At 31.9% G+C, this 121896-nt stretch overlaps 3 protein-coding genes across 18 annotated transcripts; 1 reads left to right on the top strand and 2 right to left on the bottom strand.

Moving 5' to 3' along the window:
- Positions 1 to 1272: 1272 nt before the first annotated feature.
- LOC127727156 (probable ATP-dependent RNA helicase DDX53) lies at positions 1273 to 69956 on the bottom strand. Of its 3 annotated transcripts, XM_052234603.1 has the most exons (23): positions 69704 to 69956; positions 64922 to 65336; positions 64674 to 64729; positions 49303 to 49564; positions 49061 to 49116; positions 47844 to 47994; positions 46698 to 46817; positions 45663 to 45744; positions 44576 to 44676; positions 32190 to 32245; positions 28899 to 28952; positions 23556 to 23620; positions 19204 to 19314; positions 13388 to 13529; positions 10965 to 11065; positions 10521 to 10608; positions 9793 to 9852; positions 9288 to 9358; positions 8556 to 8621; positions 6823 to 6930; positions 6359 to 6433; positions 5194 to 5281; positions 1273 to 2980 (listed from the first exon to the last, which is right to left on the bottom strand). In XM_052234603.1, the coding sequence occupies exons 1-23, from the start codon at positions 69833 to 69835 to the stop codon at positions 2792 to 2794; spliced, it is 2649 nt and encodes an 882-aa protein (XP_052090563.1). In that variant the 5' UTR covers positions 69836 to 69956; the 3' UTR covers positions 1273 to 2791. The 3 variants fall into 3 exon arrangements, with proteins under 3 accessions (XP_052090563.1, XP_052090565.1, XP_052090564.1); XM_052234605.1 differs by lacking the exons at positions 49061 to 49116; positions 49303 to 49564; XM_052234604.1 differs by lacking the exons at positions 49303 to 49564; positions 64674 to 64729.
- Positions 69957 to 70137: 181 nt separating this feature from the next.
- Positions 70138 to 79288, top strand: LOC127727155 (MRG/MORF4L-binding protein-like). The gene is made up of 4 exons (XM_052234602.1): positions 70138 to 70263; positions 73835 to 73956; positions 75271 to 75433; positions 78849 to 79288. The coding sequence occupies exons 1-4, from the start codon at positions 70182 to 70184 to the stop codon at positions 79031 to 79033; spliced, it is 552 nt and encodes a 183-aa protein (XP_052090562.1). The 5' UTR covers positions 70138 to 70181; the 3' UTR covers positions 79034 to 79288.
- A 3528-nt stretch (positions 79289 to 82816) lies between these two features.
- Positions 82817 to 106864, bottom strand: LOC127727153 (stromal membrane-associated protein 1-like). 14 transcript variants are annotated; one of them, XR_007993805.1, is made up of 15 exons: positions 106684 to 106864; positions 102961 to 103094; positions 102166 to 102251; positions 100930 to 101020; positions 100360 to 100374; positions 98873 to 98938; positions 98119 to 98236; positions 96583 to 96719; positions 95868 to 96006; positions 94086 to 94148; positions 88777 to 88985; positions 86315 to 86422; positions 84170 to 85696; positions 84077 to 84138; positions 82817 to 84014 (listed from the first exon to the last, which is right to left on the bottom strand). XR_007993805.1 is itself a non-coding variant. In XM_052234598.1 (13 exons), exons 1-13 carry the CDS (start codon positions 106799 to 106801, stop codon positions 85553 to 85555), a joined length of 1428 nt encoding a protein of 475 aa, XP_052090558.1. In that variant the 5' UTR covers positions 106802 to 106864; the 3' UTR covers positions 82817 to 85552. The 14 variants fall into 14 exon arrangements, 4 of the variants coding, with proteins under 4 accessions (XP_052090558.1, XP_052090559.1, XP_052090561.1 ...); XR_007993799.1 differs by having other exon boundaries at positions 84077 to 85696; XR_007993798.1 differs by having other exon boundaries at positions 82817 to 84051; positions 84083 to 85696.
- Positions 106865 to 121896: the final 15032 nt, after the last annotated feature.

Raw genomic sequence — 121896 nt, 5'->3', positions numbered from 1 at the left:
GATACTTTGTACAATAACTGTATGTTCAGTGGGTATAGTAATGTTTGATACTTTGTACAATAACTGTATGTTCAGTGGGTATAGTCATGTTTCGTGGATTCATTTATTTGTCATGGTTGTGACAATTTCTTCAAATAAGCCGAAAGGAATTTTGTCTAAAATCCTTGGTTCACTTTTAATCACAAGATCCAGATAAATAGTAACCCACAAATAATAATAGTGCACCTGGAAAAGAAGTGGTAGCATGAGATTTCTAAAATTTCCTTATATACAACTAAAATTAATATGCTTTAAAAAAAAGTAAAATAACAAAAGTACCGAACTCTGAGGAAAATTCAAAATGGAAAGTCTCTAATCAAATGGCAAAATCAAAAGCTCAAACATATCAAATGAATGGATAACAACTGTCATATTCCTGACTTGGTACAGGCATTTTCTTAAAGGGGCATTAGCTACGAGATATAAAAAAAATTAAAATAATTTTTTTTGTTCAATCATTAATGAAAGTGAAATAGTGAAGTAATAATTCGCTTTTAGCAGCCAGTTTGGTTCAATTTTGTCAAAATAAGAAACATCGCTGATGAATTATTCACTTGCAAGTGAATAATTCGACCTCATTGAGTCCATATTCATGTAACCTTCAATTGAACCCATTAGCTAGAGATGGGTTACACATAAACAAGGCATGTTCAGATATTAAAGGGAAAATAATGTTAACATTAAAAGTGAAACAAGGGTAAACCATTTGGTTGACCGATTTGATCCACAAAAACTCATTCTTATACAGGTAACAATGATGATTAACATATTTTTCTAACCTATAATATAAAATCATACAGACCTAGAACAATCCAATTGCATGTGTTCTCAATCTATTTATAACTATATTTATGATTATATCGGGTTATATGACTGTCAGCAGTCTTCGTAGGTCACCTTGATGGTTAATTAGATGGCGTCTAGACTAAAAAACACACGAAATGCTGATACATATTTATAATATCAAGTTCATGCATACTTTATTGTTAATTTTAGACTTTTTATAATTTGAATATACGTTTTAGTATGTTATAAATCAAATATGAGAATTTGAGTCAAATCGTTGAACATGAATTTGACAGCTAATGCCCATTTAAGCCAAACCATAGAACCATTCCTTTTTACAGAAACAAAGTCATTTAAAACAAGCATTCTGAGAGTATTGCATGGCAATACGTACAGAGTCCACTACCGGTTAACAATTAATTGTATGGGAACAAAATGCTAACTTGATCTTTATGTGATACATTTTATTCTTTACTTAAGATTTTTCAAATAAATACAATATCACATTTTGGTAAATAAAATTACAATGTTAGACTATAACAATACAAATCTTATGGGCATTTTTCAAGCTTGAGATTCTAGAATAACAACAAAGTGGTACCTGATATGTTTCTTCAATATAACAACTACGGCGGGGCATAAAAAGTTGGAGTTCATGTTGATGGTTCCTCTAATCTGTTTTAATTCCGAGTGCATACAAGGATTTTCATTGAGAATTAAACACAAAAATGTCATAATTTAAGGAGTTAGTCCTTTAGAGAACAATAATCATATAAACTTCATCAAATCTGATGGAACAAATGAAGGCAGTTATTTCTACTTGGATTCAAAAGAAAAATAACTCATCAAAACCTGACTTAAAATATAAAGATTTTAAACTTAAAATAAAGATTTTCAGCCATCCAGAAAACATAAAACCTACATCAAATCATAATGAAATTTTCACAACAATTGTTTTTAAAAACTGCATCAAAAATTAAAAAGACTTTATATAAGTGAAAATTTAAGATGTTTATCTCTTTGGCCAATTTTTTCAAAAACAATGAGAGTTATGTAAATTCTGATAGCATCTTCAGGTCAATTGCTGAAACAAACCTTAAGTAAAAAAAAATATCTTCTCTTTTCAGAGATTATTTTTAAAAATTGGGCGCACCTTAAACAAATACCAGACTTTTTTAATGGCAAGCAATAAGGTCAGTTAGTTATATAATTCACAAAATAACAAATATCAAACTACTATTACATGAACATGATAACTTAAGCTTGTCTAAAAAATACACTTTTCAGAAATACACTTAAGGATGAAAATAAAGTTCTTTTCCTGCAGGTATATTGCTAGAAATAATAGTTGTTTTGTTTTGTGAAGAATAAATTATCAATGAAAAGCAGCGTTTGTAGAATGAGATGTATTGAAAGTTTCTTTTGAAAACACCTAATGGATGATTATCAATGATTTAATCTATGTAATAGGATAACATGATTGCTGTACATAAAAAAAACTATAAATATCATGTTAACTGATTTATAACAAACTATGAAAGTATTATTCTCAAAACTGAGTAAAAGCATATTCCTTTTACACAATATCAACCTTCATAAAAGCTACTAAATTCACAGTAACATTTTTGGATTACATTTGTTTCTTTCTTGCTTCAAAATTAAAATTTTTTATAATCCATGTGTATTTTTATAGCTATTCACTGTCAGACACAATACAGTTTATGTAATACTGTTTATCAATCACATGTTCAATGAAAATTGCACTTTAATTGTTCATAATTTTCATTTTCAATATATCAACAGATGTACACAAAAATATCAAACGTTTCTACAATGTCTGTCTCTCCGCCAACAGTCACATACAACCATCCACTCAACTTGATTATGAAGTACATTTCCTACTGACACAATCACAACAAAACATCATTGACTAGAACATTTTGCCTTATATCTATTCTTTCCAACATCAAGCTATTCCATACGTCGGTGTGTAAACACCAAAGTCTTCTCTTCTTCTTCCCCTGCCCCCTCTTCCTCCTCTTCCTCCCCCACCCCTACCACCTCCCATCCCTCTTAGACTTTCCCTCTCCTCTGCTCTTTTCCTCTGGTTAGCCTCCCAACGTTGTGCCATATCTTCTAAGAACTCAGGCACTTCCTGTAAATAAACACCAAGTATGTACACATGGATTCAGTTCATATGTAATAATAATAGCAAAACATAAGTCTTAAAACATCATTATATATTTAACAAGAATGTGTCCATAGTACACGGATGCCCCACTCGCACTTAATCATTTTCTATGTTCAGTGAACTGTGAAATTGGGGTCAAAACTTTAATTTGGAATTAAAATTAGAAAGATCATATCAAAGGGAACATGTGTACCGGTACTAAGTTTCAAGTTGATTGGACTTCAACTTCATCAAAAACTACCTTGACCAAAAACTTTAACCTGAAGCGGGACAGACGGACGGACGAACAGACGCACAGACTGAAAAACATAATGCCCCTAGGTGGAGCATAAAAATCGAATATTCATATGAATGACAGGAGATGTGGGGAATAAATCAATAAGACAGAAAACCAACAACAACAAAATTTAATACACATGTACCTGTGATAAGTGTTCTCTTTGTCTATAAACAACATCCATGCTTATATCATCTACATTTGGTTTCAGTTGTCTCATTGGCAACCATACCACATCTCCTGATTTTTATATACATATATAGTTATCTTGTTTAATGTAATGTTGTTCATATTTCTATTAGTTAATATTTTTTGCCAAATTGGTAAGGGTAAATTTCTATAAATAAAGGACATTCTATTTACCAAAAGGTAAGCAGGGATTGAAAAAACTGACCTTGATGACAAAATAAAATGAACCAAAAGTGATACTTAAATACAGAATATATTTTGTTAATGTATAAAGATGTTACATAACTTAAAATATCTTTGATCAAGAGTGTAACACAAAAGTAAGGAATATTTGATAATTTTGAAACTATTAAAATGGGATGCTTCAATCCATGATTTTTTAAGTCGTATCACAAAAATATGTTACGTAACTTGAGTAATTAACTACAGAAAGATGTTATCTGAATGCAACAGGGTTTCACCAGCTCTTTATGAGGCAGTAAAAAAGTAACAAGAGTGCACACGCTGAAATGTCTCGCCTTCTTTACTAATCATTGATATTATGTTGATACATGTAGTCCTAAATATAAAGCTTTATTACAACTGTCACATAAACTTAACATTAACCAAGTAAACTAAACATTGACCAATGAACCATGAAAATGAGGTCAAGGTCAGATGAACCATGCTATGCAGGCATGTACAGCTAACAATTCTTCCATACAACAAATATAGTTGCCCTATTGCTTATAGTTTAAGAAAAACAGACCAAAACACAAAAACTTAACACTGAGCAATGAACCTTGAAAATGAGGTCAAGGTCAAATAAAACCTGCGTGACTGACATATAGATCATAAAATATTTCCATACACCAAATATAGTTGAACTATTGCATATAGTATTAGAAAAAAAGACCAAAACTCAAAAACTTAACTTTGACCACTGAACCATGAAAATGAGGTCAAGGTGAGATGACACCTGCCAGCTAGACATTTAAACCTTACAATCATTCCATACACCAAATATAGTAGACCTATTGCATACAGTATAAGAAAAACAGACCAAAACACAAAAACTTAACTATAACCACTGAACCATGAAAATGAGGTCAAGGTCAGATGACACCTGCCAGTTGGACATGTACACCTTACAGTCCTTCCATACACCGAATATACTAGACCTATTGCTTATAGTATCTGAGATATGGACTTGACCACCAAAACTTAACCTTGTTCACTGATCCATGAAATGAGGTCGAGGTCAAGTGAAAACTGTCTGACGGGCATGAGGACCTTGCAAGATACGCACATACCAAATATAGTTATCCTATTACTTATAATAAGAGAGAATTTAACATTACAAAAAATCTTAACTTTTTTTTCAAGTAGTCACTGAACCATGAAAATGAGGTCAAGGACATTGGACATGTGACTGACGGAAACTTTGTAACATGAGGCATCCATATACAAAGTATGAAGCATCCAGGACTTCCACCTTCTAAAATATAAAGCTTTTAAGAAGTTTGCTAACGCCGCCGCTGCCGTCGCCACCGGATCACTATCCCTATGTCGAGCTTTCTGCGACAAAAGTCGCAGGCTCGACAAAAATGAGAATGTGATTTTAATCAGACACCTTGATAATTATTGCTCTGACCTTAATCTTACGTCATTGTGATAAATATACGGAAAAAATTGTAGAAAACCAAAGAAATAGTTTGATATGCTAGCTAACCTGCATAGCCTCTACTAAGATTTCTATCAAATGTGCTGCATTTCTCCAATCATTCCTTGTCATAAGTGTTAAGGAAGTACCTGTTCTCCTAAAAAGAGAAATAAAGTATTTAAGACAATTAAAATAAAAGAAGAATGTGTCTGAGGACACAAATGCCCCCACCCAAGGTTTCTTATAATACATGAAAATACTTTTTGAGAGCATTTGATGTCACTGCTAGTTATTTATAGAGTTCTATTGTTCTTGTCTTGGGTATTTTTGTGCTGTGTGTTATTTTCATATTTTCACTGTTTTGTTTTTATTTCTTATGTAATAAGTTTTCTGATATTGCATAACTCTAGAACAGTAAGTGACACAGTGCCCAAATTGGAACTCTGTTTGAATGTTTAGGTTCTTACCATTGTGTACGTGTTTCTTAAAAATTTGCATGGGCCAAACTTAAGTAGAGTGCGGAAACTAAAAATAAATTGCAATTTTCCAAGTTATAAAGGGGCTTATTTAGAACAGTAAGTGAATCACTGCCCAAGTTCAAACTGCAAGTTTTTGGGTCTTAGCATTGTGTACGAATTTTATAAAATTTGCATGAGGTAAACTTAAGTGCGGAAACGACAATGGGACAAACAGAAGGACAGACGGACGGAAAAACGGACAGAAGGACAGTCGAACAAGGGTAACACATAATGCCCCCTTTGCCTAGCAGCGAGGGCATAAAAATTCAAAAACTATACCATGATATTTGAGGACTTTATAAACCATCAGTTTGGTTTGTGTCTTGCCTTTTGTTTCTTTTAAACTGGTGACTTTCCAAGTTTTTAACTCAGCGTTATCAATGTCACAGTCTGATGTTAATTAGTGCATGATTTCTATCAAAAGGTCAACTGGAACAAAAGAGGGCACACACTGAAATATATTGACTGTTTATGACTGAACTTTATGTAAAAAGTCTTAGATCAAGTTCATACTACAGGAATTAGAAAAACTGCATTATCAATAATCCATGAAAATGAGGTCAATTATTATCACGATAATTCCTGCCAGACAGACATATTAACCTTACAATGCTTCTATACAACTAAAATGGACAGACAAATGGATAATTTTATTGCAGTATACCATCCACTCCTTGAGTTGGGGTATCATACTCTTGTTTAATAAAGTTCCTTACCCCGCTCTTCCTGTTCTGCCAACTCTGTGGACATATTCCTCCATATGTCTCGGGAAGTCAAAATTGAACACATATCTGAAAAAAATATATACAATGTATGTTATATGGATCATTTGTGGTTTAGTCTAGGTTTGGTCTTAAGTGAGATACTTCTCATACGATATACAAGTAAACTTATTTTAACAGTAGTTTGTCTACATGATCTGCCTCTGGATAATGTGTTGTCCATATCTCACTAATAATGCCTGGAGAAAAAATAAACTTGAAAATGATTTCTTATGACACATTCCTACTTTTCCTTTTAATTAAGGATCAATATAGATGTAAAATAATTGAACAAATTATCAAAATCATTATCTATTTTTGCTACCTGTAGATTCAATAAATTGAGCTGGAACATGTAAAGATATTGTGTCTATATTTTTCTAAGGAAGTCCTCATAAAATGGTCTTATAATTACTCACGTTATATCTTTAACATCTAAACCACGAGAAGCTACATCAGTGGCGATTAATATTCTAGTAGCTCCTGTTTTAAAGTCTTCTAATGCAGCCTCTCTATCACATTGTTCCCTGAAACATTCATTGATAAGATCTTATTAAGAACTGTATTTTGATTATATATATGTAGGACTCAAATCTATGGTGGGTTCCAGATCTATGGCAGATTCCTAATCTATGGTAAATATGACGTCATGCCATTCCCAATCTATGGCTGATTTTTTAGAACCCTAATCTATGGCAGTGTTTTATTATTTTCCTAACCTAAGGCAACTTTTTTTCAGTATCCTAATCTATTGCGGATTTCTAGATTTCAAATCAATGACAGATTTTCTGCAAAGGTCGGACCAGTCAGTATATATCTGACCAATGATCAATGATTTCGAGGTCGAAATGTCCAAAGGTAGCGAAAGAGCTGCTTTTAAGTAAAAACCAGTACATTGTAAAAGAAAAACAAAATATGACTATTACTAGGAAGCATATCCATAACCGTTTGTAAAATGAACACAGACTTTAGGGTTGAAATCATGTGCCCCGGAAGGATAAGTATTTTCTACTCTGTGCATGGTACCTGCATGCTTGACCCATTATTTAACCAACACAAAATGTAGTTTGAATTTTTAACAAATATCTATTTGACTTTGAGCGTTAGATAATTTAAATTTTGTTTGACTGATGACGATGTAAGTCCTGTCATGAACATTGACTCGCCTCCAACCCCTGACATTATAAAATAAAATCCTTATTTCTCCAACAGTACAGTTATTCGCATATTTATAGCGGGGAAAACATTAATATTATTAATATCTATAAGAAATCTATGACATATTTTTTTCTCTCCACTGAATCTCAAGAAAGATTATTTGCTACAACAGTCCAGGTAGTCACTGTTATATATACATATTTACATATAATCTATGGTATTGTAAATTCAGAAATTATTGTGAGGTTTTTATTTATACCAATAATGCACCTGGGTGAGTATTGCAATAATAAGAACTCACAATTTGATATCTGATACATATATCTGTATGCAGCTTTTCCCAAAATCGCAATAATTAACCTCGCATTTTTGTCCATTATTTAAAAATCGCCATAATAAATGTTCATAACAATTATTTCTGAATTTACAGTACTGAATACAGGACTGGGTTTCTCAGGTTTTGAGATGGGATGTAGCTGAGAAACTTCTTTGAGATGTAAGACCATAGATAATCTATCTATCACTATTTGCGTAGGCAATGCCAGTGATGTCGGGTTATGACGTCATCATGTTCTCACTCTAATCAACTAAAACCATTCTCAGTATCTAGAGATGGAAAATTATCACATCCAAAGATCAAAGCATAATTAAAGAAAGTAGCCATAATGCCTAAACAAATAAAAAATTAACAGACGTAGGTCTAAAACAACAATTACTTTACACTTTATCGATATTACTGGCCATCACAGAAATTTACCCCTAAAATGTTGATGTCATAAGAGAAAAAGTCTGACATCAATGCAAAAATGATAGTTGTATGACTTCAATAGTTTATGTGTCACATAGTCTCTTGTCATTTGTTACAGCTTCCCAAATTAGCGACAATGTCTATTAATATATCAAGCAAGTTTTTATAAACTATCCTCTTAACAATTTTTATTGATTTTACTTTATTCATGTTAATGAGTTTAATCCACATATTTTTTCCTCTTACCTGTCACCATGGATACATTGACAGTCTACTCCTAACAGACTAAGATCACTGGATAAATGATCACACCTAAAATATAAATATAATAAAGTAATTCAGGTGTTATTTCATAAAAACAATTACCCCCACATTAACTTCACTGAAGGAGTGAGCATATGGTTAAAAACTTACAAAAGAATTTTCCTTGTTAAAACCTTTATTTTTTGTTGGTGGTTTACTGATTTTTTTTACGGACAATAAAAAAAAGTGAAAACAGGACATCTTTTAAAATAAGCAATAAATTCCATTATAGATATCAAAATTTGCCAGTTCATTGTATGAACAAAAGGTATAAAGACAGACATTTGCAATGACATAAACTGCAAATACATCCATGCAGTTTACCATTATAATTTGCTAGATGATGCTTCTTTTGAAATGAAAAAATGTGATGGCTACCTCAGAAAATGCTAGCAAGGCATTTGTGAACTTATCAAGATCATAGAGCATTAAAGATAAGGAAAAGGTTGATGGAAACTTAATATATTGTTCTTTTAAAAAATTCATATTCTTACAGGTGTTGGCATTGTATTTCCCATATACACATGTAATTGAAGTTTCTGGGCACTAATCTAATTTATTTTATTGGGGGTTTCTATCAGATGATTGCTATCTTGGCACCATGAGCAATGTTCTATGGAAATGCACATAATGATTACTTAAAACGTTTTCCTAAAACTTGTAGTTATTACTTACATCAATTTCTTACCAACAAACACTATAACTTTATCTTCAGGAAGGAATTCCTCTTCAATGAACTGTAACAACTAAAATCAAATGAGTGGAAAGTTTGAAAATAATCTTTTCAAAAAATAAATAGCTTAATTACATTTATTTCTAAGTACTGTAAATTCAGAAATACTGGTGACAAAGTTGAGGTCACTTTTGTCGTTTCAGAGCTATAGCCCTTCATTGCTTTAACAATGACTCTTATTAATGTAATCGAAACCCGGTCCACAGTCATTTTGAAAGCCACTTGTTTCATCTATTTCCAAAAATAAAATAACTCTAAATTGAAACAGTATATGGGAAAAAACACACAGTTTCTGATCAAATACTATATTCAGAAATTACTACTTGCATTTATTATTAAGATTTTTGAAGAAAGGGCAAAAATGTGAGTTCTTATTATTGAGATTCTCACCTAGTCGTATTATTCACATACAATGGTAATAAGAGAATGTATGGTATTTATACATACCCTATCTTTCTTATCATCATCATCAACCAATTCAACTCTCTGATGTACAGAATGAACAGCCTATAAAAACAAATCACCTTTTAAACAAGAAATTTACAAAATATACATCAGTACAGTGTAAAAAATTAAAACTTAACCAAGCGAATGACAAACTAATGCTAAATCAGAAATTAATGCAATGTTGTTTTTTTATTGCAAAATACAACAGGAAAAACTTATGCTTTAATTCTTGCTAATAAAATTCTACTATAACTTGTACAGAAATTGCATTATTGTCATTTGCTGAAATTAGAATTTACAGTGTATAAATTTTGCTCGATTTGTTTGAATAAAGGATTTGATTAATTTCCTTCTTTGCTTCCATTCCATGTTGTTTTTTTAATAGATTTAAAGTTTGTTTGACTAATAAATAACATTTTCTTAAAAGTAGTATCATAGATAGACTTGACGGTACTCCTGTATTCAATTATTTATTGGTAACTGTGTTTGGACAATAAATACAAGCAATTCTAAGTTGCCACGTATTTACTCTAAATAACAATAAAAGATGACAAATCTTCCTGGAGTAAGTCTGTTTAATTTAAAATTCCATGTCAAACCAGGCTGTGTCGAAAAATACCTGAAGTACTAACATTGAACTATGGTAACGACGATTAAATGTATTTTGCAATCATAACGTATTTATTGAGATTCCACAACAGGCTGTTCATTTGTATTAAAATACTTACTGCTAAATCTAGACTTCCTACAAATACTTGTATAGGATCCTTTAGATAGCTTCCACCTAGACGTCGTACACCTTCTGGCCATGTAGCACTGAAAAGTATTTACTTTTTATCAATGTTCATATGTATACTCAATTGCATATGAAGATGTCAAATATAAATTTTTTTTTTACATAAGGTCCAGAATATATCTCTACTGGCTATTTAAGTTTTCAACCCTAATAGTTCACAAGTTTGCAGTGACATACAACAGAGTTAATCTATATCAGCCAAAATCATTATAAAAATAAGGATATGAGGTATGATTGCCAATGAGACAACTATTCACCAAAGTTCTAATAAAGTGGATGTAAGCAATTATAGGCAACCGTAGGAGTATAAAATAGGACTTTACTAGTTAATGTCAATTTCAAATTGAGAATAATTTTAGCAAAGATGTTTTCTTACCTGGTCATGACAGTCTGTCTATCTGGACGGATATCTAACAATATTTTCTTTATCTCTGGTTCAAAGCCCATGTCTAACATTCTATCTGCTTCATCTAATATCTATAAATTGATTGATTGAGGATTGTTGAATGTTCAGTGGCAAGAAATTCATAAATATTCAGAACATTAACATTAATATTAAAGACATTATACTACAGTATACACCAACAAGCAGAGGATCACAATTCTGACAACACAAAAACCTGTCACCCTCTTCTGACACATTCTTCTTACTCAAAGTTGATCAATGCTTGCTCTTAATCTTGAATGCTTTTAAAGTCTTGCTTTGACTTGGCTATGAATTGAACCCATGACCGTCTGCTCCAAGGGTTCCGGAAACAGTCATATTTGCCAGTCATGTCCTAAGATGAAAGCTATATGTCCTAAACGAGTAATTGGGATTTAGGACAAATTTTATTTTTTAAAAGAAATAATTTCGGTCATTTCATTGACCTAATGTTTGAAATCGGGTTACTTAATCGCCATTTTCCACTTGTGATCACTTGTTTTTGTTTATAATCAATTTCCTGTAATAAAACTGTCACTCCAGTAGTTTGATAATCCTGAGGGCCCTTCTTATATCTATATCAATGCCTCTGGGAAACATTGGCTAATGATCGCTAATCACTTTTTACCTGTGGTTTTAATTCACACCTGACAATTGGTCACAATGATCACAAGCTCAGAATAATATCTTTAAGAAATTAAAATTCCCTGACAAGTGTATTCATTATTTAATTACTTTCAGCAAAGACAATCATTAATTCTGATTTAAAAATAAACCTTACTTTAATTGACGTAGAAAAAAGTATTTTTTCATGAGTAACACATGTGCTTTATTTACTATGTAATACGCATGCGTGAAATTGTCTTCAGCAAATTAAATATTTAATCGTAAAATGCAAATTGATTTCATGTTAAAATAAACGAGTGCAACTATAATCTGTTATATTCAAACACTTTTAAAGGTAATAAAATAAAAAGAAACCGGTGATTTCCTGTCAATTTGATAAACAAAAGGAATCCCGGAAATGAATCCGGAATAATTCGTACTTTAATGTTATCGCAAAACTTCCGGTTTTAATTTTGTCAAATCGAAAGAAATGTAAGCAATGTCTGAGAAATTAATCATTTTGAGTCATTAAAATCATTTCAATTTTAAACTGTTGCCTTCCCTAAACTGTTCTTGAAGGTTTTTAGAAAAATGGTAAGAAATTTACTTAGTAAATGCGATGAAACATCAATACAAGTTCGTTGATGCTATGAATCTAGTTTGACATCAACAATTTGAAAGGGGCACCAACTTTTCAATCATCTCAAAACGACCGAAATTGTGTGAAAAAATTTCCGGATCCTTGGTCTGCTCCCAAGAGGAACACACTACATGTATCACAAAATCATCAAGGCAGTCAGTACTTAAAGGTTATAATATTACAGTACAAATTTGGATAGCTCCATTTAAACATTTATCTTATATTGATCACTTTAATAAATGTGTCAATCAAAACTGTTTATAACACCTTCAGGCTTCTTCATTTTTTCAATGTTTATACAAAACACTTTTGCAAAATCTATTTTTAAAAATAAAAAAAGCTCCACCTGAAGCAGGATAATTAATGATATAAAAGATGCAAGTAAAACAAGAAATTACTAGTTTAAAAGGTTAAAACCTTTATCTCCTTGGAAAATGTTTGACCTGGAATTATTATTCTTCATATTTTATAAGGTACACTTAATCATAGGTCAATAAATAGGCTACTTTTATGAAGTTTGGTTTCAACTAACCCAAATAATTCAGTCGTAACATTCTGCTGATCTACGATTATTCCATTAACGCCTGAATGCATTCACAATGAAAAATCTTCAATCAATCATTTGGAATTAGCTCGGGATTTACCTATCTCGATAAAATTGAGCTGATTGCTGATTGGTCACCTCTTCTACAGGGCACACATCAAAATCCAGGATTCGTGAAGAGTTTTTATTGTGTAAGGAGTTCAGGCCCTCGCAAGTAGGAGAGATCGATTACGGGGAGGGACTGAATTATTCAGGTTAGGTTTCAACTGGTTCACCTTTCTTTTTGAAGATATCTGAAATCTAGTTCAATCTGACTACTTAGGACTTCCATTTAGTCCCTTGGAGCCATATCTGACTTTACATGAGGACCAAAGTAACAACAGTATAAAACAAAATACCTTCTAAAACACATTTCTACATGGTTTGATTTGATTTCACTTCTTTTTAGACCACATTCAGCGTGACTGGCATCTTATCTTTTCTGTTATAACAGCTTTAAAACCCATGGCCTTCTACCATGTGATTTAAAATTGTACAATGCAAAATAAAACACATCACAATGTTTAACATATGATTTAAACTTACCAAATATGTGACAGATTTGACATTGACTATCTTGTTCATGACTAAATCATTCAATCTACCAGGTGTGGCTACAATAATCTCTACGCCCTTCGTGACAACATTGATCTGTTCTCGTCTATTTCCACCACCATATACACAAACACTGAAACAAAGTTTTTTAAAAGACAATATTCAATGTAGGGTAAGTCAATACTCCTTTATAGTTACAGGTTATCCTTTCTTACAAGGAATGTGTAATAAAAGCTTAACAATCTCCATAGAAAAAATATATTTTCATGATGATGATGGACTTCATTTTCATTTCCAGCACATTACAAAAAAATAAATGTGGATAGTGTCCACATGTGGACAAAGATGATGCCCCCCCTTGTATAGCATATAGTTATAAAGGGACATAACTGAAGAACGGTAAAAGTGACGCTACCCAAATTTGAACTTGATCTGAGTTTTGTGGTAATAAGCATTGTGTGTAAGTCTCATAACATTTGGTTGAGGCTAACTTAAGTAGAGAACAGAAACTAAAAATTCAGCAATTTTTCTATTTGTAAACACGCATAACTCTAGAACGGTTGTGTATAAGTTTTATAACATTTGGTTGAGACAAACTAAAGTAAGAGAACGGAAACGAAAAATTTGTACTTGATCTTAGTTTTGTGGTAATGAATATTGTGTATAGGTTTCATAATGTTTGGTTGGGGCAAACTTAAGTTACAGAATGGAAACTAAAAATTTTGCAATCTTTCGATTTATAAAGGGGCATAACTCAATAATGGTTAAAGTGACACTACCCAAATTCAACTTGATCTGCGTTTTATCAGTGGAAGTCAAAATTAAACATTGCATTGTATAAAGCATTGATTGTAGTTGATTCAACTATAATCATGGACAAAGGATGATAACTCCAATTTTAAAAATAACTTGATATTTAGAAGAAAATAAAAATTTTGCAATTTTTTCATTTATAAAGGGGCATAACTCTAGAACAGTAAAAGTGAAACCACCAAAATTCAAACTTGATCTGTGTTTTGTGGTAATAAGCATTGTGTATAAGTTTCATAGCATTTGGTTGAGGCAAACTTAAGTTAGAGAATGGAAACTAAAAATTTTGCAATTTTTCCATTTATAAAGGGGCATAACTCTAGAACGGTTGAAGTGATGCCACCAAAATTCAAACTTGATCTGTGTATTGTAGTAATAAGCATTGTGTATAAGTTTCATAACATTTGGTTGAGGCAAACTCAAGTTAGAGAACGGAAACGAAAAATTCAGCAATTTTTCCATTTATAATGGGGCATAACTCTAGAACGGTTACAGTGACGCCACTAAATTCAAACTTGATCTGTGTTTTGTGGTAATAAGCATTGTGACTTAGTTTCATAACATTTGGTTGAGGCAAACTCAAGTCAGAGAACGGAAACCAATTTTAGGATGTACGTACATGAACGTACGTACAGACGGACAAGGGTAAAACTTAATGCCCCCACCGCTACGGCGGGGGCATAAAAATATTTTAAACACAGTTTTGATATAATCAAAAATATTTAATTAGTAAATTTATGAAAACTTCAGAATAGTTATGGGTTTTTCCTATGTTAGATTACCCTTTTTGGTATCTTAAACTAGATGTGTCAGTATGACACGAACCATTGCCTGCAGCTTAATTGTTAAAATGTACGTTTATAGGAATTCAAGTAAAGTTGAGGTATCAGGGATGTTAAATGGCAACACCATGCTCATGGGTTTATAGTGTGGCAACTATAGCAAAACTCAGAATGTTAAATGGCAACACCATGCTCATGGGTTTATAGTGTGGCAACTATAGCAAAACTGAGAAATTCATTATGCATTTGTTGAATGGGAAAGTCACTCAACCTGAAAGGACAAATGATGAACACCAGAAATAATATTAAAACTTAAATTTCATGAGAAGTCGAACACAAACATGATCTAAACAGTATAAAGAAGTGTTACAAAAATCAGCTGAAGTACTGCAGGCATAGTTAAAAATAGTCAGGACCAGTTCTATTTTATGAAATTTTCCAACTCTGTAATTTCGTCAAAAGTCAATCAACTAGAACACATGCAACTTAACCTGTAAATCATCATTATACACTAATGTACCAAAAATCAGCTCCAAATCTGCAGGCATAACAAAAGCATCCTGTCAAGTACTATTTATCAACAAATTTTTTTTGTAATAAATCATGTCACTGACTACTGGGCTGATGATACCCTCAGATAACAGTCAGCCAGCATCATTAATATAAATTCATATTCTATTTTCTTAAATAATCTTTCAATAAAATGCTCCGCAGGGCGCAGCTTGATACGACCGCAGAGGTCGAACCCTGAACAGTTGGGGCAAGTATGGACACAACATTCAAGCTTGATACAGCTCTGAATTTGGATTGTGATTAAATATTTGACACAGCATAGGTTTCTGACACAGAATGAATGTGGTCTAAGAACTTAAAAATTTTAAATTGGACATTCACCTATTATGGTCCAATATCCAAAATCTAAATACATGGTTAGATTCAGCATATCAAAGAACCCCAAGAATTCAATTTTTGATGAAATCAAACAAAGTTTAATTTTGGACCCTTTTGATCTCAATGTGGACAAAGTTGATAACGGGGCCCAAAAATCAAAAATCTAAATACATGGTTAGATTCAGCATATCAAAGAACCCCATATATTCAATTTTTGTTGAAATCAAATAAAGTTTAATTTTGGACCCCGATTTGGACCAACTTGAAAACTGGGCCCATAATCAAAAATCTAAACACATGTTTAGATTCAGCATATCAAAGAACCCTAAAAATTCAATTTTTGTTAAAATCAAACTAAGTTTAATTTTGGACCCTTTGGACCTTTATGTAGACCAATTTGAAAATGGAACCAAAAATTAAGAATCTAAATACACGGTTAGTTTCGGCATATCAAAGAACCCTAAAAATTCAATTTTTGTTAAAATCAAACTAAGTTTAATTTTGGACCCTTTGGACCTCAATGTGGACCAATTTAAAAACGGGGCCCAAAATCCAAAAACTTAATACACGGTTATATTCAGCATATGAAAGAACCCCATATATTCAATTTTTGTTGAAATCAAACAAAGTTAAATTTTGGACCCCGATTTGGACCAACTTGAAAACTGGGCCCATAATCAAAAATCTAAATACATGGTTAGATTCAGCATATCAAAGAACCCCATATATTCAATTTTTGTTGAAATCAAATAAAGTTTAATTTTGGACCCCGATTTGGACCAACTTGAAAACTGGGCCCATAATCAAAAATCTAAATACATGGTTAGATTCAGAATATCAAAGAACCCCATATATTCAATTTTTGTTGAAATCAAACTAAGTTTAATTTTGGACCCTTTGGACCTTTATGTAGACCAATTTGAAAACGGAACCAAAAATTAAGAATCTAAATACACGGTTAGATTCGGCATATCACAGAACCCCAATAATTCAATTTTTGATGAAATCAAACAAAGTTAAATTTTGGACCCTTTGGACCTCAATGTGGACCAATTTAAAAACAGGGCCCAAAATCCAAAAACTTAATACATGGTTAGATTCAGCATATTAAAGAACCCCAAGAATTCAAGAATAAAACCCCATTGAAATTGATCAAGAAATAAGCAATTTATACAAAGTATATTCTTTTGCACAATACTGTGCAATTGATTATTTCTTGCTATTGCGCAATACTGTACAATTGACAATTTCTTGCTATTGCCCAATATTGTGCTATTGGATATTTCTTGCTATTGCGCAATACTGTGCAATTGAAGATTTCTTGCTATTGCGCAATACTGTGCAATTGAAGATTTCTTGCTATTGTGCAATACTGTGCAATTGAAAATTTCTTGCTATTGCACAATACTTATTGTATAATAATTTACACATCCTGTTTGGTGTGTATTTCCTACCATATCATTATTATTTGCTTTTAAATATAAATCAGAAATAACCAACTTAAAATGGAAAATTTTAAAAGAAAAAAAAAAGGAAAAAAAGAAAAAAAAAAGAAACCCCCCCCCCAAATTTTTTGAACCCCCTTATGATTCATCACCCCCAAACTCAATCCCAGCCTTCCCTTTGTGGTATGGTATCTTGCAGTACAATTTCAGAGAGATCCATACAATTGAACACAAGTTATTGTCTGGAAACTAGAAAAATGCTTATTTTTGGCCCCTTTTTGGCCCCCAATTCCTAAACGTTTCGGGCAATTACCCCCAAACTCAATTCCAGCTTTCCCTTTGTGATATGGAACCTTGTAGAACAATTTAAGAAATATCCAAACACTTACACACAAGTTATTGTCATGAAACTAGAAAAATGCTTGTTTTTTGCCCCTTTTTTGGCCCCTTATCTTAAAATTTTGAGGCAATTACCCCCAAAATCAATTACAGCCTTCCCTATGTGATATGGAACCTTGTGGTACAATGTCAGAGATCCATACACTTACACACAAGTTATTGTCTGGAAGTTACAAAAATGCTTATTTTTGGCCCCTTTTTGGCCCCTAATTCCTTAACTGTTGGTACCATAACCCCCAAAATCAATCCCAACCTTCCTTTCATGGTATTGAACCTTATGGTAAAATTTCATGGAGATCCATTAACTTAAACTAAAGTTAGAGTGCGAAAACTAATGTGTCTTCGGACGACGCCGGACGACGACGACGACGACGACGCCAACGTCAACGTCATACCAATATACGACCAAAAAATTTTCAATTTTTGCGGTCGTATAAAAACTGCAAAAATTTTACAACTTGCCATTATATGTGGGGAAAGAAGAAAAGTAAAACTTATCTTAATAAAAAATGAATGGGGGATGTGTCCATCGGATACAGATGATGCCCCCATTTGCATAAAACGTTATAAAGGGACATAATAATTTTCATTTACCTGTGTTTAAAGTAATTGCAAATGGCTGATATTTTTGTTCAAGCATATTGTTTTTCTTAAATTGTTTAACATTTCACAGCGGTATAACATGTTATTTTAATTATTCTTCCCTTAGTTTATTTATTTTGTATTTACATTGTATCATACATCAAATTTATTTGTTCAGTATACATGTATGTTCACTGGTGTTAATATGTCTTTTGATTGAGTTAAGCCATTTCAATTGATATTTTATAGTGTGTCTTTCTATGATGTGATGTTACACTATTGTTTCAGAAAAAGGGTGAAGATTTGGTACCATTAAAACGTTTAAACCCGCTGCAATTGTTTGCACCTGTCCTAAGTCAGGAATCTGATGTTCAGTAGTTGTCATTTGTTGATGTGGTTCATAAGTGTTTCTCGTTTCTCGTTTTTTATATAGATTAGACCGTTGGTTTTCCTGTTTGGTTTTACACTAGTAATTTTTGGGGCCCTTTATAGCTTGCTGTTCGGTGTGAGCCAAGGCTCCGTGTTGAAGACCGTACTTTGACCTATAATGGTTTACTTTTATAAATTTTGACTTGGATGGAGAGTTGTCTCATTGGCACTCATACCACATCTTCTTATATCTAATTACTCATGAATGGTAAAAGTGACGCTACATAAATTCTTACTTGATCTGAGTTTTGTGGTAATAAGCATTGTGTATATGTTTCATAACATTTGGTTTAGGCAAACTAAAGTTAGAGAACGGAAACCAATTTCGGGACGTACAGACGGACAAGGGTAAAACTTAATGCCCCTCCACCATGGCATAAAAATTAGCTCAATCTTTCCAACCCTTTATAGTGTTACTGTTCAATCAATTATTCAACAGAAGTTAAATCAATGATTTGGATAATCTCACCTTTTAATACCTTTGTAGTCAAACTTTTTAACTTCTGTTTCAATCTGAAGAGCTAATTCTCTGGTGGGAGACAGAACTAAAACATTTGGCCCTCCTCTTTCTTCCCTAGGTCTGAAATAAATCAATGAAAAGGACATTTATTTTATAAATAGTTAAACAAAGGGTTTATTACTCAAACTGATCTATCTATTTCATTCTCCTTCACATTTGGAGAGACCCTATTTATCAAAAATAACAAAAAAGAAAATAGTAGGGTGCCCAATGTCCAAAAAGTCCTCTAATTAACGAGTTCAAGTTAACGGATAACACACGGCTATTTTTTTTTGCAAATTATAGGAAAATCATTATATTTTACAATCATGATTGTCGTCGTAAGTTCCCATGGTCACGATTTTCTAAATTTTGTGTTTTTACAGGGTACCGCCAGATACCGTATTGTACATGGAATCTTTAACACGAAAAATATAATTATTACGCTCTTTGTTCGTGGTTAAAATAGTACTTATAATACAGTTTATACATTAAATTTATCATATAACAAAAGCCGAAAGTATTTAAGTGATTTAAGTATAATTATTTCAGCATTTTATTAAGACTAAAATTTTACCTGAAATTTACCGCATTTTCATCGAAAGCAAAATTATTACGTGTATCATCACGATATTTTTTACCTTTATTAAAGCAATAAGGCACGGTGCATGTGTGTGCCAAATTTCATGTGTGAAATAAAAGTAGTTTTGAAGAAATTAGCAATTAAAAATACAAATTAAGTCAACATTTTGGCATTGATTAAACACGGATTAGCCCGTGACATCAATCATTTTGTTGCTTACACTATTAGGTCATTAAGAAGGACAGTGGTCACTCAATACATTTCTCATTTTTGCTTGTTGTGTGGTTTATTTATTTGTTTTGACTAGCCAGCTAACTTTGTAAATTGTTATTATCTTCGAAGGAATATGTTTTGTGTCTGTTTTTTGAAAACTTTTTATTGAATAGATATTTTTGTTATAATTGTAGTATAAGAATCAAATCGGTCAGTTTCGTTTCACACCCGGAATATGGCACATCAAGTCTATGTTATGGTCTTGCATGATGTTTTCGACCTAAATTCCCCTCGGTGTGAACGACAACAAAAATGTATCACCGTTCGTGCTATAAATTATACACCAACAGACAGAACTGCAATAATTTCACAGCTGAATTGGCAATAGGTTTGTCCCAGCAAACCACTAAAACCTATATGTGCCAAGCTGGCAGCAGGATAAAAATTTCTGGATTGACCATTATTTTTCATCGCTTGCTACGCATGCTTATTTTATTTTCTCTTTTGTACACATTTATATCCTCAAATATCCTGCATTTCATGTTGCGGAGTATTAATTTTCATCCGGTCTTGTGCAAATTCATTTATTTTCAGTTCATACCAGGCCAAGTTATTGATTTTCAAAATCCTCCTCCCCTCCCTCCTTTCGATATCAAATGGTCGTCCCCTTTCTGAAAGCTGATGAAAGGACATCATCAATTTATAGTCTAAGAAAAGTATGATCATAAACATCATTACTGTAAAAACTAGGATTCTACTGGTACAGCATGTTTTACTAACTGACTGAATTATGTCAATTATACATTATTTATATGCCTGTCCCAATTCAGGATCGAGTCGGTATTTGAGTGGTTGTTGTTGGTTCATGTCTGTCAATTTTTTTTGTTATAAATTAGGCCGTTAGTTTTCTCAAATGAATTGTTTCAATTTTTTTTATATCTAGGCCTTTTATTGCCGACCATACAGTATGGTTTTTCTCAATGTTGAAGGCCGTACGGTTGCCTATAACTGCTTACTTCCACATCTCCTTAGTTTATATTATACAACTACATTTTGTATTACATAAAATTAACATTATCAATGTTCCATGTAAATGAGGTAAAGTCAGATGAACTCTGCTACAAAGACTTGTACACTTTGCTACCATTCCATACACCAAATATATTTGACCGACTACTAATAGTATCTGAGATAAATTTGAGGTCGAGGTCACGTGAACCATGTATGACCGACATGTAGACCTAGCAAGGATACCACATATTAGTAACCAACTAGAGTTATCCTAGAACTCATGATAAAAGAGATGCGAAGGATACCAAAGGGACATTCTAACTCCAAAGTGAGACATTCACATGACGAAAAAAAGCTATACAGTTTTTTAGCAGTCAATAAAACAAGGAAAATGAGGTCAAGGACAATGATTATATGACAGACGGGAACTTCGTAACACAATGGATCTATAAACAAAGTGTGAATCATCCAATTCCTCTACCTTCTGAAATATAAAGATATACAAATAGTTTACGGTGTTGCCGCCGCCACCATCAGATTGTATTCTGTATGCCTCGCATTCTGCGACTTGCTTCGAATGCGATTTAAAAAAGAACAACTGAAATTAGCTCTCTAACCTAAACCTGGTCGCTGGGCTTTCAACTTACCAGTAGACAATGAAACGTAATAGCTACTGCTAGCTTCGGCAATTTTTCACTGTTTAATTCAATCTGATTAAAATTCTGATCTATATTAACTCGCGTGCTCGTATATATAAGCTCATATGGGGATAACGAAATCAGAGATCTATACTTTAATTAGATTGATGTTGTTTACAACTCTCTTTTTGCAGATAATCTGTAACTTCATGTCAATTGTAGGCCAATTTATGCTCAATAAGGCATATAATTGTGTAAGATGGAGTGATTAACCTGTTTCTAGGTGTCATTTTGTTTTCATATATACTTTAACAGAAACCCTCCCCCTTTTTCACCGTTTGCAGTCTTTCTTATTTCTATACAGGAAAGATATACTCAGACCTGCGTTAATATTACACCAGTTTTGGAACTAAGTACAATTGTATGTGCTCCACACTCACCAAAAGAAAATTGGATATTTCCCGAGAAAATCATAACGAACACCTTCTATCAAACGACGGAAACAACATTTTTGGAGGGCAACTTATAAATGTTAATATCTAAAAAAAACATCTCCAGAGATCGCTTGTATCGAATCTTATGTAAAAATTTCGATTTTGGAAATTTTAATAGGTCAAGGTCAGTTATTTAACAGCTGAATGAAAATTGTAAATGTGCACCTTATAAGTACAAATGTAAATCTCGAACCATATTTGGCAACATAAATATTTAATTAGTCCTAAATATAGAAACTACAGTTATAATCCTTTGAATTATTCGAATTTATTCTGCTGTAAACGCATTTATGTAGGGCGACCAGCTATCTAAACATGACTCTCATTTTCCTTGAAATTTTAGCTTTGACCTTTGTCCTAATTTTAAGAAAATCGTGACCACTGTAGACAACGACGACATCAATATTTGGATGAGGCTTGTTCTCCTCTTTCCAATGATATCAAATACAGCCGTGTGTTATTCCGTTAACCCAAATCGATCAAATTCATTGACTGGACACCCTACTAAAATGGGTGCATAGGACACCATGCCCCATTCCATGCTGAGAGACCATAAAAACCATTCAAAATTAAAGTTCTAATGTAATGTTCTTAAGTGTTAAACTATAAATGGAAATAGGTGTCTGACAAATCTACACTCACAAGTTACAACTCATCAATGTCAAGCTGCTGTCTCACGATCAATTCATTCTGTAAAGTAGTACTGGAACAATGTGTGAAGAAAATTTTATATTCATTAACATATTGAAAATTTTAAAAAATCAACAAACAGGAAGTACCAGTAGGTGTCAGAAAGGGGGTAAAAAAAATGTTCCTATTCATCCTTACTAAATAAAAGAAGAATGTGTCTGAGGACACGAATTCCCAAGCTCAAGCTTTGCAATTTTCCAAGTTAAAAAGGGGCATAACTCTAAAACAGTAAATGACATACAACCCAAATTTAAACTGTGTCTGAGTGTTGTGGTTCTTAGCATTGTGTATGAATTTCATAAAATTTGGATGAGACAAACTTGTTAGAGTATGGAAACGATAAAATTTGCAAATTTCCAAGTTATACAGGGGCATAACTCTAGAACGGTAAGTGACTGACTGCCCAAATTCAAACTCTGTCTGCTAGATTTTGTTTTTAGCATTGTGTATATTAAGTTTCATAACATTTGGATGTGGAAAACTTAAGCTAGAGTGCAGAAAGGAAAATTGATACGGAGGGACAAGGGTAATACTTAATGCCCCCGCCTATGGTGGAGGCATAAAAACTAAAACGCCTGTCTGCCCTTATTGTTTCAATAAAAAATGTTGTGAATATGTTAATCGTTTTGTGTGTTCCGGGATGATTGTAATAATTATTAAATATTCTTGACATTGTCTGTATGTTATACTTACATAGGTTGGTTATCTATATGTATAAAAGCTGGTAGAAGAAAAGCTAATGTCTTCCCTGTTCCTGTCTGCAGAAAAGAAGATCAAATTTAGATACACGGGTAGATATTACATCATGATCAGCTATTATATCTGTTGAAATGTTTTACTTGAATCATAAGAATGATGAAATGCTCCGCAGGGCGCAGCTTGATACGACCGCAGAGGTCGAACCCTGAACAGTTGGGGCAAGTGTGGACACAACATTCAAGCTTGATACAGCTCTGAATTTGGATTGTGATTAAATATTTGACACAGCATAGGTTTCTGACACAGAATGAATGTGGTCTAAGAACTTAAAAATTTTAAATTGGACATTCACCTATTATGGTCCAATATCCAAAATCTAAATACATGGTTAGATTCAGCATATCAAAGAACCCCAAGAATTCAATTTTTGATGAAATCAAACAAAGTTTAATTTTGGACCCTTTTGATCTCAATGTGGACAAAAATGATAACAGGGCCCAAAAATCAAAAATCTAAATACATGGTTAGATTCAGCATATCAAAGAACCCCATATATTCAATTTTTGTTGAAATCAAACAAAGTTTAATTTTGGACCCCGATTTGGACCAACTTGAAAACTGGGCCCATAATCAAAAATCTAAATACATGTTTAGATTCAGCATATCAAAGAACCCTAAAAATTCAATTTTTGTTAAAATCAAACTAAGTTTAATTTTGGACCCTTTGGACCTTTATGTAGACCAATTTGAAAACGGAACCAAAAATTAAGAATCTAAATACACGGTTAGATTCGGCATATCAAAGAACCCCAATAATTCAATTTTTGATGAAATCAAACAAAGTTAAATTTTGGACCCTTTGGACTTCAATGTGGACCAATTTAAAAACGGGGCCCAAAATCCAAAAACTTAATACACGGTTAGATTCAGCATATTACAGAACCCCATATATTCAATTTTTGTTGAAATCAAACAAAGTTTAATTTTGGACCCCGATTTGGACCAACTTGAAAACTGGGCCCATAATCAAAAATCTAAATACATGGTTAGATTCAGCATATCAAAGAACCCCAATAATTCAATTTTTGATGAAATCAAACAAAGTTTAATTTTGGACCCTTTTGATCTCAATGTGAACAAAAATGATAACAGGGCCCAAAAATCAAAAATCTAAATACATGGTTAGATTCAGCATATCAAAGAACCCCATATATTCAATTTTTGTTGAAATCAAACAAAGTTTAATTTTGGACCCCGATTTGGACCAACTTGAAAACTGGGCCCATAATCAAAAATCTAAATACATGTTTAGATTCAGCATATCAAAGAACCCTAAAAATTCAATTTTTGTTAAAATCAAACTAAGTTTAATTTTGGACCCTTTGGACCTTTATGTAGACCAATTTGAAAACGGAACCAAAAATTAAGAATCTAAATACAAGGTTAGATTCGGCATATCAAAGAACCCCAATAATTCAATTTTTGATGAAATCAAACAAAGTTAAATTTTGGACCCTTTGGACTTCAATGTGGACCAATTTAAAAACGGGGCCCAAAATCCAAAAACTTAATACACGGTTAGATTCAGCATATTACAGAACCCCATATATTCAATTTTTGTTGAAATCAAACAAAGTTTAATTTTGGACCCCGATTTGGACCAACTTGAAAACTGGGCCCATAATCAAAAATCTAAATACATGGTTAGATTCAGCATATCAAAGAACCCCATATATTCAATTTTTGTTGAAATCAAACAAAGTTTAATTTTGGACCCCGATTTGGACCAACTTGAAAACTGGGCCCATAATCAAAAATCTAAATACATGGTAAGTTTCAGCATATCAAAGAACCCCATATATTCAATTTTTGATGAAATCAAACAAACTTTAATTTTGGACCCTTTTGATCTCAATGTGGACAAAGTTGATAACGGGGCCCAACAATCAAAAATCTAAATACATGGTTAGATTCAGCATATCAAAGAACCTCATATATTCAATTTTTGTTGAAATCAAACAAAGTTTAATTTTGGACCCCGATTTGGACCAACTTGAAAACTGGGCCCATAATCAAAAATCTAAATACATGGTTAGATTCAGCATATCAAAGAACCCCATATATTCAATTTTTGTTGAAATCAAACAAAGTTTAATTTTGGACCCCCATTTGGACCAACTTGAAAACTGGGCCCATAATCAAAAATCTATATACATGGTTAGATTCAGCATATCAAAGAACCCCATATATTCAATTTTTGTTGAAATCAAACTAAGTTTAATTTTGGACCCTTTGGACCTTTATGTAGACCAATTTGAAAACAGAACCAAAAATTAAGAATCTAAATACACGGTTAGATTCGGCATATCAAAGAACCCCAATAATTCAATTTTTGATGAAATCAAACAAAGTTAAATTTTGGACCCTTTGGACCTCAATGTGGACCAATTTAAAAACGGGGCCCAAAATCAAAAAACTTAATACACGGTTAGATTCAGCATATTAAAGAACCCCAAGAATTCAAGAATAAAACCCCATTGAAATTGATCAAGAAATAAGCAATTTATACGAAGTATCTTCTTTTGCACAATACTGTGCAATTGATTATTTCTTGCTATTGCGCAATACTGTACAATTGACAATTTCTTGCTATTGCGCAATATTGTGCTATTGGATATTTCTTGCTATTGCGCAATACTGTGCAATTGAAGATTTCTTGCTATTGCGCAATACTGTGCAATTGAAGATTTCTTGCTATTGTGCAATACTGTGCAATTGAAAATTTCTTGCTATTGCACAATACTTATTATATAATAATTTACACATCCTGTTTGGTGTGTATCTCCTACCATATCATTATTATTTGATTTTAAATATAAATCAGAAATAACCAACTTAAAATGGAAAATTTTAAAAGAAACAAAAAAGGAAAAAAAGAAAAAAAAGGAAAAAAAAATAAATCCCCCCCCAAAATTTTTTGAACCCCCATTATGATTCATCACCCCCAAACTCAATCCCAGCCTTCCCTTTGTGGTATGGTACCTTGCAGTACAATTTCAGAGAGATCCATACACTTGAACACAAGTTATTGTCTGGAAACTAGAAAAAAATGTGTTTTTTGGCCCCTTTTTGGCCCCAAATTCCTAAACGTTTAGGGCAATTACCCCCAAACTCAAACCCAGCTTTCCCTTTGTGATATGGAACCTTGTAGTACAATTTCAGAAAGATCCATACACTTACACACAAGTTATTGTCATGAAACTAGAAAAATGCTTGTTTTTTGCCCCTTTTTTGGCCCCTAATTCCTAAAATTTGGAGGCAATTACCCCCAAAATCAATCCCAGCATTCCTTTAGTGATATGGAACCTTGTGGTACAATGTCAGAGAGATCCATACACTAACACACAAGTTATGTCTGGAAGTTACAAAAATGCTTATTTTTGGCCCCTTTTTGGCCCCTAATTCCTTTACTGTTATTACCATAACCCCCAAAATCAATCCCAACCTTCCTTTTGTGGTATTGAACCTTGTGGTAAAATTTCATAAAGATCCATTCACTTAAACTAAAGTTAGAGTGCGAAAACCAATGTGTCTTCGGACGACGCCGGACGACGACGACGCCGGACGACGACGACGACGACGACGCCAACGTCATACCAATATACGACCACAAAAATGTTTTTGCGGTCGTATAAAAATGACTCAACTGCAGGGAAACAAAATTTTTTGTGCTGAATTTTATTCAGTGACTTCCACAAACTTAAGATACTAATACATTTTCAGGGCTCACACTACTTCAGAATCATAGGGAGAAGTGACTTCTCTTTTTGAAACTGAGAGGGAGAAGTGGTGAGATTTGAGAGAGAAGTGCTCGTTCACTCGCGGCGCTACAATGTTTGGTTTTACTATAATACAAAGGGCCATATGTATCTTATTTTTTTATATTGCTCAATTTGTACCTGGGAGTACAATAAAAGTAACAGTTCAAATTCAAAGTTGTTTAATTTTATCATATCTAGTTGCACAATCATATTAGTCCTCTTGTCAGAAAAAAAAAAACAGTTTAATATCTAGCAATAATAAAAAAGATTTTTTTTATATCAAAAAGGAAAAGAAAGTTGTTATTTCAATTTAAAATATACTCTGTTATGTTTGTGAAATTCAGTGGTTAAAAGTCTCATTTAAAAGATATATAAATTTAACACAGTTAAGCTTGGACATAGTATAGTAGTCCCAGAGTTGAGCAATTTTAATTAATAAATTGAAACAATTCATATACATGGAAATATATACATTAATCAAGTAGATCTAACCAAAAGTATGTTAATAATGCGCGTGGAATGCGTAATTTTTTCCTTTTGGGATCAATATTCCTCTGTCAGCTGTGCCATTCATTCTTCAGCAGTCATTATAGTAAGAATCCAGATTTCAGTCATAGCTGGTCCGGTTCCGATCAGTAGTTTAGTGCAAATATTTCAATGGCAGACGAAGAAGAAAAATTTACAAAAATAAACGATGTTTGACACGCTATTTGGAAAGGAATATGACCTTTTTAATGCAATACATGGATAACAAATTTACTTCAGGCAAATTTCATCAGGTTGTAATGAAGTAACGAACTTATTTTGCCAAAATTAGAATGATTTGATGTACGCTCTCTAACAACTGAACAAGTACCGGAAGTGATAAAAAATAGTTTTTATGAAATAACATGCAACCAACTTTAAAATCAATGCTTTAACCTCTTTTCTGAAGAAAATAAATCGTTTATGTCTTTGAATTTCTTTACTTTTTACTGAAAAATTGCTGTTTCATTGACTTGGTAAAAATTGAATATTGCCGATGACGAAAGCGACTGAAAGTGAGTATCGTTAACCACAGGGCGACAAGTTTTTGCTTTTGAGGGTCGGGCAAAGCGAAGTGACGGACGGGAAAGCGACATCTTCGCCCTAGTTGCCTGGTAGCGTGAGCCCTGCATTTTATGATTGATATAAGAACTATACACAATTGTAATTACTATTGGTTTCATTGAAAACTACTTAATTTTTGCATTTGTCGATTTACATGTGAAAAGTTGGTGGTAGATGAGTCACATGTTTTTTTAATACTTTCTGCAAGTCATTTACACATATCAAATGTTTATTTAGGCTATTAATGCAGAATTCTGTCCCATCTGGTTGACATACAGCCTGCCATCTGATAAATATTAAATGATCTTTTATACTGTAATGTAGTGTCGTCATGATTCAGCTATAGGAGTTACTCATTTTGTCTAAGTTCTAGTATTTTGTCTTATGCTGTTATGCAGAGCCCTTAATATTAATTCATAGTACATACCTGTGCTATACCTATAAGATCTAAACCTTGTAACAATACTGGCCATGCTTGTGCCTAAAATATATAAATCAACTCACATTTATTGTTGAGAATTGAAATTTAAGAAATTCTAGAAAAAAAACATAAGCAACGTGTCTTAATTTTGCTACATGTAGTTGCAGTTTTTTTTTTTTTTTTGTTCTTTACAAGTCATTGATACAAATTTGTGCCTTTTTTATATAAAACCATATAAATTATAGAGAAAATGACATGAAAAACCTACAATTTTTTTAAACACATATTTCCAACCCAAAAAATCACATTCACATAATTGCCTTCTTTATAACACTTGAAAATAGGAATAATAAACTGTTGACACAGAGATATGTCTCACCTTTATATAATTTTGATAGTATAATGCAATAGTAAAATAACAATATTTCAAAATGTAAACTATCCAAAACATGCAAAGTAAATGAGCCATGACTGAAGGTGCAAGGCCAATTGAACACAAGAAAATGTGAAAAGCCAATGCTTAATACAAGTGCATACCAAATACCATTGATTTATCATAAGTGGTCCGAGGACACAGTTATCGTCCTTAGATTTTCGTTGTCTACAAATATAGTCCTAGTGTGGACAGTGTATAAATTGCAAATTTTTTTTCATACACTTTACAAATTTATTTCTTTATATTTTATGCATGAAATATTAAGTAAAGGGATGAAATTACATGTTAAAAAAATTTGGGTGCTGAATCTTTAGGTTAAGTAGTGATTTGGTCCAGTTCAAAAAGTTCAAACACTAGTATGTCTGAAGCTGTCAAGCTGAATTTTGACCCCCTTAACATAGAATTGTCAATATTTTGAGTTAGAGCTGGTAGACATTTCTATAATTTTGATATTATTTGTCCCAATAGTAGTATACTACACTGTAAAAATCTTTTTGAGATAGAGCATGTGCGATTTTTTTAATTTGAATTTATTGTCTAAAACAAATGCACTACGAAATAACTGTGTTCTCAGGCCTAAGAGATGAATTCAAGAAATGTAGATTCTGTACTTTGGCAACTTCCCTGAATGGTTTGCTGGTTTCAATTTGTCATACTCAATAAAAGTAAAGGATTTAAATCTTATTTGAAAGAAATTCGGTTAAAATGTCCCATTTTGGCATTATATGGGTAAAATAAGCATTTTATAGCAGTTTCCATTTATATGCCCAAGAGGCATGCTGACTTTCTATCTGACAGCTTTTTATTCTTTGATATTTGTGTTTCTATGATTAATTCAAATTCTATTAACCATTTGTGAACTCTGAATGTAGAGAAAAGTAGATTATCACAGAAAAAAATGTGCAAAATGTGTTGTAATTAGGAACTGGTCGAACGGCTTTTATGATGTATGTGAAATGTGAAGAGCTTTGTACATAAAATTTGTAGTCCTTCATGTATATTTCACTAAATCTGTAAAAAAGGGCTCTTGACAATGAATGATCTGTGCACCTTATGCATTTCATATACTACCTTTATTTTCTTCTGTAGGATAGCATGTGGTTCAAATATATGCCAGTTAAGACTAAAACTACATGCAAGTTTTCCATTGAAAAGTGAAAAAACTGTGCATCAGACCATACTGTCTGCAAAAAAAGTTGAATGCAAGAGTTCTTTTGCAATTAGACTTCTTGTATCATGACATCTTAACATAGAAATGAGTAAAAAGTAACAAATTTCCATTTCTTATAGCTTCTGTATGCATTTTTATATGTAAATATGTGCTACGGCCTAAATTGACTCTAAATAATGTTCAGTCTTGCATGACCTAAGACCATTTTATACTCATGTGGTATGCTTTTTGTAACTTTTCTTTCAATTTAAAGTACATTTAATATATATGGAAGAATAATTTATGGTAAAAAAACTTCAAAATCTTCAAATTGGTTGGAAAAAATGCATGTTTATGTAAGGCTCCCCTTAATTCGAAAATCTCAATTTTCAGGCACAGGCTCATATAAATTTGACTTTTAAATAATTGTAATAAATCTGATAAATCAAATGAGTGTTCAGTTGCTTTTAATACCTAATATATTTTATCTAAGAGCATTTAAAAAGCAAATTTTTGCAATAATTAAATTTTTAAAGCCCAAATCTTGATAGTTGAAATTATTTGATTTAAACGTCAAAATTAAACATCCAAATTTCAATATTAAAAAACAATAGTTTCTATGATATATATTCTATGGCAATGAAACTTGGCCAACTATCTTATAATTCTCTAAGCTTAGGTCATGCAAAGTTTTATTAGAATCGGTCAAGTCTTTCTATACAATTAGGTCCGAGGACACAGTTATCGTCCTTAGATTTTCGTTGTCTACAAATATAGTCCCTAGTGTGGACAGTGTATAACTTGCAAATTTTTTTTCATACACTTTACAAATTTATTTCTTTATATTTTATGCATGAAATATTAAGTAAAGGGATGAAATTACATGTTAAAAAAATTTGGGTGCTGAATCTTTAGGTTAAGTAGTGATTTGGTCCAGTTCAAAAAGTTCAAACACTAGTATGTCTGAAGCTGTCAAGCTGAATTTTGACCCCCTTAACATAGAATTGTCAATATTTTGAGTTAGAGCTTGTAGACTTTTCTATAATTTTGATATTATTTGTCCCAATAGTAGTACACTACACTGTAAAAATCTTTTTGAGATAGAGCAGGTGCGATTTTTTTAATTTGAATTTATTGTCTAAAAGAAATGCACTACGAAATAACTGTGTTCTCGGGCCAAGTGGTGTATTTAAACTAACCTACACAAAAACTTCAACATGTCACAATGCAAAAGTTTCAAAGTCAACAAACCATGACTGAGATGGTGGTGACAAATATCTCTATGGAAATGAGATGTGCCAATGCTAATACCACTGCATACCAAATATCCTTGACCTTCCATTAGTAGTTCCCTTTAAACAGACCTAATCAGAAACTAGTCTCGCTTTTGGATTTTGTTGAGGAAGACAAAAAATAGAAACTATTTTACAACAGACTTAAAATAAACAGTTAACAGATAATATGAAACTTTTATACATTTTACCATTTTATGCAATATAAAGATATCATTTTGTTTTCAAAGAACAAATATTTTATCAGTTACATTCTTGACTTAAAGCTGGAGAGACAAACATCAATCCCAAAAGGACCTAAACAGAACAATAAATCATTTAAGCATATGTATATATTTAACATGTTTATAAGAAATACTGTGACTATTATAAGGATCTCTGTCAACAGTAACTATTTCTCTCATTACAGACTAACTCACCTGAATTGGTGAAGGTTTTGTAAACTTCTGGTTATATATGGTGTCCAGGATGGCAGCTGCAAAAAAATGGAAATCATTACAAGTTTACATAAAATAAATCTCTTTAAAATCATATCAAAGTAATTCAATGCCATCTAGAAATCATTCATATCTTTCTGTAGTTTCTTTTTACATAGTTTAGAATTGTCACCATAATGTAACACAATGCGGGTTAGAACATTATTTAAGGTAGATTCATGGTATACCGCCATCTTGGATTGTACAATCTCAGTACACAAATGGTCTAGTTATTTGCCAAATCTGCAAATTTGGAGACAGATTTGCAATTTAATGGTTAGATTGTTATTTATATGAAGAAAACTTGGTGATTTATTGTATTATTCAAAATATTTAAACAAATATCAAATTTTGTGTTTTTTTAGAATCATTTCTTTCAAATAAGCCATTTAAGGGGAGATAACTCTTTAAGTAAAAAATATATACTGGACTGATAGGGAAATTTTTTATTTTTACATGTGGCAAGAAAACAAGTTCGGTGACACCATTTTTTCTTTTTATTTTCTTAAAACATATTATAAAACCTATCTTCTTACAATTTATTTCAAAATTCTATCTCATAGAATTTTGTTTATGCACACAAATGTGTTTTTTCATGAACAATCTAACCAAATTTAGGCAATTTTCAACGACTCATAGCTTGGAAAATAGCACGGTGACCCATACTTTTTATTATATTTTTGAAAAAAGCATAGTAAAATCTTCCTTTTGGCAAAGTATAAGAAAATTCTATTTCAAAAAGTATATACTTATGATCTACCTTAATTACATAACGACAAATGTGTAATGCATTAGCAGACTATACAGGTGGTGTTACAATTTGTTTGACAATAGTAATAAAAACCTTTGGACAATTCATCTCGTAAAGTGTATAATACAATTACAGAAGTGACCATTGACAAACTTAAGTGTATATTACTCCAGTGTAACTAATACATGTATCCTTCAGGCAAATAATAACCTTATACAAAACATGGAATCTAAAATATAACCTAATACATGTATCTGTGGACGTTTAATAACCCTGTACAATACCAGGAACACAGATATACACTATAAATACTAAGAAAGAGAGAGACAGAGAAGATTCAATCAGGTCTCCCCCCTCGTGGGTAGGCAGGAGTTCCTTTACCATCAGAATTCATAAAGTCAGGACCAAAAATATCACAAAACATGTTTAACCCCGCCACATTTTGCGCCTGTCCCAAGTCAGGAGCCTCTGGCCTCTGTTAGTCTTGTATGTTTTTAATATTAGTTCATTTATATGTTTTTGAGTTTAGTGTGACGTCCATTTTCACTGAACTAGTACACACTTTTATTTAGGGGCCAGCTGAGGACCACCTCCGGGTGCGGGATTTTCTCACTGTGTTGAAGACCCATTGGTGGCCTTCGGCTGTTGTCTGCTCTTTGGTCGGGTTGTTGTCTCTTTGACATATTCCCCATTTCCATTCTCAATTTCACTATACGATTTACGTGTCCGTGTGATGATTTGTGAACTTTCAAACATTTGAACCTTAGAAACAATCTTAAAATTGTATTTACATAATTTAATTTTGGATATAACACGTCTTCTGATTGGCTGAAATATTTTTGTCTATCAGCTCATAGACATAATTTTGTCATGTGACCGTGATGTCATCAACGTTTTTTTCATGATTTACTCTTAAAAAACGGAATTTAGAATTAAATTATAAGGAACGACTGTAATATTTTAAGAAATAACATCAAAAATGTGGTGCACACTGAATAACCTGTGTAGCGGGTTATTTATTTGTTAGTGTCAACCACATTTTTTGTTATTTCGAATAGACAGAAAAAATATTACAGTCATTCCTTAAAAAATGAATTATTTTCTTATTCTAAAAACGACTTTGTTATACATATTACAAACTTTTTTGCTGTTCACATAGCTGTTATGCCTGAAAAGCTGTATAGAAAGACAATGTCATATGGATTACACAATAGGAAATAAGAATCCCACTTAAAAAGAAACTTTATATAATCACTTTTTCAAATGTTCATAGTGATTTAGAATTTTTTACCTATCAAATCTGAATAAATAAAATCAAATTGTGCCAAGATCACAAGAAATGTTAAGTGATACCAGTACAGAGAAACTAAAACACAAGTAGCATTAAGTCACTACTTTCAAAGGAAAGATTTAAATTTCCCTCAGACCTGTCATCTATATGTGTGTTAAGCCTGGACAAGACAGATTATAACAGGTCATCTATATGTGGCATCAAAAATTAATTATCTGTCAATAGGGAGGTTGTATTCTGTAAAGTGTGTGAGTACAAAAAAGAAGATTAAACTGAGTAATCCAAAGGCTTTTTATAAAAATATTATGATAAAAGTCAGTAATCCTTGATAAATTTCACAATAACTTTTGGTAATTGTCTTTTAGACCCCTCCTTAAATCTCCTTAATCTTATTAATCAGGATAAAAATAAGATTTCAATATCACACAGATTTAGCTAGCTAGTTTTTCACAAACTACAAAATCAATGTCAGAGTACCAAACTAGCACATTTAAAATTTGAGTTGTTATTTTTCTTTTAATAAAGGCCATATTATCAACTGTCATGTCAAATTACAATAATCTTTTAGGTATTTTTTTAAAGGAACATAATTGTCAAGAAAAAATTCTGGATAAAGATGGATAGTCCGAAAGCTTTTTATAAAAATATTATGCTAAATAGTCAATAATCCTTGATAAATTTAATAATAATTTTGGGTAATTTTCATTTTTAAACCCCTTATAAACTCTTCTTAATCATATTAATAAGGATAACATTAAGATTTCAGTATCACACAGATTTAAGCTTGCTGCTTTTTCATAAATAATCTAATCAAAGTCAGATGGCCAAACTAGCACAAAAATCATTTACTTTTAAGGGACATAATTATCAAGTTTTAGTTGTTTTTTTTAATTTTTATTTTATTTTGTTATATAAAGAAACATGATTATCACATTTTAGATTTGTTTTGTTTTTTATATAAAGGGACACAATTATCACGTTTGAGTTTGTATTTTTTTATATAAAGGGACATAATTATCACATTTCAGTTTGTATTTTTACTACAGGGACATAATTACTGTAAATTCAGAAATTATTGCGTGCATTTATTATTGCGATTTTGTCATTTTAGACTAAAATGCGATTTTAATTTTAGCGATATTGAGAAAATTCTGTTTAATTCATATAAAAAATTTCAAAATGCGAGTTTAAATTATTGGGATTATAACCCATTCGCATTTTTCGCAATAATAAAAACATCGCAATAATTTCTGAATTTACAGTATCAAGTGTCACATAACAAATAACTCTTTATCATTTTAATTACTTTTTGTTAAATAAAGGTAAATCATTAAGTTTCTTTTTTCAAATAAAGGGAGATAACTAGAAAACTAACATGTCACCATGGGCCCAGTTTGCACATTTTTCTGTGAGGCACAGAAACTGTTGCATACAAAGCAATTCCTTTTTATCTATTGTCATTTTTCGTAAATTTTGACACCAGCAATACATTCAGGATCTGGAAGTGTTCTCCATAAATAAAGTTTTGTTGTTATCCAAGCACTAAGCATTTTGGCTTGCTTTTCGTAAATCATGGGCAACTAATAATTTTTGACAGAGAAACATATTAAATTTACCTTCATAGAAATCATATCAAGATGTTTCTCAAAATTTGTGATTTTTCTTCTGATAAAAACTAACTTTTTACCCCATCAATGACATTGAGAAAAAAAAATTGAAAAGCATATTATACATATATATCTTTTTTTTTAAAAAATCCTACCATCAAAAAATGTTTATTGAAATTAGTGATTTTTAATAAAATAAGATTACACCATTTCTTTGTTTTTATTTGCACCTTCAATCACCTTGAAATAACTTATTAAACCTATATATTAATTTTGTTGAAATCCTTCCCTTTTCACGAATGTGACCTACCGTATTAGACTATTTACCGGTTTTGTAATAACATAAGCAACACGACGGGTGCCACATGTGGAGCAAGATCTGCTTACCCTACCGGAGCACCTGAGATCATCCCTAGTTTTTGGTGGGGTTCGTGTTGCTTAGTCTTTAGTTTTCTATGTTGTGTCATCTGTACTATTATTTGTCTGATTGTCTTTTTATTTTTGGCCATGGCGTTGTCAGTTTGTTTTCGATCTATGAGTTTGACTGTCCCTCTGGTATCTTTCGTCCCTCTTTGAGAAGACATTTCTCCAAAAAAGTAGGGCAATAAAGCCCTTATTTAGCCCCGATATTAGTGCAAATTTTAAAGTTATCATACATTTTCCTAAATTTGACCCAACTACACTAAGATACAAGTAAAACTGAGAATGGAAATGGGGAATGTGTTAAAGAGATGACAAGCTGACCAAAGAGCAGAAAACTTCCACCAATGGGTCTTCAACACAGGGAGAAAATCCCACACCCAGAGGCGGCCTCATCTGGCCCCTAAACAAAATGTGTACTAGTTCAATGAAAATGGATGTCACACCAAACTCCAAAACATACTTATGAACTAAAATTAAAAAACATACAAGACTAACAAAGGCCAGAGGCTCTTGACTTGGGACAGGTGCAAAAAATTTTGGTATTAAGCTTCCTGTTAAAGATATAGATATCAAGATACAGTAAAGTGCAGTGTTCATTGTTAGTATTAGCTTTATTTAAAGTCAGTATTCAACTAATAAAAACAAATTTCACATATAGCGAGTTACCTTGGCAACAAACCATTTCAAAATTTGTAAATTATGTAAAATTTCTTGATTTCCTTGTTTTAGATCAGCTTTTAACATGTTTAAGTATTTTTTGAATGGAAAAGTATATGTGTACCCTAGAAACAACTTTATATTTGGAGAGATTATGTCAAAAGTTACAATAAAGCTTCTCTTTAATTATTTTGTTGTTTCTTGGCTGCGCACAATGTTTTCACAATGGAAATAATGATGGAAAATTATATTCATTCTGCAGTTGTCTTCCTTTTCAAGAAAACAGTGCATATTATGAATTTTGGAATGTCATCAAATCATTTATAATTCTTGATTTTATGCATTTCCAAACATTATGTGCAAATTTGAAATAGTTCTCAAAAACTTTATTTATTAAAACCCTGATTTTTAACACACACTATGTTTACACTATATCTATCCCCCAATTCTAACTATTCAAATTTTTGACAGTGAGTTTTTACTTTATTTTACAAAAAAAAAATTGACACCTTGAATTAATTGTAATAGCCTATAACATTTAAAATATCAAATGTCATTGAAATCCAAGGACAAAAGTATGTTTCATAAAATTACTGATTTAGTGAAAAGTTTATACCATTATTTTTTTTTTTGGCACCTTCAGATAACTTTTTTTTTTTACAAAAACTAAGTTTTTTACCACAATTATAATTCTTTATAATCCTTTTATAGGTAGTAACACTAAATAAAAATTTCAAAATCAGTAGTGTCAATCTTGATTTGTGGTACCACATAAAAGCACTGAAAGATGGATAGACAGTCTGACAAACAGAATTACTAACCAAACAGACAGACTAAGTTATTATTCAAGGCCATGCTGATTAGTCTGCTGACACACAATTATTAAATAACATATGAAAAAATGTTGTTAAGTTGTCTTTTTTAGTGTGTTCTACCTTTCATTTCACTTATTTATAAAGTGACATAATTATCAAGGGTCACATTAATAAAGTTTTTAAATTCAGTTCCACCTGCTGTTATTTTTCAAAGGAGTAGGTCCGGTAAGGGCAGATTTTGGCCTCAAAATTCAGGTTCATCTGATGAAAGATTTTGGACACTTTTTAAACACTTAAGTGTCTACTTCAGTCGATTCAATTAGTTTATGTGAAAGATTTGAACTGATTTAGTCATTAAAGACGCTCAAATTCAAGCTTAATTATGAAAAATCTATCAAATATGCCATAATATGTCACTTTTCAGGTGTTTTTGTCAAAAATGAAAGTGGCCGCATCAGTGTTCATTCTCAACCTTTATATATGATTTGTATTATCATCAAATACAACTTACATTTAAATATTAAGACTGAGCACAAATGCGACCACTTCCATTTCAGATGGAAACCGTCTAAAAATTAACCAAAATGCTCAAATTTCCAAGATTTCAGTAATTTAGCATGACTTAATGATGCTAGTACCCGAAACATGTGCATTGTATTGTCAAAAACAGCCCATATCTATGTAACAGAAGTATTCTTCTATCCAATAAATAGCTAAAAATTTATATTTTAACAATTTTGTAAAACTGCTATATTTTGGGACCAAAAAGAGGTCCTACTGGACCTACTCCTTTCCCATTAATTTTTACTTTTGACATGGAAATAGTTTGAAGGCTGCATCACTACATTGCCATAATAAATATCTATATCTGACAGCAGAAAGCTCACATTTGGTCAAGTCATTATTTCTTGAACATAAATTTAGATACTAACCTATCTTGTTGAAATTTGTCAAAAAAAAAAAAAAAAAAAAAAGCTAAATACTGATAGTTTAACAGATTTTGAACATTTTTCTAGATTAAAAGTTAATGACCATTTTTTATTTAGATGGTTACTGGTATTGAGCATGTTTAATTGTATCATTTGATTAATTTCTTCTTCCACAAAAAAATTGTTTCTTTATTTTGATTCTTTTTGACATTGTATATTAGATTCCTGTGTCATTTTGGTACTCTTGACAGATATGAGAATTTAAATGTCAGAAATAAATGTGATATAGGTTAGTGCTGTTTAACCTGGAGTAATAAACCACATCCCTTTAAAGGTGTCTTTGACATGTCAGGAATGTGAGAAATTTCTCCATTTGTGTAGTTCTCTGATATATAACTTCTGGGTATACCTCTAGGTTTTTACCCTTTAATACTCATTAATTTCTTTAATTATAATCCATATACTGTTTGTATATGACTGGTGACAGTCAAAATAATAATGTTTGTCTGAGGGAAAACAGTCCATTTGTGTGTACTTAGCATCAGACACCATTATGGAGTAAGTCAGTTAATTGTTCTGTTGTTAAGATTGCATAAAAATTACCTATACATACAATAAATAAACAAACTTCCACCCAACAATAGAAAGGATGTGAAGTTAATAGATGATTATGTTACTTTTGTCCATTTCTAATCCTTTGTATTATGAAAATAAATACTAAAATGACATGACTCCATTCCATAGACATCTTTTGCATATGCAGTTATGTAAACTCAGCCTAGATAACCTAGATAACCTATGTTTCTATGTTACAAACTGAAAATCAAAACTTGAGTCTATTTAATCTTTTATTGGAATTTTCACCAGGAAAATTACAGGTTGGACACTTCAACCTCAGCAACCATTGGTCAAACTTTTCAGTATGGCAGAAAACAAAATGAAGTGTATTGTATCAGACTACTGTTTTCAAATAAGAACATTTAAATCTGACCAAGTATTTGAATCGCAATATGTGATTCCAAACTTTTACGAGTATGTCAGTTGACTTTAATTTTTCATAATTTAAATGAATTATAAATTGTTTGAATAGGATGTATTGTAGATAATATTTTAGGAATAGGAAAAGACAGGATGTATAGTTTTATATTAATTGTGTTGTATGATGTAACACTGTAACTCACTGTGTAAACACTCACAAAACTTCAAAGGAACATAAATGATCTATTTTATTTTTCCTTAGGGCATGTAGGGTTTCCTTCTTTATTTGTAATCATTTTATAAATGATTTTTATTATGCGATAAATAATATCATATAATTGTAGTATCAGTTGCAAGAAAGATTTTGTAGTTTTTGAACAAAAGATATGCTTGAAGTCAAAGAACAGACTCATAAAAAAAATCAAACTGAAAAATGGGTAGTTTCTGTAGTCTTTTTAAAACGATAATCTGAATTTAGAATTGAGCATTTATGAAATTAAAACTTCATATATTAAATCAGAAACATGCTTTGCCTTTTGACAACTTACACATACCCTCATAATAACTAGAATAAAGTTCTTGCAACTGTCAAAGTAAAATACATTTGTACTTTCAAAATCTAATATGAAGTAAATAAGAAATAAATATTTGCATTCATATTTAATAAATACATCAATGATCACATGAAGACAACATCTATATATACAATACATATAAACTTTAAGCACTAAGGTTAATACAGCACTGAAATGATATCCATGAATCTGAATGGATTCCAATAAAGCAAATAATGTCATTATATATTTACAGCTTATAAATTTCACATCTTCTTTAAATTAATTCACAGTTGATTTTTACAATAAAATGTATTTCATTCTGTCCCACTGAATTTTTTACATTGGAAGAAACCATCCACACATGAAAAAATCCTGAGAACAAATTTTACACACGACGTAAATAACAGTTCTGTAGAAAACACAAATTTAGAATTCTCCATTACACAAATTATACAACCGCAACGTTGTCTTGAACGTTTAGATCTCTTTGATGGCTTTTTAGACTTTTTCTGCATATATTCCAGTGTAACAATGTTAGAATTGCATTCACAGTTTTTTGGAATAGTCACACAATCAACTACAAGATGTTTGGTAGAGTCTTTGCTGTGTACAAATGATGTGTCTTTAGGAACAGCTTTCTCCTGGCTTGTATTGACTGGTGATGAATCTACTTGAAGATGATGAGTGGCTGATCCTTCTGGAATATTAACTTGATGGTTAGGAATGTCTGTCAGTACTGAAGTGGTAGTCTTTGACTTGTATGAAGAAGTCTTTTGATTACCAAACAATCTTCGTTTTGTAAGATTTTGCTGAACTGAGCTCTTGTCAAGGAGAGATTTTTGCTTCTTAGTCTTTAAAAAGTTCACTGTAGACATAACTGGAACTTTGCTGGTAATCTTTTGCTGTACTTCTTGAATGGCTTTCACTGTGGAATAGGTAAGAGATCTTTGAACTTTTGATGTTGATTTTACAGAATGATATCTAGGAGTCAGAGCTACAGATGTAGAAAAAAGTCCTGTTCTGGTCATCTGAGGTGTTGACATATACACTGGTGTTCTAGACCTCACAGATTTATTTGTTGACAATTCAATAGTGACCTTTTTCTTCAAAGAACGTTTGGCTGTTACAACAGTCATAGTTGATGTGTTTCTCTCAACTTCCCTAAGTGTTAATATTTCTAATGACATGAAAACTCATATTTATGTGTATATCCTGTTTTAAATTTCTCAAACTGCCAAATCCCCTATGGATTAATCCTGTAACCAATAATCTGTCTCCCTTTTCCAAACATATAATGACACTGTCAAGTCCTTTCAATCTGATTGACCAATGACCTTTTGAATCTAGTCCAGGTAACACCCCCACTCAATACAATTATCTATAGACAGTGCTTGATAAGTTTAATAAAGAAATTAGTCCAATGTAGAAGACTTGGCTTGGGCCATGTGTCAATTAATGATCACCTGTTGATTTTATTACCTTTAAAATGATTGCATAACACACACCCCAGGCTTACAAAATGAGGAAATAGGATGTTTCAGAAGTCTTTTCATCTTTACACATGTTATTACAATGTGTAACTTGAGAAAAAAAGGACAATTGGGAAAAACCATTACAGGGAGAATAAAATATTTCTGTTTTTCTAAGCATAAAAAAAACCTAATTAATAATTAATTTTTTTTTTTTTTATCTTTTGTACTTATTTAATGAATAGAATTTGTTGTAAACACACAGTAATTGCAACAAAATGAAATACAAATAGAACTTCAATAACTTTTTGAGTTTACCAAGTTATCTTTTTTACTTCATATTTATTTGTTTTATTTCATGATTGGCTTAACAATCAGATGTTTTATTAAACTCAAGCCTAAATTTGAAAATTGAGAATTAATCATATTTATTTATGAAATCCAGATTTTGGCATTTTTTCCCTGGTACAAACTATGTGAATTAGTTATCCTTGTTCAATGCTTTAGCAAAGTTATATTTTTACTTGTACATAGTTTTAGAAGTCTACAGGCTCTTTAATTTGTATACAATTGGGAGTTAGTTATCTTTCAAAATTTAATTTTTAAGAAGTAAATATAAATGTACTCATTTAGTGTATATAATCTATATAAACTTCCCAGTATAGAAATCTAGATTCCATTTCATCACTTTGAATAAAAGAACATGAAACACTTTGATGTTTAACTCATATTTGATATATTATTAGATATTATTTGAAGTTCATGTAAATATAACTACATTTTGTGTAACATAGTGAGAAATACCCCTTGCTTAATGTTAAGGGAAAATAATCCACATTCAATAAACAATATATGCAGCAGTGTCAAACTTATTGAGACATAAGAATTAAAGAGTATTCAATTCATCAAATCCAGTTTTCTTTGTAAAATTAGAAAACTTGTCCTGTCATATATCTGACACTTCTCATTCACTTTGATCAGTTTATAACAGTGAGGGAAAGGTTCATTCAACTTTGCCTGGATTAACAAACTTGGGTATAAAAGAAGGAAAAAAAATTGGCTTGCATGCACAAGACAGATGTAAAAAGTGTTGTAAAACAACATTCAATGACCAGTTCATCAATTTGCAACCAATTTATACTTGATACCAATAATGTTCTATGAAATATACTTTCTTTCTCTCCTTTTTCTAAGACATGTATTTCTGATATTTTAAAAATTGTAAATGGTTCCTAGGAAACATGTATCATGCCTGCAATTGCTGCTGTCATTGTAAATTAGAAAAGTTGATGGCCAAAAATTTAGTCCATTTATCAGGAATACACAGAAAATCTATTTTGTTAACTATTTGAAGTCTTTTTATCAGTAAAACAGGGGGGGGGGGGGGGGGGAATATTTTCATAATTTTGATTCCGACATTATCTCTTCATCATAAAAAGCTTACATCAAAGTTTAAATATTTTTTTAAAGTATGACAAAGTTTAAAAGGTCATAAAAACTTCAACCCCAGATTTAACCTTCTTGAAAATTCAAGTGATGTCATGAGATATTAAAATTTTTAGACATTTGTTATTCAGGAATTAACTTAACACATATATCTAAATATGTAACATTTGAGTTGTATCTCGTTTCATCAAAAACACTAAAATTCATTTCATTTCAATATGAGATCCAAATTTTGCTTCACCATTCAGTTCTATATCCAATTAATGTCTTTAAAATGAAATAAATATTTTCACATACCAAATTTATTTTGAAATCTGCAAAAAATCTCCAAATTACTGATTGTTTTATTAATTTTAACAAGACATTTTATTTTAAATATTAAAATTTGTTGAATATAATTATATATATAAGTTTGCCAAAAATGTAAGCATATCTTGAAGAGACTGAGGGAAAGATGTCACTCAATATTTTGATACATAATCAACATTTGTATTTTTGATTTTAACTAACAATGTTTACATAACTTTTTAACAAGATACAACTCAAACTGTCATTGAAACAAGAAGACAAAGAAATAGCAATCAGTACAAATTTAAATTGACAGACAGTTGTAACAATAGTAAGAAATTTACTGGAGCCATGAAAAACAATTAAACTGTAAGAGAACTACCCAAGGTGTTTATTTATCACACACTGATGACATGTTTTTGTGTTGTAAATACAGAAAACACCTGTTGAAATTTACACCTTTCATATCTATTTCACTTTGATCTAATTGCAATCACCAAGATCCAAAGATGACTATGAAGATATAATTGTGAATTATTCTGAATACTATTTGTTAAGATAATTTTCATTTCACTGATAAAATCTTCTTATTTTCTAAAAAAATATTTCCTTTGGGAAATGCAGAATAACTAAGGCTTTTTTTAATAAAATTTTACTATTTTCCATTTCAAATATCTACATACATATATGTATAGTTTCTATGTTTATTAAGGAACTAATATCATGTGCAGATGGTAATATATAATTAATTAATGACTAATTTCTAATCACTAAAACAATATTCTATGTAAAAATATGAAGATGTATGAGACAACTATTCACAAGAGAGTAAATCATATACATGTTAGTTCAAATGGGTCATCAAACAGCCTTCAATATTGAGCAAAACCCATACAGCTTAGTACGCTATAAAAGGCCAGGACTTGACAAAATATAAAACAATTCTATTTATTTGTTAATTTCTATTCAATGCAATGTATGCCAAAAGTAACTGATGTTAAATAGTTTCTATTACAATATTGGTTAAAAACTGTAAATGTATGAATGAAATAAGGAGAAAATAATGTATGAATGAAATAAGGTGAAAATAATACTTTATAATTTCCATGTGAACTTACGATAATGCTCAAAAGCTTCTTCAAATGTTCTGCAAGGATTAGGTATATTTCGATTTCCTTCACTGCTCAAGTCAGTAACTGTTATGTTGTTATTTGTTTTTCTGCAATAAAGTTTATTTCATTAAAAACAAGAATCTATGAAGAAATCCTTGAAACTTTTATCAATTAGGATCTGATTTTTTGTTAACAATTCACAAATCATTTTTGTTTTATCTACATTTTGTTCAAACTCATATAGTATAACTATGAATCATTATAAACATTTTTATCGATGTGTTTTCAAGCTAGCCTTGTCAAAGGAACTGTATATAAAGTTAGATCAAAAACTAGGTGTTGGTTAGATTTTTCTAGGAAACTTCACTGTCTATTTATAAAGAGCTATTCCTTTTCCAAATTATTTCAAAGTCATGCTAAATTCCCAAAATTATCAACTTACCAACTCAACTTATTGTAATTAGACCCAAGTATTAAAAACTCCCAAGAGCTTGCTTAAGGGAGATTTTTTGTTTTCTTGTAAAATCTATCATGCTTCTTGCTGATAAATGAAAATTTCAAGAACTTTGCTGATAAATAAAAAATTCCAAGAACTGACTGAGGTGAGATTAGAAAACCACTTTTTTCTTTGTCTTTTGATACAATGTATATTAATGAATGATCAGTTTTTAAACTCTATGGAATAAAAGTTTACATGAAAGACAGCCTAGCACTTTGTGTAATCAAACACTTTCTTGACAATATTTTGTTAGCTTTTACACAATAAAATTGTCATTATGGCAAAAAGTATAATTGAGATTTATGGAACATTTTTTTGACAGATAATGAATAGATAAGAATTTCCATGCATTTTTCCTAAAACCTGCAAATCTGTCTATGCTCCCTCGATACACAATGAGGAAAATAAGTTGTCCCAATGCCTGTCAAACTGGCACATACAAGGAATTCTGCACCCTTGTTTCCAAAAAGCCTTCAAACCCAGATTAGACATATTTAAACAATCTATTAGATATTTGAAAGTTAAATCTTATTTAACGAGCTGTATGTCTTTATAATTGTAATAACCTTATTATATGAATGAGAATATATTTACCTAAACTCACTAACTTCATCAGGATACATATTTTTTACTGACGGACTTTCTATGTAAAAGTTTTTCTCAATAGGGGGTAAACCTGAAAATGTATAAGAAATAATTCATCTGGCCTAATTATAGTAAACCTTGGATGTGAAGTGGCATTGGCTAATGTTAAGTTTTAACTTATAGCTTAACTTAAAGTCACTAATAATTCAAAACATGATTTCATGCAAGATAGACTTTTTTTAAATGAAATATTTTATGCCAGAGGATATGCATTTTCAAAAAATATTTGTGAAAATAGGGAGGGGGGGATTACAAGGCAAATTAATTGATATTTAAGGGTTGATATATGATTTTGAAAATCTACCTTAAGAGTTATAGTACACAATTAGAAATGAAACAAGAGGCTATCAAAATGAAAGCAAACCAGATTTTTAGTACATTTTTTAGTGGCAACTAACATAACTCCTGAAGGGTCAAAGTGAATTTTGCCAATATCAAATTAAACATATATTTATCATCAGTAACAAAATATTAATTTGTGTAAAGCGCTGGTTGAACGGTTCTCAAGCTATTGCATGGAAACCGTTTAATTAAATTAGAAGCTTGCACTTTATGTCGAATGAAACGACATAAAAAAGTGCTGTCTTCTAATTGATCAATGATTACAACTCATTAACAGCAAAAGTAAAAAAATTGCAAAAGTGAAATTGATCTTGTCATTAGTAACAACATAAATCAAATTTGAAAGAATTGAGCAAATGGCTCATAAGTTATTGAAAAGAAACAGCTAGAGCAGCCCATCTGACCACACTCTATACTACCCCAAATCAATAACAGGGTTTCCATCATCATGTGTTTATAGCAGGGTTTTAAAGGTTTACAATACGCAAATAAATATACCTGCATAAATGACCTTTTACCAGATTAATTAAAATTCAAACTTCTTTCTCAAACCTAAGACTTCACTTTGATCTACCAGCAATCATTTTAAACACTTGTGAATGAATTCAATTCCAGTCAACATAAGTTGAGTGTAAAAATTACCTTCCCATTTTTTCTTTTCGTTGATTTCTTTATTGGCCCTGATCATTCCCCAGTTGATCACAGGTGCTGCCTCTGTGTTAGACGTTGATGAGTTGCTACCAAATCCACCTCTTCCAAATCCTAAAACAAAAATATTATTTTTATATCAAATATTAACAACCTGAATCTTATAACAGTATTACTGAACTATCTAAATTGATATGAGGGGGGTCTCGGTGGCAGAGTCAAAAACACAAAAACTTAACTTTAACCACTGAACCATGAAAATGAGGTCACGGTCAGATAACACCTGCCAGTTGGACATGTACACCTTACAATCATTCCATACACCAAATATAGTAGACCTATTGCTTATAGTATCTGATATATGGACTTGACCACGAAAACTTAACCTTGTTCACTGATCCATGAAATGAGGTTGAGGTCAGATGAAAACTGTCTGACAGGCATGAGGACCTTGCAAGGTATGCACTTACTAAAAATATTTATCCTATTACTTATAATAAGAGAGAAATTAACATTACAAAAAATCCACTTTTTTTTCAAGTAGTCACTGAACCATGAAAATGAGGTCAGGGACAATGGACATATAACAGGCGGAAACTACATAACATAAGGCATCTGTATACAAAGTATGAAGCATCCAGGTCTTCCACCTTCTAAAATATAAAGCTTTTAAGTAGTTAGTTAACGGCACCGCCACAGCCGCCAGATCATTATCCATATGTCGAGCGTTCTGCAACAGAAGTCGCAGGCTCAACAAAAAACTAAAAAAAAATTTCAAGCAGTCACTGAACCATGAAACTAAGGTCAAGGACAATGGACATATGACAGACAACTTCATAACATAAGGTATCTGCGCACAAAGTATGAAACATCCAGGTCTTCTACCTTCTGAAATATAAAGCTTTAAACAAATAGTTTGCACCGTAGACGGATTGTAATACTTATGTCTTGCATAATGCCACTTTCATTGTAGGTGAGACAATAAAACTTTTACTTTCATATCATAAAAAAAATTGTATTAAGTATCCAAAACTCTTCCAAAACCATCTTGTCATAAAAACGCTAGAAATATTTGCCACTGGACATTTGGCAAACAACAATTAATCAATCCAAAACATCTGGCCTTTATAAAACACTTACCACCCCCACCTCCTCCTCCACCAAATGACCTTGGTGGACCTCTGTCATCTTGTGTCAGCTCATTTATCAATTCTTTGGCCTTTGCTATAGCATCAGGTGGACCCTGTAACTGTATTTCCTTTTCACCACTACCATCATCATCTTTACTTATCTATAAAGAATGACCACAGATAAAAAATGTTTTGCTTTTCTCTCTTGATACATAAAAACTGCAATTTTTTTTTATTTGAATAAAAAGAATTTTTAAAGTTATAGCACTATAGCCAGATAACTTATTACAGCAAGATTTGTACATGTGTAAGGTTTACCTCTTTTTGTTCTCAACAAATAATAGGGATGGAAGAAAACTGTTTGTTACAGATGTTTCAAACTAGGTACCCTCTAACACATTCAATGACAAAAACTTACACACTTGGGGAAACCTGAGAAAAAATTAATCAAACTGACCTTACTAAACAGTGCACATCTTCAATCTGTGTTCAATCACTGTGCAAAGTTTCAAAATGTTGAAAGGAAACTGTTGAGTGTTGAAGATGAAACAAACCAGACACTCTCTTCAGCAGTTAATGACAAAAAAGACCTGTAAGTTCTACACATAGAAAACCAGAGAACAAATATCAAATCTGTCCAAAATAGGAGGTGCATATCTTCTACATTTGTTAATCAAAATCAGCTATTAATAGCTTGAACAATTTCACATTTTGTCAATTTTATTCCAATCTTCTATTTATCAATGTTAATAACAAAGGCTGCCATGTTGGTTTGTTGTCAACTTTTAAGTAAATGATTTAGGTTAGGTTTATCATTCTGGCCAAGCTGTTTCACAGTCCAAAGTTTTCTAAAATGTTTAAAGGCTCATTATTTTCTGCTAACTTTCAACATGCTAAAAATAAACATGTAAAGTTAAGTCACAGATACATGATTTTTTATTAGTTGTTATTGGCTTTGAACTAGCTGACAGTAACTGCGAGTACTCTCAGATCTGTTCAGGGCCTTTTATAGCCGATTATACGGTATGGTTTTTTTTCTCATTGTTGAACGCCGTATGGTTGCCTATAATTGCTTACATCCACTTCATTTGAACTTTGGTTGATAGTTGTCTCATTGGCAATCATACCTCATCTTCTTATTTTCAAATAAAATACCTTCAGTGGGTCAGTGTTTGAAGTGTAATCTCAGCTCGCCATTGATGATTTCAGTATTATATGTAAACTTACATTGATTTTAGCCCCAGTTTCATCCTGTAATTCCCTGATCTTTGATCCACCTTTTCCTGAATAAGAAAAAAAAAGTACTTCAAGAGAATTAAGTTTATTTAAGACTACCAAAGAATTTTACATTCCAAAACGAAGTAATATTAATATATCAATGAGTATTTATCTACTTTTAAAGAAAAACAAATATCTAGTTACAAATAAAACCATTAGAATAAAGTGCATTCATTTTCAATTCTATTTACCAATAACTCTTCCAACCATAGATGAATCTACACGTATAGTGGAAGAATCACTTTGTCTATTTTGATCTTCATTTCTGCCAAATGACCTCTGTCCACTATCATTACTTCTACCAAAACCTCTGTTTGAATCTTCTCCTCGTCCAAAACTATCACTGTCATCATGTGTCAGCTCATTTATCATTTCTTTGGCCTTTGCTATAGCATCAGGTGGACCCTGTAACTGTATTTCCTTTTCACCACTACCATCATCATCTTTACTTATCTATAAAGAATGACCACAGATAAAAAATGTTTTGCTTTTCTCTCTTGATACATAAAAACTGCAATTTTTTTTATTTGAATAAAAAAGAACTCTTAAAGTTATAGCCAGATAACTCATTACAGCAAGATTTGTACATGTGTAAGCTAACCTCTTTTTGTTCTCAACAAACGTTACAAAGTAATAAAAGGGATGGAAGAAAACTGTTAGTTACAGATGTTTCAAACTAGGTATCCTCTTACACATTCAATGACAAATACTTCCACACTTGGGGAAACCTGAGAAAAAATTAATCAAACTGACCTTACTAAATAGTTTAATTGAGGTCTGGAGCCGACATGTCAGTAACTGCTAGTAGTCCTTTGTTCATTTATGTATCATTGTCATTTTGCTTAGTTTCTTTTGTTACCTATTCTGACATCGGACTCGGACTTCTTTTGAACTGAGTTTTACTGTGCGTATTGCTATGTGTTTCTTAATTCTCATTGGCTAGAGGTATAGGGGGAGGGTTGAGATCTCACAAAACATGTTTAACCCCGCCGTATTTTTGCGCCTGTCCCAAGTCAGGAGCCACTGGCCTTTGTTAGTCATGTATGTTTTTTTAATTTTAGTTCATTTATATGTTCTGGAGTTTAGTGTGACATCCATTTTCACTGAACTAGTACACAATTTTATTTAGGGGCCAGCTGAGGACCACCTCTAGGTGCGGGATTTTCTCGCTGCGTTGAAAACCCATTGGTGGCCTTCGGCTGTTGTCTGCTCTTTGATCGGGTTGTTGTCTCTTTGACATATTCCCCATTTCTATTCTCAATTTTACATCTTCAATCTGTGTTCAATCACTGTGCAAAGTTTCAAAATGTTGAAAGGAAACTGTTGAGAATTGAAGATGAAACAAACCAGACACTCTCTTCAGCAGTTAATGACAAAAAAAGACCTGTAAGTTCTACACATAGAAAACCAGAGAACAAATATCAAATCTGTCCAAAATAGGTGCATATCTTCTACATTTGTTAATTAAAATCAGCTATTAATAGCTTGAACAATTTGTCATTTTGTTAAATTTATCCCAATCTTCTATTTATAATGAAGGCTGCCATGTTGGTTTGTTGTAAACTTTTCAGTAAATGATTCAGGAGGGGTTTATTATTCTGGCAAAGCTGTTTCACAGTCCAAACTTTTCTACAATGTTTAAAAGCTGATTATTTTCTGCTAACTTTCAACATGTTAAAAATAACAAGAGTGCACACGCTGAAATGTTTGGCCTACTATACTGACCATTGATTTTATGTTGATAATCCTAAAGATAACGTTTTACTACAAGTATCACAACAACATTTATGATCCAAGAAAATGAGGTCAAGGTCAGATAAACCAAGCCCAAAATACATGTACACCTTTAATACAATCATTTCATACACTGAATATAGATGACCTATTGCTTATAGTATAAAAGAAACAGACCAAACCATGGAAATTTCATATTGACCAATGAACCATGAAAATGAGGTCAAGGTCAGATGAACCCTGCCACTCAGACATGTACATCTTAAAATCATCCCATGGACAAATATAGTTGACCTATTGCTTATAGTATCTAAGAAACAAAGTTAGCCAGGAAAACTGAACAATGACCAATGAACCATGAAAATGAGGTGAAGGTCAGATGATACCTGCCAGACAGACATATACACCTTACAATCATTCAATACACCAAAAACAGTTGACCCAAGTGCTTAAAGTTTAAGAAAAACAGACCAAAACTCAAAAACTTTACATTGAGCAATGAACCATGAAAATCAGGTGAAGGTCAGATGATACCTGCCAGACAGACATATACACCTTACAATCATTCAATACACCAAATACAGTTTACCCAAGTGCTTAAAGTTTAAGACAAGAGTGCACACGCTGAAATGTCTCGCCTTCTTTACTAATCATTGATATTATGTTGATAGTCCTAAATATAAAGCTTTATTACAACTGTCACATAAACTTAACATTAACCAAGTAAACTAAACATTGACCAATGAACCATGAAAATGAGGTCAAGGTCAGATGAACCATGCTAGGCAGGCATGTACAGCTAACAATTCTTCCATACAACAAATATAGTTGACCTATTTCTTATAGTTTAAGAAAAACAGACCAAAACACAAAAACTTTACACTGAGCAATGAACCGTGAAAATGAGGTCAAGGTAAAAAAAATCCTGCGTGACTGACAAATAGATCATAAAATATTTCCATACACCAAATATAGTTGAACTATTGCATATAGTATTAGAAAAAAAGACCAAAACTCAAAAACTTAACTTTGACCACTGAACCATGAAAATGAGGTCAAGGTCAGATGACACCTGCCAGCTAGACATGTACACCTTACAATCATTCCATACACCAAATATAGTAGACCTATTGCATGCAGTATAAGAAAAACAGACCAAAACACAAAAACTTAACTATAACCACTGAACCATGAAAATGAGGCCAAGGTCAGATGAGACCTGCCAGTTGGACATGTACACCTTACAGTCCTTACATACACCAAATATACTAGACCTATTGCTTATAGTATCTGAGATATGGACTTGACCACGAAAACTTAACCTTGTTCACTGATCCATGAAATGAGGTCGAGGTCAAGTGAAAACTGTCTGACGGGCATGAGGACCTTGCAAGGTACTCACATACCAAATATAGTTATCCTATTACTTATAATAAGAGAGAATTTAACATTACAAAAAATCTTAACTTTTTTTTCAAGTAGTCACTGAACCATGAAAATGAGGTCAAGGACATTGGACATGTGACTGACGGAAACTTCGTAACATGAGGCATCCATATACAAAGTATGAAGCATCCAGACCTTCCACCTTCTAAAATATAAAGCTTTTAAGCAGTTAGCTTACGCCGCCGCAGCCGTAGCCGCCGCCGGATCACTATCCCTATGTCGAGCTTTCTGCAACAAAAGTCGCAGGCTCGACAAAAAACAGACCAAAACTCAAAAAACTTAACATTGAGCAATGAACCATGAAAATGAGGTCAAGGTCAAATAAAACCCACCAGACTGACATGTACATCTTAAAATATTTTCATACACCAAATACATTTGACCTATTGCATACAGTATTAGAAAAACAGACAAAAACAAAACAAGAGTGCACACGCTGAAATGTCTCGCCTTCTTTACTAATCATTGATATTATGTTGATAGTCCTAAATATAAAGCTTTATTACAACTGTCACATAAACTTAACATTAACCAAGTAAACTAAACATTGACCAATGAACCATGAAAATGAGGTCAAGGTCAGATGAACCATGCTAGGCAGGCATGTACAGCTAACAATTCTTCCATACAACAAATATAGTTTAAGAAAAACAGACGAAAACACAAAAACTTAACACTGAGCAATGAACCTTGAAAATGAGGTCAAGGTCAAATAAAACCTGCGTGACTGACATATAGATCATAAAATATTTCCATACACCAAATATAGTTGAACTATTGCATATAGTATTAGAAAAAAAGACCAAAACTCAAAAACTTAACTTTGACCACTGAACCATGAAAATGAGGTCAAGGTAAGATGACACCTGCCAGCTAGACATGTACACCTTACAATCATTCCATACACCAAATATAGCTGACCTATTGCATGCAGTATTAGAAAAAAAGACCAAAACTCAAAAACTTAACTTTGACCACTGAACCATGAAAATGAGGTCAAGGTCAGATGACACCTGCCAGCTAGACATGTACACCTTACAATCATTCCATACACCAAATATAGTAGACCTATTGCATACAGTATAAGAAAAACAGACCAAAACACAAAAACTTAACTATAACCACTGAACCATGAAAATGAGGTCAAGGTCAGATGACACCTGCCAGTTGGACATGTACACCTTACAGTCCTTCCATACACCGAATATACTAGACCTATTGCTTATAGTATCTGAGATATGGACTTGACCACGAAAACTTAACCTTGTTCACTGATCCATGAAATAAGGTCGAGGTCAAGTGAAAACTGTCTGACGGGCATGAGGACCTTGCAAGGTACGCACATACCAAATATAGTTATCCTATTACTTATAATAAGAGAGAATTTAACATTACAAAAAATCTGAACTTTTTTTTCAAGTAGTCACTGAACCATGAAAATGAGGTCAAGGACATTGGACATGTGACTGACTGAAACTTCGTAACATGAGGCATCCATATACAAAGTATGAAGCATCCAGGTCTTCCATCTTCTAAAATATAAAGCTTTTAAGAAGGTAGCTAACGCCGCCGCCGCCGCCGGATCGCTATCCCTATGTCGAGCTTTCTGCGACAAAAGTCGCAGGCTCGACAAAAACTTAACATTGAGCAATGAACCATGAAAATGAGGTCAAGGTCAAATAAAACCTGCCAGACTGACATGTACATCGTAAAATATTACAATCATTACATACACCAAATATAGTAGACCTATTGCTTATAGTATCTGAGATATGTACTTGACCACGAAAACTTAACCCTTGTTCACTGATCCGTGAAATGAGGTTGAGGTCAAGTGAAAACTATCTGACAGGCATGAGGACCTTGCAAGGTACACACATACCAAATATAGTTATCTTATCACTCATGATAAGAGAGAAATTAACATTACAATAAAATGCTTCGCTGAGCGCAGCCTGATACGACCTCAGAAGTCGAACCCTGAATAGTTGGGGCAAGTTAGGACACAATATTCAAGCTTGATACAGTCTGAATTTGGATTGTGATCAAATTTTTGACATAATATAGGTTTCTGACACAAAATAAATGTGGTCAAAGATCTTAAAAATTTGAAATGGGACATTTAATTTACCTAGAATGGTCTGATATCCAAAATCTAACAACATGGTTAGATTCAGCATATAAAAAAACACCAATAATTTAATTTTAGTTGAAATCAAACAAAGTTTAATTTTGGACCCTTCAAACCTTTATATGAAGTAATTTAAAAAAAGGGCCCAAAATAGAAATCTAAATGCACAATAAGATTCAGCAAATCATACAGCCGCAATAATTTGATCAGTTTTTAGCTCACCGGGGCCTGAAGGGACCCATTTGAGCTTATGCCATCACTTGGCGTCCGTCTTCGTCCGTCGTCGTCGTCGTAATTTATTTTAAAAATCTTCTCCTCTGAAACTACTGGGCCAAATACCTTCAAACTTTAACTTAATGTTCCTTAGGGTATCTAGTTTATAAATTGTATCCGAAATTTTGATCCATCGACAAACATGGCCGCCATGGCTAAAAATAGAACATAGGGGTCAAATGCAGTTTTTGGCTTATATCTCAAAAACTAAAGCTTTTAGAGCAAATCTGACACAGTGGAAAATTGTTCAATTGGTCAAGATCTATCAGCTCTGAAATTGTCTAACGAATCGAACAACCCATTGTTGGGTTGCTTCTACCGAATTGGTAGTTTTAACAAAATTTTGCAGTTTTTTGTTATTATTTTGAATATTATTATAGATATATATAAACTGTAAGCACCAATAATGTTCAGCAAAGTAAGTTCTACAAAAAAGTTAGTATGACCAAAATTATCAATTGACCCCTTAAGGAGTTATTGCCCTTTAAAGACAATTTTACACAATTTGTTCATAAAGTTTGCTAACATTTAAAAATCTTCTCCTCTGAAACTACTGGGCCAATTACCTTCAAACTTTAACTAAATGTTCCTTGGGGTATCTTGTTTACAAATTGTATCCGAAGTTTTTATCCATCGACAAACATGGCCGCCATGGCTAAAAATAGAACATAGGGGTCAAATGCAGTTTTTGGCTTATATCTCAAAAACTAAAGCTTTTAGAGCAAATCTGACATGGGGGTAAAATTGTTCAAATGTTCAAGATCTATCAGCTCTGAAATTTTCAGACGAATCGAACAACCCATCATTGGGTTGCTGCCACCGAATTGGTAGTTTTAACAAAATTTTGCAGTTTTTTGTTATTAGTTTGAATATTATTATAGATATATATAAACTGTAAGCACCAATAATGTTCAGCAAAGTAAGATCTACAAAAAAGTTAATATGACCCAATTGGTCAATTGACCCCTTAAGCTGTTATTGCCCTTTAAAGACAATTTTACACAATTTGTTCATCAAGTTTGCTAACATTTAAAAATCTTCTCCTCTGAAACTACTGGGCCAATTACCTTCAAACTTTAACTAAATGTTCCTTGGGGCATCTTGTTTATAAATTGTATCCGAAGTTTTTATCCATCGACAAAAAATGGCCGCCATGGCTAAAAATAGAACATAAGGGTCAAATGCAGTTTTTGGCTTATATCTCAATAAACTGCTTCGCTGAGCACAGCTGGATACGCCCGCAGAGGTCCAACCCTGAACAGTTGGGGCAAAAATGGACACAATATTCAAGCTTGATACAGGTCTGAATTTGGATTGTAATTAAATATTTGATATATTATAGGTTTCTGAATAAATGTAGTCAAAGAACTTGAAATTGGTTATATGAAAGATTTCTTGCTGTTGTGCAATACTTAGTAAATCTGTTGTCAGACTATAAACAAATAAAATCTTATAACTCGGAAACGTAAAATCCGAAATTTATAGAAATCAAAAGGGAGCTTACAAAAATAGATATAAACGATTTACCAAAGTTTCATAAAACATACTGAAAGCATTTTTGAGTTATTGTCCGAAAACTGGAAAATCCCCATTTTGTAATGAATAAAACCCCATAAATCGGAAATGTATAGTCTGAAATTTATAAAAATCAAAAGGGAGCTCATGTCAATAGAAATAAACAATTCACCAAAGTTTTTTGCAAATTGGTGAAACTGTTTTTGAGTTATTGTCTGAAAACTGGAAAATCCCCCCTTTTTTAATGAATAAAACCCCAAAACTCGGAAACGGTAAATCTGAAATTTATAAAAAACGAAAGGGAGCTCACGTCAATAGATATGAACAATTCACAAAAGTTTCATGTAAATTAGTGAAATTTTTTTGAGTTATTGTCTGAAAACTGGAAAATACCCCCTTTTTTAATGAATAAAACCCCAAAACTCGGAAACGGTAAATCCAAAATTTATAAAAAACGAAAGGGAGCTCACGTCAATAGATATGAACAATTCACAAAATGATTCATGCAAATTGGTGAAATTGTATTTGAGTTATTGTCCGAAAACTGGAAAATTCCCCCTTTTTTAATGAATAAAACCCCAAAACTCGGAAATGGTAAATCTGAAATTTATAAAAAACAAAAGGGAGCTCACGTCAATAGATATAAACAATTCACCAAAGTTTCATGCATATTGGTTAAAGCGTTTTTGAATTAATGTCCGACATGTTGACGACGGACGGACGGACAGACGGACGGACGGACAGACGGACGGACAACGGTATACCATAATACGTCCCGTAAACGGGCGTATACAAACTAAATCTTTTAGAGCAAATGTGACAGGGGTAAAATCATACCTGCCAACCTCTGAAACCTTCAAAGAGGGAGATCTCCCTCTCAACTATGACAGCTGAGGGGGAGATTTTGCGTGAACGACATCACGGCCGTCACTCGGCTAACCGAGAGATTGGTCGGATAATCTATATTGAGTATGCGGCTATATCGGCGGTTGGTCTGTTAATTGGGTTGGCTAAAGTCTGTTAATCAGGTGTTTTCGAGAAAATACTTGCAAGTTCAGTATGTTTCATTGTATAACTTTTTAAATATATTTTTTATCATAAAAATTATTCATGTCTGACAAAACAATTCAATGTACTGAATCCACTGGTGTAATTATTTTTTTTTCTAGCTTCGATAAACAATCAACAAAATGAAAAGGTGGGTTACTCATCAATAAATTTATACACATTTTACACACACAAAATGTACACAAAATGACAACTTGGCCGAATTTACTTGCATGCAATATTTTGAACATCGAAAAAAGACAGGCATTATGTTTGTTAACCATATTAATACACTGAAATGCAGTCAAGTTTAGCGATTGATAATTCATTGATAACATTCTGGCGTATCACAAACAAACAACTTGTAACGTCTCATTTCATTGGCCGAAAGATTTAAATACAACAACAATTGTTGTGTGCACGTGAATTGACACAGGTGACCGACAATGGAATGTACTACGTTACTACGAACGTAAAAAACAATGATTTTTGGTCGAAATAATTAAATAAGTATTTTGTGAATTTCAAATAGTGGGGTCGAAATATTATACTAATAATTTGTGTTAAGTAATATTCTTTATGCATGCAGCACTTGTACCGCACTATGAAAAATATAAGGATAAAATAAAATACATGTGCCGCTTTTATACGGATGAATGTATGAACCACTTTAATTTCTTTCATATTGACGCTAGGTTATTATCCTGGTAATGTCGTAGTTACTTATAATAAGGATCTCACAATACTGATCCATTTCAAATTTATGATGGGTTGCACATTCCTCTTTTATTGTTTTCATGCTATAAAACAAAAATAAAGTAGCTAAGCGTTTGGTCATTCAGAAATGACGTGTCATAAACGAGCAAATTGTCCCCGAAAGATCGTACCATGTGTGCACGTGAATATAGATGTACTATGCAATGTACTATCATGGTCACCACGAAATTCAAATGAATTCAGTGAAGGCATGTTGGTGTAAAAAGGTTTGAAATATTTCATCGGCGAAGATTTTATTTTTGCATGTGTGGAACTAAAAAGTAAATAAATACTTGTGAGAAATGTCGTAGTTTATAAGGAACTATATAAATGTACTGTTTTCGATTTTAATTGGTTGAAAATTTATCCTTTAATTCATACCGTAAGAATAGAGCTTTGCATAACATTGTTGAACTATCCGCCAAAGTAACGTGTGGCATGCGTGCGTATTAAAATGAAATACAAAATCATACATGTATGATAAACTTATAAACGAAATATTAAGAAATTAAGGATGACTACTGTAAAAGTATGTACAAAAATGGAGTCACCTTTTATCAATACATTTAGTGAATAACCACACTGTTTAAAACTGATTGTTTTCTATGCAACTATTTAAATATTTACAATATATAATTTTCAACCGAGGATAGCAAAACAGTTAATTATAAATTAAGAAAGTATATCGCTGGAGTTTATAAAGTACATTTCCTTCCACTGTGCCATGGTTTGCCATCTCCATTTTTTCTCTAAACAAAGCATGGCAGGTTACATGTTCTGAATTTACTTAGAATTTCAGGATTATTTTTTCAAAATCAAGTAAACTAAATCAGAAAAAAAATCACACTATCCTAAAACTTATGAAAGAATATGAATAATGAACATGACAGTTTATAACACAAACCCATTTACTATAAAAATCGAGCAATATCTTTAGTATGTAATTTGGTTATTTTTGTAGTTAAGTACGGTTTCATTTCAAGTACAACGTTAATTCATCAAGTCCATTGAATAAATTAAAGATAAGGCAGGGTGAGCAACTTGACAAAAAAAAAGGCAGGATGACGATTTATGTAAAAAATCAGGATAAACGAATAAATATAGTCAGGACCTAACAGACTGAAAAATAGAAAGACAGGACAGAGATAACAACTAAAAAAAATGCAGGACAAAATGTTTCATCCAAGTCCTTCACCCCCAATCAAAATAAAATGGTAGCTCCCTTAATCCAGGACCAATTGAGAGGAGACAGTTGAATTAAATATTTCGACGTGACTGTTAAGATTAAAGTTTAAAATTTTACATGCACATGTATAAAAGCTAGAATTGCCATGGGATAATCAAGAACACAATCATGTTCGGGAATACGAAGATGGAAGTTTTTAACGACCTTGACCGGCTACGTGAATACTGATCAGTCCATTCAGCTTTTTAGTACGCGTGTTCTATTTTCGCAGGTGTGAGGCCGAAGGTTTGAATTGACCAATGAAAACGATCGTTCCTTAACGAGTTAATCTAATAAAGTTTGTTTGACTGATTATGTTGCACGACCTTTCGCTAAGCTTGGCCGCAGTTCAGTGTATCATTGTGTGAAAAATCTACACGAAAATCTGTGTTTTGGTGATATTAATCAATTTTTATTAAAAACCTGGTCTGTTAATGGGTCGGATGTATAAAACCCGGTCTGTTATTTGGTCTGTTAAGAGTTATGAATGGCAATGAAAATATAATTTGATTGCTTTATGGGGAGTTATCGGATCAAATGGGTAGGCTCAAGACGAGTGGCTAAAATATACGGAAACAACACATGAACAATGAAACATAAATTTAGACAATGGAAATTGGAAATTGATAAAAATGGTTTCAAAAAGTGTAATATTAAAGTAATATTAATTTCATTCAATAATGGTCGCATATATTATGTGAATTCTGTTTCGTTGTTATGAATGACACCAATTTGTCATCTACATGTACATTGGTAACCAGTATATACATCATTTTTATAGTTCGTTCTTATGTTGTACTGTTATACCACTGTCCCAGGTTAGGGGAGGGTTGGGATCCCGCTAACATGTTTAACCCCGCCACATTATGTATGTATGTGCCTGTCCCAAGTGAGGAGCCTGTAAATCAGTGGTTGTCGTTTGTTTATGTGTTACATATTTGTTTTTCATTCATTTTTTATATATATATAAATAAGTCCGTTAGTTTTCTCGTTTGAATTGTTTTACATTGTCATTTCGGGGCCTTTTATAGCTGACTATGCGGTATGGGCTTTGCTCATTGTTGAAGGCCGTACGGTGACCTATAGTTGTTAATTTCTGTGTCATTTTGGTCTCTTGTGGAGAGTTGTCTCATTGGCAATCATACCACATCTGCTTTTTTATATCAGAGATAAACGTCGTAATGTAACTAAACATCAGTAAGTAAAATATATTGGGATGCTAAAATATATATAAAGAATAGAGAAAGAATAATGAGAAAAATAAATAAAATGTAGAGAAAAGTGACATAACAATTTAAAGAATACAGAAATAAACAACACGGTATACACGAGAATCTGGATGGACACGCAGAATATAGAATAATAGATAAGGACAGTAGAGAGTGATGCATTGCTAAAAAAGAGAGAAAAATAACAATTGTTTAAGAATACAGACATGAAACACCCCTTTTTACTATTTAGACCCTCCAAGATGACTGTTAAAACAATTTTTGCATTTATTCCACATCTCCTTATTTTTAAATAATAGTATAGACAACGATATCTATATAGATGCTTTGCAATTTGTTTTACTGTATATCACTTTATGTTATTTGAGACTGGAGTCCGATAAACATTGGCCTCCTGTCAACCGCTGAATCTGATAGCTCAGTAAATATTGTAAAGTGCAAACAAAACAAAATTTCAGGGGGAGGGGGTGGTTGAAACAGTAGCGGATTGCAATGTACTCAAATTGGTGACAAATGCTAGAATTTTACAAGCGCACAACTGCAGTTCTCCTCTGCACTTATGTAGAAAGGAACTAAACGGAATAAAATGAATTAAAACTTAAGATAATCAAATGTAGCTGCATTCACTTCTTTCCATTTACTTCTTTAGAATGTTTTGTAAACAACATATGATTAAGTAATAGAACAAAAGAACCAATTGGATGATGCTGACGAATTAGGGTTTAACGTCCAGTGGCAAATATCATGTCCATATGAGAACGACAACACGTTATATGTACCCGGTGTTGTATAAGACAGACACTTTCAGTCGGATTTTTGAACGTGCTTCTTTGAACAAACACAAAAATCAAGGCTGATTGAAAACGCTAATAATAAATTCATGCATATTCCAGCGGCCAATCCATATCACGCTATTATGCAGTGATACACCTTTCAATAAAATGCAATGAAAGTCAAAATAAAAATGCTCTTACTACAAGGACACTGTTGCACCGTGTTGTCATTTTTTTTTTACTCAAGTATATCTCATTCTTAACTTTTTTAATGGGATATTATAAAGGTAGCAAAACTATTGTCGTGGCTAAATAACTCTTAACTGACACAATTTAAATTGTCCAACCCATTAACAGACTTTATTCCCCTAATAGTCACTAAAACGTGGTATTACTCACGTTATATTACAATTATGAAGTATTTACTAATGTCAATTTATTTTTTAGAACCAAAGTACTATTTTGTGTCCTTTAAATGATATCTAAAATTGTTTGTTTCGCCTTTTATTAAAACAATTGCTATGCGTATAAGCATAAATACCACATACTTGCGCGACGCCTTTTAGTTTTACTGAAGTTTGCGCAGACTATGAAATGTTTTTACAGGTGGAAAATGTTCTATGATAGATATCATTTTGTCAGACACTTTTCTTTTTTTTAGTTGGTTCTTATAATATGCCAAAAATCTGTATATTTAACAGAGTTGAACATTTAAATTGTGTGTTTTACTCTTAACAGACGTTTAACCGGCCCGATTAACAGACCAACCGCCCATATAGCCGCATACTCAATATAGATTAACCAACCAATCTCTCGGTTATCTGAGTGTCGGCCGTGGACATTTTCAAGTGAAATATATGACGTGTTTATTTATAAATCTACGAAACACATATAAGAGTTAATAGATATACTTTGTTTCTTTAAATATGGTTATATCCTACAGGTGTGTTGCTTGTTTCTTTCCTATTTCATCAACTTTGACATTTGAATCCCTTCCGGACAACTCTCACTCCAGATACCTCTCTTATAAGAGAACATTCATGTTGTCACAGGTGCATTTTGTGTGTGCACATATCTATTTCACTAAATTTGGTTCAATACATATCTTATAAATTTCAATATAAACATTGAATAGAAGTATAGATCTTTTACGAGTTTTTTAAAATATAATTATTTTTTTTGTCTTAAAGCATACAAAATCTTTTAATTGCCATCCTTTTATGATTCTTTGTTTAATTTGTATTTAGTTTATATTGTTTTATCAATTCACATTATTCTAAGAAGGGTAACTTAAAACAGGATTAAACAGGGGAAGTAACCCGAAATTTCTATGAATTTTGCTTGAAGCAAAAGTCGTTAATGATCGTTAATTAGTACTATGTTTGACACCCAAGCTGTCAAGCGAAGCCATTTAATTTCACATGGTCAATGATTTAAAGGTAAAAACAACCCTCATCAGTGAGTCAAAAACGTAATTAATGTTGACTTGTCATTCAAGGTTAAAATATCCCAAAGCGGGAGATTCTATACTCCCGCTCGTGAGGGTACCGGCAAGCGGGAGATTTCCCGAATTTCGCCATTTGAGCGGGAGTCTCCCGCTCAAAACGGGAGGGTTGGCAGGTATGGGTAAAATTGTTTAATTGGTCAAGATCTATCGGCCCTGAAATTTTCAGACGAATCGAACAACCCATTGTTGGGTTGCTTCAACCGAATTGGTAGTTTTAACAAAATTTTGCAGTTTTTTGTTATTAGTTTGAATATTATTATAGATATGTATAAACTGTAAGCACCAATAATGTTCAGCAAAGTAAGATCTACAAAAAAGTTAATATGACCAAAATTGTCAATTGACCCCTTAAGGAGTTATTGCCCTTTAAAGACAATTTTACACAATTTGTTCATCAAGTTTGCTAACATTTAAAAATCTTCTCCTCTGAAATACAGGTGAGCGATTCAGGCTCTTGAGAGCCTCTTGTTGATGAAATCAAACAAAGTTTAATTTTGGACCCTTTTGACCTCAATGTAGACCAATTTAAAAATGGGGCCCAATATCCAAACAAATTATACAAGGTAAGAACCCCCAAAAATTAAAGACTTAATTAATCCCATCGAAATTGGTTAAAACATTTGTATTTGTTTTCAATTGAAGATTTTTTTGCTATTGTGCAATACTGTGCAATTGAAGATTTCTTGCTATTGTGCAATACTGTGCAATTGAAGATTTCTTGCTATTGCGCAATACTGTGCAATTGAAGATTTCTTGCTATTGCGCAATACTGTGCAATTGAAGATTTTTTGCTATTGCGCAATACTGATATTGCACAATACTGTGCTATTGCGCAATACTGTGCAATTGAAGATTTTTTGCTATTGCGCAATACTGATATTGCACAATACTGTGCTATTGCGCAATACTGTGCAATGGAAGATTTCTTGCTATTGGGCAATACTGTGCTATTGTGCTATACTGTGCTATTGCGCAATACTGTGCTATTGCGCAATACTGTGCTATTGCGCAATACTGTGCAATTGAAGATTTCTTGCTTTTGCCCAATACTGTGCTATTGTACAATACTGTGCTATTGTACAATACTGTGCTATTGCACAATACTGTGCAATTGAAGATTTCTTGTTATTACGCAATACTGTTCATTAATTTGAAATTTCAAAAATTTTGAAGAAAAAAAATGAACCCCCCCCAAAAAATTGAAAAAAAAATCCCCCAAACTTTTTTGAACCCCCCACCCCCCTTTTGAAGTAATTACCCCCAAACTCAATCCCAGCCTTCCCTTTGTGATATGGAACCTTGTGGTACAATTTCAGAGAGATCCATACACTTACACACAAATTATTGTCTGGAAACTACAAAAATGCTTGTTTTTGGCCCCTAATTCCTAAACTGTTGGTACTTATCACCCCTAAAATCAATCCCAACCTTCCTTTTGTGGTATTGAACCTTCTGGTAAAAATTCATAGAGATCCATTCACTTAAACTAAAGTTATTGTCTGGAAACCAAATGTGTCTTCGGACGACAACGATGCAGATGACGACATCATAGCATTATACAACGCAAAAAAATTTTTTGTGGTCGTATAAAAATCTTAACTTTTTTTTTAAGTAGTCACTGAACCAGGAAAATGAGGTCAAGGACAATGGACATATGACCGACGGAAACTTCATATCATAAGGCATCTATATACAAAGTATGAAGCATCCAGGTCTTCTACCTTCTGAAATATTAAGCTTTTAAGAAGTTAGTTAACGCCACCACCACCGCAACTGCCGGATCACTATCCCTATGTCGAGCTTTCTGCAACAACAGTCGCAGGCTCAACAAAAATGTAAATAAAATACCTTCAGTGGGTCAGTGTTTTTATTTGAAGTGTAATCTCAGCTTGTCATTGATAATTTCAGTATTACATATAAACTTACATTGATTTTAGCCCCAGTTTCATCTTGTAATTCCCTGATCTTTGATCCACCTTTTCCTGTAAAAGAAAATAAAAGAACTTCAAGGGAATGAAGTTTATTTAAGACTACCAAAACATTTTTACATTCCAAAACCAGATAATATTTATATATATTTATCAATGAGTATTTGTCTCTTTTACTGAAAAATAAAATTCTGTTTACAAGCAAAACCATTAGAATAAAGTGCATTCATTTTCAATTCTATTTACCAATAACTCTTCCAACCATAGATGAATCTACACGTATAGTGGAAGAATCACTTTGTCCATTTTGATCTTCATTTCTGCCAAATGACCTCTGTCCACTATCATTACTTCTACCAAAACCTCTGTTTGAATCCTCTCCTCTACCAAAACCATCACTTCTACCCCTGCTACCAAAGCCCCTGCCGCCTCCTCTACCACTGAAAGAGTTTGTGTTAGTGTCTCTAATTTTGTCTCTATCATTTTCGTCCTGCCTTCCAAACCCTCCTCTACCTCTACCCCAACTCCCTCTTCCCCGTGACGATGTGCTGTCATTTTCAGTTGAGTCTCTATTTCTCCAATTGGTGTCTTGATCAGCATTTGAGGTAAATCCTCTTCCTCTAGACTTTCCCATCCAATTATTGTCAGTATTCATTCTTGGCTGTAAAACAAAATACATTTCTTACATGTAAAGAAATGACATCTTGTTATTCTATATTTGTTTTTATCCTTTAAATTTTTAACATTTAATTTGTCTACATAAATGTACATGTAGTAATTCAAAATATGTTCATGATGAAAGCTGTTATTAGAATGACAGAACAGTATTTTTCTTAAAAAGACATTATAAATGGAATATATTGTGTTATTACATTGGTAGCATTGAATTACATTGATTTCCCAGTCAAATAAAAACCGATAATTTCACATGTGAAATAAACGTGGTTATTTCACTCTCTGACGTCATACAACAATAGGCGTTGTCAAGACGTCGATAACGTCGGATCAAAACAAATTGTGAATGCGTAGAAAAAAGATATAGTTCCTTACATTTTCTACATTAATTTCATTAAAAAAAGCCATTTGCCAATGTAATAAAAAGAATAACTAATCAAAGAATTCAAATATCGAAAAATATTCAACTCGTGACCGAACAACACTGATAATTAACTCATGCGCTACGCGCATTCGTGAATTAATATGTTGTTCGGTCACTCGTTGAATATTTTTCTCTATTTGAATTCTTCGATTAGTTATTCTATAAATATTAGAAAATATGTCTTTAAGCTTTATCCTTTACATGATGTTTAAAAAGAAACTATTTTAATGTTAGAAAAACTTGGTATAAACAATATCAGTAACATATATATCTGAACTATTAAAGCTATTCCAGAAATATATGAATTGGGGTCAGGGCAGGTCAGATTTTGCATATAAAACACAGATCTAGAAATTTCTGCATATTCATCAAATAAAACATATCGTATCAGACTATCAATAAATAACATTTCATATCAGTGCCTCCTGAACCCCTGTCTATGTATTTCTGAAATAACCATCAGAGAACAAAGCATTTATAAGTAACTTGAAAAAAGTTGTCAACAAAGCATACATGTTCATGTACAAGGTAATTATATGTAATTTTTTATAAGATATTGAGGATTTTTCAAGATTACAATAATGCAATTAATTCATTTTCTCATACTTAAAAAGCTTATCATGTGTTTCCATTTATTTTGATTTTCTTGGTAAATATTTGAGACCACTTAATGAAAATTCCAATTTTATCCATTACATGTACCACAAGTCAAATATTAAAATTTTTGACTTCTGGGAATGAAATGTGATCACGTGATAATACCTTGTACATAAAATAAAAATTCACATGATTAACAAGAAAGTCTGAAACAAAATAGCAATATTCAAGGTCATTCAAAATTGCCACAACAATGATCATGATGATGAAAATTAGAATTAAAAATTAAACATCTGACTCTTTGAAACTGAGTCTTTGAGCTTGATTTTGAATAATTAAACAAAAGAAGTGGCAATTCCATGATCGGCTACCGTACATTCTTTTTGCACAAACGCAGTTTAACACAAGACACATAGAAATTTGGAAAATGGCCTGGAGTTTGCAGAAAACAGACGATGACATAGTATTTTTAAAACTAAACAAGAAAAATGCAATAGACATTCGCTATTCAAACTGACTAGTCATGCTAGTTGTATATTATATCAATTTGAGATATTCTTGTAAAGTTCTACTTTTAACTGTCAATGAAAGGTTTGAAGAGTAATTGGTAAACAATTTTGATGCATTGTGTGGTACAAACTTGCACAAATTTTGAATTAACCTTGATGTAATGAAATTGTACCTGGTCTGCCAACCCAACACTTCAAAGATATCAAATTTTTGGCTTTTTAAAAACAGTCAATATATATATTTGGGGAATGATGAAAAAAGTATTTGAAATATGAAACCTCAAATTTCTCTCATTCAAAAATGAAGTAAAGTTCTAAAGTTAAAATTTCAGACACTTACCAGCACTGAAAGACAGTCACAGACATGACAGACATACATTTCAAAATTATTTTTTATTTCATTTTATTGTATGATTAGTACTTGAAAATCACCATTTATGTTAAATATCATGAATATGTACATGATGAAATCTCTTTCCTTGGAAACAGTAGTAACAAGTCTCCTTAATTTTGTTTTAATTAACTGAAGAGAAAAAAAAATTGTACTCTGATAGATCAATGAGAATTATTATTATGTAATCTGTAAAATACAGCGCTTTAAAAATATGGTTTTATTTAGCACTATACATTGTATATCTCAATGACATAGTTGAAATCTCTTTCCTTGGAAACAGTAGTAATAAGTCTCCTTAATTTTGTTTTAATTAACTGAAGAGAAAAAAAATTTGTACTCTGATAGATCAATGAGAATTATTATTATGTAATCTGTAAAATACAGCGCTTTAAAAATATGGTTTTATCTAGCACTATACATTGTATATCTCAATGACATAGTTTGTCAATGAATGCAAGGAAACTTTTGCAGAGGTTGGGTTAAATTCAATCGATTGACTTAATCACTTATGAAGTTCAAATCTGAAATGATAATCATGTCTACTGGATTAATATAATTATAAAGTGTGGACATAAAGAAAACCAAGTCATTTAACTTTCAAATACTCCATGAAACAAAAACAAAAAAAAAACACTACATTTTACTATTTCATTCATTTTGAACAAAGGTAATCAAAATGAAATAACGAGATATTTAAAAAAAGCAAGCTTTTAAAACAGTTCTTGAATGCTCATAATCAAATTTTAAAATGTTGTTCTTTCAGGAGATTGGGTGTCTTTCGCCATCTTCGATTGCACAATCATGGAAATACTACTCATGCTACTAGGGGGTGTTTAACGACCTTGACTACCTAAGAGGGTCTTGCACGGTCCGTGCTCATGAAAATAGCAGAAAACAATAGTTCTAGATCCTAAATGAAATATGCAAATTTGAGAGAGGAATGCATTTGTATGACTGTTCATTTAATTGGATAAAATAATGTGTTTTATCTGATAATATTAACCATGATAACTGTTATAAATGACAGCAAAATTATTTTCATTTACCTGTGTTTAAAGTAATTGCAAATGGCTGATATTTTTGTTCAAGCATATTGTTTTTCTTAAATTGGTTAACATTTCACAGCGGTATAACATGTTACTTTAATTATTCTTCCCTTAGTTTATTTATTTTGTATTTACATTGTATCATAGATCAAATTTATTTGTTCAGTGTATATAAAAAAGAAGATGTGGTATGATTGCCAATGAGACAACTCTCCAAAAGAGACCAAATGACACAGAAATTAACAACTATAGGTCACCGTACAGCCTTCAACAATGAGCAAAGCCCATACCGCACAGTCAGTTGTATGTTCACTGGTGTTAATATGTCTTTTGATTGAATTAAGTCATTTCAATTGACATTTTATAGTGTGTCTATCTATGTTGTGATGTTACACTATTGTTTCAGATAAGGGTGAAGGTTTGGTACCATTAAAATGTTTAAACCCGCTGCAATTGTTTGCACCTGTCCTAAGTCAGGAATCTGATGTTCAGTAGTTGTCGTTTGTTAATGTGGTTCATAAGTGTTTCTTGTTTCTCGTTTTTTATATAGATTAGATCGTTGGTTTTCCCGTTTGAATGGTTTTACACTAGTAATTTTTGGGGCCCTTTATAGCTTGCTGTTCGGTGTGAGCCAAGGCTCCGTGTTGAAGACCGTACTTTGACCTATAATGATTTACTTTTATAAATTTTGACTTGGATGGAGAGTTGTCTCAATGGCACTCATACCACATCTTCTTATATCTATATATAAATTTTTCTTTACCAACTAAGCCACAAAAGGGAAGATAACTCATTTAATTCAAATTTATTAAGGAATATTGTTATTCTAATTTAATTTAATTTTAACGTAAAGGTTAATTTAGCAATTTTGTTTAGTACTAACCATTTGCTAACTGGTAGCGAGAAAACAAGTTAACCCAAGGTTAATCCTTGTAAATTAAGTCATTGAACAATCAGTTCTTACTATGAAGTAATAACATAAGCATTATGACAAAGTTAATATATGGGAAAATACATGATTTTGAAAGTTGTCTTTTAGATGTTGATGTCATCTTAATTAGGACTTGTCGTCTGCTACTGATCTGTATGAATTTGTGCCAACAGGCCTCCAAGATTGAGGATTGAGGTATGAAACTAATTGACAAAACTGCACTTTCATACCATAGCTGTCTCATTGTGGAAGACACTGTTCTGTCCCCTAAATTAATGGTGACTTATTTATGTACAATTGTATCCTAGTCACATCATGAGATGATCAGTAAGGCAATATATACTTGCAAATCTAGATAGTGTGAAAAATAAAGTAGAAGTATCATAGATGGATGCAATTTGGAGTGAGGGTTCATTGGTTAACAGTATATTTTGATGATTACAAGTGCATACTGTGTTTGATTTTTGTTCCCTTGAATAAGATGAAGATGATGGTCTCCATTCTTGTCTAACCACAGGATGTTGTGGCATAGGTTTGGGAGGCAAACCAGCTATTTCGTCATCCCAGTTCTCCTCTTCATACATTGTTAATTAAAAAAATGAACATTAACTTTGAATAAAACAAAAAACTCAACACATTTCCATTCAAATTTTGTTCTTTACGTAAAAGGTTTTAAAGCAAAAGTAGTTTTGAAATTTCCCACATGGAAACAAGCAGAGCTAGAAATTTTTTTAAAGGCTTTTAGTATAATACATCAATGTATGGATTATATAAAAAAAATATTATTAACTGAACTTTTAAGTGACGTGCTGATAATTTTGATAACATATTGTTGATATTTAAACTACGAAACTACGAAAAGACTGGTTTGAAATAAATTATAAGGAGGAGCAAGGAAGGGTATTAATTAAGATCCAGTATAATTTAAAAATGGTGGACAGTGAGAACATTGTCTGGGGTGTAGATTTGGAAGTTAATTTATTACATGCCATGAGAGGACACAAACCAGTTGGTAATGATGTTGAGAAGATACGAATCATTGTTAATGGCACACTCAAAGGAAACTAGCCTATAGTAATCACCAAATATAGTAAAAATCACTGCTTTGGAAAACTTAGAGAACTTATCTCCCCTTATAACAGTACCAATAGTGTAAAATTAAAATAGTATCTTGAAATAATGTGGTTAAAACTGTTTATGTGAATAAGGATATGTACATAAACTAGGAATCTCCATGACCTATTTTATGATGGCGCACTGCCATCGTTAAATAATCTTCCACCATCATCAAATAATCCCCGCCATCATAAAATTATCTTCTGCCATCGTCAGATGATCCCTGCTATTATCATATTATCTTCTGCAAACGTCAAATGATACCCGCCATTGTTATATAACTGCACTATGATTGAAAGGTGTAGTCAAAATTTGCTTTTGTTTTGCTAGCCGCCACAAGTCTTTGAGAATTCAGCTGGACATTTGGTCCAATAAACCATTCTTTTTACAGACACCATCACGAGTTGGTTGTCCGTCATGGAATATCTGTTTCACAAACGGATATGTTCCAATTGTCATAACTACAATCCCGTCCCCTTTTCCCCGATTGTGACCAGTCAAGGGTATAACTCTATAGGGTTATTAGAGAAAAATAACATACATTTGTTACATACCTGCCAACTTTCACGATTTAGGCGTGTACTACATGATTTTGACCCCTTGTCACGATTGCACAATTGTGATCGTGAAAAAACCTCTAAAACACGATTTTGTGAAAATTTACACGAAAAATATGATTGTTCCCGATTTTGAACTGTTCCCAATGGAAGACAATCATGATCAGCCAATCAAAGTCTGTGTTTCTCATGATCAAATCAATAAACCAATCAAAAATAAAGGCAACAGTAGTATACCGCTGTTCGAAATTCATAAAACGATTGAGAAAAAAACAAATCCGGGTTACAAACTAAAACTGAGGGAAACACATCAAATATAAGAGGAGAACTACGACATAACAGAAACACAACATTAAAATGTAACACACACAGAAACGAACTATAAAATAACAATGGCCATTTTCCTGACTTGGTACAGGACATTTTAAGAAAAAAACTGGTGGGTTGAACCTGGTTTTGTGGCTAGCCTAACCTCCCGCTTTTATGGCAATGTTAAATATAACAATAAAATGACAACATTACATGACAGGACTACAATACAAATAAATGGGAGAACATATAGGACAGAGAAACATACGAATAATAGCTAACAAAAGGTACCAGGTTTAAAATTTAATACGATTATCAAAAATATTTTCTCTCAAGATTATTGGGACATGCTAGATTTTGAACTTGTGTTTTATTCCTCTGTGTGTTAGTCAGAATTGTAAACTCAATAAACATGACAGGTGAATTTTCATCTGCAAGGAGGTTCTTACACAGCTTCAGAATAAAAACATGGCTGATTGACAAAATTCAATGATGCAGTACTACCATAAAGATAATAAAAAGTAGTTTATTCACTAACTTATTGACATTACACTTGCTGTAACATATCATATACTACAGTTGTCATTTTTGTATTAAATTAAATTACCAAATCATTTAAAGTACAATGTCCTATTCTTTATTTTCCACAAGGAACAAATAAATGTCCTTCTTTGTGCATAATTTTAAATTGGAAAAGTCAACAATCATTTAATATTCTTACACAAGAAAATAAATCCTTGTATTCTAGCTACATGTTCATCTTTTCTACTGATATAATAACTAGAACCATGCAAATAAACAGAAGAAAAAAGCTTGTAAGCTCATCATACAAATATGACACCTTTTCTAGACCACAAAACAGCACGTGCAAAAAATGTCGCAAAGAATTGTGACCTTTGAAATTGTTGTCGCGCACTAAAACCCCCATAGGGATTTTCAAAAGTTGGCAGGTATGTTGTTATTGTGGACTAAAAAATCAAAAAACTGTGATAACATATGTATGTTACATGTTTCAAAGGGCCAATATACATCATTTGTTTTGTTAAAATGCATACAAGTTCTATTGATATTATTATTGTCTTTATGTATACTAAACTAAAGAAAGATATAAAAGTTCATAATTTGCCAATCATGCATAGTACACCTACGTTATTACAGAAAAAATATTCCTGTAATAACTAAAGGGTGTTATTACAGCTTCTCTACATCACTTCAAAGCCTTTGCTCACACATACATCATGCTTAATCACATTGTATTTTAATTTATTGTAAGAAATAATGATCGGAGCATGTAATGAGGTTCTGCACAAACTTCCCAGTAATTCCCTAGTGTCTCATATAATAAGTTACATGCCTTTAATAACTAAGCCTTGTTATTACAGCTAAGTTTATCCCTTAAAAGCTTTGTCTCATTGATTTACCATGGTTGATGAAAAATGTATTAATTTAATTCAAAATTAGTTATCAAGGTTTATTTTCTGCGCAAAGATTCAAGAATTCCTAAGTGCCCACTCAAAATTAAAATATTTATGATTTATTTAACAAATAACAAACATATGTTACTACAGATTTAGAAAATTTAAGGAATAAAGAGTAGACAATTCATGAAAGTGTCTGTAATAACACATGCAAGATATTTTCTCTAATAACCCTATAGAATTATATCCCTGACTGGTGACCTACCGAATTAGTCTTTTCACCAGGTTTATACTAACATGAGCAACACGAAGGGTGTCACATGTGGAGCAGGATCTGCTTACCCTTCAGAGCACCTGAGATCACCCCCAGTTTTTGATGGGTTGGTGTTGCTAAGTCTTTAGTTTTCTTTGTTGTGTTTTGTGTACTGTTATTTGTCTGTTTGTCTGTTTGTCTGTTTGTCTTTAGTTTTTATTTTTTAGCCATGACGTGAGTTTATTTTTGACTTATGAGTTTGAATGTCCCTTTAGTATCTTTCGCCTCTCTTTTCTTAACTAAACCAGACTTTTTTTTACACATACATGTATGATTTGGACAAAATCAAAAATTTTATTGGTCATTTGGTCCAGACAGTAATGCATCTCACTTAACTGGACCAAACCAACTTTTACTGGCCTTTGCCCAATGTCCGGCAATCTTGGGAATAACAGATGGAGTGTTATCAATTTTATTCTGTTAAGGTTCATCATAAGGTAACGTGAAATACATGTAATTAAAATTTTGCAACAACCTTACATTGGCTTACAACCTCAAAATGCTTCTTTGGTGTCAAATTTTGTGGAGGACGTACATGTACATGTAGAAATCTCGCAATTTTATGGCTTGAATAAAGGGGACATGCATATTATGTTCCATTCAGTCATGGTCAAGGTGATTATTTCACATCATAGTATACTAAGTATATGTGCCTACTAAAAATACAATTACCAGTATTTAGAAGAAAAAAATTTGCATTGAATTTGGTATGAATTGATTGAAAGATGGACAATTTTGATTTAAGCTAAAAAAAATAATTAAATGACCTTACTTCAACATATTAAAAGCATTTATGATAAACATCAATATATATGAATGAGAGAGGTGATTGATTTTGTAATTTATGCTGAATTATTTTCTTTTTTTTAGGGGTCAATAGATACTTTCAGTTAGCTCTTATACACGAAAAACTGAACAATATCAGCCAGAAAAAAATAACAGCTGGACAGATATGGAAACATCTTGGTGTCATGTATGATTTACATGCTTTGGTAAATACTCTTATTCTATTATTTATCTACAAATACTACTATAAAAAAAACTAGCAACCAAGATTCATGACAAATATACCTTTCACAAAAAAGATAGATTTATAGTTGGCCCTCTTTTATATTCATGTTCATTATAATTTGTGCAAATGCTTTATCAAATATGTGGATTCATTTATTTCCATGGGTACACATTTTCATGGGAGAGAAAACATTGGTTTTATCAATGCTGCATACAAGCTTACAAAAAATTTAGCATTTTGATCAACATTTAAATTTTTGCCATACCGTTATCAAAGAAATGCACCAAAATTAGTATCCCTTAAATAAATGTTGAATTTACAGTAATTAATGTAAATTCTTAAAAAACTTATTAACATTCAGATATATATATATTTAGACCCCTCTACCACGAAATTTGTTTTACATGCACACGTATAAAAATTGCGGTTTTTATCCAACACAATCATAGGTTTGAACGTTGTTTTCAATTTAGACTTTTATATATTTTTTCGTTTGGGCTTGTATTATATTTTCCTTCAGGTTTATATGATCTGTTCATCCTATTTCGACTATTTAAAATTCAAGAGTCTTTCCTAAATTGAGGTAAATTATATGGCCTTCCAAATACCGTTTCGATCCCTAACATCACTGAAGAGACATTAATTGTCGAAATCCGGTGTACAAATTTTTGCACCTCATGTTTGTGGTATACCATCTTTTCCACAAGTTTATTGTTTTCTGTTTGGTATTAACTTAATATTAAGATTCAATTTGTTAGATCTGGTGATCAATTTATTTGGCAATCCCCAATGGCAGTCAGCAGGGTTTAAGAACATCAGTTGTTCGACCTGTTAGTCAAATGCGTTTTGTTAAAATAGACTTTTTCACTTTTTTTGGTCTTCGGAAATTGTTGTTTGTGCTGTATTTAGACCCCTCTACCACGAAATTTGTTTTACATGCACACGTATAAAAATTGCGGTTTTTATCCAACGCAATCATAGGTTTGAACGTTGTTTTCAATTAAGACTTTTAATATATATATATGCCAGATTACTATAAATTTATTTTGTATTTAGTAAATATATTGAATTTTCATGTCTGTTTGACACAGTTCATCTGACCTTGACCTCATTTACATGGATTACTGATAATATTAAGTTTTTGCAATACACAAAGTAAGACCTTTAGTAGACATAATCAGTAAAGCAGGTAAGTCATTTCAACATGTTCAGTCTTGTTGTTTGCTAGTGAAAAAAATAATCATAAGTTATAGTCTTAATACAATAACCTAAACAATATGTTATTTTTTTCCAGAATGAATCTGAAATATTACCCTTTCCTAACAAAGAAACTGACTTCTCCCTACCTGAAGATGACTACAAAGAATTCTTACATAAAGCTTTCTCTAGAAATCCAACTAAAAATGATGACAATAAAACTGAACTGAAGACAGAAAAAGAAACACACAGTAATAGCTGTATGTTTATTTTTATAGAACTTTAAGTTTAGGATGAAATTGTGATGTGAAGTAAACACTTATATCACAATGAATAAATACACCAGGATACAAGACAATGATTCTGTTTTATTAAACTCCTCTTAACATAGATTACCTGACAATTTAAGTAGACAATTATTATACAGCTGAAATAAAGAAACCGTACAGTCATATATTTTCATTTCTTTTTTGTGAACTATTTATTACTTGACATACTCTTGTCATTTGTTGAAGATGATATGTTGACCTCTTTTTGTAAAGCCTGCTAAATTTTGTCTAGATGCAACAGCCAAGACACAGCAATCCTACATTCTAGCTGCAGCCGACACCATAAAGGTTCATTCTGTTGTTCAAGTTTTTTTTTAAACATCAGTAACTTTGTCAAACCTTTATTGTTTATGGATCTTTTTGAAACTTGGACAGAAGCATTTTTTAGAAAACCCGCATTCCGAACTCGGTTCCGTATTTTACATACTTAAAGTGAATGTTAGTTCAGGGAAAACGGTACTATTTATTCTGCCATAGGCGACAATACTAACATTTTCTAAATTTACCACTTTTTATAGTAAAAACCTGGATAAAACAGTTATGTGTTTTGTTAGAACTTTATTATTCTATTTCAAAAATTGAAGCCAAATAGTATCATGACCAATTTCCAACGGAGCTTGTTTATGTTATCCATGCCCACCGTCATTTTACACCAAATTTATGAAATTTTGGAAGCCTTTTCGAATAATTCTCTAGAAAATATTTCAATAGGTTTTAAAATTTATATTGTAAATATACACACTGCAGTTATTCATAGATAAATAAAAAAATATATTGTACCCTTACATCCAATCACAGCGCTCCTAATTTGACTTCCTTCACCTGCCTTGGGTACACAAAAGGCCAACCTAATGCTGGGAAAATGTAATAGTACCGTTTTCCCTTCATACATTGGTAAAAGAAAGACAACTCCAGCGTTGCAAATGTACATTTTAAAATAACAGATGGTGTTGTCTCCCTTCAATATGTCTTGTTGTGTAAAAATTGCGGGCATTAACCTTCGTGGGCGTCAGACAATTTTCAATCGTATTGTTGGAAATACAACTGGAGCAGAATCAAATTTGTAATTTTCATTCTTTAATTTCTTAACCTGTCATACCTGCCATCTTGCACGATTCAGGCGTGAAATACTCGATTTTGACCCCTTGTCACGATTGCACGATTGTGATCGTGTAAAAACCTCTAAACCACGATTATTTATTTATATATTGAAATTAAATTACCAAATCAATTAAAGTACAATGTTCTATCTTTTTATTTTCACAAGGTATCAGATATATTTCCTTCTTTGTGCATATTTTTATATTTGAAAAGTCAACAATCACTTTAATATTCCTGTGACCAATAATCTGATAATCCACCTTTAAGGTTCATCTAAAATACACCAACAAAAATGGCTGTGTTTACACCATGAAATTTTCTCTGAATGCAGACAAAACTGTGTAATTCTAATAGTTTTAAATCCTGGCAGCACCTGGCCATAACTCCTCTTTTTCCTGTGGTACCTGAAAACAATAAACCGGTTTGGTACATTGTTGAGGTCTGAAAGTGACATAACTGCCAACAGCCACATTATTTGGACTCTGGTAGATAGTACATCAGACTCTTATATCATTGGCAATCACACCCCATCTCCTTATTTTATTACGGGTCAATTATTTGAAATAAATGACTACGGTACTAAACATTAAGTCATTTGAAAAAAAATAATTTTGCAATAATTTATGTTGTCATTTTAAGATTTCAGTGTAAGCTTGCTTACTACAGGCTCTTCTCAATGAAATTAAGTTGTATAAATGGTGTCACTTTGTTTGTAATTGTGAAACTAGTATAACAATACTATTGTCTAAATCTACAGAAATTGATCATGTTTAGGTAACTGAAATAACAATGTGATTATGTCACTAGGTCACCTGTAACTTATCTCTTGAATAAGGACTATGTTGGGTATAAGAGCTTTCTTACTACAGGCTCTTCATAATCATTTTGTTAAATAATTCTACAAATAAGGGAAACAAATTCACATATTACTTTGAATATTGTAGATTGTTCAGGTAGTCTTGAGCTATTTCTTTGTACAGCAGAACAACTAGTAGTTATTTTCACTTCACACACATATATATATATATCTTGACAAACAAATAAAAACGCTATAGATTGTGGAAACAATTCATATCTATTCTATCAGTCACCCTACCTACCATAAACTGAAACGTCGCCTAAGATTCAGTAGGTAAATTAAGTAAAAATCAAGACTTGCATCAAAAATATCCCAATATGAGAGACAATGGCGTCATTTTTACTTAGAGCTTTCAGCTCTTTGATTCTTATCATAAGACAGTATGCAGAGAAAAATTCATACTTTATTCAAAAATGGACTTAGTTTTTTGGCAGTTAACATTAACACACATACTGGGATCAAATTTTTAAGATATCAATAACTTAATCAAACCTTCATGGAATGTTATTCAGCATGGACGGAAGATTCTTCAAGGTGATAAGATAAGAAATAGCATCTAATGGAAAAATGCATCAACCTTACAGATTTACCCAGGGATCAGTGGAACCCTTTTCAAATTTTTGGTCCTATTTTTTACCACATTTCCATGATGATAAATTTCATTCAAAGACCCGTAAAACAGGATTTTAGTTTAGAAAGCATTTACAATTTTGAGTATTTTCTCTGACAAAATAGTTCTAAGATTGTACAATATAATTAAGTATGGATAAATTTACCTTAGAATTAGATGCATATTTTTTGTCCCTCACCACCACATAGTAGAAGACATATTAGTATTATTATTACCGGTAGTCATTTCATCCACTGACCGTAGTATGAATATTGGTTTATATTAGTAAAAGATATTTTTATGCCCCCGCTGCAGCGGAGGGGGCATTAAGTGTTACCCTTGTTCATCCGTATGTCCCAAAATTAGTTTCCATTTTCTAACTTTAGTTTGCCTCAACCAAATGTTATGGACCTTCCCGGTATACACAATGCTTATTACCACAAAACACAGATCAAGTTTGAATTTTGGTGACATCACTTTTTACTGTTCTAGAGTTATGCCCTTTATAACGTTATATGCAAGCGGTGGCATCATCTGTGTCCCATGGACACATTCTCCATTTATTTGAATGATGTGTGAATGATAATTGTTTTCATTATTTGTAACCATTTTGAGTCAAAAACTTTTGCTAGAAATTGCTGTGAATATTTTTTAACTCCTGTTTAAGCTCTTTTATTCTATATTGAGCATATTTTGTGGATAATTTGTAGGTGTTAATATTATGCCATTACTTTAATGCATTGATTTTTTAATGTATATTTACTCTGTCATTTCAGCCCTGAAGACAAGTAAAACAGATAAATCAGAAAGTAAACATTTTGAAAATAAACATACTAGTAATGTTGTACATGCAAATACACCAGAGAACTCTCCAAAGAGAAAGAGAACCAGACATACACCATCATCACAAGCAAGTCCTGCCAATACACCTGATACTCCAGCTACAAAGAGGAGAAGATAAATGATCGTAACACTGACGAATTACATGACCATTGTACTCTGGTTAAATGATGAGTAGCCAGACAGAGAGCTAAATAACTGGTAGACATTTTTCATTACACAGAATGAGTTTGTTAATGAAGAAGCTATATAACAAGGCACACAAATGAATTGATAATTTTTATGAACATATATTTTCTTTGAAAGGGAAAAGAATTCTGCCTATTTTGTACCATTTTGAAAATTCATTAACAGGATTAAAATATTTTTATTTGTATACATGCATTCCTGTATTGATGTATGAATAAATTGAAGAACCTTTGTGAGCACGCTCACATACCCCACGCCCCCACATTGTCAGTGGGCAAACAAAATCTCGCTAGATTCCTAAGTTCAAAGACTCATAACTCCTACAAAAGTCAACTTATATTTTTTTCTTGTGGATATGCACATCAACATATTATTTCCTTATTATCTTCAAAGTTTCAGGGAATTCTGTTGTGTGGATTCAGAGGAGTATGGATGACAAACTGTTGCAGTAGTATATTGAGGCCAATCAGTGCAAAGGGGCATAACTCATAGAAAAAAAAATGAATCATAATTTCCTGTCGATATACACGTCTACATAGTATGTCCTTATTATCTACAAAGTTTCATGAAATTCTGTGGTGTGGTTTCAGAGGAGTAGCGATGAAAAGAATAGGACTGACGGACTGTAGTATATTGTGGCCAATAAGTTCAAAGGGGCATAACTCCTAGAAAAAAAATGAATCATAATTTCCTGTCGATATGCACATCTACATAATATGTCCTTATTATCTACAAAGTTTCATGAAATTCTGTTGTGTAGTTTCAGTGGAGTTGCGATGACAAACTGTTGCAGTAGTATATTGAGGCCAATAAGTGCAAAGGGGCATAACTCCTAGATAAAAAAATTGAATCATAATTTCCAGTCGATATGCAAGTCTACATAGTATGACCTTATTATCTATAAAGTTTCATGACATTCTGTTGTGTGGTTTCAGAGGAGTTGTGATGACAAGAACAGGACTAAGAAACGGGTCAAAAACATTATACCGAACGCAAAAATTGGGTGGGGTATAATTAAAATCAAGGTTACCAGCAGTTTGTTTGTTTAAGGCTATATTGTTGACCTCTAGATGTCTTTTGTTTTGTTTGTTATTTGGTAACTGTCTCATTGACATTTACCCCACATCTTCTCTTATTCATATTGATGAAGTTGCTTTAAACTTTAAATAATTTAATGAGCATTCTGCAAGCAGACATTTTATCTGGTAATCCTGTTTTATATTTCACTTCTCCCTCCTCCCTCTTAGTATCTTCCCTTTTGTGTAAATTTTGAGTGACAACCTCTTTCAGTCGTTATCTATTACAGTTAAACCTTGCTTAGTCGAAGTTAAAGGGACCGGACAAAAGAATTCAACTTATCCGAGGTTCGACTCATCCGAGGTAGAGTATGGCTTCATAAATTTGAAATGCATGAAAGACGGTATGAAACAAATTGAACAGTTGGATTTTTTTTTCGATATGACAATTTACAATTATGTTTTCAAGCTCCATATTTTTTTGATCCATCATTATAATTTAACACACAAAGTACAGATAAAAAACATTCACAAATAAAATCAATAGGCCAAATATTTACAAAGGTCAGTCACTATAAATTACGGATTCACTCATGGAACGAAACAAGTCCTGAAAGATCACTGATGAAGGTCGTCTGCTTTGAATTTAATTATTGTAAATTTGTCATAATTGTCTTAATCCTTTTGATTATTGTAATTAATGGATATTAATTCTACCGATTCATGTAATCTTGACTTGGGTCATTTAAATTCGTTTCGTTTTTATAATAGGTGAGATATGTTGAGCAAACTTAAGATCCGCTTGGACAATCAACCAAGATGTTAATCACCAGTCGCCATAAACATGTTGAACTGTTATATAAACAAGTAAACTTATGAAAATGATCAGTTACATAAGAAAAACATCTGATTTGAATTTTATCTTTAAGACTGCATTTTTCAAAATTTATGATTTTCAACTTCAAGACATGTGTCAATTTACATTAATTTTGCATCGACGAAACTCTGGAATTTACTCGACTTAACTGAGAATTTGAATCAACCGAGTTCGACTCATCAGAGTTTAAAGGCATTGATCAAACAGGAATATTACCAGGACCGAGAAATTAATTCGACTCATCCAAGTTTTCGACACCACCGAGTTCGACACAATGAGGTTCAATGGTATTATTATATCCCCATTCTAGGGCTAAACTGCAATCACCTTGTCCTTTCAACAGATATTTCGTCACTTTTCTGAGGTACTACTGAACAGAATGACTTCATATTTGGTCAGCTGCTTGTCAGTGATGAGTTATATATTGTGTGATTGCTTTTCAGATCTATTGGAAACCTACTTCCTTTTTATGAATACTTTGAATTAAGAGTGAGGTATGCTAAGCACAAGTACATCTTGTTATATTTGTTGTACACAATATTTTTATTGCTGTTCTTCATCTAATTAGTTGCTGGTAGTTTTAACAATGATCTATACAAGGGCTCATACCTTAGAAGACCAAGATGACCCATAGCATTAAAGCAGTACTGTTTAATACTTATAGAATAATACTGTGTTTAGCTTTGACTATGCGAAAATAGAAGCCAAGGCTAAAGACGTATTGCACTACTCAATTTCATGATTCAATGGTAATTAATGCCACCAAATCTGCATGGCAAATTTGTAGAGTCACCGGTTCAACTTTTGCCTATAAGTTCCAAATTCTAGATTTAATATAATTACACATATTTTATTGTTTTTTATGAAGTACATATATTTTTACATTATACCAACAAATTTAATAATGACATTACAAATGAGATATTTACAAATGATCTGTCACGTAAATAATTATGATTTTTAAAAATAAAAGCAATTTATAACAAATAAAACAAGACATTTAAAATAACAATTATATGGTGCATGTTGTTATCAGTAAAAAAAATACCAACAATAAACAATTAAATGTGAACAAAATTAAAAGTCAGATTTAGCAGTTTATAGCATTATGGACATAAAAAAATACGATTTTTAACTGACAGGACTTTCAAAACTAAACCCTGTATATGTACTAAAACTGTTAAAAGAAAATCAACTATAGAAGGCTGCATGGTGACCTATACTTGCCTACATCTATGTCATTTGGTCTCTGGTGGATAGTTGTATCATTGACAATCCTACCAAATTCTTATTTTCATATAGATACAACTGAGACAAAGGGCTATCATTATTATACTGTAAATTCCAAAATTTTTGCAATAGTTATATCATTTTGCAGGGGTTGGATTTCTCAAAATAATAAAAATAGTGCTTCCTTAATTTTAGAAGCATTATTTCTATGCAGTATATCCTGAAAAAAGCAATCATTAATCTCTCAGTTCATAGCATTAAGGACATAAAAAAAATATAATTTTTAAATGATGTTACTTTCAAAAATAAACCCTGTACATTTACTAAAACTGTTAGACAAAGGGTTTAAAATAAGACATATTCCACCCTCCCAAAGATAAAGACGAACAAAAGCAACAGTACTACCAGCTAGCAAACATTTATTTAAAACAATAGATGAAAAAACTCTGCAAAATTACAAAAAGACATGTATTTTTTCTTATTCCTGAAACAATTAAGTGGATATTCCAAGAAACACATCATGATATAGATGAAACTATATAAAATAATATTCCACATGTGCATTAAATCTGCTTCTCATCCATTTATATTAAAACAATGATGCCATTACTGTTACGTGTACATTGAGCTTTTTAATCTGTCATGGGTTTATTTTTTAAGCACTGTCTTCACCAAAATGAATACCGGTAAGTAAAACACTGACATTTACACAATTACACAAGGAATTATCAGATCATATCCCTTATGTAAATAATCTATTATATTACAATATAAAATAATCCATACATAGAACAACCTTCTTTTTATCCAAGGATTTCTTGGTGCTGTTCCGTTAAACAAACATGGGACCTAGGGAAGGCACTTAGGACTCTCAACTATGGGTATTACTTTTTCGTACTGGGAAATTCAACTAGAATATGTGTCCATAGGCAGGTGAAATCTTGTCAAATCCTCATTTAGCAAATATTTTTTACAGGTCACTTCATATTAAACATGTCTGCAAACTACCTTAAAACAAAACTTGCACCTAATTAAGGATGGAGGGGTGCAAAGACCTGAAAACTATCAAAGGCAAGGCACAAAATTGTGTCTGTAAGTGGTAATTTGTAAGTGTCTTCCCCAAGTGCTATATATGTTTTAATGGAACAGCCTTAAGACTTGCTTTTGGCAGTAAATGGTAATTGATGTCCAAGAAATATTGAGTAGTAGGTTGAAATATAGCTCACAGGCCTGAAGGAATAGGGATTCAAATGTTCTTAGTGCAATCTTAACCCCCAAAACAGTGCATGTACCAACCTTACTGAGAAACCTGCCGGTTATTCAAATATAGTTTATAATATTGTCAATATATTCTTTTGAGACATTGTTGGTATTATAAAGTGCATGAGTATTATTGTCATTGAACACCGTTCATGTGTAGATAATATGCACTCAAAAATTGCCTGAGGTTCATTATAGTCTCTCATTATTCAATACAATCAGGAAATTGTGCTTGTATTTATATATCAAATAGATAAAAATTCTATAAGCAGTATACATCAATATGCATCTATAATATTAGCATACATTGTTCCTATTGTTTCTCTTATATTATGAAACAGCCTTACATCATATTCCATCCTAATTAAGAAAACTGACACAAAACTTACTTCCGCAGAAAACCAAAATACATATATATCATCCATAGTAATGATTATAATTAAAACAAGCCAATTGAATATGTATCTTCTTATTGCACAAGTGGCATCAAAATATTCACTTTGACCTTTAGAATCTGAATTCCCATTCACCTTGACCAATAGAATCTGAATTCCCATTCACCTTGACCTATAGCATCTGAATTCCAATTCACCTTGACCTACAGAATCTGAATTCCCATTCACCTTGACCTATAGAATCTGAATTCCCATTCACCTTGACCTATAGAATCTGAATTCCCATTCACCTTGGCCTGTAGAATCTGAATTCTCATTCACTTTGACCTATAGAATCTGAATTCTCATTCATTTTGACCTATAGAATCTTGATTTCAATAAATGTAATAAAACCTCATTTTAACTATTTACATTATAAGATAAAACATGAAATAACATACTTTTCCTTACAAGCTAAAATTTGTAACCAAAAAATGTAGACACATTTCCATTCTGAAAGTGTGGATTGTATGATTGCTGAATGACCTTTATGCTACCCTCACCTTCTACATAATTAAAAATCTACGTAAACACACATTTATTTTTAACTTTAAAACTGCCTAGCTAAATTTGCATAATGTTCTCTTTCAAAGTATTAATGAGTCCTTCAGTAATTGCTGTAGATTCTTTTGAAAAAGTTTGTATGGCTTTCAAAATATGAATTTGCACTGTTAACAAATATTACAAAATATAATTACTATATAACTCATTGAATATCAATTTATAGATTATCTGATTATGATAAAAGAAAAAAATGTTTTTATGTAAAAAAACAATAATAGTTACTGAATAAAAAATAAATTGAAAAAAAACACACAAAAAAAATACTAATTCCAGAGGCATTTTCACAATCTCTTATTTATATTGCAATTATCAACATGTCAAAAGTTTAAAATGAAAAACAACATTTTATCATAGAGCTGCTCCTTTGCCCTTGGCTATTTCTATGTTTTTAATTTGTGAGTTGTCAAATATGCTTTAATATCACCCTTTGTCAACGTAACAAGCTAATGTATATATAAAGATGGTATTACTGAATAAGCAAATGTTAATAGAAAAAATACATGTCGTTTGAACCTGACATGTCACACTACATCACTATACTTTCCCTACAAAGTTTGAAAATAATACTTTACAGTTCAATATTTTCATTACATCAAACTTGATCCAACAAGATATAAAATACACATTCATACCACATTCACATCAATCATATCATATTTCTTAACTTTAATTTCTTTTGGAATCATTAAGTCATAAAATATCCCTGTATTTAAAAAAACATCTTCAGCTTCAACAACTCTCAAAAATTTTCATCCTTTTATGAAGATTATTTCATAATGATATTTTCTTATTTATTTTATTAATTTTTAATTGAACAACTGCATTGAAAGCAATTTATTATTGAAAGCTTATGCACTGTCAATGGTTTTGTGTTTGATTTCCATCATATTCAGACAATGACGACGTGAATTCAAGAAATAATACACTATGTACTGACAGTGACAAATGTTTTCAACAAATTTCAACATCCACTATTTCATACATTCATCTTCTCATTAAACAATTCTAAAATTAACAATACCATCACATGAATAAATGGAATGCGAAAAATAAGCCTAATTATAACGTCATCATTGCCAAAGATTTGTAGAGAGAGTATGTCCACTATTGCCCTGTACTCCCCAGTTGCCCATTCCTCCATTTGATGTTGCCCCTACTGGTTGTCCAATCATGTTACCAGAATTTAATCTCATATTATTCATCTGTTGCTGCATCTATAAGATATAAAATATTTAATTATGAAACAATGGTCTCATCTCAAAAATGTGAAAAATATAAAATATTCAATTATGAAACAATGTTCTCATCTCAAAAATGCTTTCCAATGATGTGAGAGAGAAAACTTACACACAAACTTCCATTATTTGTTTTATTATGTCATTTCTCACTTGACAGTAACAGACTTATTTCATGCACTGCATCTGAAGTCAATGGTGTATTTAGTAGCTTGAAACTTGCATCTTACATCTACTTCTGTCATCAGAAATTGACTTTACAATATTTTGAGCTACTGAGGAGTGAAAGTTTGAGAATTTATGTGATTGTACATACAAACCACCAACAGATACAATAAGGCAGTCTGGAGATGATACATGTCCTAATTTTTATTATTTGAATTATTTAATGAAAAATGGTGAATAAAATGTGCTAGGCGGTGACCAGTTGTAAGATATTTAAATTTTCTTTCTCTCCTGCCTTGTGGAAATTAAGAGGGGGCAGCACATATAAACTACAGTTAGTGTCATGTTTTACATTAAGTTTCTTACAATGATAGTTTTCTTCTGAACTCGTAATTAATCACTGCATAGTTGATATAATATTTCTAGACAAACCTGATTATACTGCATGGACTGCACAGTGGCCATTTGTGGTTGTTGATTATACATTCCCATTGAAGGCTGCATATTCTGTTGTCCCATCATACCATACATGTTTGGATTCTGTGAATAAACAAAGAGGTTGATAAAATGTTTTCATTATTATCTGAATATCTGGTGTAGTTGATATACCTAAAGAAAATTGTTTACTCAGAATTATATAAGAAATCAATTCAAAATTGGGTCTTAAATAACCTTTTTGAATTACTTTTTCTTTTCTTCCTAGCTAGTATATTTACGTTTACAAACTGTTCTAAGGCCAATTCTGATTCTGCACTAATTGTTTAGTCACACAGTGCTTGTGAAAACTTAAGAAACTAATGTGCTGTGTTCCTTCTGAAATGAATTGCATTTTGATGGCTATAGCAAGAAGTATAGCCTGTTATTTTCCATATGTCTACTCATCAGATGGCTATAGAAAAGAAGTACAAGAGTGCACATGCTGAAATGTCTCGCCTGCTTTATTACTATTGATTTTATGTTGATAGCCCCATATATAAAGTTTAACTACAAGTATCACATTAACTTATAATGATCCAAGAAAATGAGGTCAAGGTCAGATAAACCAAGCCAGAAATACATGTACACCTTACAATCATTCCATACATTGAATATAGTTGACCTAAAAAAAAATGTATGGACCTATTGGTTATAGTATACAAGAAACAGACCAAACCCTGAAAACTTTATATTGACCAATGAACCATGAATAGGAGGACAAGGTCAGATGAATCCTACCAGACTGACATGTACACCTTGCAATCATTCCATGGATCAAATATAGTTGACATATCAAATATAGTATCTAAGTAACAAACTTAACCTCGAAAACTTATCATTGACCAATCAACCATGTAAATGAGGTCAAGGTCAGATGATACCTGCCAGACAGACATATAAACATTACAATCATTCTATACACCAATTGCTTACAGTTTAAGAAAAACAGACCAAAACACAAAAACTTAACATTGAGCAATGAACCATGAAAATGAGGTCATGGTCAAATAAAACCTGCCAGACTGACATGTACATCATAAAATATTTCCATACACCAAATATAGCTGACCTATTGCATACATTATTAGAAAAATAGAACAAAACACAAAAACTTAACTTTAACCACTGAACCATGAAAATGAGGTCAAGGTGAGATGACACCTGCCAGTTGGACATGTACACCTTACAATCATTCCATACACCAAATACAGTAGACCTTTTGCTTATAATATCTGAGATATGGACTTGACCACGAAAACTTAACCTTGTTCACTGATCCATGAAATGAGGTCGAGGTCAAGTGAAAACTGTCTGACAGGCATGAGGACTGTGCAAGGTATGCACATACCAAATATAGTTATCATATTACTCATAATAAGAGAGAAATTAACATTACAAAAAATCAACTTTTTTTCAAGTAGTCACTGAACCATGAAAATGAGGTCAAGGACAAAGGACATATGACAGACGGAAACTTCATAATATAAGGCATCTATATACAAAGTATGAAGCATCCAAGTCTTCTACCTTCTGAAATATTAAGCTTTTAAGTAGTTAGTTAACGCTGCTGTGGCCGCCGCCGGATCACTATCCCTATGTCGAGCTTTCTGTGACAAAAGTCTCAGGCTCGACAATAACCTGTTATTTTCTATATGTCTACTCATCAGATGGCTATAGTAAAGAAGTATAACCTGTTATTTTCTATATGTGTTCTCATCAATGCAAAGGCCAACTTGTTATCAATGTTTTCAGAAATTGAAATTATTTCTAGAATGTAAATGCACATATATATTAACCTTCAGTCTGCACCTGGTACGATGTAGTACATGTATGGATGTTTCAGCTTATAATTATAACTCTCAAGCTGATTTTTTTTTAAATAAATTAAAAATTTTCCTCTGACTGATATAAAGTCTAGAATTAATAAAAATGTCAAGCTGACAATTAACAAATTAGTTAGAAACTCAGCAGTCTGTCACATGTATAAAAGCAGGAAAACAAGTTACAACAGACTTAAGTGCAAAACTTTACCAAAGTCATCCATGCATAAAATGTAGGTTACAGTCACCAAAAAAGTTGCTAACAAACATTTCATACAGCAAGAAGATTGAAATACTCAATCAACATTTTAATCAAAGGTTTCTGCAAAATTGAGATTAAGCCAAAAAAATAACCAAAGTATGAAAGGTAGATAATTGTGACCATTTGTTGCTCAGCAACATTGTAGTATACAAGGACAAATAATTAATGTATAATTTGTTTATGAGAATTTGGCATTAAGGCAAGACTGAACCCTATAAGTACCCTGTATGTATTTACAGAAGAAGATTACGGTAATCTATATAAAGCCTCTACATAATCCAAGAGGAGCACAACATTCTTTACTCAAAAACAGACGATCAAGAAATTCTAGTTACCTGTTGCATTGGCACAGACTGTTGATTATACTGATTATTCATCATGGACTGTTGTGGCACCCCTCCTTGGTTAGCCATCATGGACTGTTGTGGCATGCCTCCAGGGTTATTCATCATGGCTTGTTGTGGCATACCTCCTTGGTTATTCATCATGGGCTGCTGTTGCACACCATACATTCCCATGTTCTGTTGAGGCATGTACATACCACCTGTAAAGTCAATATTTTTTAAATAGAATCTCCACTTAGAAGTTGATCCAACTAGTGAATTATTCATCTATGAAAGTATATAACTAAATGGACCAGTAATATATCTTTTAATGGACTAGTTTTATTCTATAAGTTAGACATCATCTACATAACAATACAGGGACATTTTTAAAATAATAAGTTTTAATTGTAGTTTAAGAATTAACATAAAATAAACTCCTTCGCCGAGCACAGCTAGATACGACCGCAAAGGTCCAACCCTGAACAGTTGGGGAAAAATGGACACAATATTCAAGCTTGATACAGGTCTGAATTTGGATTGTAATTAAATATTTGACACATTATAGGTTTCTGACACAGAATAAATGTAGTCAAAGAACTTGAAATTGGTTATATGATTTGAATTTATATTCAATTGAAGTTTTCTTGCTGTTGTGCAATACACTGTGCTGTTGCGTAATACTTAGTAAATCTGTTTTCAGACTATATACAAATAATTTGCAAAATAAATTGTGACCCCCAATTTTTCTTTGGAAAATTGACAATTCCTTAAATCTTGAGGGGAAAAAAATTGACCCCCCCCCCCCAAAAAAAAATAAAATTTTTAACCCCCCCCCCCCCCCTTCCAAAAAAAGTGATATTTGAAGAAATTTTCTTTTTAATTTCTTAAATCTTGAGGGAAAAAAATTGCCCCCCCCCCCCACCAAAAAAAAAATTTTACCCCAAAAATGAATCCCAACCTTCTTCTTGTGGTACAATTTTAGAGCAATCAAAATACTTTAACACAAGTTATTGTCCTGAAACTAGAAAAATGCTTGTGTTGGGCGCTTTCTGGCCCCTAATTCCTAAACGGTTGGGACCATCACCCCCAAAAACAATCCCAACCTTCCTTTTGTGGTATTGAACCTTCTGGTTAAATTTCATAGAGATCCATACACTTAAACTAAAGTTAATGTCCAGAAACTAAATGTCTTCGGACAACGACGACGACGTGATAGCACTATACGACCCCAAAATTTTTTTTGCTGTCGTATAAAAAGTAATTTACAATATAGTTTTTCCCATTTCATTCAAATATGTTAAAAGAATGATTTCATTATTGTTAATTTTTGCCAAATTTAAAGCAAGAAAATAATCAATCATTTTATACATCCAGCTATAAGTGTACTTTCTATTTCATATTCAATACTCATTTTCTGTTTTGTATTCTGTCAGTATCTATATCATCTACTAGAGTCAACATTTGTATTAAGAAAAAAGAATATAGATAAAACCCTTTAATGCAGTGTCACATTAAATGAACTTTAGAATCAGCAGTGCAAAGATTCTACAGGTAACAATTAAAAGGGTTATCATTTTTTCACCAGTTAAAACAAACTTTTGTGCAATGAAAACAATAATATAGTCATAACAAAGGTTTAAAGTGCTGAAATTAGCCATAAATTGTCCAATTTACATATCATCTAAAATGACATGATATGAAATAGATATTTTTCTGAAGACATTGTCCAAACTGGTTTCATCTTCATCCAGTAGAGTTATAATAATTCACTAAAATGCAACATGACATTGCAAATTGCTTAACAGTACAAAAAAGGCTGCCTTTATTACAATAAATATTTATATATGTTTTCACATCTGAAAGACACAGCTATTATTTTTGATAAATGAGTTCAAAAGAAAATAAAATAGATTTCATATCTGTTTTCTTTTCCATTTTTTGTGTCATTTTGAAAAAAACAGTCCCTGTTATTCAAACGATGTAAGTTTCAACATGGTGGACATTGAATAAAAATTTCTTAGTAGATATCAAACTTTGTTGAAATTATTTTGGTCATACATGTACTACTAATGCACTGAAACACCTTCAACAACATTGAGGTTTTTCCTTCCTTTTAAGGATTTTTCGTATAACACCATAAAGGAGCATACAATTTCCCGCAAATTTAAATATCTGATTACCAAAAAGTATGATGATAAATTAAGCAAACATGCACCAATAAGCTTTGTAGCACCTGCCTCATATTATCTTTGGTTGCTAAAATTTTCAAAGTTCAATATTACAATGTGAAGCTAGAAAAATGTTTAAAGCATGATTGAAATGGTTCTATTGCACATGTGATTGTAATGCCAAATAAAAGAGCCTGATAAAATAATATTAAAAGCACACATTGTTATGTTGCACATTTAGTTATAATCATATAACCCAGCGTTTCAAATATCAACTAATAATACAAATATAGCAATACATAATATGCAATAGCAAAGTTTAAAAATATGTACTTTAATATACATGTACAGACATGATAGATGAATTAAAACAAATACATCAAAATTTGTGATTTTTCACATCTAAATGTGTCCTGGTTACTACATGTTTACAGAAGTATTGAATAGAAATAAATTGTACCATTTTGTGTTTCAAGCTTTTTAGGACACACTCAGACACACATATTTTTATAAGTAGAATTTACACATCCTGAGTAAATCAAATTTGAAAAAAATGGTGTATAAAGTGAGAGCAAAACTATAAAAAAAGGTATACAAAAGATAAAACACCAAAAAATTAACTGTTTATGATTCAGAAAAGAAATTTCGTATTAATCAGCACTATAATAGTTTTTGTTTAATGGTACATCATTCTACTAGAAAGGGGTCCTTTTAAATACGAAGCCAAGTGTTTGGACAATGCAACACTCTCTACATATAAAAAAACCCTTTGAATAACTCTTTGAGGGGTCCAATAATAGTTATTGCAGGGATATATTCTGCAACTTCCAAACATGTCTTTCTATTCCAGAAGCCTTCATAATTCCCAATCCCAGTTTTTATTAACCTATTCTTGTGTAGTACTGAAAAAAGCATGAAAAATTTGAAAGAAAAACTGGATATGAAATGAACAATCAAAGATTAATCAGCTCTACACATATTTTTTTTTGTTCTTTAAAACTTTTTATTAATATCTTACAGAAATGAAGCTTCGGAGTAAATGCAATGTGATTTCCATTATACTTAATATTTCCAAGGGGCATAACTCTTTAAAAATATTTGATCAGCACTTATTTTTGAAAGTGTCAAAGACATTGCTGATATAAACCTATGATATAAGTTTCATATAATTCTGGCAATAATTGTACGCATGAGAATGCTGACAATGAAATTTTCCATATAATCAATATTTCCAAGGGGTTTACTCTTTTAAAAATATTTGATCGGCACTGATTTTTGAACTCATCAAAGATAATATAAACCTTTAATATAAATTTCATAATAATCTGGCAAGAATTGTACACATAAGAGCACTCATAAGGCAATTTTTCATATAATTGATGTTTCCAAGTGGACAAAACTCTTCTATAAATAATTGATCGGCACTAACTTTCGAACTCGTACAAGACATTGCTAATATAAACCTATGATATCAGTTTCATAAAAATCTGGCTAGAATTGTACAAATGAGAGTGCTAACGATGCAATTTTCCATATAATTAATGTTTCCATGGGCATAACTCTTAAAAATAATTGATTGGCACTGATTTCGAACTCGTACAAGACATTGCTAATATAAACCTTTGATATGAGTTTCATAAAAATCTGGCAAGAATTGTACAAATGAGAGCGCTAACAATGCAATTTTCCATATAATTAATGTTTCCAAGGGGCATAACTCTTAAAAATAATTGATTGGCACTGATTTTCGAACTTGTCCAAGACATTGCTGATATAAACCTATGATATAAGTTTCATAAAAATCTGGCAAGAATTGTAATCGTGAGAGCGCTAATAAGACCAGACACCCAGTATTTCTATGTCCCCCACAACATGTTGCGCGAGGGACAAAAAATCCAACAAGAAATATGTTTTGCCTTATTTTCACCATAATATATTTATCAGAAATCTGTTTTACATTAAGGTCAACTAAAAAAATTATTGTTTGCTTGACTTACATTCTTCACAATCAGTTGGTATCATAGGAGAATGACCAACATAAATAGTTTTTCCATAAAGGCTGATATAAATGAATTTTTATTCATTTAAGGTTATGGCAAAAAATGCCCCAAAAAGGTAAAAAATTGTCATTTAAGGGAAATAACTCCTATAAGGATTCAACTGAAATTTTGACCATTTTAACTGATTTATAGATTGTCTTGCTGGTCATTTATGCCATTTAAAGTTTCTCTCTTTAGTAGTTTCCAAGATAATACTCAATAAAATGCTTCGCTGAGCGCAGCCTGATACGACCGCAGTGGTCCAACCCTGAACAGTTGGGGCAAATTTGGATACAATATTCAAGCTTGATACTGTCTGAATTTTGATTGTGATCAAATTTTTGACATAATAAAGGTTTCTGACACAAAATAAAAGTGGTCGAAGATCTTACAAATCTATTGTCCAATGCTGCACAATTGAAGATTTCTTCTTTAAACTTTTCAAAAAATTTGAAATTTGAAAATTTTTGAAAAAAAATATGAATTCCTTAAAAAAATTGGAAAAAAAATCCCCCCCCCCCCAAAAAAAAACAACTTCAGAGAGATCCATACATTTAAACACAAGTTATTGTCTGGAAACTAGAATTTTTTTATTTTTTTTGCCCTTTTTTGGTCCCTAATTCCTACAAGTTTGGGGCAAACTAACTGTTCAAGAACAATTGCCACAAAAAAAGCTTAGTTTATTTTTTTATCTTTTTTGAAAGATAGACCATCACAGGCATATTATTTTACCCTTTGTCATTTTTGCTCTATTTGCCTTAGGTTTGAAGATATAAGCTGAAACTGCACTTTTACAGCTATGTTCTATTTTATCAATGTAACCACAGTAATGTTTGTGGACAAATCAAAATCTCAAGATTAAATTTATAAACTAGACATACCAAGGAAAATTTTCAGTGGTTTCAAAAGTGAAGATTTTTTTTCAATGTTTGTGCTGACAACAGATGCTATTAAAGTTATTGCAATTCACATGGACCTTAGGGTCCAGGTGAGCTAAAAATTGAGTGATTTTGAAAGCCCACATGCATCCCAAATTGACAGGTAAAAGAAACCAAAGGCATTCATTCAAGCGTATGATCTGAACAGAAAATATCTACTACACATGCTGTACCTGCTTCGTACTGATTATAATATCCCATATCACTTTGTGACACATTGTAATAAGGTGTGCCACCTGTAATGTAATAATTATATGGTGTTAATCATCTTGTCTACAACATGCTGGTTAGTTTATCATGCCAAATTTACAAAGTCCAGTTAAAAAATAAATTAATTTAGAAGGAAAACAGATCCAACCATTTTTACATAAAAGGACATGATATTAGAATTCTAAGATACAGCCTTGAAGCTTGTATCCTGGTCTCATTAAAGCAAAATAACACTGCTAAGTTACCACAAAACTGAAAGAGCTACATTTGTAGGAAGTCATGAAAAATATTCATATTTTCTTAAAATATGGCACCTTTTTAAAATTCCCTTATTTGTAATATGAGTCACAGTGTGTTAAAGCATGTTGATTTGTATCTTTTATCACTTAATCTGTCTATATACATTACAATATATCTCAATAGATGACAAAGAAAGAGCATTTCAAACATAGACAGTTGCATTTTCAAAAAATATATAGGTGTGCTAATAATTGGATAATTAATAAATTCTCTTTACTCTTAGCTTTAAAATATGAAAATAAATTGTTTGTTTGTTTTGTTCACACATCGTTGTCAATATAATGGAATTTTATGCGACTGTCATACAAGTGAGAGGTTAGCTAGCTATAAAACCAGTTTAATCCACCATTTTCTACATAAGAAACTAAGGGATTTTCCGTTTAGAATTTTCCTGGGAGTTCAGTATTTTTGTTATTTTACTTTTTATTAAACATCAAAACCACTTTAGTGCACAGTTCCTAAATTTACATGTATCATAACTTTTTTTTTAACAAAGACCTCAATTCTACAAAGATTTCTAAACTAAATTCTGTTATTTGTCAAAACTTATTTCTTGTGTTTTTTTCCCCAAAAATGTAAATTGAGATTTGTCCTATTTTCATGTTTATATTTCAGTCTCTAGTCTGTATTCTAATCTGTGTTTATATTTCAGTCTCTAGTCTGTATTCTAATCTGTGTTTATATTTCAGTCTTTAGTCTGTATTCTAATCTGTGTTTATATTTCAGTCTCTTGTCTGTATTCTAATCTGTGTTTATATTTCAGTCTCTAGTCTGTATTCTAATCTGTGTTTATATTTCAGTCTCTAGTCTGTATTCTAATCAGTGTTTATATTTCAGTCTCTAGTCTGTATTCTAATCTGTGTTTATATTTCAGTCTCTAGTCTGTATTCTAATTTGTGTTTATATTTCAGTCTCTAGTCTGTATTCTAATCTGTGTTTATATTTTAGTCTCTAGTCTGTATTTTAATCTGTGTTTATATTTCAGTCTTGTCTGTATTCTAATCTCTGTCGAGTAGTGTTCTTTAAAAGACTTTTTCTAATCTTTGTGTTAAAGTGTTTTCTCTTAGTGGTCAGTGGGCATAATTCCTTTTAACTCTAAACATTAACTGTTTTGTGCTGTACCCTTTAAACAAACTGTTTTGTGTTGTACCCTTTAAACAAACTGTTTTGTGCTGTACCCTTTAAACAAACTGTTTTGTGTTGTACCCTTTAAACAAACTGTTTTGTGTTGTACCCTTTAAACAAACTGTTTTGTGTTGTACCCTTTAAACAAACTGTTTTGTGTTGTACCCTTTAAACATAGAATAAAGAATGGAAACAGGGAATGTGTCAAAGAGACAACAACCCGACCAAAGAACAGAAAACAGCCCAAGTAATCTGTTTGGTGAGATTTGCCTTTCTTTCCACATTATATCATTGTATATGTGAAGACGTAACAGACTTACCAGGGACACCATACATGGGCTGTTGTTGTGGCTGACTACTAGGACCATACAAGGCCAAGATTGAATCTTTTGTGGATTTCTCCTGAACTTTAGCTGCACCATCATCAAATAATGAAGCTTCCAAATCACCATTCTGCATCTACAAAGAGTAGAAAGTAAAATAACAAAAATACCGAACTCCAAGGAAAATTCAAAATGGAAAGTCCTTTATCAAATGGCAAAATCAAAGGTTCAAACACATCAAACAAATGGGAAACAACTATTCTAAATGCTACATACACAAGAATCTAACCTCAAACAAGCTGATTTCACATGAGTTTCATGTGATTTTTTTTCATGTGAAATTCACATGAATTTTCAAAATAAAGTTATTTAAATAACATCTAAATTTTCAAATTTTATTAAAATCATGAAAAATACCCATTTTTTTTTCCAAAGTTCTTGTTAATCTCATTCAACATTAAACTGTAACAGTTACAGGCTGTTCAAGTGAGTTTTATGTATAAGCTGGTTTGAAATTTTTCCACAAAAAAAGATAAGCATACAGTCAAATTCAAGTGTTTTTTTTTTTAATTTGTACTAAATTAAGGAATCACTTTAAAATAAACTGCTGGGTCATGAGCACATGATACACCTGGATAAAAAAGAATAACATTAATATATATTTTCTAAACAATACATCGGAATTATTCAGTACCTTCCAACTTGTACCTACTTGAGTTCCTGAATCAACAGGTTGACTAGACTGAATACTGCCATTTTGACTAGTTGATACAGATGGTCCCATGATGTCTACTAAATCTCCTAGTAAATCTGATGATTGCGCAGCTGGTTGTTTTGCAGGTGATGTATCTATAAAATATCAACATCTAGTTTTACATCCATATTAAGCTGTGTTATTCAGGGCCTAATCTAGGATTTTGAAGAAGGAGAAGTGACTTCTCCTTCCATGAGAGAGAAGGGAGAAGTGAGATTCCATTACCGTTTCGGTTGCATCGTGTTTTCAAGCTTATCACTAAGGAAATTGTTTTATATTCAATAAAAGATGTACTTGCAGTTTTTTCATATGTTATTTATTTATTGATACCATAATGTGTTCTAAATAAAATTTGTTGATTGGGACATGAGGGAGTAGCCTCTTAATATTATCAAGATTATGATGCATGAAATTCATGCGCATCTGCCCCAATTTATTTTTAAAACTCCAGAAAAATATGATGAATTTCACATGACTGGGAATTTAATTTATATCACCACTTGTCATTGTTTTGTAAAACATTTTGAATGTCTAGGACATTTATGTTAGTTGTAGTTAATTGAAATTATCGTTAAAGATTGAAAGTCTATAAATGAAAATATATTTCAATCTCAAGTTAATTATCCGATAAAGAGCTAGTTTCTATCATTTTTTAAAAATATCATCCATATCAACGAAGTGGTCATGAGAAAAAATCCACTGCTGATCACAATCTGGTCGAGTGTCATACGTTTGCAATCACATTATCCATCAGCTGTCTTTCTACCTTTTATATTTCAATTTTTATTCAATGAATATAATAAATCTACCATTAATTCCCACCCTTTACCTACCGAATAGTAAAATTGATCGACTCGTGTAGGTAATAAAAATAAAACAAATCAGCTGAGTGATTACGCATCATCCTCAGATGAAAATCATCGTAAAACGATAACTTAAACAGACGGTCAGTTTTCCGTTTGAACAGTTTCGAAAGTTATATTTGAGGATGTTCAAAGTCGCCGTTGTATTTATTTAATTTGATCGTTTACAGTATTAGTCCTAGGTCGTTTCGAAAATCTCGATTTTCCTTGTCAGCTGCCATTTTTTTTTACCTGTGAGACGTGTCAATCACAAGTTGTCTCCCTTTTACCGATTTTGATAGCGATTTGACTTCGCTATGAAGTCAGTCGGCCGGCGAGATTTAGCGATTTTCAAAATTCTTTGGCGACTTAAATCGTCATTTCGCCGGCAAGATTATGGCCTGTTATTTAATCAGCCTTTATAAGATCAAATTGGCGAGCATGTGGCTTCAGAAGTATTGCAGATTGGAGAGTATATCGAAAAAATGATAGTTAATTAACAAATTCCAACCTCCTTCATGTTAATTTGAACTTCTCTTTTAAAGTTATTTATTTAAAAGATCAAGTAAGCTTTGTCTGGTTAAGTGTTCCACTTGACTGAAAAATAATTAATCATAAAGCTTAAAAGTGTTCTGTCTGTTTAGAATCTTACTGAGACTAAGTAAATCTTCTGTATTGGAGGTCTGTTTAGGCTGTGTTGGAGGAGGAGGAGTTGTGTTCTGTGTTTTCTTTTCTACTGGCTGTGACCTTGGTACACTAGATTTAGGTGCCTGAAATAGAATACATGACAAATATTGCAATTCCACTTTTATTCATATGCTGCAAACAATGTATATTTTAATTTACTGCACCAAACTGTATATTTTAATATGCTGCACGAAACTGTATATTTTAATTTACTGCACCAAACTGTATATTTTAATATGCTGCACGAAACTGTATATTTTAATTTACTGCACCAAACTGTATATTTTAATATGCTGCACAAAACTGTATATTTTAATTTACTGCACCAAACAGTATATTTTAATCTCAAATGTCCAATCTTTTAAAGAAAATCAACTATAGAATTGAAGGCTGTATGGTGACCTATTGTTGCATAAATCTGTGTCATTTGGTCTCTGGTGGATAGTTGTATCATTGGCAATCCTACCAAATTCTTATTTTCATATAGATACAACTCAGACAAAAGGCTATCATTATTATACTGTAAATTCAGAAATTTTGGCAATAGTTATATCATTGTAAAGGGAAGGATTTCTAAAAAAAAAAAAAAAATACTGCTTCATAAATTTTAAAGGCATTACTTCTATGCATTATATCATAAAAAATGCAATCGCAACAACAAATGCAAACAAATATTTCTGAATTTATAATAAATGGTCTCAGGTCAAAAAAAATCCTACCTCTATTTGTATAGATGACTGTTGTTTAGGCCTTTTCTTTCTTTCTGTTTTTTCATCCATTTCCAGCTGAAAAAGTTTAAAACTTCTAATTTTACACAAATTTGATTGATTAGTTGTTGATTGGGTCTCACATTTGTTTCATAATGATATATGAATGAATGAAGAATGATATATTAGAAATGCATTTATATTAATAAGTTCATATTGATTACTATTATACATGTAAATAATACTTGGTCAAATATAGGTTCTTTACAAGAAGCTAAAAGCAGATTACTTTGTATATCAATGTCTTTGCCTTTCAAGCATTACTATATATATATATATATATATATATATATAAATACATCATAGGTTTGAATGTTGTTTTCAATTTAAACTTGTTTATATTATACATACATATGTACACTTTCAATTCATTGTTAATATGCTATTGACCAATCTGGTGTGTTTTTTTTTTACATTCAAATCAATTGCTTTATCTGGTGTTTTCTTTCTATTTTTGTACCATTTAATTATATTAATACAAAACATTTTAATTGTGCTCTGCTACATGGTCAGGACACTTGAAAAGTGATGTTACATAGGAGATAGATTTATCTTAGTTACTAGTATACAAATTATAGATGTTTATAATTACTATAAAGACCCTTCACCAATTTCCACATGCATATCCATAATTCTACTTTGTGATGGTAACAAATTAAAGGAATCTGTAAAAGGATATAATACCAAAGTCTGTGATATTTGTGTAACAGAAATTAACCAAGCATCTATCAAAATGAAGATATTGTGACAGTTATGATTGGTTTCAAATGGTTCTTAGTGCAAAAATTTATTTTCAAATGTAAAGTATTCATAATACTCTTTCTCCTACAAGTTTTTATTAATTTGATAAATATATACCAAATGTTCAGTATTCCTTTTTTTATTTCTATAAAAAGAACAAACAAAAAACAATTTCTGCATGCCTTAAAATCAACTGAAAGAAATGTAAAGTAAAACCTCAAATTTGGAATGTTCACTACATTTACAGAGGAAATTTGCATATTTCAACTATTTGCTTTAAAATATACTTCTTATGCATACTCTAGCTCCTAATATCAATACTCTTGCATACAAACATAAAATTTGACATTGTTTTTCAGAAATATGTATCTAAAAGCTTTACTTTTATGATGCTAAAGAAATATTTATGAGGGGCTCAGTAAATTGAAAAATCTTTTTCCAAACTTTTAGTATAAAAAAAAAGGGTTTTAATTTGAAGAGAAATTCCCTCTTCTTATGTGGAAGTTTATTGTAATACCCAAACAAGTATTTGTCATCGTTTTAAAAACCATTCCTTTTAAATGCTCAAATACAAAGATGTATAAAATAAAGGTGTTTATTTTATCTCATTATTTCATTAGCATCATACATTTGTTAAAAACAATCAACCCAGAGCTGTATTAGTAGATAGAAGAAAGATTAAAGATAGTAAAATTTACCGTGTCTCCTTTTAACTGCAGAAATATTCAATGTTGCATTAACTATACACAGATCTATGATAAGCAAAGGTTACATTCACAACATAAAAAGGGCATGCAAAGTTCTGTGCAACTATACAACTATAGTTATTCATGATAACAAAATGAAAATAAATAAAGATGATGGCGGGTATATGTCAATAAGGCAGCAGTATTATTGGTTATAAAATATTTCATGTTCAAATTTTACAGTCATTAATTATATAAAATTTCAAATAATTATGAAATTAAAAAATGATAACTTGGATTGCTTTATAATGTTTGCTTCCTGTGTCATCTGGTTGGATTCAATGCTCTTCATTGTCTTGAAAATGCATGAAATATTTGCCACTGGACATGAAGCAACCAACAATGAATGCTTTTTAAGATTTTGTAGATAATCCTACACAAGTTAATAAACAGATAGCTGTCTGAACAAAGCATATTTCTTGAATGTAGATACTATTTAACAAAATATGAAATGGTACTGGTTTAAGTTTAACAATCAGACAAAACCCTTCAATTTTCAAACGATTCATTATAATGCCTTACCTCCTTTGGTATAGTTGGCTTAGGCACCACCCATTCTCTGGCAACATACTTTTTATGTTCATACTTTGCTCTTATAAAGGATTCTAGAGCGCTTGTTAATGTTAAGGAAATAGAGTTGAAAACTGAGGGATGTATAGTCTGTTTCTTTCAAATTAAAGTTGACATTAAATGTCTCACCTGTGGCAATATTTGATTTTTTTAAAAACTCTCAACTGAAGTCAACTCACTAGTTGATTCAAATCTGCAATGTGCAAATGTTCATGTACATATATTATTCACATAATATACCCTTTTAACCACATAAATTCAAGATACTACAGGACCACAAAGATGAGACATGAAAATGAATTCAAGGTCAGGTGACAATAACTGACTGACATTCAAAAAATGTGACTACCTCCTTACCAAGTTTTTTCATCCTTGGTGAAAGTAGAGATAAAACAATACATTTGTTTGCAAATTGTTAACATAATCTTCACCAGAACATTTCTACCTATGTCTTGCTTACCAAGACTTTTGTTGGACAAAAGTTGTTTGGAACACAAGTTAGATGGGATAATTTTCAAGTGAACTTGTAACAAAACTTGAGATGTGACATGCACATCTTGGATAGATAAATAAATATCTCAAAATTTAAAAGCTGTTGGTATAAAAACCTGTAGGTTAATGATGGTTTTTCAAACTAAGGGTTGTTTCTCAGCTACAATCTCATGGAAGATGTGGCAGAGAAACATCCTCAAGTTTGAAAGACCATTGATAATCTGTTTATCGCTATTTTTACTATGATGAAAAATACACAAAATAGAAATAATACATTTTCCAAACCTGTGTCCCCTAAACATTCACATAAGAATGATTTGCACTTGGTGAAACACTGATAGAAATAAGAAGATATTAAAATGACTAACAGGGCAATAAAAATAATAATTTGAAGAATGAAAAACATACATGCACATTTTTTTGTATTAAATCTGCATGCTAGTCAGCACAGTGTGTTTGCCAGTTAATTTTTTAACTAGCAAAGTTTTGCTTCAAGTTAATAAAAGTTGAAAAACATACATAATTTGATTTCTGGTAACCTGGACCAGATGTCCATAAATTCCAGTGTCAGAACATAAGAGTATAATATTTCTGTTCTTTTGTCGTGGAAACTTTAAAATTCTGATTACTAAAATGTATCTGGAAACCAAATAGATTTAGGGAGAGGAAAGTTATATGCTGATTAGACAAGGATACGAGTCTGTCTGTGGTCTTCTGAAACTGTCTGGTACTTGTGCTTCATAAGCTGCTCTGGCTCTACTGTTTCCAACTTCCATCATCATCTGAAAAAAATAACCACACTTTTAAAATTACTGACACCCACAATAAACATATTTATACAACAAATAATTTACATTCATTCTCATTGAAAAAATAAATGATATCTGGTTAACATTTTCAATGGCTGAACTTTATTAATTCATTTATCTTTCCTGAAAAAACTTTCAGGTAAAATTTTCTGAAGCTAAATAAAAGCAAATAAATCTGAACTCCTTTAAAATTTAAGGCAAATATGCTCTTATTTCACAACAGTTAAATGTTTTACCAGAATATTTAAAACATATAAAATAAATGCAGCTATTTATGCAGGTTAGTCAATTTTGTTTCAAAGATAGATTTTTTTTAAATTCTATGCTCTCTTGTATTTTGTAAATTATATTTGGAAATTTCTATTTTCTTTACGAGTACTGTCTGGTCGATATATAATTTTCACAATGTATCTGTGGGGTATATATTATCCTTTACCCTTCACCACATGCACCACACCTACAGTAGCTTACTAACTCTTGTAATAAAATACATACTGCAACTTGTTCTGCAGTCCAAGTATCTAAATCTACAGATTTGACTTTCGATATATGGACACCAAGATTCCTGTGTTTTCCTGCACATCTCATGCAGAGGAAAATCCCTAAATTCCATGATGCCCATCTTGGACCTGTAATTCCATTAAAGAGTAAAATATATATCACATAATCTAAATATACATACTGCTACTTGTTCGGCAGTCCATGAGTCTAAATTTACAGATTTGACTTTTGATATATGTACACCAAGATTTCTGTGTATTCCTGCACATCTGATACAAAGGAAAATTCCTAAATTCCAGGAAGCCCATCTTGGACCTGAAAATTATCAACAAAGCAAATGATGATAATGAGACTATACAGGTGTTAAAATCAGATGTTAAACGCTGAATGAAAGTATTAGTATATGTATATGCTAATTCATTCTGCCAAAAAATCATTGGAATTACCAATCTAAACTACATTCAAATTCAAATCTGACCTTACTTTTAAGAGTTAGTAACATAACACTAAGTAAAAAATAAAGTGATGTAAATCTGTGTATCAAAATGAGTTATCACCAAACATATGAAAATTTCCACTGAGATATTGGGATCTCACAGAATTTGAAATCATGGGAGCTATTCTTATCAAAAAGGTTGACATGCACTATAGTTGCATATAACAGATTGGCTGATGAGGCAAAGCGTGCTCATATATAATACAGACCACAGGGATCAATCCTAAATTTACTCCCAAATTCTATGTGCAAAAATTTGAAATAAACTGATACACCTGTCTAAAATCTGATCAAGGTTGAAGCACAAATATCAAGCCAGGGGACAGCACTTGTCAGTCTAAGAATGAAATAGCATTTTCACATGACATATGTTCAAAGTGAAAGCACATTTGAAGCATATGGCGGGTTGAGCAGAGGGGAATAAAGGTTTTGAACTTTGCAGTTTTTTATGTATTTCTTTTGGGATAGATATTCATGTAGAAAAATAAAGAATACAAAAACGAAAGGTGCATGCTTTATCATTACAACAATGAATCTATTACAAATATGAGTCCAAGAAAGAAACTTGACCCATAAGCCTGGGTAAAAAAATGTCCTTGTTTTCTTCAAAAATCTTGATCGTCACTCTGCCCTAGTGGAGCAAGAACCAAAGGTTTGAGGATCATTATAACCTTATGGCAAATAAACCTGAGCTTACATCACAGAATTTATTCTGTGTAAAGTTTAACGGCATGGCTGGACCAAGAATAGGGCAATCTATTTCAAGGTGAGTACTCTTGGGATTGAAGCTACAAACCCTAGTATACACCTTAACAGCAACCTCTAGCCTTTGTTAGTTTTTTTTTTTTTTTTTATTTTGGTTCATTTGTATGTTCTGGAGTGAAGAGTGGCGTCCATTTTGCTGAACTAGTATACATTATTGTTAGGGGGGCAGCTGAAGCCAGACTTCAGTTGCGGGATTTTCTCACTGTGTTGATGACCCATTGGCCTTGGGCTGTTTTCTGTTCTTTGGTTGGGTTGTTGTCTCTTTGACACATTCCCTGTTTCCATTCTCTATTCTACCTTAACACTATTCCCATATTCGGAGTATTCCTGAACATTATAAACAATTTGGTCAAACTTTGAAGTCAAAACTGAATATGTCTGACACAACATAGAAAGTGTGATTGATGTATGATGTCAATAGTTCAAGTATCACAGATAATTATTCTTCTTTCTTCTTTAGGGTTTCATTAGTCCTTCAATGATCTGAAGATTATTTACTGTTTTGCAAAGCATGGCCTATATATATATTTACAAGAATACAAAAATAATTGAAAATGAATTTGGAGTGCATAAATTTTTAAAAACTATGTACATCATGTACATCATGTACATAGGCTTATAATAAATTAAATGAATTTGTGAAGAACAGCTGATGTGAGCTGTTCTCTGAAAGTGTCAACTGTTGTTAACTTGTGATAGTGACTGTATGGATTGGTAATAAATTCCATTGAGTTATGGTACAAAGAAAAAATGAAAATTTATATGCATCTTTTTTGGTTGAAATGTTTCTGAACGTGAAATTATGATTTTAGCGGGTTCTACTATCTGATGGTATGAGAATAGCATATGGAATTGCTACGATTTGATTGACTATTTTATAGAACATTACTAATGTACGTAGTCATCTTTCTTGTAGTGTTGGTAAGTTTTATGAATTTATCATGTCTGTAATACTATGTCATAATGATTGTTATGGTACCCGTTACAGAAATATCTGGCAGCTCGACGTTGGATCATTTCGATTTTAGAAGTTTCCTCAACTGTGTGAGGGTCCCATACTGTACATGAATATTCCAGTTTTGGTGGAACTAGCACCAGATATGCCTGGGTCTTGATGTTCTGACATGTTTTTAAATTTCTTTTTGGGAAGCTTAAAGATTCATTGTATGTAGGTTTTACACTAGTAATTTTTCGGGCCCTTTATAGCTTGCTGTTCGGTGTGAGCCAAGGCTCCGTGTTGAAGACTGTACTTTGACCTATAATGGTGTACTTTTATAAATTGACTTGGATGGAGAGTTGTCTCATTGGCACTCATACCACATCTTTTTATATCTATTTTGACCATTCTAAGTTTGCTTGTAGTGTAATGCCCAGATATTTAGCTTAAGAGACCAGTTCGAGTTTGTGATTGTGGAAGATATAGTCATGGTAAGGACTGTGCATTTGTCTGAATGGAAAGCCATCAACCAGTCTTGCTCCAACCCAGCACAGTGCCTTGAGGGACCCCGGAGGTGACTGGAGTCTGGTCAGATGACTCTCCATCCAAGATGGTTTAAGATGTGTTAGGTGATGATATGCTCCATAAGTTTACAAGAAATGCATGTCAATGATATTGGGCCATAGTTCTCAGGTTTGTATTTTTCCTCTTTTTTTAATACTGGTGCTACATTTGCGTGTTTCCATTCTGTTGGTGTTATGCCAATTTCAAGTGATGTTTTAAAGATAAGTGTAAGAATCAGAGTTGTTTGATCTTTTGTGTTCTTTTAATATTTTGCCACTGATGTTATCTGGGCGACTTGCCTTATGTGGGTTTATCAGTTTATGTTATGCAGTAGTTTCTTGACACCAGGTAATGATATTTCTAGTGGTGTTATTACGGGGTGTGAGCTTGGACCTTTGTCTGGAATGTTGCTATTTGATTCAGTTGTAAACACTGATTGGAACTGTGCGTTGAGAATGTCTGGCTTTTGCTTCGTCTGTTATTAACTGTCCTTCTTTTTTCAAAAGAGCGACACCTGTGTTATCTGTGCGCAGTGATTCTATGAAGGAAAATAGTTTTTAGGTTTGGACTGATTGTTACTCTGTTGCCCCTGTTGGTCAGGTTCATTTATGGGTAAGTCCAATATCATTTTTTTTTCAATATAACCCCAGTATGCTGTCTCTGTTCTTTTTGTACTTGTTTTTTAAGATGTTTGTACATATCAACACACTTTATGTTTTGTTTCATCTTATAATATAATTATTTTTTTCTATTTATCATTTTCCTGAGATAGTCTGTTTATTTATGTTACAAAAGATTAATTTTAAAAATGTTCAACATGATTAATTTTAAATGTGTTCCACATATCATTTACATTTGTTTTGTCATCTAGGTTTTGTTGATCATTGTATGTTTATTACTCAAAAAATGACAAAATCAAAATTATACTGAAAATAGGGATAAAGTCTTTACATCAATGATGTAGTTTTGTTTTGGTAAATGGTGTTTATACATTTTCGCACTTATATGTAAGAACTCAACATTGTCTTCTCTTACAGAAAACAAGTGTTTCCAAAAATTTAAAAGTTTCAAAAGTGAATTTCAATTATAATTTTTATGGTCACTTAGGGTAATGACAAGATATCTTTTTTTGTAATTTACACCTTTTGCGTCACAGTCAACACAATATTTGTTATCATCGTCTTTCAAAAGGTTTGCCAATGTAGCCTGGTATTTTTCCTGCAAGTGTTTTTGTCGTTCTTTTTCTGATCTTGTAGACATTTTGACAACACCAGAATTCAATCAATACACTCCTCCGATGACAACTAACCGGATGTGTGAAAAGGTTTCTTGCGGAAGAATTGTTTTACTTCCTGTTTCAAACATATAAGCTACAAGAACTTTTGCATGATATATGCAGTTCGCTAAAATAATTTTCATCACATATACTTATTCAAGGGAAGAAATTACTTGTTACTTCAGTTTCGTATAATAGGTTTCGTGAGAATTATTTTGCGTATTTATTTTAAGGGGAGCTAACTTGGTCTTGCAGAATATGACAAATATTAGCTTTTTAAAAAGCTGGTCTGGTTTTGGTAAAAATAAAAATAAAATATCTTCTTGCAGAATCGAAAAAGTGCATATTTGGCAAAAAATAATTACTTGCAATTGATATCCTTTATTATAATATATTATTTGCATTATATACAGGTTGTAAGAAAATTGCAAAAGATTAGTTATTTTTAAAACCGAGAGAGGCGAAGATACGGCCAAAGGGACATTCAAACTTACAAGTCGAAAGTAAACAGACAAAGCAATGGCTAAAAAGAAAAGACAAATAGATAAACATCAGTACACAAAACACAACATGATTTCATGATGAATTAGTTGAACATTGCACAGAACTGAGTTTGTGTATTTTATTTAGGAATATCATTGAAGCCATCTGGAATCCGTTTTCACCAGTGCTGTACTCAAATCTACTTTGTAAAAAACCTTTAAAGGTATTGTTTTGTATGAGGAAAATGCTGTATTTTGATAAGGCCGATCATATTTTCCCCCACATGAAACTTTTAAATTCTTGTTTTAGTCCGGACCGATAATGCCTCGTATTCAAGTTAGTGAGATATGGTCACTTAATATTGTAAAGAATATATTCAATGGAATCCGAGTTAAGGTAGATCATAGGTATATATTTCTTGAGATAGAATTTTCTTATACTTTGTCAAAATGAAGATTTTACTATGCTTTTTTCAAAAATATAATAAAAAGTATGGGTCACCGTGCTATTTTCCAAGCTATGAGTCGTTGAAAATTGCCTTAATTTGGTTAGATTGTTCATGAAAAAACACATGTTTGTGCATAAAAAAAAATCTATGAGATAGAATTTTGAAATAAATTGTGAGAAGATAGGTTTTATAATATGTTTTAAGAAAATAAAAGAAAAAATGGTGTCACCGAACTTATTTTCTTGATACAAGTAAAAATAAAAAATTTCCCTATCAGTCCAGTATATTTTTTATACTAAAAGAGTTATCTCCCCTTAAATGGTTTATTTGAAAAAATGATTCTAAAAACACAAAATTTGATATTTGTCTAAATATTTTGAGTTATACAATAAATCACCAAGTTTTCTTTATATGAATAAACAGTCTAAGTAATAAATTTCAAATCTGTCTCCACATTTGCAGATTTGAGCAAATAACTAGACCGATTTTGTACTGGGATTGTACAATCCAAGATGGCGGTATACCATGAATCTACCTTAAACGTCGAAGTCAAATTTGCAAAAAATCTCCTTGTAGCCTAATTCACGGGCGGTTAATATAGATATAAGAAGATGTTGTATGAGTGTCAATGAGACAACTCTCCATCCAAGTCACAATTTGTAAAAGTAAACCATTATAGGTCAAAGTAAGGCCTTCAACACGGAGTTTTGGCTCACACCGAACAGCAAGCTATAAAGGGCCCCAAAAATTCCTAGTGTAAAACCATTCAAATAGGAAAACCAACGGTCTAATCTATATAAAAAACGAGAAACAGCTGTTTCGGAATGTACCTTGTTTGTATACACCAAATACATATAATATTGTTTTATGTCTCTAGTTAGACATGAAGTCTTCTATAAGATTTTGGCTCCCCATTTAAAACTCAAAAGAGTCTTTATCATATGATGTTTATAAAGTTAACCAGCAGTTACGTATGCTCTCCAAAAATTAATTAAAATATAACGATCCAAATTGAATTTTTCTCATGTATGGGGAAGTCAAGGCACATTTTCTACAAAAAACGCTTTGATAATGGAAGTATTATATTGACAACAGATTGGCTGATGAGGCAAATATAGTGCAACTTGTCAATATAATACGTCCATGCTTTGATAAAGACTGAAACGAAAAGAAAATTATAATATATTTTGGAAAAGTTGTCTTTACGATGAGAATTCAGTTAATGGAAATAAGTTGAGAACTTCCAGAAATAAAATTTAAGAACGAACTTGAAAAGTATCTTCTTTTTTTGCACATAAATACGAATAATATATAAAAAAAAAATGTTAAAATATGAATAAGTAATAGCATGCTAGCTATTGAACGTTGTCGATATAATAAAATGGCTTTAGAAAATAGAATGTGATCCATATGTAAATAGACTCGGAGGTAGAAGATGAATTACTTTTTTGTTATATATGTACACAACTAAATAACTCTAGAATCAAAAGGTTTGATCAATTTTCGGACAGTGTTCCTTTTTTATTTAATTCAACAAGAAATGAAAACAAATTTGACTTCATTTTGTCTTGTGAGAATGCAACATATTGAATAATTTTGTTAATAGCATTAGTGAGATGTATCTTGATAGCATACACCATAAAACGTTAATTGTGCATATACTGTGTATTTCACACTAATAGGTCTCTTTTTTTCGTCAACTTAGTATGTGAATAAGTATGATAGAGGTATACGCAACATTCCCTTCTTTATCTTTGTTCTAAATATAACAATTTTAATGCAGATTTTGGAGGAGGCATGTTGTCAAGAACTAAAAACTAGTTTGTCAATGTTACATACTTGTGCTGTTTATAGTTGTTATTTGGTCTTAATCTCATTGTTTGTATTGTATACACTAATGAAATTCTTTTTCTTCTAAAGGTTTTCTTCATTAATTTTGGAGTATTGGGTGTTGATGGCAGATCCTTAGTTGTTTTTGTTAAATTTATTTACAAATTTTATGGACTTGCCGTACTTTGACCTATACTTGTTAACTTTTTATACATTATAACTTGGATGGGGAGTTGTCTCATTAGCACTCATACCACATCTTCTTATTTATATTGAATTAGAAAATCATCTTCTACTAGCCTTCCACGTCCAATCGTATTGGGAACGTAAAATCCGATGCCCTCTGTAGGGGAGTGTCACCATCTTTGCACGTTAAAGAAACCTTGCAAAAAACTCTCTGTTTTTGGCTCTTTGCCATGCAAAATTTCAGCACTTTCTAACATACCCTCATTTTTACAGTGGCTGTCTAAATTGTCAAGACAGGATTGCAAAACCTATACCTATTGTATCAATTGGTTATTTGTTCTCGTCACGAAAATTTTCCACTGGACGTTACGCAACAATCAATCAACCAATCTTATAGATCTTCACGAGATTGTTATTTCTAAAATGGTAAAGATAAATAGCAAATTACTGATACAAGATGGCAGATATAGTAGAACATCTTTACAACAGAGATTTATCCATTTTGTAGATATGACAATGAAGATTAATTTCATATATATATATAAGAAGATGTGGTATGAGTGCCAATGAGACAACTCTCCATCCAAGTCTTATATGCTCATTAAGCAGAGCTTTACAATCCAATATAAATACATTCTTTTATTACTATGTCTGAAAAAAGATTTAATTTTCATTTTGAAGAGTAATAATCCTGATATTTGTTCTCTGTGTGTAGCCGGTTCTCTGTGTGTAGCCGGAATAAATGATATGTATAATACAAACATTGATTTGAAGCAAAAAGAAGGAGAAGAGTTTCAGCATATATGAATACCAGGAAGTAAAAAGCTTTTAACTAGGGGCCTGATTTAGGCTGATGCCTTTTAGTTTGTATTGTTGGGTTTTCGTTGTCGTTTTACCCATATCTCCTAGTATGCATATTAGCTTAAATTCCACAACGCGATTATCACATAGATAGTGATAGGCTTATTAATTTAGCTTTCCTGTGTCTAGAATCCTTTTTAGTAGCTAAATAGATATAAGAAGATGTGGTATGAGTGCCAATGAGACAACTCTCCATCCAAGTCACAATTTGTAAAAGTAAACCATTATAGGTCTAAGTACGGCCTTCAACACGGAGCCTTGGCTAACACCGAACAGCAAGCTATAAAGGGTCCCAAAAATGACTAGTGTAAAACCATTCAAACAGGAAAACCAACGGTCTAATCTATATAAAAAACGAGAAACGAGAAACACTTATGAACCACATCAACAAACGACAACCACTGAACATCAGGTTCCTGACTTAGGACAGTTGCAAACAAATGCAGCGGGTTTAAACGTTTTAATAGGCGCCAACATTCACCCTACTTGAAACAATAGTGTAACATCACAACATAGAAAGAAACACTATAAAATATCAACTGAAATGGCTTAACTCAATCAAAAGACATACTAACAAAAACAAATAAACATACACTTATCGAATAAATTTGATCTATGAAACAACGTAAATACAAAATTAATAAAACAAGGGGGTTACATGTAAAACAATATCAGAAAGACAACCATAACCTTGGACAAAATGCCGCCAAATAAAATAACGTACACAGGTAAATAAAAATAATTTTGTTGTAAGGTATACATGGAGTACGGAAATAATTTTTACAAAATAAATAATTTTGTTGTTCCTAGTACGAGAACAAAAGTGAAAATGTATCGTCATACTAAACACTTATCCAAGGTGGTATATATTAAAAATAGTGAGACTAGATATAACACTGAATAAGTAAACATTAAATAACAAAAGTTCATTACAAATTTTATCAATAGGTCATATTAACACGAAAGTACGATTTGAGAGTACTCGCAGTTACTGAAAGCTAGTTAAAAGCCAAAAACAATTAATTATAAAAAAATCATGCATCAGAGACTAACCGCATTTGAACATTTAGAAATGTCAGTACTATATGTTTTGACTATACCTACACAACACAAAATCCGTCAAATAAAGTTCCATCTCGGCTTATATAGAAGTGTTAATTCTACAACTTATCTTTCACTGCTTTAACTAGGTTCCTTATTACTATCAAAGAACTTTTCATTTAATTTTGTAATAAAGCAATCGAAAATAATGGAATTAATTATTTTTGGAGTCACGGTAAAAAAATCTATGGATGTTTTAGATAAAGTACGTGCTTTTGATGGTCCTTTCAAATCGGTTGAGAGTTATGACCTTTCGACTCTTTAAACTACACTTTCAAACAATCTTAATCAAACAAAAAAACTCTTATTTAATCAAATTGCCCTTTGAAAAATCTGATTGCAATTTTATTTTCTGCAACTCATATATAGACTTCTTCTGTTGATTGATTGATTGTTAGTTGCTTAACGTCCAGTGGCAAAAAAAATTCATGCATCTTCAGGACGAGAACACATTAACAATAAAGACAATTGATAGGTCCTGCAATAGAGGCCGTCCGGGATGAATTTGGGGAAATTTTGACTGCCATTGGAAAATGCTGGGGGTATATTGGATAGGAATATAAATTTTGCCTTGCAACAGGCTACATACGGACCCCTTTAAGAGTTGTTGCAAGGGTTCTTAACTTACATAGAGCGTGGCATTTTCTGTACACGAGGCATCGGATTTAACGTCCCAATTCTGACCGGACGTTACTGCGAACTTGTACATCCAGCAGAGCCAAACGGACGCGCCACTTTGACGCGGGTTTTACTGGCAGTCGAAAGAAGACAAAAGTGACCATATTTCCATTCCCCAGTGACCCTTGGGGGAGACTTCTTATGTAATGAAATGGTAAATATGCTTGTATACAAATGAGGCCTTTGGTTTTCTCGTTTTAATTGTTTTACATTGTGTCATGTCGGGGCCTTTTATAGCTACCTATACGGTGTGGATTTTGTCCATTGTTGAAGGCCGTACGGTCACCTATAGTTGCTTAAATCAACTTCATTTGGTCTTAGGAAGATATTTATCTCATTGGCAATCATACATTTCTTCTAATTTTTATATAGATATACTTGCTGGAAGAGTGGTGAGATGATTAAAACTGTAAAATTTCTCCTTGACAATATCTATATAAAATAAGAGATGCGGTATGATTGCCAATGAGACAACTATCCATCAGAGACTAAACGACGTAATGCAAGGAACTGAAGGTCAACGTCCGGCCTTCAACATTGAGCCAACACCAATACCGTATAATAAGCCATAAAAGGCTATGACATGAATCTCGCCATTGAACGATGGTGTAAGAATATAAGCATTCTACGGGAAAATGCACGAATGAGAATAGGAGTCGTCAAAACATTGAAACATAAACAAACTATAAAAGAATTTGTTAAAAGCCCATTTTCATAAATAAAAGTAAGAAAATCATTTAAATTCGCCCAAACATGTCTTATTATGTTATCGTAAATCGTTCACTGCCTTACTCAGTTTTTTTTCGTTTACGTCAATATTAGTAGTGTGCTGAATTGCGGGAACAGCCAATATTTGCCTACACCTAGAGCGCTTCCATCCAAAAGAATTGCCGTCTTTGTCCTATTAGATTATACAAAATTCATGGGGGCTTGAATTTATATTGACTTTACCACGGGTTGGCCCTTAAGCATAAGAGGTCAACCCGTGGTAAAATCAATATAAATTCAATCCCCCATGAATTATTTCTTAAATATCGCGCCGACCAGTCATTTACCTCGGTTGCTTGGCAAAGATGCAGCATATAACATTCGAAAAGTCTATGGTTTGAACCAACCGGGAGTCGAGCTCATGACATTTTGCACTCGATAGCATGCACCAACGCCAGACCACCGAGGCGGTGAAGGATTTTTTTTTATGTGCTAAAATTCCCAAGACAAACGTCGTGAATAAATGTGTTTTCATATGAAATATATAGGAAAAAATTGTAGTTGAAGAATACTTATGTCCATGCACTGTAGCGCTCAACGTACAAGTATACCGTAAGACAACTATAAAAATTCAAATGAGAAAACCAACGGCTTAATTTATGACAAAACAATAAACGAACACCAAATATGGCGTGCAGCAACCAGTTACAGCCACTGAAATACAGGCTCCCGACTTTGGAGAGGCACATAAAGAATGCGGCCAGGTTGTAGCGCTAAACCATCCCCTTACATGGGACAGCTGTACAACAACACAAAATAAGTAGAAACTGTAAAAATCATCTGGAAATGATTTGACTCATCAGATTGACACGAAGCACAAAAACAACAAACATAAAGATAAAAGACATAAAAAATACCGATCTAAGAATGCTCACAGTTCCTGAAAGCCAGTTCAAAGTCAATTAAAACTGATGAATAAATCATTTTCTCCCAGACTAAAGTATGTCTTCTTAATATAAATAAGAAGATGTGGTATGAGTGCAATGAGACAACTCTACATCCTAGTCACAATGTGTAAAAAGAAAACAATTAATGTATGTTTTGAAGAAAGCAAAATACGATTCCGCTAATACCTGCTAAATGCAAAACGTGACAAGAGGCTCCTAGGAGTCTGGCTCGATTACCTGGCAAATTTACTCTTTAATTGTCTAAGAGAACATATCTTCTGAACAATTTAGATTTGTTTTCACATCAATCCCCAAAAGTTTCAAAGCTGTTCGTCATGTTGTTTTAGAGAAGTTTTTAAATATTGGCATAATACGAATTAAAGATTGCCTCTGACAGCCATGTTTTTCATCCATCGGATCAGAACCAAATGCTTCTACTGAGTGTGGTTAAAATAGGCAAAGTAGATTTAGAGAAAACAATAAACTGTAATTTTCCATAGAGTTCCAATAACAACTGTACCATCAATGCCGTCGTGTTTGACAAAAATAGCAAAATACTGAGATATTGCCTGTTGACTTAATTTATAAATAAAGCAAAATAAATGTATTCATATTCAAATTTATCTTAACTCCTATACATTTCTAGGAATATGATTGGTTAAAAGCGACCAGGTGGAGACCGTGTATATTTCATATGGGGTTAGTAGGCGTGGTTTATTTTAATACACGGCTAGTAGTGGTGTTACGTCCCTTTGTAAAAATACAACACGGCGTTGAAGAAAAATCTCAAACGTTTCGCCCGGACAACAGTTGAAGAAAGTGATGATGAACGATTGAAATAAATGCAGAAAACACATTAAAAGCTAACAAGTTGTTATTGTTGGCATTTGATTTTGTATAGACCAATGAAAGTAGGTTCTTTATATTGAAGACTTGCTTCGCTCTCACCCCATATGGAATTTACTAAACCCATATATATCGTATTAGGTCATTAGCACACTATGTAACTATAATAATATGAGAGTTACGTTTTGTCCAAATGCTTTTGTATACTAAGCCAATTGGATAATCTTATGTTTGTCATAACACGAAACGGCTTAACAACACTTGCCAGAAAAGTTTATTGGTAGATTGTATTATTTCCTGGCGCATACCGGAAATAAAACGCCACCTTAAGGAAGAGTCTACAAATCTTTAAAAGTGAATCTTAAAACCGATTTTAACTTTGGAAATTAAACAATTAAACATAGTAATAAACGAATAAAAAACAGTTTTAATTAAAAATAACAAGTATTAAACATGGATTATATTATGCTCATAATTAATGCATATACCAATGTTTTGTAAGGCAATCCATCATAGTAAAAAGTTTTTCTTCCAATTTGTGTACAATAACAAAATTCACATTGTTTCAGCAACTTTCGTCGGTAAAAGTGTCGGAAGAATGTTTTGATTCGGGTCTACTTTTGTTTGGACTTTTTCTGTCCATTGTAAATTCCACGCTTTTCCCTTTCACTAGTTCTCCTAATACCGACTGAAAAACCTGCGATCCACCAGGTAATCGACCTCTCTCGATCTGAACCTTGTACATACTGTAGCCATCTTCTAGAGGATTTTTTCCATTCAACACAACTTTTGATATAACTGACTGTTCGAATCGTTCGTGATGTTGATTCAACTTTTCATCTTTCACAAAAGTTGTTTCTGTATTAAGTCTCTCGAATCCAAAATCCAAATCCATAGTTATGAAAGAATGAAATGAAATAGAAACTTAGTTCCCTCACATTAAATACCTTATTCCTCAACAAATAAGAAGACTTAATAAAAGGCAAACTTAGTCTCACTGCTACTAAATGCTGTTCATTTCTTTCATCATTAAAATTACATTGTCATTCTTCGTTTATCTCTATCGTATGGACTTGATAAGATATCATTCAGAGATAACTATAATAATAGAAATAAGATGCTTATTTAAATAAGTCCTCCCGAAGTACGCACAACATTCACATTTGTAAAAATTCCTTTTAAATATTGTACTGCCGAATTAAATACTTGCACAATTAATTTAACATATAATATCCACAACGCAAACAAACGGCTTTGTCAAGAGAAATAAATATCTAATTGTATTTCTTTAAAATGTTTGTATAAAAAGAAGACATTAAGAAAAACATGACAACCTAGATGTAGTCGCTTATGCATTGTAAGGCGATTCTACCTTTGTTTACCAAAACATACATCATTTCTTTTAAGTCAATTACAGTTTATATACACGTGGACATATAACCAAGTTCAAACAGATTTCATCGTTGTTATGATATATGATCTTAGAGATATAACTCATAATACAATTTTCATTAAAATAGTCTTCCAATTTTTCTTTCGCCATGCAATATACGACCTATTTCTTTTCAATATAAACTTTATAGGTGTCAACATTTGCATTTGTACAATTGGAAATTTACTTACTTTTTCATTATGATGATTTCTGTTATATATGTCATAAAAAGTGAATTCAATTAATACCTTTTTTGGTTAAATTTTTACTTATAATTTCATTTGTAGTGTTGGTTTAATTTTATCAGAAATATTAAAATCAATTTTAACCTAATTTTAGTGTTATTGTATTTGGCGTATGATGTCCATGTATAGATTTAGATGTAGATATATTTTGGTTTAAAATCCAAAATTACAGGATTGTTACAAAATTCCATGTGATGACCAACAAAATATTTTGGGTTACTAAACAAGCGATTTGAAGAAGTCTAATAATATGTGTGATTTATTTTTAATTCGGCATGGGCAACATTTTGTGTTACTAAAACATGCGATTTGAAGAAGACTTCAAACAAGCCTGTACTATTAGACTAAGAGTGGTATGTTAGTGATTGCATATCGCCAAAAATTATCGCAAGCTCAAACCACCAAATTATGAAATCTTCGGAGAAACAATATAAAAAGACCGTAAATAAAGCAAGGATTGCACATAGAAACAACACTGCATGGTCAAGAGAGATGAGAATCACTAGTGGAAGATTTTGGGTAAGAAAGTTGAAAACGTTGGCACCAAATGGGAGTCAGGACCAATGAAAAGATCGAGGTAGTTAAATATCAAGCAGTACCAACCGCAGTAGCTGAATGTGTTGTTTCATTTTGGGATGTATACCTAAACACTCCCATCGGTTGTAATTACTTAATTTGTATCTAGTTCAAACGATAAAACTCTAACTTTCCATCTTTTGTTTATACTTTATTTGTATGTAGTTAAAGATTATTGAATTCAAAAACTAAATTTTCTAAAACGATGTTCGGTGTTTCTTTTGTATAAATTTGAAGATGAAATAAGAATAGCTAATGACACCATTTTACACGAGGCTGTTCATACTGATGAAGGATATTTGTTATCCGAAATATATATTGACTTTTGTATTATTGTTTCATATGTTTTATTATTATTTTGGTGTTGTTGTACACTATGTAGACGTATATATATATATATATATATATATTGATGATGTTTGTATTGATTGATACACGTTAATTGTATACTTTTTATACACATATTCAGGAAGAGAACAAAGCAACAATCAAAACAATAGGTAGGTCTACCGGATTGACAGTGTAAAATTTGGACTGCCACTGCAAAATAAGGTTTGTATCCTTCGGTTTCGGAACTGTGGGGGTAACGGCTTTCCATAGTTTTAGTCACATTTAGTAGAAAGATTTTCGTGATGTTTTGGAAGTTTTGTCTTCATACTGTTTTTACTGTAGTAAGTATAGATTACATCAAAGATAGCAGGCTTAAAATTTTATAATGGTACGCCAGACGCGCGTTTTGTCCTTATCAGACTCACCAGTGGCGCTCGGATCAAAATAGTTGGATGACCAAATCAAATACGAAGTTGTAGATAATTAAAAACCGAAAATGTGGAAAAAGTTGTGCCAAATAAGGCAAAGATTGCTCTTATGTCCGACGGCCTGTTGTGAGGAATGATTTGGACCATTTAAGAGGAATTCCTTGAATTAATTTTTAAGAATAAGACTCGTGTTCAAAGTCTACAATGACCTACATTTTTAAAAATTGAAATATTTGCGTATTAGTCGAGTCTACCTGTGAAATTAATTCTATATCAAAATGTAGCAGAAACGCCCCGATTAACAATATTGTAGTTTAACACTGTAATCATACGCTTGGAAAACTGTTTCATTATAACTATATCAAAAGTAAACAAAGAATTTCACTGTGCTGCACCAAAATAGTATCATGGATTTAAACTAAAAATAAATAGAAATTTATATAAATTGCCTTTTCATACAAAAATATCAAGCCTCATTAATTATAACCGTTGAAGGAGTTTCAAACACACAAAGAGGTAATAAATAAAATATCTTGTTTTAAAGTAAATATAAGGGAATATTGAAATAAAAATTTCTTGTTTTCAGAAAAGAAGAGAATGATGGATTGAAAATAAACAGCTATTCGGTCTACATGCAAAGCTGATTTAAATATAGTTGGCGATAGCATTGAAACGACAGATAATTAAATGTCTTTGTCAATCATAGATTTGACAGTAAAAAAGAAAACATGTTTTCTTAAGCTTACCTTACAAAAGCGATAATATTTCTTTACAATCAGACTGTCTTGTTTTTTAATGAAATTGTCAATGATAAGCTATCACGTATTTTCGTACAAATGTACCTACAGGTAATCTGAAAAAGACTATGACAACAGGGGCAATAAACATATGTTAAAGATTATTTCATTGAAAATAATGAAATGTCAAACAGAAATGTAGAAAAACTTGAACTAACAGTTTGCAATATAAGCTGAAAATATAATTCCATAAAATGAAAAGGCGTGACCCTTCACTTCATGAAAATCGAATAAAATTTATCTCGGAAGAATAAAATAAAAAAGGGTGAGAGAATAACAAGGGAGCAATAAAAAATATAAGTCGAAGAAAACAAACAACAACATGACCAAAAGACCAAAATATAAGTCGAAGAAAGTAGACAACAACATGAACAAAAGACAAAAATATAAGCCGAAGAAAATAGACAACATGACCAAAAGACAAAAAATATAAGTCGAAGAAAATAGACAACAACATGACCAAAAAACAAAAAAATATAAGTCGAAGAAAATAGACAAAACATGACCAAAAGACAAAAAATATAAGTCGAAGAAAATAGACAACAACATGACCAAAAGACAAAAATATAAGTCGAAGAAAATAGACAACAACATGACCAAAAGACAAAAAATATAAGTCGAAGAGACAAAAAATATAAGTCGAAGAGACAAAAAATATAAGTCGAAGAAAATAGACAACAACATGACCAAAAGACAAAAAATATAAGTCGAAGAAAATAGACAACAACATGACCAAAAGACAAAAAATATAAGTCGAAGAAAATAGACAACAACATGACCAAAAGACAAAAAATATAAGTCGAAGAAAATAGACAACAACATGACCAAAAGACAAAAATATAAGTCGAAGAAAATAGACAACAACATGACCAAAAGACAAAAAAATATAAGTCGAAGAAAATAGACAACAACATGATCAAAAGACAAAAAATTAAGTCGAAGAAAATAGACAACAACATGACCAAAAGACAAAAAATATAAGTCGAAGAAAATAGACAACAACATGACCAAAAGACAAAAAATATAAGTCGAAGAAAATAGACAACAACATGACCAAAAGACAAAAAATATAAGTCGAAGAAAATAGACAACAACATGACCAAAAGACAAAAAAATGCAGCTTACAAAATACTACACAAATGACTAAAGATTGAGCAACACGAACCCAACCAAAACTCAGGGTGAACTTGGGTGTTCCAGAAGGGTAACACGAACCCCACCAAAACTCAGGGTGAACTTGGGTGTTCCAGAAGGGTAACACGAACCCCACCAAAACTCATGGTAAACTTGGGTGTTCCAGAAGGGTAACACGAACCCCACCAAAACTCAGGGTGAACTTGGGTGTTCCAGAAGGGTAACACGAACCCCACCAAAACTCAGGGTGAACTTGGGTGTTCCAGAAGGGTAACACGAACCCCACCAAAACTCAGGGTGAACTTGGGTGTTCCAGAAGGGTAACACGAACCCCACCAAAACTAAGGGTGAACTTGGGTGTTCCAGAAGGGTAAACAGTTCCTGTTCCACTAGATTCACCCATTGCAAGTAAAAGTCTGATAAATATCTCATTCGGTGATGCCACAATTGGATGGAATGGGAAGAGACTGTTTTTACGACAAGTGAAGCACATCCGTGGTCACTGTGATAGATTTTCTATAAATAAAATATTGTCAAACTGGATATTTTTACCTAACTGGTTACTCAGATAATCATCTTTCAATATATTAACCGATTAACCGGTATTAATTCTTATGTTCAAAGATACTGTTTTCAGTACTTAATGAATGCATGGTTATATGATACGATGTATTAAAGTTGATCTTGATATCCTTTCCTAGATCATTAAGTATTGTTCAAATCTGCATGTTACTGGCACGACCAGTATACACAAAAATTCAGCGGCATTTCACAACTTTCAATCAGATAATTCGTTTGAAATATGTCAAAAATGATTAACATTTTTACATTTTGGTCTACACAATATTAAGTTAAATTCAAACTTTTTTGCCATTTAAATCTACTGATATCATTTGTGACAAATAAACAAAACACAGTGCAACAAACATGTATAAAGGACAAAAAAGCTTACAATGTAAAATTAAACAATATTATGTAAGTGAAATAATGGACTAAATCGCAAACTTTGATCAGCTTACTATCGTTCGATGTATACCCAACAACACAAATAACGCACCTGTTTTTTTTTCAAAGAAAATGTCAAAGTCTTGTATATTTTAAGCATAACCTTGAAATTAATTCATTGGTTTACAAAACATTTTCCGTTTTAGTGGCGACAATGTCCAAAAATCAAGTCTGAAACAAGTCATTTTCAAATGGGACATTAGAAATTAAAATCAATTAAGAAACTGAACTCTAAAGTAATTTTCCTTGTTTCAGGTGAACAAATACACCTGACCAGTTTTCACAAATTTAGCAACATTTTTATTTTGGTTGAAATTTTTGTCAGAAGAAAAATTGATAAACTAAAAAATGTTCATTTTCACAGAATTTGATGTTAAAGAGCCCAGAAATATTGTCAAAATTTGACTGATTTCAATCACTATTTAAAAAGTTATATGCAATATAATTTTTTACTCCTAAAGAAACTAGCGGACTTAATACGTTTCTTTTGTTATTGAGTATATATTCATTTTACAGCTGATCAGTCTTGGACGATTAAAAGAAAAGCGAAAAGGCAAAGCGATATGCTCTATTTATAAAAAAGGAGATGTAAGTTATAGGTCAATGAGACGGCAACCCAACGACACAAACAACAAAATCATATCTAGAGGTCAACAGGCAGTGTTCAACGATCTACCAAATAGAAGATAAACATGTCTCTGTACAATATGCTAAGCTCTAAATAGACTCGCGTCTAAACTGTTGTGATTGAATTGATTAACTAAACCCAAATCAAACATATTTGTTTAAATTAATTGTATTTGACGAAATGAATAGTACACACTGCAATCTATACCATATACATGATTGCGTTCGTTTGGAATTGTATACATCTGTATTTCGGAACATGTTTTTGCACCTTGTCAATATTGATATGTTATGTAACATTTTTCATCGCAGTGTTTTACAGTGCTTATTCAGTAGGCTTTGGGGTATCACAATAGCAATGGCTAAAACAGTTTATCAAATTGCAGTTTGAATTCTTCTCCAACAAACTGATCAACT

Source organism: Mytilus californianus, unplaced genomic scaffold (genome assembly GCF_021869535.1).
Source record: "Mytilus californianus isolate M0D057914Y unplaced genomic scaffold, xbMytCali1.0.p SCAF_19, whole genome shotgun sequence".
In the NCBI taxonomy this organism is placed as follows: Eukaryota; Metazoa; Mollusca; class Bivalvia; order Mytilida; family Mytilidae; genus Mytilus; species Mytilus californianus.
This window is presented reverse-complemented; position numbering and strand designations above follow the sequence as displayed.

What these genes read in the sequence shown, in the direction of transcription:
- LOC127727155 (XM_052234602.1), top strand. Translation starts at nt 70,182, where the DNA reads ATGGTGGACAGTGAGAACATTGTCTGGGGTGTAGATTTGGAAGTTAAT. An exon ending in GAGAGGACACAAACCAGTTG is followed by an intron (nt 70,264 to 73,834) that starts GTAATGATGTTG and finishes TCTTTTTTTTAG; the next exon opens with GGGTCAATAGATACTTTCAG. An exon ending in AGAAACACACAGTAATAGCT is followed by an intron (nt 75,434 to 78,848) that starts GTATGTTTATTT and finishes CTGTCATTTCAG; the next exon opens with CCCTGAAGACAAGTAAAACA.
- LOC127727156 (XM_052234603.1), bottom strand. Translation starts at nt 69,835, where the DNA reads ATGTATGAAGAGGAGAACTGGGATGACGAAATAGCTGGTTTGCCTCCC. An exon ending in AAACTGGGGCTAAAATCAAT is followed by an intron (nt 49,565 to 64,673) that starts GTAAGTTTATAT and finishes CATTCTTTATAG; the next exon opens with ATAAGTAAAGATGATGATGG. An exon ending in AGAAGCTTTTGAGCATTATC is followed by an intron (nt 32,246 to 44,575) that starts GTAAGTTCACAT and finishes ATTTTTTTGCAG; the next exon opens with CTGCCATCCTGGACACCATA.
- LOC127727153 (XM_052234598.1), bottom strand. Translation starts at nt 106,801, where the DNA reads ATGTCTACAAGATCAGAAAAAGAACGACAAAAACACTTGCAGGAAAAA. An exon ending in AGAAGACCACAGACAGACTC is followed by an intron (nt 101,021 to 102,165) that starts GTATCCTTGTCT and finishes AACATTAACAAG; the next exon opens with CGCTCTAGAATCCTTTATAA. An exon ending in AGTCCATGCAGTATAATCAG is followed by an intron (nt 85,697 to 86,314) that starts GTTTGTCTAGAA and finishes TATATCTTATAG; the next exon opens with ATGCAGCAACAGATGAATAA.